Source organism: Cryptomeria japonica, chromosome 7 (genome assembly GCF_030272615.1).
Source record: "Cryptomeria japonica chromosome 7, Sugi_1.0, whole genome shotgun sequence".
In the NCBI taxonomy this organism is placed as follows: Eukaryota; Viridiplantae; Streptophyta; class Pinopsida; order Cupressales; family Cupressaceae; genus Cryptomeria; species Cryptomeria japonica.
Window position 1 is genome coordinate 224,812,901 of NC_081411.1, and position 144,179 is coordinate 224,957,079.

Sequence of the window (144,179 nt, forward strand, 5' to 3'; positions counted from 1 at the left end):
GGAACACCTGAAGCTTCTCGAAAGGACTGTGGATCAGAAGCTGAAGCAATGAAGAGATGTGGAGCTTGCTGAAATTGTGACCTTGTTCTTCTAGTATCTAATGGATCACCAAGCCAATCTCCTGCTGACTCAAAAGTTTGTCGAGCCCAAAGAGGCATTGAGGCTGGAGAGTCTGGGGGAGAATCATCAGCCTCTGAATGATGACTATGAGAGGAATGTGAATCCTCATCATCACTGTCACCATCTGAAGTAGAGGAAGAAGACTCCTCATCAAGATTAGGAGGATTAAGATCCTCTGAAGAACTGTCATCATAATGCAATTTCTCCAATGTGATAGTGGATGGAGAGGTGGTATGAGAAGAACTAGAAGAACTCTCCTCAAAACGAACACTCCTCTCAATGAACAACTCATGAGTAGTGGGATGGAGAAGCCTATACCCTTTGACATCATCTGGATATCCAACAAATATGCAAGGCTTACTCTGCGGATCCATAGCCTTGCATTTTTCAGCTGGAATGTAGACTCATGCAAGAGAACCAAACACTCTAAAGTGTTTAACTGTGGGTTTTCGACCAGTCCAAGCTTGAAAGGGAGTTACCCCCTTCACAACTTTATGAGGAACTCAGTTCTGGATGTAACACGCACAGTTGATGGCCTCTCCCCAATACTGAGGTGCCAAAGACTTGGAGTGAATCATACAATTAGCCATCTCCTTCAAGGACCTATTATTTCATTTTTCTACACCATTTTGTTGAGGACTGTATGGAATTGTGTGTTGCATGTTGATACCTTCTGAAGCACAAAACTGTTCAAACTGATTATTAACATATTCACCCCCATTATCTGTACGCAGAATCTTGATGAACTTCCTAGATTGTTTCTCTGCAAAAGCTTTGAAATCTAGAAAATTCTCAAATACCTCAGACTTTTGTTTGAGAAAGTAAACCCATGTAAATCTAGAAAAGTCATCAATAAATGTTAAGACATATCTAGCCCTACTGAAGGATGGTTGTGGAAATGGTCCTGCCAAGTCACTATGTACCAACTCCAATAGTTGTGTAGCTCTCCAAGCTTTACCTTTATCATACTTCTCCTCTGGATGCTTACCAAGAATGCACCCCTGGAAAACTCCATCAGAAAATCGAATAGAAGGCAACCCTGAAACCATTTCTTGTTGACTGAGTTGTTGCAAGTAATGGTAGTTCAAGTGGCCAAACCGTTGATGCCACAAACAACTCACCTCATCTGCATGAGTGAGTAAAACTGTCGAAGGAGAGTTAGGAACAAAGTGAGAAAACTGATATAATCTAGAATGATGATCTGCTTTTCCCACAGCAACAGTAGACCCATTATGCATTTCGCTGATTACCACTGCATCTGATGTGAACTCAACTCGCTTGCCAGAACCAGTGTGAGTGATCTGATAAACAGATAAGAGATTAGTTGATAAAGATGGAACACAAAGGACATCTTGAAATGTTCCTTCACCCACATCAACAGACCCTCTCCCATGCACTTCAACAGGAGTGTCATCACCCATTAGGATGGAAGGCATAGAACATGGCTCTAAAGATGTGAAATCATCTTCTGAAGAAGCCATGTGGTGTGAAGCACCTGAGTCAATTATCCAAGAATTTGGTTGTGAAGCAATAGCAACTAGGGCCTTACCCTTTCCTTTCCCCTTACTCTTATCTATGTCCTTAGAAAATCCTTTTGATGAACTCTGTTTGACTGAATCAGGAACCTTGATATTATTCTTTTCAAGAAGATTTGAAAGGTGATCAATTTGTTTCTTTAAACACTTATGTTCATCATGACCAGGCCTCTTACAATAAGAACACTTGACCTTCTCCTTCTTAGGTTGTTCACCTTTTGATGAAGAGGTCTCATTGTCTGCTTTTGAAGTAGCAGATTTTTTATCTTTCTTCTTCTCTCCTTGGTTCTTTTGTTTCTTATCTTGCTTACTAGACCCTTTCTGTTCTTTTGTGCCTTGATTTACAACTAAGGCATGTGACTTAGAGGGCTTTATTGTACCCATTTGAACCAATTTGTCCTGCTCCCTAGTGAGTTCTGCAGCAAAATCATCTAAAGAAGGCATTTTGAATGTGGTACCTAGGGCACATTTGGTAGCATAGAATGTAGAAACAAACACTGAATAGTTAGGACCAAGCTTAGAAAGAATGCTCAAGATCAGTTGCTTATCATCTTTCTTAGTTCCACACTGTTCCAACTGCAATCTTATAGACTTAAGTTTAGTGAAGAAGTCTTGTATAGTATCAAAATTGGCTGGATTCAACCCTATGAGTTCATTCTCCAATTGATGACCTCTTAGTTCATCCTGCTTACCAAAGAGGTTTCCCAAAGTAGTCCAGACTGCATTTGGTGTAGTAGCAGATTCAATGTGAAAAAGAAGGTCAGGAGAGACTGACATGCACAATGTACCAAAAGCTTCATCACATTTATTAAACCATTTAATCTTTTCTGCAGCATCTTGAGGTTCAGTTTCAAGTCCCATAGTAACACGATGATATCCATGTCTTTTCAGATATATTATCATCTTAGATTTCCATTCAAAGTAATTATATGGTGTTAAAAGTGGAACTGTAGATGCATCCATGATAGTAGAAAAGAAGATTGCAAAGAGTCAAGAAGAGTGCAAGAAAGAAGACACAATAGACACCCCCCCCTTTTCACTAGTCTTTGAAATCACCCCCCCCAAATATTACAAGGTTGGCACTTTATAATTAGTGCATTTACAAGGCTTTTATCAGATTACAATGCTTTCTAAGGCTTTAATGGCCAAAATAGAAAGTTTAAATACATATAAATTTAACACAAAATCTGAAAAAATTAGCCTTATAGCTGCTCAATGTATCTTAATACCTTTCCAACAACTATTCGTTTTTGTAAAATAGAGTTGTGAGAAGAAAGATATGATCTATAGAAGAAGAAAAATGCAGCTGATTCAACCTGCAATATCTAAAAGAAGGGTAGAATATTTCAATAAGACTTGCAATTATGAAGAGTGCTCATTTCCAGCTTTCTGTCAAGTACACTGATTTTTTTTTACTGTGTTCTCCAAACTCTGAATTTGGTGAAATAAAAGTCACTTATGATTTTCACAAGCCTTCTGGACACTCTGGAAATGCTAAAGAAGCCTCCAATATTACCAAAAATGCTGCAATCACCCAGATCTCAAAGAACACATATATAAAACTAGATTTAACTAGAAGCTTATTTTCCTTTAAACTGTTCTGATTCTCCAGATCACACGAAAATGCAGGAGAAGAGCATACTTGGTTTTTAAGAAAAATATTAGCTATCTAACAATCTCAAATCTCTCAAATAAATCAGAAAAGCAATGAGCTATACCAGACAACACGGCTCTGATACCATGTTAAATTCTGTGAGAAGCAAGAATTGAGCCAGGATCTGATGTCGGTCATAGATCACATGCAACTCCAAGCAACGGATGATCGAAGATCAAAATAGCTGAATGAAGATAAATCTGATATGAGAGAAAAATAGAGATAAAGAAGAGAATTTAGAGAAGACTCTCACCGAGCTATCACTTCTCTTGTGAAGGTGAGAGTATATTGCTTATTATATAGAAAAATAATAGCATATACAACCAAGAGGTGCATTAACTCCCACCTCCATAAAAAGTGGGAGGTTTTACCTACTACCCCATAAAAGGTGGGAGGTTTTTACCTACTTGGTAAATGCCAAAACATGTGGCATAACCTCCTTACATGAAAACAAAAAAGGAGTTATAAGAGGTGGCACATAAGGCCAAAAGAGGGTGAGAAACCCAACTACCCCATAACCCACTTAGGAAATGACAAAATAGTGGTTATGAGAGGTGGCACAAGAAGCCAAAAGAGGGTGTGTAACTCAACTACCCATGTGAGGTGGAGAGTGACACATGTAGCTAATGTATTCCACCACGTGTCCTCATATTAACCACACCTAATAACCTAAGCAAGCTTAATAATATATGTGTAAGAAAAATAAATACCCCCTAACATAAGGAAAATAAAAAAACCTACACTAACACCCCCCCTTAAGCGTAGCTTAGGTGGGTGAAAAGATGGGTCCCGGCAAATGAGGCCATGTTAGGTACCCATGTACATAAATATCCCCCCCAAAAGAAGAAGCCCCCCATAAGAGGAATAGACCCCCCCTAAATAGAGAGAGAAAGAATGAAGGACTAAGAAGCCCCTCCTGAAGTAGACACCTTTTGCATCCCAAGCAAAGATCACAAATGAAGGAACTTGCTTTCAGTGAAAGGTTTGGTGAAGATGTCCGTAGTTTGCTCCAATGTAGAACAATACTTACGATCAATGATGCCTTCTTGAATGAGCTCCCGAATATAGTGCATATGTATCTCAATGTGTTTCGTCCTCTGATGATGAACTGGATTTCTTGAGATCTGTATAGCACTCTGATTATCACAAAAGATGATGGTAGGCTTTCTGACTGGAATACCAAACTCAGTAAGAATATTTTGAAGCCAAATAGCCTCAGTGGTGGCATTGACTGTCCCTCGATACTCGGCCTCTGTCGATGAAAGAGCAATTGCAGACTGCTTCTTGCTCGAAAAACAAACTGGACTAGAACCAAGTGAGAAGCAATACCCAGAAGTAGACTTGCGATCCTGAGAATCACCTGCCCAATCTGAATCCGTATATCCTACCAAGTCAATATCCACACCTGCTACATACTGAATTCCATAATTGTGAGTATTCATGTTAATGTTGATATTGTTGTTTTTTATATTGGCTAGTAATTAGTAAGAAGAGATTTGTGGAAGATGTTGTAAACCGGTATGCAAAGTTTGTGAGTTGAACCGGTAAATTGGTATAAAGGGTTAAACCTTTCTATGCAATGTAACCGATAAACCCTATCAGTTGTTAAACCCTAACCGAGCAAGTTTGTTGGTTTATTATCTGATGAGCGATAATGATGGAGACACGCGTGATCATTGTATCAGGATAAGTTCAAATTGTTTTGGCGCGTTTGTTTATTGTCTAGGGAAGGAGCAAAGTGGATTGCATCTAATGAACAAAGTCCGATAGAGCAGTGATCATGGAGCAGTTGGAATTTTCTTGAAGAATGTGAAGAGTTTGTCATGATTTGTAACGGTCAAGATTGTACCGACTTGTTTGTAATCTCGATGATGAGAATTAGGTTTTTGTTGTGTTATCGACCTAATTGATTTGTATTTAAGGTCGATTAAGTTGCTTGTAAAAAGTTGTTGGCAAGATTGGCAGAAAGCTGTTGAGTGTGTTGTTGCCTAACCAGTGAATGGATATGCACTTTGAGTGAAGGCAAATTGAAGCTTAAAAGGACTTGATCAAGCAAATGTAGTGCTATTCAGACAGATCAAGAAAACCTGTTGTTTTCTAACAATTACATCAGAAGTGAAATCCCTTAACTAGGTAAGCTCTAACAAGCTTGGTTACTCATTAAATCCTCTAACAAGGTGGTCCATTAGCTTGGATTTTTAAATCCTCCAAATAGGTTACTCCTAACAAGGTATTGTGCTTTTCATCAAGGCATATTTTAAATCCCTTAACTAGGTGATTCCTAACCGGAAATAGTTCTTAACAGGACTTATTGTAAAGCTTTAACAGGCTTGGCTCCTAACATAGTGAACTTCAGAAGAGTTCAGATAGCTATCCTTGTGAGTCTCATCTCACCGTGGTTTTTACCTATTTGGGTTTTCCACGTATAAACATTTGTGTCAAGTGGTGAATGCTTTGTGGTTATGATCTTATTTGTTGATTTGATTAACTTCTGATTGTTGGCATTACAGTAAGAAAGATTGTTGATCTTCAATAAGGTTATTGAGAAGGTTGTTGAAGATTATTGATATAACTGAAGAAGGATTATAACTATCTTTATAATATTATTTTGTCATTGATGTCAAGAAATTGATTATCTGATTCAGTATGATGTTGCCATATCTTGAGAAGATTGATTAGAAGAGAATTAAGATGTCGGTAAAAGACACAGAAAGAATGTGATGTATAAAGGGAGGAATAAGTTATTCAATGGGCAACTATTACCGAGTTAGACAATGATGAGATCATGATGTTTAGATTGTTTTGATATCCTACATATGTTGTTGATTGTAAGGTTAATACTATACTATGCAACCAAGCAAAGAACCTAGTTGGTAAACCCTAAGGAACATAGTCGGTAAACCCTAAGGTTATCGATATCAGTTAATGAAGGCGAAATGTCTACCGAGTAAAGTTTAGTATTTACCAGGTTGCAACCGAGTTATGACAGTGCGCATTGGATGGATAAAAGAATTATTTAATGAAGGACAATGATTAGCTGAAAATGTATAAATGATTGGTATGTTGTGCATGAAGTTTGTTAAGGATCTATGGCAAAGGAAAATCGACAGGAAGATCTACAGCGCAGATTGAACCGCAATAACCTTGTGAAAGTTCCAAGAAGGGAATGCAAGTCTCGAGGTAAGGTAAAACATTTTCAGATTGGAAGGAAACATTGAACCTAGTCGAGTTTGAAGATCTGATGGCTAAGATTGATCATGGGAAATGTGATCAAGGAGATTTAGCGGTTAGCAATTGTTTATAAATAAGGAATTGTTGATAAACAATGTATGCAGGCAAGTGTATGCACAGGGATGCTACATAGTGATTACCGAGCACAGAAGCTTGAAGACCTGTTTGAATAATAGTGTAGACAGCCCAGTAGAGGGACAAGATAAGTCCTATGACTAGATTGTTTTGAGCAAATAAGAATCTGCTTTAGCATTTTAGATGTGAAGTTGCAGATAGATTTTTTATTACTGTTATTTTGTAAGTGACAGAAAATCTCTTAACCGAGTGGACTTAACAGTCTTATATGTAAACCCTCTAGCAAGGTAACATTCTAAATGAGTGTTTGAAATCCTTTGACAAGGTCACTTCTAACAAAGTGAAGATCCTAACAGATCTAAGGGAAATCCCTTAACCGGGTCACATCTAGCAATGTGTTTGTAATCTTTCACAGGATTTTCTTAACCGAGCATACTCTAGAAGAGTATATTTCTTAGTGGGTCTGAAATCCCACAGTGGTTTTTCCCTATTTGGGTTTCCACATTAAATCTGGTGTTATGAGTGTTATTATGATTATGTGTTCCTAAGTTTGCATGTTTAGCAGTTTTTTGGTTAAGTTGCTGAAGTATAAGCTACCGAGGTTGAATCTGTTGATTTTATGGAAGTTTAAGTTCGTATGATTCACCCCCCCCCCCTCTCATCTTGTTAGATATTGGCATCTGTACTTTACATTAAGTATCGGAACTAACAATTGGTATCAGAGCTTTGGAGTCCGGAAGAAACAGTTTAAAGGTACTTGAGGCAAAGATCCGAAGATGTATAAAAGGGATGCACCGAAGCTGAACAAGTCAAGTTTCTCCACATGGCAGAAAAGGATGAAGCTACATTTATCAGGAATTGGAGAATATGCAACATATTATCTAGAGAATGATTACATTGCACCGAGCACCAACCCTATGACCTTGGAAGAGATTAAGGCAAAGCAAGAACATATTCAAGCTATGATTGAAATAACATCAGCATTGATCGACTCAGAGTTTAATAATCTATAAGGCTGTAATGATGCAAAAGCAATGTGGACTAAGCTCATATCTGTGTATGGAGGTGATGAACATTTTCGACGAGCAAAAGTAGATAGTCTAAGAGGATAACTTGAATCCATAAGGATGAATGAAGGTGAGAACATAACCCAATACAGTACAAGACTAAAGGAGATTGTCAATCAAATTAAAGGAGAGGGTGGAACTATTGAAGAAAAGGATATAACAAGTAAGTTGTTGAGAACCCTTCTACCAACTTATGCTATTCGAGTCTCTGCAATCAATGAATTGAGGTTTGTACCTAACATGCCAGTTTCTTTGGATGCTACTATTGGTAAGCTACATGCATTTGAGTTAAGTAATTTTGATAATAGTGGGTCTTCGGTAAATAAAGTAGAATTTGCATTCAGTTCTTTTCATATTGGTGAATCTAATGATTACAATGATAGAATGAGTAAGTACTCCGAAGGGGATCACAGTGGAGCAAGTGAAAGATTTTGCATGAACATGGAAAAAGTGCACAAACTGTATGAGGAAATCAAGAAGCAAGAAGAATTTGAAGCATTATTAGCCAGAAGGTTACCGAGAGGAAAAGGTAAGTATAAAGGAAAGCTACCTTTAAAATGTTTCAATTGTGATAAAATAGGACATATGGCTTCTAACTGCCCTGACAAAGAATCTAGTGAAAAGAGAGAATACTGAGATAACAGGCAGAAAGATAACCAATACAGAGGACACCAAGACTTCAGAAGGAGAGATAGAAAGACATGTCTAGTAGCTGATGAGGAATCTAACAATGACAAATATGATGAAATTGATACTGAGGAAGTTATTTATGTGGCTATTAAAGATGGATCTGATTGAAAAAAAAGCCCTAATATCTCACATAAATAATAATGATTCTTGGATCATAGACAGTGGATGCTCACATCATATGACAGGTGATGAACACAAGTTTGTTAAATTAGAAGACTATGATGGAGGCTATGTAAGATTTGGTAATGATGCACCATGTCCAGTAAAAGGTAAAGGATCTATAACACTTCTTGACAATGCTAAATGTGATGATGTATATTGGGTTGAAGGTTTGAAATACAATTTGTTGAGTGTACCACAACTAAACAATATATGATATCGAATAGAATTTCAGAAAAGAATTGTCAAAGTTCATGACAAGCATGGAAAGTTGGTTGCTACCGGGACACAAACAAAAGGTAATACATTTCATCTTGACTCAACTCGGAACAAGTGTCTTTATGCAAAGATAGATGATACCTGGTTATGGCATAAAAGATTTTGTCATGTAAATTTTGATAATCTGATCAAAATAAGTAAGAAGCACCGAGTAAGAGGTCTACTGAGTCTTGAAAAACCTGAGAATGTTATGTGTCGAGGATGCTAGATGGGTAAGATGACAAGATCAAGCTTTACAAGTAAGTCCTATACTTCTAAAGGAATTTTAGATCTAGTACACACTGATCTTTGTGGTCCTATGAAAGTTCAAAGTTATTATGGTGATAAATATTTCATATTATTTGTGGATGATTACTCAAGGATGATGTCAGTTATGTTTTAAAAAAAAAAATCAGAAGCTTTTCAAATGTTCAAATGGTACAAGGCAAGAGTTGAAAATGAAACAGGAAGACAACTGAAATGTCTTAGATCTGATAGAGGAGGAGAATTCACTTCTGATGAATTTAACTTATACTGCAATGATCATGGCATAAAGAGGCAAGTATCTGCACCGAGAACACCTCAGTAAAATGGGATAGCCGAGAGAAGAAATAGATCAATTGTGGATTGTGCAAGAACCTTGATGATAGAAAAGAGGGTACCTCAAACATTTTGAAGAGAAGCAATCAACACTGTAGTTTACACCCTGAACCGAGTTCAACTGAAAAAAGGAACTATGAAGACACCATATGAGATCTGGTATGACAAGAAACCTAATGTAAGTTATTTTAAAATCTTTGGAAGTAGATGCTATGTTCACAAAGATGACAGAAATGGAAAGTTTGATCAAAAAAGTGAAGAAGGAACATTTCTTGGTTATTCTTCTAGAAGTAAAGCATTTAAATGTCTGATCAAATCATCTAACAAAATAGTGGAAAGTGCAAATGTGAAAATTGATGAATTTGCAGAAAGAAATGATGAAGGAAATTCCAAAGAACCAGAAGATTATGAAGAATTTGTTTATGTTCAACTGAGAAGTCCTACCGAGAAAGCTGCTGAAGAAAATGAAGATAATGTCCAGTTACCGAGTGATGAAGAAGATCATACAAAACCTACCGAGCCTATATTAGCCAAATATGTCAGAAGACATCACGCATCAAGTCAGATTATAGGAGATAAAGATGATCCACTGATGACAAGAAACAAACTAAGAAAAAACACATGTCTGATTTCTGAATTTGAACCAAGAATAGTAAGAGAGGCATTTAACAGTGAAGATTGGGTAAATGCTATGACAGAAGAAATTGATCAAATCAAGAAGAATGACACATGGACACTAATCCCAAGACCAAAGGACAAAAATGTAATCGGTACTAAGTGGATTTTCAGAAACAAGCTAAATGAAAAAGGTGAGGTCATTCGCAACAAAGCAAGACTAGTTTGCAAAGGTTATGCTCAAGAAGAAGGAATAGATTATGGTGAGACTTTTGCACCTATGGCTAGACTTGAGGGAGTAAGAACATTGTTGGCATATGCTACTTTAAAAAATTTCAAGGTATATCAAATGGATGTTAAATCTGCATTTTTGAATGGTATACTAGAAGAAGAAGTTTTCATGGAACAACCTGAAGGATTTGTTGAAGATAGGAGTAAAGATCAGGTATGCAAACTAAAAAAAGCCTTATATGGTCTGAAACAAGCACCTAGAGCATGGTATGAAAGATTGCACTCTTATTTAATCAAGATTGGTTTTATAAGGACAAGTGAAAACAACAATATGTACATGAAGAAAGATGAGGACAATGGAATACTGATCCGAGCCATATTTGTTGATGACATTATATTTTGTGGTAATGACTCCTTATGTAAGAACTTTGGAAATGAAATGTGCAAAGAATTTGAGATGTCACTAATCGGTGACATAAAGTATTTTATAGGTTTACAGATATTGCAAATGAAAGATGAGATTTTCATTACTCAATCCAAGTACATAAAGGAAATCTTGAAGAAATTTGGAATGGAGGATTCTAAACCAGTAAGTACTCCTATGACTACTAACTATAAATTATCAAAGAATGATGAATCTACATCTGTTGATGAGACACTTTACCGATCTATGATTGGAAAATTGCAATATGTTGTGCATAGTAGACTGGATATAGCACATGCAGTAGGTATTGTAGCAAGATTCTCTGCAGATCCCAAGGAAACCCATATGACAACAATCAAGAGAATTTTCAGATACCTGAGAGGCACTGAAGATTATGGCTTAGTATATGAAAAGAGGAATAATTTTGATTTAAAAGTTTATACTGATTCTGATTGGGCAGGCAACATAGATGACAGGAAAAGCACAAGTGGTGGAGCTTTCTTTTTGGGAGAAAGACTAGTAAGTTGGCTTAGCAAGAAACAAGGATGTATTTCTCAGTCTACAGCAGAAGCTGAATATGTTGCTGCAACATTGAATTGTACCAATATAGCATGGATCAAACAACTGTTGGAAGGTATAAATGAGAAAGTTACCGAGCTAGTAACTGTATTCTGTGATAATACTAGTGCCATTAACATTTCAAAGAATCCAATGATGCACTCTAAGACAAAGCATATATCTATAAAGTATCACTATCTTAGAGAAGAAGTTCAAGAGAAGAAAGTTGTGTTGGAATATATCAGTTCAAAGGAGGAATTAGCAGACATCTTCACAAAGCCACTGCCAAGGGACACTTTTGAGTATCTCAGAAGCAAGTTAGGGGTCCTACCCCTATCTTCTACTCACTGACCGAGTTCGGTGAAAGCATCAATTCGATGAATCTATAGAATATTATGTGTGGATTGATGCTGATTTAAGCACTTTAGGAGGTCACCTAAAGTTGTGTAGGAAAAAGTGAATAGAGACAAGTTGATCTGACTGAGACTGAGATGTTACACAACAAGGCAAATCAGTTCACAGAGGAAGAAATCATGATTTAGTTCTTTTACTTTTTGGCATTGTTGTCAAAGGGGGAGAAGACTAAATGGTTGAAAGCCTAAATGGTTGACTGCATGGTAAAGCCCTGAATGATGGAAATAATAGAAGACTAATGACAGGGGGAGTAGATTGCAAAAATGGAGAAGACTTCAGAAGACAACAGATCAAGGATAACAAGAGAAGTGTAACAGCAATTTGAATTCGAATCAATTTAAATATCTTATTGGTATTACCATTTAATTGTTTGTTTTGCCATCAATGCCAAAGGGGGAGATTGTTGGCATTACAGTAAGAAAGTTTGTTGATATTCAATAAGGATATTGAGAAGGTTGTTGAAGATTATTGATATAACTGAAGAAGGATTATAACTATCTTTATAACATTATTTTGTCATTGATGTCAAGAAATTGATTATCTAATTCAGTATGATGTTGCCATATCTTGAGAAGATTGATTATAAGAGAATTAAGATGTCGGTAAAAGACACAGAAAGAATGTGATGAATAAAGGGAGGAATAAGTTATTCAATGGGCAACTATTACCGAGTTAGACAATGATGAGATCATGATGTTTAGATTGTTTTGATATCCTACATATGTTGTTGATTGTAAGGTTAATACTATACTATGCAACCGAGCAAAGAACCTAGTTGGTAAACCCTAAGGAACCTAGTCAGTAAACCCTAAGGTTATCGATATCGGTTAATGAAGGGAAAATGTCTTTCGAGTAAAGTTTAGTATTTATCGAGTTGCAACCAAATTATGGTAGTGCGCATTGGATGGATAAAAGCATTATTTAATGAAGGACAATGATTAGCTGGAAATGTATAAATGATTGGTATGTCGTGCATGAAGTTTGTTAAGGATCTATGGCAAAGGAAAAACGGCAGGAAGATCTATAGCACAGATTGAACCGCAATAACCTTGTGAAAGTTCCAAGAAGGGAATGCAAGTCCCGAGGTAAGGTAAAACGTTTTCAGATCAGAACGATACATTGAACCTGTAGTCACATAAATCTGTCCATTTTAATTAAATGAATATTTCGTATTTATTTGATTAAAAATCCACTAGTCACCAGTTAATTAAATTAATATTTAATTAATTCATCCCCCAAACATTCTTCTATTAATTAAATAAATTACTCAATTTAGTTTAATTAATTCATTAAATCCAATTCAAATCAATTAAATAAATAAAATCAATTTATTTAATTAAATCCCCCTATTCCTCTTTTAAATAAATTAAATAAAACATTTATTTAAATCATTATCCCCCCCCCACTTGCATTTTCCTACAAATGCAACTTGCACACATTTTGAAATAAATGAATTTTTTTTTTAAATAAAATCCTATTTTCCCTCACCCACCAAATCCACTTGCAAAATATAATCCCCTTCTAGATTCTTCTAACCCCTTCCTAATTAGCCTAATCCATCCCCTAATTATTGTCACATTCATAAGCAAAAGGGAGTCACTTCTCAAATGGCCCAAAGTCTTGGATAACCATTGAAGGTTTTCAACCTTCAACCACCAAAAACCCCAAAGTCTTTGAAAACCATTAAAGGCTTCCAACTTTCAACCACTTAATCCACAAAGTCTCCAATAACCATTAATGGTTAACCCAAACCCTCCTACATGGTTAAAACATTTGTTTTGACTCAACCTCTACCCAACCCAAGGGTCTCATCAGGTCATTAATGCTTTGACCATGATTATCTCTTAATCATTTGCACAAAGGTTTATCCTTGGATTAACTCCTAATCCAGTGGGTAATCCTAATTTAGGCTTGACCCTTAGCCTTTAGATAACCATGAAGTCTTTTCAGGCATTCAATGCCTCCAACCCCTTTCTTTCAACCCAATCCTGTGTTGACACTTGTCACCATGTCATTGGTGCAAATTGTGCACATGGATCCCCAACTTTCAAGCTTGACCCTTGATTAAACCTTTCAATCCTAGCCATCCATTGCTCCATTTTTCCTATAAATAGAGCCCATTCCTTCATAATCCACATCCTAAAAACTTGTAAGCATTTAGACTATAGCCATTTTAGAGAGCATTTAGCATATCATAACTAAATCTTGTCTTTTTGGTTAAAATATATCATTTTAGCATTAAGATAGCTTTTCATTTCATGTTTGGAGCTATTCTACAATCTCAATCCTCCATAAGCATCCATAGTGCAAAAAGCTGCTGAGAGCTACACTATTTTGGAACTTGGAGAGGAGAGGAACAAGGGAGAAGAAGCTAATCTCATGCTAAGAGACAGTTGGAGATGTCTCATTGTCTTACTTCTTTAGTTAGATTCATTAGTATGTGTTTTTAGTATCTCTCTTGGAATGCCTTCATTTGTGTTTGGTTTTTGATTGATTAACTCTAACGTCTTGTGTGTTTTGTGTTGTTTGATCTTAAGCTAACCTTGTGCCATTTAGGAGGGCGTCAGAACCTAGTCAAGTTTGAAGATCTGATGGCTAAGATTGATCATGGGAAATGTGATCAAGGAGATTTAGCGGTTAGCAATTGTTTATAAATAAGGAATTGTTGATAAACAATGTATGTGGGCAAGTGTATGCACAGGGATGCTACATAGTGATTACCGAGCACAGAAGCTTGAAGACCTGTTTGAATAACATAGTAGATAGGCCAACAGAGGGACAAGATAAGTCCTATGACTAGATCGTTTTGAGCAAATAAGAATTTGCTTTAGCATTTTAGATGTGAAGTTGCAGATAGATTTTTTATTACTGTTATTTTGTAAGTGACAAAAAATCTCTTAACCAAGTGGACTTAATAGTCTTATATGTAAAGCCTCTAGCAAGGTAACATTCTAAATGAGTGTTTGAAATCCTTTGACAAGGTCACTTCTAACAAAGTGAAGATCCTAACAATTCTGAGGGAAATCCCTTAACTGGGTCACATCTAGCAATGTGTTTGTAATCTTTAACAGGATTTGCTTTTAACCGAGCATACTCTAGAAGAGTATATTTCTTAGTGGGTCTGAAATCCCACAGTGGTTTTTCCCTATTTGGGTTTCCACATTAAATCTGGTGTTATAAGTGTTATTATGATATGTGTTCATAAGTTTGCATGTTTAGTAGTTTTTTGGTTAAGTTGCTGAAGTATAAGTTACCGAGGTTGAATCTGTTGATTTTATGGAAGTTTAAGTTTGTATGATTCACCCCCCCCTCTCATCTTGTTAACTATTGGCATATGTACTTTACATTAAGTATCAGAACTAACACTGATAAGGCATGATAACTAGAAGCATTGAGAGATGAATGTGTTGAGTTATGATTAAGCATTGTTGATGTTTACAAGATTGAAGTTGTTTACTGTTAAGTTGTCATAACAGTCAACCTGGTTGATGTCAAGTATTCTTATGAATATTGATCTTGACTAAGATATGTTTACTTTGTGTGATTGAATTTGAGTTTGGAAACCTTGTATCATTTTTTCAGTATACTGATTCACCCCCCCAACCCCCTCTCTTAGTATTCTACCGGATACTTATTCTTTCATCATACCATCATCTCCAAGATCCAAGTTGACCATCTAGTGTAATCTGAATTCCTTCTTTGACCTCCTCTTTGGTTTTTTTTGCTAATCTCTTCTTCTTTGGTGGTCTCCCCACTCTCCCTTTAGGCTTGATCGTCGTGACTACTTTTCTAGATCTCGTTTGGTATATAGAGGATACTACTATAGGGAGATCTTGATTTTCTCCCTCCTGTTGTTCTTTGAATACACCACTACTTTGTTGCTGCGAATTTCCAAGGATCTCTTCTATTGCTAGTGTTGCAAGAGCAGTAAACTTTTGATCTACTATATGCTTGAAAAAACCTGTCAAGTCCTCAATAACAACCATATTACCTGGCTGATCTATGATCTCATCCACAAATATAGAGAATTCTTTATGGAGTTGGTTTGTTAAAAATTGATCAAAATGATCTAGATTACCCTTCAGAAAAGAGGATTTGTAGTATTTTAAAAATAATCTATTCTCTTCCAGAGGGGAGATTGGGATTGTAGGTATTACATTGGGATAGCATAGGTCTGTTATTGACTTATCCATTGAGATGTGATGAAAGGAAACAATGCTTTGTATCCATGGAATAGTGCTTGGGGGCATTGTGATCTTTCTTCTTCCAATAGCCATACTGAGAGAGTTAATGAGATTTCGAATAAGAGAGGTTGTAATTTCCACCATTTTCCCTCTCTTTCTCACTATTGTTTTTCCCATCTGAGAAATATTCACCAAGGGTTAAGAACTGTCTATTTCATTATTTGGAATCTGACTACTTTCGACCTCTATCTCCCTTGAAGGGTTGGAAACTGTTGGCAGTATATATAAATTTACATTTTTATATCGCCTTATGGAGATATGTCCCTAAATGGTCCTTTGGTCTGGTTGTGTTTCTCAAATTCTCTGTGAAAATCAGTCTTTGTAGTCTCCTTTATTTAAGTTTCATTGTGCTAAACTTGAACCTTTCTGGTTCAAGGTTCAAAGTTCAACAAGCATCATGTTTTAGTTTTTCCCCGCACGGTCTTGTGAGTCTTTTTCACTGTTTGTTGGTATTTTGCATTGGTTGAACCTTGAACTTGAACCTTTTTGGTTCAAGGTTCAAAGTTCAATGTGTGACTTCTTGGAAATCATATGAATTTTCATGAGATGGTGGCACGGATTTTGAGGATTGGCTAGACGACGGTAGAAAAAGGGAATTTTCTCCCGTAACGATTCAAAAGTTGTCATTAATAGCAAGTATGGCGTGGGAATCATGTTTTCAAATATGAAGTGACTTGTTATTAAATGCATGATCGTGTGCGATCATTTCAGAGTAATGTTGCACGAGTAAAGAGTAATGATGATAACTTATGGAAATCATGGGTAAGATTTTCTTGGTTTTTAAATTGACTAGTTGTTTTGTCGAGGATTATCATTTGTGAAACATAAGTTTTAAGGAGAGTTTTGGAGTGAAAGGGAATAGACTGCGACAGGGTTTTTGCAGATGACAAAGGAAGGTATGTTCAATGACTTTCCTAATTGTTGCAGTTTTTAAAAGATCTGGGTATATTGTTTTGCTGCTTGTTTTTTTTTTACCTATTTTCTGCTTTACTTGAGTTGATTGGGAAAATATTACGGGTTAAACATGAGGCCAACTTTGCCTAAATTAGCAAGGTCTTCTTCCCTTGTGAGTTCCTTACTAGAGCTAGCCGATACGGCTCTAGTTCAATTAGATTTAGATGTTTTCTTAGAAAGAGTAAGGAACCCAGCGACAGATTCTATGCTGAAAAACATTGCACAAAGTGGTTTATTGGAAGCGACGACATTTCCCCCAGCTGCCCCTTGTCCTGAGTTGGTTTTAGAATGCATGAATCACTATGACAAAGTAAACAAGTGCATTAGGAGAAACAATGGTGAGGTTCTATTGTCTATTGATAGAGAGACAATAATGGCGGCCATGGGTATCCCACATCGGGAACCCTATGAGGATTGGACTATTGGAAAGTATTATGGGATTTATTCTGAGAAGAAGTAGCATTACAAAACCATTATTGCACGAAATTGGCTTGTAAAGTTTCAAAAGCACGGCTCAAGGCTGCCAAGGCCATTAACCCGAGAACATTTGTTTCCTGGAATTAGGGATTTGGTAGTGATGTTGAGCAGAATTAGGGGAAATTCACACTCTTTCTATTGGGAGGAGTGGATGTATTTCTTCATCCAAGTCACTCTTGACAAAGACCGGTTCATTGACTGGGGCACCATAATTGCAGAAAAGTTGCATGAAGGTTTGAGCAATTACCCTGGGATGTCAAATTTTTATATGTCTTCATATCTGTTTTATATGTTAGCTTGTGTGAGGGAGTGGCCTAGACTGTTCCATACAAAATGGTTTCAGGGTATAAAGATCTATGAATATCACCCCCATTTGACCCAAAAAGGACATGTTGACAATTACCTCCACTGGAATGATATTTTTGCTAGGAGATTAACTTTTGAGTTACAAGGTAATTTGCACAGGAGAATGTCGGGTCAAGCTAGTGAACTAATTAACATCTATGGTAGCTTCTTTACTTAATTCAATCACTTCACTTATATAAGGGTAGGAGGCTTTAGAGGTGAACCCTTTAGGTTACCTAGATATGTTTTGGACTACTGTATTTTGATTGAAGTTTCCAGGCAATTAGCCCATGTTGTAAAGGATTATGGTGAAGGTTCGGACACAAGTGGATTTTTTCCTATTGATTTAGGCCATTACAGTTGCAGGTCTATTTCTGATGCACTGAATCTTGAGCTAGAGTTTAAGAGGTTTCATTTGAAAACTTTCGTGAAGAGAGATAATTTTGACAGCAAAGGTTTTATTGCTCATTATGTGAAAAAGATGTTGTCTGATCAACATGTCCCTCAGTTGGAAGATTACTGGGAAGACTGCTCAGATGAATTTGAAGTGAGAAAAAGGAATTGGTCCAGGTTAACACTGAAGCAGATTCTTGATATGAAGTTGCAAATGGATACTTCGGGTGTGACCATTGATAATGAAGATGTATTGGATCCAAAGTTAATGAAATGGGTACATAATGAACCCCTTACAGAGGTTGATTGGAATAGAAAGATGGAGGATAGTGTACAGGCACGCACCTTAAGTATAATTCACAGAACAGAGAATTGGCTAAGGAGTTGCAGGTTCCATCCGAAAAAGGCAACCGGTTCAAGAAATAAGGGTAGAAAAGGAAATATTGTGAGAAAAACCACTATTTTAACTAACGTTCCTGTTTTTGTTGCAGGAAAGAAGTTGCACATTCCATTGGTGGCTGAGTTACTAGGTCAAGATACAAGAAGAACTTTCAGTCACCTGCCGCCCATCTCATTCTTGATTTGGATGCTGAAGAAGTATAGGGCAGTATGACGACCCCTGTTTCTGATACTAATAAAGTTGTAACCAATGTTGATGCTGATGTCCAAGACTCACAGGGACTTGGTGTTCCGTCTAACACATATAATGCTATGTTGTTGACTTCAAGAGGGCCTTCGCCCATGCAATACAGGGATCTAACTGTGGCTTCTAAATGGTTAAGTGATTCAATTACCAAGAAAAGGAATGTTGTGCCTATTTCTATCTCCATGGAAGATGTCGTGAGTAAGTGTCTAGGGAGAGCTACTAAGCCAAAGCGGTTAAAAATGGAGACCATGATCGGTTTTGATGAAGGCACAAAACATTGGACTGCAGATATTGCTAAGCCCACATCTGATAAAGATGTTGCCATTGCCTCAGAAGCCGATTACACGATTGAGCGGGTTGATTTGGGGGTAGGAACTAGAGCGGTTGATGTGAAACATTTAAAGACTTCAACCAAAAGGATTATCTCCCGCACTTGGAAGGATGAAAAGGATAAAGAAGAGTTGAAATAGAGTCTAATGCAAATGGCTCAATACATCCACGCTCTGTGAAATAGCCCGCTGCATTGTCCCAAAGCTCTGTTCCCTTTAGTTCAAAATCCCCTGGTAATCAGAAGTTCTTGGATAAGGTTCAATGAAACAAGATGATTGCAAAGATTTTCTATGAGTGGCTCACATCGATTGTGCATCAAGGAACTAATTATATATCAAATTTAGTTCAAATCTTCAAGAATTCCAATGATGTTACCAAGGAATTGGACACTGACCTAATCGCATAGAAAAAAGAGAAGACTAAATGGGCAGTGATTTCAAAGCAAATGCATGATATTCAATGCTATGGCTTAATGAATTTTCTTGCTGAAAGACAAGTGTCAAGATTGGACGAGGATATAATGTTCATATGCAAGGAAAGTATAGAATGGTGCAATCAAATCATTGAGCAAGGTCATAATGAGTCTGTTAGTTTGCGAGGTGAACTAACAACCCTGAGAACAACCATGCAAAAAGATCTGCGTTGTGTTGATGTTCAATTGCTTAAAGAGGATGGCCAGACTCTGGAGGATACAACAGAAATGGTCAATCTTTTCAGCAGTCGCATTAAGTAGATCAAGGTGGAAAAATCCTTAGCCGTGGAAGACTTTACAAAGATTGCTAAAGTGGAGTCGATGCTTACAACGTGTCTCGATCATTTGGACTCTCACAAAGATAAAGTACAACTGGTGAAAAGGAAGAAAGAACTCTAGAAGCAAAGGGTAATTCATATCAGCCTGCCACATGTAGTGGTTATCCAGGAATTCTCAAGGGTTCATCAGGAGTGGAGTGCAGCGAAAGTGGTTATGGTGTCTGCCCAGAATAACAATCCGGACAATCCGGCTGGAACTGAATCAATCACATGACTAGCACTGCTGGCAGTTGTATGCCAGCATGTCTAGCTTTCTTTTATTTTCTGTTATACAGTTAGGACAGTTTCTCATTAACTCATTTGGAGTTAATTTTATCTTTGGTTGAACTATTGGGTATGGTGACCTATTTATAATCCTTGTAATGACTTTATGAAGGTCCGCTAAGTTTTAAAAAAACCATCTCTTTAATTTTGGTTGAATACTTTTCGTATGTATTGAAAGTTGATGATCATCTTTGAATGAAAATTGAATGACAGTTTGTCTTTGGCTTCAAATCTGTGTGTTTGGTGTTTGGAATTTGATTTCTGTGAGAATCTATTTCAATAAAGAATCTATCATAGCTTTCCATACGTGCAGAAAATGTCACTAAAATTTATCTTTAAAGGTTTTCATTTTGTTTTAGCGTACATGTGAAGTCTATCGGCTTTACACAAAGCATTATATATATGAATCAATGCTTGCGTTCATTTGGTATTGACTGGTGTATGCAATTACCTTTTTGTACTTTTTGGTGAAAAGTATAATATTGGTTGTATATAATTTGGAGCTGACTGAATATTTATTAAAGGGAGTTGTACCTTAATTCAGAGGTTAATCAATATGATGGTTATCCCAACTGTATGGTGATATTTGTCTTTCATTCCTTGGGCGAAAGGGTATAAAGTTAAATAAATTGTGAGAGACAAATCTGTTTACCAACAGAAACAGAAGTGCTGCTAATTCCTTTTTGCATTACTTCCCCGCCTTTCTGATTTTCTGTTTCCAACGGGGATTTCTCCTGGTTTTCCTTCAGTAAGGTCTCCAATTGTATTATTTCAGTATTTGGATTCTGACTACTTTGGACCTCATCCTCCCCTGGAGGACTACAAACGACAACACTGCTAAAATCTTTTTGCTTTACTATCTTGTCTCTCCGAGAAATTGTCTTCAACGGGCACTTTCCCTTATTTTCATCCATTGAAGGCTCCAATTGTGTCCCATCACTATTCAATGTTGAATCAAAGGGAGATTCCTCAACAAATTTTAGATTTTCTATTATTACTCCTTCAAATTTTGATGACAAGGACTCTAATGTGGGTGCTCTAGCATGTGGTGGGTTTCTGGAACACTGATCTGTGAGAGAAGAATGGTCTTCACAAACTCTTATATATTGGCAATTAGATCCTTGACATTCTGTGGTTAGATGACCCAGGGAATCTGAATGCAAGTCCACTATTTTTGGATCCTGAAGAATGAGTTGTTGGTCCCATTCCCCGGCTTTTGAAATGATTGAAAGATTCTTAGGAAATGGTTTTGAGAGAACCAATAATAAACATACCCTTAAAGGAAGCTGTGGATCTTCAAATTGAATTAAATCATGCTTTACAAAAATCCCCAAATGATTTGCTAAGATTTCTATTAGGTCTAAATCTCTATATTCTATTGGGATCCCAGGGAAGGATATCCAGAATGGCACATATTTTATATATGTGCCCTGAGGGTTAAAATTTGGATACCAAGGCAATGTATTTAATATTATTGTTAACACAAACAAGTTGTCATTATATCAAAAGTTCAAATTGTTAGTGAAAGTGTCATTGGAGAGGTTAGGGACAGTTGACCACGAGGTGGTGAGTAAGTTGTCACTGACAACCTGCCCAATAGAGTTGCCAGTTTTGTCATCACATGCCATTTGCCACTACACCAAAAAGTAAGTTCAAACTATGAGTGAGAGCACCACTAAAGAGGTTAGGGTGTTGAGGAGAGTTGAGGGTCCATCGTGACAATAATTTAATATCATTATTTGTATTAAAAAAAATTAATTAGAATTTAATATTTTTATACATAATATAATAATAAAATATTATAATTCTTATTATATAACATTAAATCTATATTAAAATTATGATAACAATATCTAGGAAATATTTGTTGTGTGCTCAAAAAATAGATGGTGCACAAAAGAGAAAAGTAACATTTGTATCAAAAGTGAGTAGTGAAGTGCCTGTCTCTACTCAAACCAAGAAGCAAATAATAGAGTATATCCGATCGCATGAAGGGGTCATGAAAAGTGGTATAGACAAAACGGTAAACTACAAAATCATAATTATCAGTGGATCTTGAAAGGAGAAGAGATTGCAACATGATCAAACCAAATATCGTTAAGGGCAAAGGAGCCAATAAGTATTAAATCAATTAATTTAAATTTAGTAACTCTCTCTAAAGTAGTAGTCGAGAGAAAAGCTTTTTTCATGAAAAAGGCAAGCAATTGGCCTACAAAGGCTAGGGTTGAGAATTGGTGTTTAAATAATTAGGGGGAAGGATTTAAAATCACATCATACAAAAGGCTTCTTTTTGGTAAATTGCCCTGATGAGGAAAAGAAGAAAGAAAGTTTAGGGGAAAAATCACATTAGATTGATGGAGTGGGATGGTAAATTGTATATTGGGGACCAAACTTTAATATACTGGTAGAGGAGATCAAGAAAGCATTGACATGGATTCGATTCTATAACTTGGCTTTATAATACTGGAATAAGGAGCCACTAGAAATCCTAGCAAACCAAATTGGAGAATTTGTCAAAATAGATGGACATATGGCAATTAGAGATTGTACCAAGGTGTATGCAAGAGTATGTGTAATGATGAAACCAAACGAGAAGATATTGGAAGAGTTGGAGATTATCATGGATCAAGGATCATGGAAACAAAAGGTGGAATTGAATCAATACCTTAAGGCCTATGAATGTTTCCTTAGCACAAAACACAGATCGAAGGAATGTCCATTAAAGGTTAATTAAAAAAAAGGTTGATAAAAACAATAAGGATCACCTAGAAGAGCTGAAGAAAAGTCAAGAAAACCTAAGGGAGATTTATATTTAAGGGGCAATAAAATATGAACTAATGAAAAGCCCCACATTAGCAACAACATGAAGTAAAACCCTGGAAGTATTACACAAAGGCATGATCTATGCATAAAGAAGGGAAGAGAAAGAAGGTAATGTCTTCTTGGAGGATGAAAATTCGAGAAGAGATTTAGAAATAGATAAAAATGCAGATTGTTTCAAAGTGGTGTACTTCTTATTTGGGATCACAAATGAATATCAAGGGATAACTCTAACAAAAAGAAGCAAAGCATGGCTTTGATTACAATGGAAATGGGTTTCGAAATGTCAAAACAAAAGAGAATAGAAATTATGGAGGAAGGAAAAATAACCGAGGAAGAAAACAAGGAAGTGACAAGATTGAAGGCAGAAAAAGATAATAATTATCAGGTATCAAAATTGGGATTAGGTTAGATGGATTCCATTACAATAACCGTAAATTGTGGACGATAAAAAAGGAGATGCAAAAATCCACAACATAAAAACTTCGACAAGCAGGAGAAGTTGATGGTTAGTAGAAATTAACTATGAATTTGAAATTAGGGAAGGGATGCATCCTTCCCCATGGGTAATGGGGTTCTCATCTTGGAATGTTAGGGGCATGAATTCCCCTAACAAAAAACTCTTAGTGAAAAGACATTTGGTTGTGTCCAAATCAAACATTGTCCTACTGCAAGAGGCTAAGATAGATATAGGCAATTTAGAAACCATGAAGAAAAAATGGAAATTTTGAGATATATGTGGTGCTCCAACAGATGGGGCATTAGGGGGTTTAATTATACTATGAAATCTAGTGCAAGTGGATGTGAAATAAATTGAGCACAATACAAATTGGTTGACTTGTGAAATACATTGCTTTAGGGTTAACTTTAAGGCAATCCTTATAAACATATACGAGCCAACGTCCTTTAGAGAAAAACAAAAGACCTAGCAAGAAATTTCAGGCATCATCAAAACTTGTGTTGATAGGACTATTCTAATTGGTGGGGACTTCATTTAAATCCTCAAAGAGGAAATAAGCGAGTGGGGATTGAGAAGAAAGGGCAATCTCAAACATATTTTGAGCATTTTACAGAGCATAATAGCCTCACAAAAATCTAACTGAAGAATGAAAATTGCATATGTACTAACAAAAGACTTGGATTCAAAAATATTGCTGAGAAATTAGATTGATTTTTTTGGAAACAAGGCAAGGAACATTTGAACAAATTCTTTTAGTGTTTTGTTTTTCCTTTCTTTGGATCTAATCATTACCCAACTCAACTAAAAATTGAAAAAGATAAAGCCCCAAGCATATGTCCTTTCAAATTTGAGAATATATGGATGGAAGCATCAAATTCTTAAAGAATATAGAGCTTTGGTGGAAGGAAACGGATCAAAAAGGTTTGAGAATACTAAACATAACCTTAAAATTGAAATTCCTCAAACAAAAATTGAAAGATTGGGATAAAAGAATTTCAAAAACATCTTTGAAGACAAAGATAAAGTAGAAGCAGAACTATCTCAGTTGAATGAGCACATCTTTATGAATGGAATGGATCAAGCATGCTAACTAGAAGATATACTCTTAGGTTTACACATAGATTTACTATCCAAAGAAGAAATCTATTGGAGGCAAAAGTCTAGAGAGATTTGCTTTATTCATAGGGATAGGAACACAAATTTCTTTCTTAGGTTATTGGATGTTGTGAAATCTCTTGTTCTTAGAGGTCATGTATTTTTATGCCTTGATGCTATGTATGCTTCGTGTTTGGATGAGTGTATTCACCTCTCCTCACGTGTGTTGTGTGTGTGTGTGTGTGTGTGTGTGTGTGTGTGTGTGTGTGTGTGTGTGTGTGTGTGTGTGTGTGTGTGTGTTGGCCTTTTGCCTATCTCCCAACATGAAGGGAGTGGATATTTTGATTCCACGTGGTTGGGTGGCATGTATACCACTGTTGGGGTCTAGAGAATGATATACTAAGATGGCTTAGTGGTTTTGAATCTCATGTATTCCTTATGTATTTAGTGATTTAATAAAACGTAATTGTTTACTAAAAGGAAGTTTGAGTCTGCTTGTAATGTAAGTGTAATGTTGTCCATGGAAACTCATGTTGAGATGGATGTAATTGTATTTGGATGGATCATGTTAGTGTATGTGAATTGGATTTTGTGTCTTGATGTTGGAGCCAAGCACGCTTGCTTACTCAATCAAATTGCTTATGTTTTGTTAAGGTAAATGAATATAGGAACTTGTATTTTGGGCTTAAAAAGAGTCTAAAGTCTCTAATGTCACCTTGGGTGGTGTTGTAGACCCACCATGCCTTCATCATATGTCCTAGCGGCAATTCAAGTGGCGTTGTGAACTTTTCAATTCAAATAAGAGTCTCTTATAGAGTGTTGTAAAGTGTCACTTTTGTCATAAGTGTCATTGTTGGGTGTCCTTATATCTTGTGGCTTAGGGAAGGAGTTAGGAATGTTGGTGAGGTGACTATGATTCCTCCTAGCCTCTCCTTTCATGTTTTGGTGATGTCTAGCACTTAGGAGAGTCATTTATTGAATTATTTTTTTGAGTGATTTTTTGATGTTTTTGATCTCTTGTGGCATCGTAGGCCCCTATAGGGATGTCCTCTAAATTTGGGGTGTGACCAACCCCTAACTCTAGGTTGCTTATTGGGTAGGATACTAGTGCTAAAGTTGGACACCAGAACAATGTCAAGACTCGAATGTGTGAGTAAGACTCCAACGCCAAACTTAGACATCAACATGTTTCGAGGACTCTAGTGCTAAACTACGACACTTGTGTCATGTACTGGTGTCCTTCCTAGGCCATAGTGTCCCATCTAGGTGCTACTATCCCTAGGGTGTCTAGGTTTGTCATTTGGTTACCCAAAACCTTTTGTGGATTGTTACCTAGGGTGACCTATTGTGTGAAAGTCGGTCCCCTTGGTCTCTAAAGTCTTCCTAGGCCATCATTATGATGATGTGTGTCCTATAATAGGTTTTAGGACATCTCCTTGCCTTGGAACTATGTCATCGCTTGGAGGTGGCTTGGCATCCTTCCATTTAGTGGAGAGTTATTTCCTCTTGGTTGAGCAACCTCTTGTGTAGGTTGAACCTCATGTTTGAGGCTTGTCGTTGGTCTTGTTGAGAGGACTGGAGGTGATTAGGTCCTTATCCTACTCCTTGTCTTAGAAATCAATAGTGTTGTTGTCTAGTCTAGCAATGTTGGCTCCAGGGAACCCTTCATCGATGTTGATCTTCTAAGTGTGTCATTAGTGTTGTGACTCTAATTTGGCTAGTATGGATTATTGTAGGTTGATAATTCCCTCATCCCATCACTCATGTCATTCTGTGAGAAAAAATGATAGTGGATTGAGTCAATCATCATTGAGGTGCCATCAATCATCATTGAGGTGCCATCTATTCTCTCTCTTTGGTTCATCATGGTGAGTTGTCCCACAATTTTTAGTCTTTAGCTAGTGGCACCTTACTTGTGCAATGGTGAGGTCTTGGGTAGTTGTTCTTCAGTGTTGTAGTGTTCTTACAACACGTGTTTACACATTGTTGTGTGAATACAACAAGTCGTTGTCGTATCTTTTGTGTTGTCAATTGTCATTTTCAAAAAATAGTTGTTACGTCATGTTTTTCCTCCACCCTTTAGACATATTATTACAATTTCAAAGCAAAAATAGTGGGAACCCTAGTTTTGCAATAAATCCTTAAATTTTGATCCACATGACCTCAAATCTAGATTGTATAGCCACAAAGTCCTTGACTAACCCTCTAAAAATTAAAAATAATTTAAAAAATGGTGTTTTACTACCTTGGGAACAAATTTGAAGAAAATCTAATTTCAGAATAACTCATTCAAATCTTCTCTAGTTGACCTTAAATCTCGTTTGAAGCAGCTTCAATATGTTCTTGATCAATCCTCAAAAAATAAAAATAGAAAACTCACCAAACTAAGAGTGATATTTTCTCCACAATTCAAACTCTTTGCTTTTTTTCTTACCTTCTTAATGTCAAGATCATGCCATATTACCACTTGTAATTAAATAACTCACACAAGAAAAATGTAATAGAAAACATGCTACAACTCTTTGATAATACTTGAGAATGTAAACCACTTTGGGGATGTGAACCTCTAAAAATCTCCAATTGAAACACAATTAACAATATGATAATCATAAATTAGCCAGTAATTGTTATACCTGTACCATGAATGTCATCAATACTATCTAGATAAGACTATATCACTACAAAATTAAGATAGCCACAAACTAACTATGCATAACTCATACATATCATGAAAGTAAAAACATAACTAAAAAAAAACAAACCATAAATACATAAATAAAATCCCAACCAACACTATAAAAATTTTGTATTATTTTTACATTATATTAGCAAACAAAATAAAGACTCATAAAACTTGTGACTTTCCACAACCACATTGAACTCTCCAAAAGAAAAGATTATGAACTCCAAAATTAAGATAGCCACAAACCAACTCGACTATCTAGATAAGACTATACTAACTCGACTATCTAAATAAGACTATATCACTACAAAATTAAGATAGACACAAACTAACTACTCATAACTCATACATATCATAAAAGTAAAAACATAACTAAAAACAAATACCACAAATACATAAATAAAATCCCAACCTACACTATAAAAATTTTGTATTATTTTTACATTATACTTACAAAGAAAAATGTGTTTATATGCTGTTCTGGGCTGTTTATACAATCCATTTATACTTGCAAAGAAAAATGATTGACAAATTCCTCCACATTTAGACTTGCTTTTATTTAGTAAAATTATTCATATTTCATTTGATAAAATCAAAGGAACACTTACAAAACAAGTAAGCTTTCAAACAACACGAATCCTCTTAAGGGTCCACCCGGATTCGAACCAGGGACCGCCTGATCTGCAGTCAGATGCTCTACCACTGAGCTATAGGCCCGTGAGTTGAAAACTTTCAATAACATATTTTGATATTGTATAAATACAAAAATGGTCTTTACTCCCACCTAGTTTGATCTTTGATAATTCGGTAAAAATTAAAGTTGTATTTTCTTGAAAAGTACCTAGTTACGTAAAATGTTTCCAGTTAAAAGAAATAAGTGCAGTAGACTCACTCGTGTTATATCAGGATAATGGTAAAGTTTTTAAGGTTCTCTGATTAAAAATGTTTACATCATTTTATATCAGGATAGGGTTGGAGTTGGATCAAATACATACTGATATACTTCAAATATTTCTGATTTATAAATGTGTGTTAAATTTCATAAAATTAAAACATTTGTAAAAGCTAATAGCATCATGCAAGAATATAATGATTTCTCATGGTACAAATTGATATGCAAATTTTTAAATCTTTCGTTGTCTCCAAGAGCATCTGATTGTGGGTTAGAAATAGTTGGATTCCATTCATTTCTCAAAAGCTAGAGTTGTTTTTTGGGAGGGTATTCTTCCTAATAATTACTTGATAAAAAAGATGATACAATATTTGAGAATAATCCTTGGTTCATGGCTAGAAGTTAACTTTTTTTGAACTATTACGATGACAATTTTAATCCAAGGGAGGAGATACCAACTCCATTCCTATGTAGGTCAAGCTATCTTTCTTTCCTATCAAAATTTGGAGGGAAGAATCTAATGGCTTGTGCCCAAAGTTCCTAGTTAAATCTAATGTTTTTATGTATTGTGTTTTTGAAATGGAAGAATCTATTGGCTTGTGCCAAAAATTCCTAATTAAATCTAGCCTTTTTGTGTATTGCGGTATATTTTTGTTTGCCTATATGTATATTACATGCCTTATTTTGATAATTTTGAACATTGAAAGCTTTGTGCACATGATGTGTTTTGATTGCAATGTTATATTTATGTTATTGTGGAGTCTCCTACCTCTTCGCTCATTTAATGGCGTTCCTTCAATTTGATGATCCAATCCTTACCCATGGTGGTCCATACTTGATATGTGGTGATCCAAATATACTTGTGGAGATTGGTGTTATTTCTCATATTCTTGTCACAAATGCTATTTGACTGATTTGTGCCTTTTAGGGTGGATTTTCAACTTGTCAATAGTTGGTAGTAACGGTTTCACTACACCTTAATATTTCATTCATATGACGTAGTTGTTCATTTTTGGTGGGTTGATTTGTTTCACACACTCATCTACCATTTGATGCCCTTTATTTTACATGGATGACCATTGTTCAAATGAAGTTAGATATTTACCTTTGTTCTTTGTTCATCTTTACCTACTATGAACTATGCTTGAAGTTCATGGGTTATTTCCTAATGTTTAAGAACCTTCAAATTACCTAGTGGATAGTTGGCTATCTCTTAACCATTTAATGGTTTACCTCTAATCTTCCTCAAGAGTATATGTTCTCTTACAGGGTATGGATCAAATGTTTATCTTGATTGTTGTGTGCATCATGGTAGGCTCACTTCTTTCAAATTTCCCACCCTTCATGGTGGCAAGTTTAATGTTGACTTAGATCCAAGAGTGGTTTTGAAGAAGTCACTGGCGAGGAGGGACCTCAAGGAGATCAGTCCCAACTAGTCAGCAAGAGTAAACACAACGAAACACACAGATATGATGGAGGCAATGCAAAATAGATAGTTTTATTGTATGAAAGTTAATTACATCCAACTGGTAACAACCGAGTTACAACATACCGACACATAGGCCTGGTAGAATAGGTCACTTTGGGACCTTGAAACGAAAGATCTATCTTCTAGGGCACAGTTTATCTATCTGACACTTCTTAGTTCTCTGATTCTTTACATTCAAAAGAATGATTTTATATATATATATATATATATATATATATATATATATATATATATATATATATATATATATATATATATATATCCAAAGGATCCAGTTAGCCTAAAAGGGATCAAAACCCGAAGAACAAGACCTAACGTGCAAAATGAACAAGGTCAGCCTCCGCCAAGAGATTCCTCTGAAAAATCCAAAGGGTGAAACGTAGAAGGTCGACCACACACCAAGAAACATCAAGATCAACATCCAAGGCTTCACAAGCTTCATAATGGGTTTCGATAGATCACTAGAATAGGTCTCAGGCAACCAGTAACAAAGGAACCGGTAACAAGAAACTGTCATGAAAACCAGTAGCGATGTCTTGTTGGAAAGTGATCCAAAAGAGATGTGGTTTGAAAACAAGAAAGATGATCAAGTCTTCAAGTAGAATCCAACTCCACAGGATCCGGTGAACCAAAAATGGGACACACATAAAGGAAAATTGAAACTGCAAACAAAAAAGAAAATGTATTTGGTTGATGCAAGATTGCTGTGAATCGGGGATGCTCCTGCATCAAACATTTGGGGTTAATGAAAAAGTGAGCCTCTCACTTTGCTGGGGTCAAAGAGAAACCAAGGCGATCTACCTCTACCAAAGAAATACAAGATGAATCTTCAACTGGTCTACTCTTCCACTTCAAAAGATATTCTTTGTATTGACTGTTCTGGGTACTACACCCAATCCTATAGTCCAAAATCTCTTCAATCTGATCTGGTTCCTCTCGGGGCAACTGTTTCTCAAGATCTGCAATACTGTCCTCACTGAATCCTGGTTCATGGTACTCATGAAGATCTGCAATGTTGAATATAGGTGAAATACTTAGACTATCTGGTAGCTCTATTTCATATGCATTTCCAGAACTGAACTTCCTCAAGATCTTATAGGGTCCAAACTTCTTCATCTACGACTTATTATAAGTTCCAACCAAGAATCTTTCTTTTCTCAAATATACCATCACTTCATTGCCAACTTCAAATTACTTATATCTCCTCTTCTCGTCTTCCTTATCCTTATATTTTCTATTCATGTCTTCCAAATATTGTCTAACCTAATGAATATGCAATGTTGCCATGTGATCTGCAAATTCTTCTGCTTCTGAACTCTTCTGGTCTTCACTGCTAATGTCTCTCAATTCTACTATTCCTCTAGGATGCACTCCGGTAACAATCTCAAAAGTTGTTTTTCAGGTACTTCTATTCACTGAATTGTTATAGGCAAACTCTGCTTGTGCAAGGATCAAATCCCAACTTCCGATTTTATCTCCCCTAAACATCTCAACGGGTTTCCCAAACTCCAGTTAACTAATTTTGTTTGTCCATCAGTCTGTGGATGAAAAGTAGAACTGAACTTCAAATCTCTCTTCATCTTCTTCCAAAGTGTTCTCCAAAAATAGCCAACAAACTTAGTGTCTTTGTCTGAAACTATGCTCTTAGGTAATCCATGCAATCTTACCACTTCCTTGAAAAATAGGTCTGCTACATGCAATGCATCTAATGTCTTCTTACAAGGTATGAAATGAGTCATATTTAAAAATCTATCCACTACGACAAATATAGAATCATTCCTTCTCGGTGTCTTAGGCAATCCAAGTACAAAATCCATGCATATATCCTCCCCAGGTCTTACCGGTACTGTCAAAGATTTATACAATCCCACATTCTGACTACTACCTTTTGCAACTTGACAGACTCTATAACTCTGCACATATCTCTTAACATCCTTATGAATCTAGGGCCAAAAGTACTGCTCACTTACCAATGCAACTATTTTTATCAATGCCAAAATGTCCAGCTAAACCTCCACTATGTTTCTCTTTGATTAGGTTCTCTCTCATGGAACTCTTAGGTATGCATAACTAAACTCCCTTGAATAACATCCCATCCTAAATGAAATAATCCAACCATTTGCTTCTATCAACCATAACCGGTTCTCTACGTGCTTTCCAAGGTTCTACAAAATCCGAGTCTTCATCATACAAGGTCTTAAAATCTTTAAAACCTAATACTGTCACTCTCATCTCTATGAGCAAATTCCTTCTCCTACTCAATGCATCAACAACTTTGTTACATTTCCCACTTCTATGCTTCAACAAAAAGGTATAACTCTACAAGAATTCTACCCATCTCATATGTCTCTGATTCAACTTACTCTGACTATTCAAATACTGCAAATCTTGATGATCTATATACAACACAAACTCCTTAGGCAATAAGTAATGTCTCCATTTCCTCAAGGCTTGAACTATGACATGAAATTCTTGATCATACGTTGAATATCTCTTCCGGGCATCATTCAATTTCTCACTGAAATATGCTACTGCTCTCCCATCTTGACTCAAAACTACTCCTATTTCCGTTCCACTTGCATCACAATCCACTTGAAATACCTTATTGAAATACGGTAAAGCCAACACAGGCTGCTCAGTCACTTTATGTTTCAAAAATTCAAAACTTTTGTTTGCTCCAGTGGTCCACTTGAATTCTTTTCGATCTCCCCTCATAGTCTCAGTCATAGGGTTACAAACTGAACTGAAATTTCTGATAAACTTCCAGTAAAAACTAGCCAATCCATGAAATGATCTTACCTCTCTAATGATTTCTGGTGTAGGCCACTCAACAATGGCTTTCACTTTCTCAGGGTCCATCTTCAAACCATCCTCAGATATCACAAAGCCCAAATAGACTAACTCATCCTTCATGAAAGTGCACTTCTTGATATTGATCATCAATTTCTCTTCTCTCAACCTCTGCAAAATTTGTCTTAACTGTAACAAATGCTCCTCTTTTGTCTTACTGAAAATTAGAATGTCATCTAAATACACAATAATAAACTTACCCAAGAATTTTTTTCAATACCTCATTCATCAGCCTCATGAAAGTACTTAGTGCATTAGTCAATCCAAAAGGCATCACCAACCATTCATATAGTCCTTCATTTGTCTTAAATGTTGTCTTCCACTCATCACCTTCTTTGATCCTGCTCTGATGATATCCACTCTTCAAATATATCTTTGTAAAGTATTTTGCTCCGCTCAAACAGTCCATTATGTCATCCATCCTAGGCAAAGGAAACAAGAATTTCATTGTGATCTTGTTTATTTCTCTTGAATCGATACACATCCTCCATTCCCCATTCTTCTTAGGTGCTAATATTGTTGGTATTGCGCAAGGGCTCAGAATTTCCCTGATCAAACCTTTCTCCAATAAATCCCGTACTTGTCTATTCAGTTCTTTATTCTCTATCGGTGTCAACCGATGTGCAGCTTTGTTAGGCAAACTAGCTCCGAGAACCAGGTCCATGCAATGACTAATACTTCTAACAGGTGGAAATCCATCAGGTACATTATTTGAAATGATGTCCTCATACTCTGTCAGCAAATCTCTTATCTCTATCGGATGTTCTCCTTCTAGTTCCGGTCTCTCAGTCTTCTTAGGGATTAAGGAAAAACACACATTCTCATGTCTCAGTCCATCCATGAACTTCCTTCCATCTAGTAGACATATTCTGGTATTTGCTTCATCCCATTGGCCATAATAGTGTATGTGTTCTTCCTACCATCATGTATTGTCTATCTAACAAACTACCAAGGTCTTCCCAACAAAAGATGACAAATATCCATACGCATAATATCACACAAAACTTCATCATGACAATTCCCAATTTTTAATTTTACTAAACACTATTCACTTACTAACAACTTATGTTCATCCTAAATCCATGCTATTTGATAAGGCTTAGGGTGTTTCAAATTCTCCAATTTCAACTTATTCACCATCTCTTCTGAAACAAGGTTATCTGAACTACCACTATCAATAATAACTTTACAAAACTTACCAAATACCTTACATCTGGTCTTGAACAGGTTCTTCCTCTGCAAGGGTTCTTCATCTCCTCTGGTATAGCACAAAGCTCTTCTCATCATCAACAGTTCTCCATCTTCTAGTTTATTGTCTGATCCGATGGGGTTTTCTTCCACCACTGCTGCTCTTTCGGTAGCCTTTGTCTTCTTACATTCAAATGCACAGTGTCCTTCTCCTCCACATTTAAAGCAAGTTCCTCTGAATGTCCTATTGTCATGTCTACCAAAGTTCTCATTCTGGTAACCATTCGGTTCTCTCCTCCGATAAAAATTTCTATCATCCTTCTGGTATGAATTACCTTCCTTGCTCACTTCCTTGTCCTTGTTCTGATCTGTACTAGTTCCTCTTCCTCCTTGAAATCTTCCTCCGGTAAACCTTCAACCTCTACCTCTTTGTCTCTGCTCATGTCTTTTATTCAATTTCTCTTCAGCCTTTATTGCATACTCGTAAGCCTCTTCAACACTCTCCAATTTGATCGTATTGAGTTCATCTTGTATAGACATCCGCAATCCATTCAAATATCTTGCAATTTATTCAACTTCATCATCAACATGTCCGGATCTGATGTTCAACTTGTAAAATGCTTCGGTGTACTCCTTCACACTAGATTCCTTCTATCTCAGATTCTGCAACTTCCAGAACAAATCAACTTGATAATTCATTGGGACAAACTTTGATTTTAACTTAGCAATTATCCTATCCCATGTCTTAATATTTTCTTTACCTCTTCTTTGCCTATCAACTTGCAAGTGCTCCCACCAAAGAGATGCATGACCTTTCAATCGGGTACAGACATATTTCACCTTCCTCTCTTCTGCAGTGTTTTCAAAATCAAAATACTTATCCATCTCCAAGATCCAATCCATCAATTCATCTGAATCTAACTTCCCATCATATTCTGATGGGGTAAAATGAGGTTTAGTGTTCGCCCTCAAAACCCTTAAAACCTTTCCTCCTCCGGATCAACTGCTGATAGGTTCACTTGTTCTGTCGAGGCTTCTTCTCCTTCATCTTTGCTCACATCCTCAATATGTCGACCTCTTCTCTGGGCTGTCTCCATGGCTTCTAACTAGGCTTCTATTCCTCACAACATATCCATAATAGTAGGGTCTGCATTTCTACGCGCTCCACCATTCCTAGTTCCTCTTCGCGCCATTGATCCACGCTAGTCCTCTGCAATTGCAGGTCGAATCTGCAATCTTCCACCCTACAACAAAATTTAGGACACGCAACCTCCGTAACGAAACTTCACTCTGATACCACTTGAAGCAGTCACCGACGAGGAGGGACCTCATGAAGATCAGTCCCAACTGGTCAGCAAAATTTAGGACACGCAACCTCCGTAACGAAACTTCACTCTGATACCACTTGAAGCAGTCACCGATGAGGAGGGACCTCACGAAGATCAGTCCCAACTGGTCAGCAAGATTAAACACAACGCGAGAGAGAGAGAGAGAGAGAGAGAGAGAGAGAGAGAGAGAGAGAGAGAGAGAGAGAGAGAGAGAGCGCGGGAAAGAGAGGGGGGAGAGAGAGAGAGAGGGAGCGGGAAAGAGAGGGGGGAGAGAGAGAGAGAGGGAGCGGGGAAAGAGAGGGGGGAGAGAGAGAGGAGAGAGAGAGAGAGAGATTAGGGGAGAGAGATGTTGAAATGTGGCGACTGATCAGCAAAGTACCATACACTCAGCACGTATCCTCCCCTGCTCGGGGCCCAGCTTGGCCCCCAAGAAAAGTGGGGGTTCGGGAGCAGGAGCCCCCAAGAAAAAAAAATTTGGTGTATTTTTTTTTTATGAAAACCGACATTGTAATAAAACCCTAAAAAGGTCGCCTTTGTTTTTGCCCTAAAAACGCATGTTATGAGCAGTTGGGATGCTTAAGGAATTGTAATGTTGATGTACTGTTTTTGCTGGATAATAAGAAAGATTGGACGACTGTGTATGGTGGACGTAACCCATTCTGGGTGAACCACGTTAAATCTCTGTGTTATCTGTGTCCTGTTTTATTTCTTTATCTTTTGTATTTAAATCTGCATATAATTGTTAGTTCATATTTGCTTCAGATCTGCTTGAAAACCTAACAAGAGACAAGGGGATAGAGAGAGAGAGATTGGGAGAGGGGGAGAGAGAGGGGGGAGGGGGTAGGGGGAGAGAGAAAGATTAGGGGAGAGGGGAGAGAGAGATTAGGTGAGAGAGATAGAGAGGGAGAGAGAGACCCCTAATTGTGTCATTATGGGTCATATGGTGTCCTAAGGGGTCATAAGACACAATATGACCCCTTAGGACACCATAGGACCCATAACGACCCAATATGGTGTCACAAGGGGTCATATGTTGTCCTTAGGGGTCATATGTATCCCATGACCCCTTAGGACACCATATGACCCCTAACGACACTATATGGTGTCATAAGGGGTCATATGACCCATAGCAACACTGTATAGAGTCGTAAAAGGTCATATTGTGTCCTAAGGGGTCATATGGAGTCTTAAAGGGGTCATATGAAACAATATGATCCCTTAAGACACAATATGACCCATAATGATACAATTTGATATCTTAAGGAGTTATATGGTGCCCTAAGGGGTCGTAGAACACAATATGACCCCTTAAGACACCATAGGTTCCATAACGACTCAATATGGTGTCATAAGGGGTCATATGTTGTCCTTAGGGGTCATATGGTGTCCCATGACCCCTAAGGACACCATATGACCCCTAACGACACCATATGATGTCATAAGTGGTCATATGACCTATAACGACACCGTATAGAGTTGTAAAGGGTCATATTGTGTCCTAAGGGGTCATATGGTGTCTTAAAGGGGTCATATGAAATAATATGACCCCTTAGGACATAATATGACCCATAATGACACAATTTGGTGTCTTAAGGGGTGATATGGTGTCCTAAGGGGTTGTAGGACACAATATGACCCCTTAGGACACCATAGGACCCATAACGGCACAATATGGTGTCATTAGGGGTCATATGTTGTCCTTAGGGGTCATATGGTGTTCCATCACCCCTTAGGACACCATATGACCCATAACAACACCATATGGTGTCATAAGGGGTCATATGACCCATAATGACACCATATAGTGTCGTAAAGGGTCATATTGTATCCTAAGGGGTCATATGGCATCTTAAAGGGGTCATATGACACAATATGACCCCTTAGGACACAATATGACTCATAACGACACAACTTGGTGTCTTAAGGGGTTATATAGTGTCCTAAGTGGTCGTAGGACACAATATGACCTCTTGGGACACCATAGGACCCATAACGACTCAATATGGTGTCATAAAGGGTCATATGTTGTCCTTAGGGGTCATATGGTGTCCCATGACCCCTTAGGACACCATATGAGCCCTAACGACACCATCTGGTGTCATAAGGGGTCATATGACCCATAACTACATCGTATAGAGTCGTAAAGGGTCATATTGTATCCTAAAGGGTCATATGAAACAATATGACCCCTTAGGACACAATATGACCCATAACGACACAATTTGGTGTCTTAAGGGGTGATATGGTGTCCTAAGGGGTCGTAGGAGACGATATGACCCCTTAAGATACCATAGGACCCATAATGACCCAATATGGTGTCATAAGGGGTCATATATTGTCCTTAGGGGTCATATGGTGTCTCATGACCCCTTAAGACACCATATGACCCATAACGACACCATATGGTGTCTCATGACCCCTTAAGACACCATATGACCCATAACGACACCATATGGTGTCATAAGGGGTCATATGACCCATAACGATACCGTATAGAGTCGTAAAGGGTAATATTGTGTCCTAAGGGGTCATATGGTATCTTAAAGGGGTCATATGACATAATATGACCCCTTAGGACACAATATGACCCATAACAACACAATTTGGTGTCTTGAGGGGTTATATGGTGTCCTAAGGAGTCGTAGGACACAATATGACCCCTTAGGACACCATAGGACCCATAACGACTCAATATGGTGTCATAGGGGGTCATATGTTGTCCTTAGGGGTCATAAGGTGTCCCATGACCCCTTAGGACACCATATGACCCCTAATGACACCATATGGGGTCATATGAACCATAACGACATTGTATAGAGTCGTAAAGGGTCATATTGTGTCTTAAGGGGTCATATGGTATCTTAAAGGGGTCATATGAAACAATATGATCCCTTAGGACACCATAAGACCCATAATGACTCAATATGGTGTCATAAGGGGTCATATGGTGTCCCATGACCCCTTACGACACTATATGGAGTCATAAGGTGTCATATGACACATAACAACACCGTAAAGAGTCGTAAAGGGTCATATTATGTCCTAAGGGCTCATATGGTGTCTTAAAGGGATCATATGACACAATATGACCCCTTAGGACACAATATGACCCATAATGACACAATTTGTTATCTTAAGGTGTTATATAGTGTCCTAAGGGGTCGTAGGACACAATACGACCCTTTAGGACACCATAAGATCCATTATGACCCAAAATGGTGTCATAAGGGGTCATATGTTGTCCTTAGGGGTCATATGCTATCCCATGACCCCTTAGGACACCATACGACCCCTAACAAAACCATATGGTGTCATAAAGGAGCATATGACCCATAATGACACCGTATAGAGTTGTAAAGGGTCATTTTATGTCCTAAAGGGTCATATGGTGTCTTAAAGGGGTCATATAACACAATATGACCCCTTAGGACACAATAGAACCCATAATGGGTCATATAGTTTCCTAAGGGGTCGTAGGACACAACATGACCCCTTAGGACACCATAGGACTCATAACGACCCAATATGGTGTCATAAGGGGTCATATGTTGTCCTTAGGGGTCATATGGTATCCCATGACCCCTTAGGACACCATATGACCTCTAACAACACCATATGGCGTCATAAGGGGTCATAGTGTGTCATAAGGTGGCAAGATGAACCATTAGTACAATATAAAAAGAAGTGCCAATATTACTTACAAAAAATTGACACCTAAGGGGTCATATTGTGTTCTAATGGGTCATAGGACACAATATGACCCCTTAGGACACAATATGACCCTCTCTCTCTCTCTCTCTCTCTCTCTCTCTCTCTCCCCCTTCCCCCTCCCTCTCTCTCCCCCTCCCTCCTCTCTCTCTCTCTCCCTTCCCCCTCCTCTCTCTCTCTCTCTCTCTCTCTCTCTCTCTCTCTCCCTATCCCTAATATCATATACTAATTTATTTATAAATTAATATATTAATAAACAATAGATTAATTATGTGCAAATTTAGTTAGTGAATTTACTTACTAAAATCAGATATCCGATTTTTGTTGTACAAATTTCAAATTTCAAATTTTGGCTCGGGAATGGTTTGGGATTTGGCTTGGAAGTGACAAGCCTAGAAAGTCAACTAAAAAATTGTGTTTTTCAATATTCCTTGATTTTCTAGACTTTACACTAGTGGCTGACGATTTTTTTATAACCAAAATTGATAAAACAAAAAGGGTTTTTTAAGGACATTCTCAGCTTTCCAACAATATAAGGCTTGCCTTATTTTGACTCTAATAAATAATTATTATTTATTTTCTAATTGAATTCTAACAAAAATCTTGATTGATAGACTGATTGAAAAACATTCATAACTTTCAAACGGTATAACATTTTTTGAATCCAAAACATGCGTCACATCCTATGCTTCGTCTACTATAGGGAAAAAATTAAAAAAATTAAATTTCATAAGATTTTGACCAAGTTAAGGTGGTCAGACATAGGAGTTTCTGAATTTCTGAAAAGTTGTAGTAAAAAACTCATAAATAATTATTTACTTTATAAAAAATTATTAAAAAATATGTGTCGCATCCATACATGAGTCTAATCCTTAGATTATAAAAAAATATTATGATTTGATTATGATTAGGGTGGTTAGACATACGTCTACTTCTTATCTTTTTCCTGAAAGTTTAGTACCACTGCATTGAAATTTGAAATTTTCATCAAATAGGATTTTTTTTTTTCAAAAAACAACTAGTAGCTTAGAAACTACATTCAATTTTCTATATATTCTCTTCTTACATATTTTAAAAATAATGTTCACAACTTATTCAAATTTTCATGTCAAGTTGCATTACTCTGATTTTCTGAAATTTCATTGCCACTAAAGGGCCCGTTTTGCCACACCATGATCCTGCACATACCCAAGAATAGGTTGGGAAGGAGTTAAAGAAGTTTGGGGTGGTTCAAGATCTTGTTTGTTATTCTGAGTGTTATACGTGTGAGCGATAGTATTATAATATGATTGTCTGGATTGCATGAATCTTGCATATAAATTAGAAACTTCTCCTTTGAAAGGTTTTCCATTAATGGTCTTAACCTTCTTAGGAGAGGGACTTATTCTTGTTACATTAGTGTATGGTCTCTTAGGCATTTGTGGGGCCACAAAGATAACAATAACATTACAGATTCTTCATCCTTGCATGAGGACGTTGTGGAGGATGACTCACCCTTTTACATCTCTCTTAGGAGAAGGTTCTTCAAGGAAGTCATCCAAGACTTCATCCAACATATCAAAATCATCCTTCAAGAATGCCTTTTCAAAGGCATCAAACTCCAAAAGGAAGAGATCTGAAATTAGGCATTCACGTCGGGTTCACCAAAATGCAGGGGAGGAGATTTGCCCCCTCCAAGATGATGAATCTTAGAAGGCAAATCAGTCTACTACTACCTCTTCGAACTAGCACTAAGATGAGCTAGGGGATAACAAATAACTAAACTAACTAAAGCACATAATTATAACGTAGTAACAATAAATAGACAGAAACTGAATTTACAAAATGATACAATATCAAAGGCATATTATACCTTCCAGCCAGGGAGCTCTCGATTTTTAGACACTAGCACAAGGCGTGGAAACCAATGAAATGCGTTGTCGTCCATACGACCTGCAAATAGAGAAAGTCCCCGAAACAGGTCTACGTGTGGCTCCCTGCGTGCAAAATCTATTCGTCACCTGCACACACTATAACAAGGAAAATTATTGGGGTTGTATAGGGGCTTGCCTTAGTCAGACCCCCGTTTAGGTGTTTCCACCGCCACAAACAACTAGATAGATAGATTGGAAAGATAAATTGGAAACTTGGTAAATTGGAAAATTGGAAAGATGTAAATAGAAACTATGCTATGCTTAATGGAAGCAAACTCCTATTGCATGCATTAAATATTGGTAATATTGGAAATGTGAGAAATAATAAATGCACCTAGATGATAGATACAATCAACAATGCAAAGGACTCATTGCATGTAAATAAAATAGATAAAGGAGAAGACAAGGAGTGAAGCCAAACCCCTCCTTGTTTAAGGTACGAGCATGACAAAGCCCGCGATAGTGTTTGTTGGTAAGAGGGTAAGTGCACAAAGGTGGTGGTAAAAAAGGGAGGTATAAGTGGACACTTTTTTTCTGAAATCAAGTGAACCTGAACTTGGAGGCAAAATTTGAAAGTCATCCACTCAAGATATGAAGATAATCAAAGAACAAATATTGTAGTACTCTGAATCTAGTTTCCAAACTACTAAACTTTTTCAAAATTGGATAAGATTAAGAGGGTCAAATCCTTCGCGCACGAAAAACAGACCCTGATTTTTTCATAAAAACATAACATAGTGTCTGACGTGCGCATCAAAAAAGGTCATATTTAGATTTAGTATTTTGACAAATCCTTTGGCAGAAAGATAGATAAGAGTGAGAACTAGAAGATGTGTATTTTTTTGTAATTTTTTGCTGAGTATTTTTTTTTAAATTATTTTTCCGATCAAGCACATCCTGAAAATTAGGTACATGTTCGTGCGTGAAGCATAAGTTGCACTAAAAAAATTGAAAATGCAAATTTGTTTTTTTAAAATTGTAAAGAATCAAGTTCACTACAATAATATATAATTTTTTTTTAATTTAGATAATTATATCAAAAGTTATTTAAAAAATGGTGCATGTATGTTTGTGACAACTATGGAGACACTGGTAAAAGAAATTCAATAATAATATGTTATTGTTGTTCAAATTTTAAAACAATTATATGGTTAGAAAGTTCAGAAGATGGGTGAAAATATGGTGGAAATTTTAGAAATGCCCACTTGATGATGTGTAAACCTGATGATGACAAAGTCGAGAAACCAAGTTGATAAAATAAAAACGCCAAAAAGAAGGGAAATGGAGGGAAATCAAACTTCCAAACCATAGCTTTGTCATCCAGGCCTATTTCCAAGCCTAAATAGACAAAAGCGTGTACGGGGGTACCTATGGTATAAAAAGTGTTTACGAGGTACTTATGGTGTAAGAAGCGCGTACGTTCTATCTTAACTATAAAAAGTGTGTATGCGCTATTTGTACTATAAAAAGCGCGTACACGCTATTTGTACTATAAAAAGCACATACACGCTATTTTTACTATAAATAGCACGTACAGGCTAATTTGGGAGTGTGTATAATATGCTATTGTATATATATATATATATATAATATGTCTATATACATATAATATATAATTTATATATAATATAAAAAATAAAAAAATATAATATATATATATAATATATTAAATATATATACACACATATGTGTGTATGTATGTGTATTGTCTCCCTCTCTCTCTCTCTCTCTCTCTCTCCCCTTCTCCCTTCCTCCATACCTCCCTCTCTCTCTCTCTCTCCATCCCCTCTCTCTTCCTCTCCCTCCAATATATCTTCTTTTTGTTTGCATATATATATAAGGTGATAAGAAGATTGACAAGGTGGTCGGTTTTTTTTTTTTTTTAAAGAAGATAGGATATAAAGTAGAACATTTGAAGAAAATGAACGTATTGATTTCTTTGGATCGTGTGGATGTATTGGTTGGATAATATTTATGGGTCGTATGGTGTAATAAGGGGTCATATGGTGTGTTATGACCCCTTAGGTGTCGTTATGGGTCATGTGGTGTTCTATGATCTCTTAGGACACCATATGACCCCTTAGGACTCCATATGGTGTCGTTATGGGTCATATGGTATTCTATGACCCCTTAGGATACCATATGATCCCTTACATGTCATTAGAGGTCATATGGTGTCCCATGACCCCTTAAGACACCATATGACCCCTTAACACACCATACGACCCATAACGACACTATATGGTGTCCTAAGGGGTCATAGGATGCCATATGACCCCTTAGGATACCATACAACCCATAACAACACCATATGGTATCCTAAAGGGTCATTTGGTGTTTTATGACCCCTTGGGACACTGTTTGGCATCATTATAGGTCCTATGGTGTGCTAAGGGATCATATAGTGTCATATGACCCCTTAGGATACCATATGACCCCTTAGATGTTGTTAGGGGTCGTATTGTATTCTAAGGGTCATATGGTGTCTTATGACCCATTAGGACACCATATGGTGTCGTTATGTGTCTTATGTTGTCGTATGACCCTAGGACACCTTATGACCACTTAGGACACCATATGGTGTCATTAGGGGTCATATGGTGTCCTAAGGGGTCATATGGTCTCCTACGATCCCTTAGGACACTATTTGACCCTTTAGGACTCCATATGGTGTCATTATGGATCGTATGGTGTGCTAAGAGGCCATATAGTGTTTTATGACCCCTTAGGACACCATTTGGTGTTATTATGGGTTGTATAGTGTGCTAAGGGATCATATGGTGTCTTATGACCCCTTAGGACTCCATATGACCTCTTACGTGTTGTTATGGGTCATATGGTGTTCTATGATCCCTTAGGACACCATATGATCCCTTAGGACTCCATATGGTGTCATTATGGGTCGTAAGGTGTCCTAAAGGGTCATATGGTATTCTATGACCTCCTAGGACACCATATGATCCCTTAGGTGTCATTAGAGGTCATATTGTTTCCTAAGAGGTCATATGGTGTCCTATGACCCCTTAGGACACCATATGACCCCTTAAGACACCATATGACCCATAATGACATCATATGGTGTCTTAAGGGGTCACAGGATGCCATATGACCCCTCAGGATACCATACGACCCATAACACCACCATATGGTGCCCAAAAGGGTCATATGGTGTTCTATGACCCCTTAGGACATTATTTGGCATCATTATAGGTCCTATGGTATTCTAAGGGATCATATAGTGTCTTATGACCCCTTAGATGTTGTTAGGGGTCATATTTTGTTCTAAGGGTCATATGGTGTCCAATGACCCATTGGACACCATATGGTATCGTTATGTGTCTTATGGTGTCGTATGACCCCTAGGACACCTTCTGGTCACTTAGGACACCATATGGTGTCCTAAGGGGTCATATGGTCTCCTACAACCCCTTAGGACACTATTTGACCCCTTAGGACTCCATATGGTGTCGTTATAAGTCGTATGGTGTCCTAAGGGGTCATATAGTGTTTTCTGACCCCTTAGGATACCAATTGGTGTCATTATGGGATGTATGGTGTGCTAAGGGGTCATATGGTGTCTTATGATCCCTTAGGACTCCATATGACTTCTTATGTGTTGTTATGGGTCATATGGTGTCCTAAGGAGTCATATGGTGTCCTATGACCCCTTAGGACACATGCATGGATCCTTAGGATACCATATGACCCCTGGGAATACCTTTTGACCCTAGAGAGGGAGGCAATGGGAGATAGATACACCTAAGAGAGGAGGCGAGTGAGATAGAGGTTGAGAGGGAGAGACAAGAGATAAATGAGAGAGAGAGAGGGAAATAGAGGGAGAGATAGAGATAGAGAGAGACACACATAAGGGGACTTAAAGAGAGAGAGAGAGAGAGAGAGAGAGAGAGAGAGAGAGAGAGAGAGAGAGAGAGAGAGAGAGGTGAAGGGAGGAAAGGTGAGAGAGAGAGAAAGAGAGGGTGAGAGATAGAGAGAGTCTGAATGAGAGGGAGGAAGGGGTGGAAGTATATTACAAGAGACTAGAGAGAGAGGTGCAAAGAGAGAGAGAGAGAGGGAGAGAGTGAGAAAGAGAGGTAATGAGAAAGGGAGAGAGGGAGGGAGAGGGGAGAGAGAGAGAGAATGCGAGAAGGAGAGAGTGAGATAGAGAGAACGAGGATGAGAGGGAGAGACTTCAGAGATAGAGAGAGAGAGAGAGAGAGAGAGAGAGAGAGAGAGAGAGAGAGAGAGAGAGAGAGAGACTTAAGTGAAAAATAGAAAGGGAGGTGGGGAGGTAGGGAGAGAGTGGGAAAGAGATACACTTGACAGAGGAGAGTGAGATAGAGAGATAGAGGCAGATAGGGAGAGACTTAAGAGAGAAAGAATGGGGGAGAGAGAGAGAGAGAGAGAGAGAGAGAGAGAGAGAGAGAGAGAGAGAGAGAGAGAGAGAGAGAGAGAGAGAGAGAGAGAGAGAGAAACTTGATAGAAGAGGAGAGCGAGAGAGAGAGATAAATGTTGATAGCCAAAGATGTGATAGAGAGGAGAGAGATGAGAGAAAGAGAAATGGAGCAAGAGGGGGAGAGAGAAAGAGAGTTAGAGGGAAAGAAACACTTGACAAAGGAAGAGAAAGGGAGGGGGAGGGAGAGTGAGAGAATGAGAGAGAGAGACACTTAAGAGAGTGGGAGAGTGAGAGATGGAGATATTTGAGAGAGGGAGAGAAAGAGAGCAATATATGAAAGAGAGAAAGAGGGTGAGGAAGATGAGAAAGAGATGGAGAGATACCCGAGAAAGGGAAGAAATTAGAGAGGGAGATGCCTGAGAGACAAAAAGGTAGGGTTTAAGGAAGAGAGAGGGGGAATGTAGGGAAGAGGAGAGAGACATAATGCTGATATGAGCATGCTGATTACTAAAATTTGACTAAGTCTGAAATTTATAAGAATACTAAAAAAACTAGAATCTACATTATAACTCTTAGAGATCTGGAACCACTCTCAAACATCCTGATAATATATACATAAATTATAACTTAAAGTATAAGTGACATTTCACTTATACTTAAATGTTATATTTTATGTATATATCCTACTGAAAAACCTAAAGGAATGTAAGTGAATTGCATTTTATTGACAAACAGAACCGCGTACGCGGTTTTAGTTTTTAAACCATGTACGTGTTTAGTATGCTTTAAACCGCGTACGCGGTTAGTATTATTTAAACCGCGTACACGGTTAGTATGTTTCAAACTATGCACGCGGTTTAGCTTTGGTTAGGCTTGGCAAAACGAGCCTAAATGCGTACAGGGTTCTTTAAATTTGAAATACCTTGTGCGCGTTTTGGTGTTTTTCATGTTTTTTTTGGGTGTGTCCACTTTTCTGACCACCATCTTTGTGCACTTACCCAAGAGCTGCCACTAGATGGTCGTAGCTTGATATTGGTAGAGTGTATATCCAAGAGCATGAAGAGAGAAATATGATACAAGAGCGCAATAAGAGACAAGAGCTAAGAACCCAAGATGGGAACCTTTCAAAATGAGATAGGAAGGGTTCTTAAACTCAAAAGAGGCGCGAAGAGCCATCATGGCAAAACGCGAGACAAAGGACACACATCGGCTAGCGTCCGATTTTTTGCTAAATTCGAGATTCCGCTAGCTTTTCGGGACGTTAGCGTGGCACGTCGACATCCCTGCGTCGTGTTGTTGTCCATCCAAAAGTAGGCCCAAAGGGGGTTGCCAGACATTTTGAGGCACTTTGTCTTTCGAGCTCAAGATGCCAAAATAATATGATTTTTGATCATAGATTCATTATAAATGCACTAGGTGCCATGTGTAAGTGTCATAAATGCACTAGGCGCAATTTAATACACTACACAAAGAAATATGGAGAATAGAGGATGTGCACAAATTTTAGAGCTATCAACAAGATCGCTACCAAATACGAATTCCCATTGTTAAGGACAAATGACATTATGGACTACTCAACTTGTGCAAAGTATTTAGATGGAATCAAAAGTTGAGTATAGTCTTAAATTTTGATTTTTGTCAAAATATTGTGCAGTTTAAAAAAAATATTGCCTCACTTCAAGTATGTATGCAAAATTTATGACTTTTAAAAGAATTAGACCAAAGAAGGCCAATGAAGTAGCAACTTTAACATGTAAGCAACAAATACGCATATCGTTTACAAGTTTGCCAAAATGACATTCATTTTGTGTAGCTATTAACAACTTTGGTGATCCAATTTTTTTATATATTTGGTCTTCTTCCTCTTTCTAGTTTCCTTCATTCCAAAGAATCTATAAATAACATGTTTGAGGTCAATTTAGCCATATATAGAGCTTATAGAATCTCATTTCTCTTTGGATCTATTTGAGCGCTTTATGCTCATATTGTGACTTTATTTAAGAGCAAATGAGTTTTTTTAGAGTTACATTTAGCTTTGTAAAGATGTTGTAGAGATTTTAAAGAGCCTATGTGGTTCAAGCGCGTTGCATTATTTGAGTTATTTAGTAATGTGGTTCACATTTTAGTAGAGTTTTTACTTACAAAAATTCTTTCAAATTATTTTGTGTTTAAATTGTCATAAGATCATTTCTTAATAATGTACATATAAACAAAAAAAAATCTTTTATCTTTAAGCTGATTATTAGACCGAAGGCGTTTCATTATATGAAATGCACCGACTGATTTGGACAATCGAGGGTCCATATTGCTTAATATAGGATGCAAGACGATTGCAAATCTTTTGGCCGTCAGACATTTCTCTTCCTTTTTCGCCAAATTATTCTGCGTGGAAATAGGGCAACACATAATCCTTAACATCTCAATAGTCAACTCGATTGAAAAACGTGTCCAACAATGGACAAAACTTCTCACAGAAGAATCGAGATAAAAATTAATATCTGCAAAAGCTCCCAAGCAGAAACACCCACACTACCACTTTCTTGAACACTAACAGTGAAAACAACTGGACACAGACATCTGAATGAGTGTGTAAAAAGAACCTTTTTTTTATAGAACCCACATGTTTGTATGGATAATACCTTAAAAAAAAAATTGTTTAATTATAATTATATAATATTTTATTAATGTATTTATTATATTCTATTTTTTTTAAAATAACAATATAGATCATGCTTAATAACTTATCATTTAGATATTTTTAAAATTATAATTATTTTATTTTTTTAAATTATTCTATTTTAAATAGTTTAAATTTTTTTAATAAAATTAAATATTTTAATTTATTATTAAATTTCATATTTAATTTAACATAATATATTTTTTTCAATAATTGAACATAATATAAATTATTAAATATATATATTTTTATTGGTAATGGGTTGAAGCCAATAAGGTGTACATACCCTACCCCCTTTGGGATTTGAACTTGTGACGTCTCTTTCAAGAGCACAAGTTCTTCATCACTAGGCCAACTCAATACAATATATATTTTAAATATTATTATATTTAAATATTATAATTTTTTAACTATAATAAATTTTAAATTTAACTAAATTATATTTATATTCAAATTTATTTTTTAATTTAAAGATAAGTATATTTAAAGTAAATAAATCTCTCTCTCACACACATTCATCATTTTATTAATGAATTTTTTTTATTTTAAATTTTCAAAAATAATAATAATGATCATATTTAATAACTTATCATTTAAAATGTTTTTAAATTAAAATTATTTTATGTTTTTAAATTGTTAACTATTTTAAATAGTTTTAATTTTTAAAATAAAAATAAATATTTTTTATTTATTATTATATATCATTTTAATTTAATAGTATTTTTTTAATAATTTAACATAATATATATTTAAATATTACTATATTATAAAATTTAATATTTATATTATTTTTAATGTGTTTACATTTTATTTATTACTAGTGATGGTGAGTTTACTTTTCATTTAATGTTTAATTATTGGATATCAACTAGCATATATCTTTAATAGATATATAGAAATCGCCACTAGAGAGATCACAAGGAGGACCTGCACCTTACACAACCTAAGAGCACAACTGTCAATTCACTAGCCAATGAACAAAGAGACATCGACCAACGAGCAACGGTGAGACCATCAATCACTCCTCGGGATGCACCAACAACGAACTACCTCTCCGGCCAAAGAAGACCTCTATCCGGCTGTCTGCCAAGTCAACAAACTGGTGTAGTGATGGGCGGTGTGGAACGGTGGGGCGAAGAAGGGCCAAGCCTCGTGCATCGAACTCATGACCTCCATTGAAGCAGGCTCACAACAGTACTGCTGCGCTATGGGGTGAACCCCCATATATATATATATATATTTCCTTATATCTCTATCTCTCTATATCTCTTTCTCACCATCTATATCTCTCTCTATCTCTCCCTCTTCATCTCTCTATCTCTATATCTTTATCTCTCTCTACCTCTCTCATGTTCTCTACCTTTGTGTTTATCTATACCTATATATTTCTCTCTCCCCCTATATTTCTAGACATGTCTTCCTCTCTTTAGAAATTCATCCCTTTCCTCCCCTCTCTCTCCCTCTTCCTAGACCTCTCTATCTATATATCTTTGCCTCTCAATTTCTATATCTCCATTTTGTTTTTCCATCTCTCCCTCTATCTCTATCTTATTATCTCTCCATCTCTCTCTAACCTATATTACTCCCCCTCTTTGCCCCTATATCTCCATCTACCAAGTGACCTCATGTACAACACAAATGTATACAAAAACCATACCACAAATTTTCCTACTTGAACTTCCACAACTCTTCGGTGTACCCATTGCACACCAAGATGCAATTGCTAGTTATTATTTTGTTGAGTACAATTTATTAATAATAAAAACTATATATACATTTATTTTAATAAAAATCTAAGAAACTTTAAGATTATCATTTTTTCATATATTTTGATTTGCAATCTTCAATTTTATCAACATATAGTCAAATATTATATAAATTTTTACTATCTAAAAATTTCATATATAAGCAATCTTTTAAATATTTTATAATACAACATTAAATTAAATATAACATTAAAATTACAAAACCGCAAAATAAATAATAAAAAATAGTAAACAAACAATTAATTAAATAAATTTAAATAAAAAATATATGAAGTTTTTTATGCTACCAAAAGATGCTATTATTACTTCAAAAATAACTAAAATATACATTATTTCTATATAAATAAACATCAAGAAACCAAAGCAAGTTACAAATGTCATTGTATTCCCAACTTAACACTTAAAGGATGAGACTATTTAATATTAATTTATATGGTGATCTGATTTTAAATTGGTTGACCTTTTGGAAAAAAATTTATCTTTGACTCACATGTAAAGTGGCACCAAGAAAAAAATATGTAGATGCAATGCCCATAATTAATGGAATAAGAAATATTATACGATTTATTATGTGCTTAACATCTTCAATTTTGGGTCCAAGTAGCATATCAAGAAAATATGAAAGCATCAAAGATGTGGTTAATAGTTCAAAATTCAAATTTAGGAAAAAACAGGATACCAGTTTCCTTATGTTGGGACAAAAGATGTCTTCCCAAAGTTGGATATTTTACTTGGGCAGCACTTCAAAATCAGAATTTATGAAAAACCTAAATTTAGGATAAACCGATATAAGGTCATAGTTCAAAACCAGAATTTAGGAAAAAAATGAGATACCTGTTTCTATATGTTAGGACAAAAGATGTCTTCCCAAAACTGGACATTTTACTTGGGCAACACTTCAAAGAAGAATTTGAACAACAGAATGGTTTAGAAAGATTGGGTTTTCAACGCCTTCAAAATGTGTCCTTTGCGAGATGGAAGAAGAATCCATTAACCACATTCTCCTCTCATGTCCCTTTGCCTCTAAGTGTTGGCAATGGCTTTGTGCTAAATTAGGATGGCTAACAGCTCTGCCCAATGATATATTAAGTGTTTTTAAAAGCTGGCCTATTCTTTATTCTTCAAGTCTTTTTTCACTCTCCATGGATTTCTTCTCCTTCAATAACTATATGGGAAATCTGGAAGGAAAGGAATAGAAGAGTTTTTAGAGGGGATAAATTACCATGGGAAAGCATTATTAACAAATTGGATGCTGCTATCATGGAAGTAGTAAATAGTGGTCTTTCTAGTGATCAATAATTAAAAAACTCATTTTTTTTATTGGGACAACAAGATGAGAGCAAACTGGTATGGGCTTAAGACCCCCACCCCCCCACCTTCATTGGGAAGGGAGGTGAGGAGTCAATAATGCAAAGAAAGAAACCATGATGGATTCCTTTAATAACTTGGGGTGGGATAAACTGAATTTTGATGGGGCCTCTAGAGGTAATCCAGGGAAATCAAGGGCAAATTGTACTATACATTCTTCAGATGGCCAAATTATAGCTAAGATAGATAAACCACTAACAAATGATACCAATAGAATAGTTGTTGCAACAAGAAGGTTTGAGTAGGGAAAAACATGGAGGGAACAACGGAGGGAACAACGTTTGCAGCGGGAAATTTGAAGTCGAGAAATGGAGGGAACATCAATGCTGGATCCTCTGGTTTTGAATCTGCTGTAGCTCAAGAACAAGCATCTGATGATTAGGATGGAAGGCAAGATGGGGACCCACGAATACGGGATCCCCCTTCCGACCCTGAAAACTTAAAAGATTCTCAAGATTCAAGCCCCGAGGCGGTGAAGTTTGACTCAGAAAATATCAAGGAGGGGTGAATACCTAAACCCTGGAATAGTCTCTTTGCAAGACAAGCATCTGGTAAACCGACTGGTAAATCGTCTTTCCCCTTTGTGAAGGATATATCAGATAATAGAACAGGTAAACTTGCGATTGAGATTCATGATATAGTTATTGATCATAGCATCTCTTTAATGTCTTTTTCTTTGGTGGGGAAATTTGTTGGACCTCGACCTAATATTAAGGATGTTAGGTCCTTTGTTAAGAGAAAATGGAGAATGAAAGGACAGGTTGATGTCTCTGCCTTGCCTAGAGGCTTTTTTGTTTTTTCTTTCTTATGTGGGGAAGATATGGAAGTTGCTTTAAGTGGTGGCCCCTGGATGTTTGGCAAATCCTCTCTTTCTGTTAGAAAATGGTCTCCTAACATGGAACTCAATGATTCTTTCTTTGAATCTGCTCCGGTGTGGGTTAGGTTGCCTAGACTGCTGTTGGAATACTGGGTGGAGGATATTTTCTCAGGAATCGCTAACTCCTTAGGGGAGCTTGTTGCGATAGACCCAATGATAGCAGCTCGCAAGAGATTTGTGTATGCGCGCATCTGCGTCAACATATCACAGAATATGGACCTCCCAAGCACTATTGACATAAACTCCAAACTTGGGTTATGGGAACAATCTATAGAATTCGAATCTCTCCCATTTGTTTGCTTCTCTTGCAAAAAAGTAGGTCACTGGGCTAAGGCTTGCCCCAGCAACCCTAAAAAACCTATGATGACAAATATTCACAAATAGGTATGGAAAGAAAAAAATAATAACAAAGACTGCAACAAGTTAGAAGAAAAAAGTGGAAACTCGGTGAATATATCTGAACACCTGGAAGCAGATAGCACTGACCTTCCTAAGAATTGTTAGAGTAATTGGGTCTTTACTTGATTAATTAAACATTATTTGTTTAATTCTTTAAGTTTCCAATTATCTTTTTACACTTAAGCTAACATTAGGTGCATATAATTAATTATTATGTGCAAGCCTAGGGTTTTCCCTTTTTAGGGTTTCTTGACCTATTAGAGGTTACTTTTTCTTTTCATTGTATTATCTTTTCACAATACATTTTCTGGTGAATTGGAGCTCTCTTTTTTGGAGAATATTTTTCCTGTGTTTTTCTTGTTCTTCAGATTTTGCTTCATTGCTTCTCCTTGTAACAGGTTATTCAGCTTGCAGAAGATCTTCAGGCTACTGTGGGGTTGTATTTCTCAACTCCTATAAGAACCCCCCTTTTAAGGGGAATAAAAAGAATGAAACTAGGGAGTTTGAGATTAAAACAGGCAATACCTTTGAGGCTCTACAGTCACGGGCGAAGGAGAATGAAATCAGTGAAGAGACACTTGAAGATGGTGAGATTGAGAATATCACTGATTCTCATCTTGAGGATTTTCATGAACCTATATCAAAAAAAGATGAACACTGTTTAGAGGAGGAGTTTCAAGAACATGAAATAAAACTGGGAAGGAGTAACAAGTTTGGGTCGCCACAAGCAAATTTAAATGCCTTATTCCAGAATATAGAAGTCGATATGACTACCTCATCCCAGAAAAGAGAAGACCTATGGAGCAACATGCAAGATGAGTCTAGAGAAGAACAACAAGAAGAAAACACAACAGGAAATGGAAAGAAAATTAAAACCAAGAAGGTAGGAGGCCTTAATGGAGTAAAAACCAGAACCAGATCCAAGGCTGATTTTGGGGCTTCAAGATCCCCACTGGGATGCAAAACTATGAAATGGCATAAGGACCAGGAGAGTAAGCAAAACATAGCTGATGGAAGGCAGCGAACTATCAAGGAATCCTACCCTCAGGCTTCCAAATGAAGGTTATATCTTAGAACATTAGAGGCCTAAATGGTCTCAATAAATAGGATATATTAAGGAACCTCATTCGAGATCAAAATCTGGATATTATCCTGGTTTAGGAAACCAAAATGAGTAAAGAGAAAGTGGAGAAATTAAAGTTTTTCAAAAATGGAGGGGCTTGTGGCAGTAGCTCGAATGGAGCCTCTAGAGGGGTTGCTATATTCTAGAATAAAAGCACAACCTCTGGAGACATGATTGATGTTGATGGCAATATTTTATCCCTAAAAGCTAAAAGCATCTTTGATGGTAAGGAATTTGTTATCACTAATATCTATGTCCCTAACTCCAAATCCGCTAGAAGAAAATTCTAGAATAAAATTCAACATAAAAGAAATTCCTTCCCTCTAAACAGTTGGGTTGTGATGGTAGATTTCAATACTCCTCTGCAAGACATTGAAAATTTTGGAGGTAGTCAAGCTCAACCAGACATTAGAGCTGACCTGATGGACTTTATTAATGACAATGCTCTCATTGATATGGATCTCAACGGGGCTTCCTACACTTGGTCTAGTTGAAGGGATGGTGAAGATCTCATCTAGGTAAGACTTGATAGATCCCTTCTTTCTAATGATTGGATTCTTTCTCATAGATGCTCCCTTTCTGTTATTAATAGAATTGGGCCAGACCATTATCCCATCTCTTTTGTTGCTGAGAATTTTAAGAATAATCAAAGATTCCCTTTTCGATTTGAAAAGATGTGGACCTCCCACCCTAATCTTGAAAAATCTATTGCTAACTGGTGGAGTCTTGATATTAACATAACTGCCATGTATAAAGTTGCCAAAAAACTTAAAAACATTAAAACCAACATTAAGACTTGGAACAAGAAGGTCTTTGGTGATATCTTTGATACAAAGAAAAAACTAAAGGAGGAACTGGACCAGATACAAAATTCAATACAGAAAGAAGGCTACAAAAATTATTCCAAAGCCATGGAAGATGATGTTCTTGTCAAAATCCACAACATTATTTCTAGGGAAGAAATCTATTGGAGGCAGAGATCTAGGGCTATATGGTTGAAGGCAGGGGATAGAAACACTAAATTCTTCCATATGACCTCTCTAAAACACAAGGCAGCGAATAGAATCACAAGACTAATTGTTGAAAACAACACTCTACTTAATAAGGACGAAATCAGGGATGAAGTTGTCAGATTCTTCAATCAACTCCTTACTAGTAATAAGGACATTGACAGACCCACCAACTCAATTTGGTTAATATTATCCCTAAGGTCATTAACCCTATTCAGAATAAGGCCCTTACTCCCATCCCGTCTACTGGAGAAATCAAAAAAGCTGTCTTTTCATTTCAAGGGGATAAAGCTCCGGGTCCTGACGGTTTCTCTATGTTTTTCTTCCAAGAATTCTGGCATATTGTGGGGAAAGACACGGTTAATGCGATCAAAGAATTCTTTGGATCTAGAAGAATCCTTAAGGAAATTAACTCCACTTTTATAACCTTAATCACCAAAGTTGTTGGGGCGGACTCTATGGGAAATTTTAGGCCAATTAGCCCATGCAACTCTTTCTACAAAATCATGTCCAAAGTTATGACCACCAGAATTTTGGCGGTGCTTCCCTTCATCATCTCTGAGGAGCAGAAAGGTTTTGTTCCTGGTAGGCAGATTCTGGACTCAATTATTCTTGTTCATGAGAACATTCATTCCCTCAGTGCTGCTAAAAAAGAAGGTTTCTTGATAAAGTTGGATTTGGTGAAGGCTTATGATAGAGTGGAGTGGGCTGTTCTCTTCAAAATCACAGGGGCTTTTGGTTTTGATGAAAAGGTAACCAAAATAATCAGAGAGTTGATCACCACTCCTATGTTCTCTATTCTGATTAATGGATCTCCTACAAAAAAATTTAAAACTTCAAGAGGGCTCAGACAAGGAGATCCCATATCTCCTATCATTTTTACCATACTGGCTGAAAGTATGAGCAGATTGATTCACAATTTGAAACAAAGCAAAACTATCAAAGGTCTTCAACCTTCCTCCGCCAATGTTTTTTGCACTCATCAACAGTTTGTTGATGACACCATCCTCATGGGATATTCTTTAGTCAAGGAGGCTGATGCCTTCAAAACTGCTCTTAACTCCTATGCTTTGGCTACTGGTTAGCAAGTCAATTGGGAAAAATTGGCTATGTACTTCCTGAATACTCTAGTCATAAGACAACAGAAAATTGCTAAAATTATTGGGTGCAAAGTGGAAATGCTCCCCTCCACCTATCTGGGTCTTCCCTTGGGGTTAGCTCCCCCAAATTCCTTCTAGAATATGCTTATTGATGAACTTAATAAAAAACTTGCTGGATGGAAAGGCTCAATGTTATCTCAGGCTGGGAAACTGCAACTCCTTCAAGCTACTCTTCAAAATCTCCCTATTTATGCCCTCAGCCTGTTTGGTATCCCGGCTAAATTTGCTGAAGCAATGGAAAGAATCCAGAAGAGATTTTTATGGTCAGGAGTGGAAGAAAAAAAGAGAATTCCCTTGGTTTCTTGGGACAAAGTGTGTAGACCAAAGAACAAAGGGGGGTTGAGGATTAAATCTCTAAAAACCTTTAACAACGCTCTTCTTTCTAAACAATTATGGAGAGCCTATGATATTAAGAAAGATTGGAATCAAATTTGGTTTGACAAATACATTCAGAATCAGAATATCCAAGGGATCCTTAACTCTGAAGATATCCCTGCTGGATCCTTCATCTGGAATAGCATTACCAAATCCATAAAAGTGGCAAAGCTGGGGCTGGATGGGTCCTTGGAAAAGGTGATAGAATAAGGTTTTGGGAAGACCCCTGGGTGAAGAATGAAGCTCTTTATGATCAAAACAACAGTCAAATTATTGAGGAGTGTAAAAGGAGGTTTGGGCTTATGGTATGTGACTACTGGAAGGAGGACAAGTGGGTTAGGCTTGATGACATTCATTCTGGTTTTTCCTCCCCCCAGAAGGAATCGCTGTCCTTTTCCCCTAACAAAGGCTATGATGATGTTTTCCTCTAGAAAAGTGATCCTAAAGGTGAATTTACGGTTGCCTCAGCCTATAAAAACACCTTTTCTCAAACCAACAATCCCATTTGGAGTAAAGTTTGGAACAACATTTTGATCCCTAAAGTCAACATTTTCTTTTGACTTGCTTCTCGTAATAGTACCCTTACTCTCGACAATTTAATCCGAAGAGGTTTCAAATTCCCTAATAGATGTGAGCTATGCCAGAAGGAGGGGGAATCAATTGATCATCTCTTTACTGCTCCTTTACCTGGGATATTTGGTGCAAAATGTGGGAAAAATGGAAAGTTAATTGGGTCATGAACAAGAGCATCAAGGATATTATATGGCAATGGAATTTTCCAACCAAATGCCAAATCATCAAGAACCTTTGGTCTTTGACCCTCCCCATGATTTGTTGGGGCATTTGGAAAGAAAGAAATAATAGGATATTTAGGGAAACCAAGTGTAACACTTAGGTGGTCTTTGAAAAAATCTGCAGGGCTATAAAGGAGAACATCAACATTCCTCACAAGAATAATCAGCAATGGTCTATTACTGATATGAATGATATGGAAAGAGACATCCTCACTGAATGGAACCTAATGCATAAGGTCTACAGATCGGAAAATAAGAATAAGAGAGATAACATTGTCTGGTGGTTTCCTGAATATGACTGGATAAAGGTTAATTTTGATGGGGCTGCTAAAGGGAACCCTAGAAAGGCTGGTGGAGGAGGAGTTATTAGAAATGCTCAAGGAATTTGCATTTCTGCTTTTTCTTCTCCTTTTGGGGTCCAAAATAACCATGTGGCTGAAGCTCTGGCAATGCTAAAGAGCCTCTAGCTAGCTCAGGAATTCAAATTCAAAAAAATTTGGCTCGAAGGGGACTCTTCAAACATCATACAAGCCCTCAAAGGTACAAGTTTTGTTTCCTGGAATATTACCAATTTAATCAAAAATGCTAAATATATTCTAAATAACTATGTTAGCATTAGTATATCTCATACCTTTAGAGAGGGCAATAAGGTTGTGGATATCCTAGCCAATAAAGGGGTCAATTTGGAGAAGGATGTCAAATACATTGGAGAAACTCACATCAAAAGGGAGGTTAAAGAGCAATTATACTTTGATCGCATCAATGGGTCAAGTTAATCTCATGATTAATTTCTAGGGAATGATTTCTAAAGATAGATTTTGGGGGCGGATTAACTGTCAGATTATGAGTGTTTTTTGGCATCATATCCAAGATCATATGTGTGCAAAAGATTATAGTAATAATAGCTGGGTTTGTGCGGCCATAAGCAACAATTTCAAAACTACGAAAGAGTCCTTACATGGGAAGTCCAGAAATAACAAGTTTTTAGAGTTTTATCTATGGATTAAGAACTGCAGTAGTGGGTATCTTTACTTGGAGCTCAGAATGAGTGGTAACCTAAACAGGAACGAGCCTCCAGGATGTGAGAATTGGAAGAGTGAACGAAAGGTTTGGAGAAGGCTCCACAGACACAACATCACTGACTATATGGAAAAGCTTCACGGAAGTAGAAATTCTGTGTCTTACGGTTTTGCTAAAAGCCGGAGTAACAACAGAGTCACCCTGTTTGGAGAGATTTGGCAAATCGATGAAAACAAGATTGCAGAGGTCATGGGGCTCAAGATGGAGGGGACTAAATTCTACAGGGATCGGAAGTATGCAGCTGAAGCTTTCAAAAACTTCCCGAAGTTGGAGGAGGAGAAGGGCAAGCTTGTGAAGAAGGACAACATCTCCTACTACACTCCCCAGTAGGTAAAGCCTTTCTGGCAAAAAGTTATTAGGGATTTAATGGAGTATTTGACTATGGATGGCAGATTTACAAAAATTTATAACTATCATTTCGCTATCCTGAACCATTTCCGTCATGGGGCTAAAATATCCCCGCCCTTCTATTTAGTGTCCTCTCTAAACGAGAGCCTTGCAGACCATGCTAAAAAGCCTAATTCTTACCCTTTAGCCCACCAGGGGCTCATTCTGCTAATATATGAACATATTAAGGATAAGGCTAGGGCAACCAAGGATGATCCTTTGATCATTAACGCTCATATATCTGAGAGTTGCAAAGACTCTGACTCAAATGGGGATCAGCCCAGCACCCCTACCCACAAAAAAAGGAAAGTTGAAACCGAGCATGAGGAAAAGGAGGCGCATTGTGATGAAGAAGAGGAAAAGGATAAGGACACTGATATTGAAATGGAGCAAAATAAGGATGAGATCTATGGTGAAGGGGAGGAAGGGGTAATTCTGAAAACCCTCACTCTAACCCTAAGGGTTCGAAAAGTGAGAATGATGCTCTGAATCCTAAGGAGTATGACAACCCTAACTCTGAGGAGACTGAATAGGGCAAGGACTCTGTGAACACCATCTTGGACACTGCCCGCAATTGCACTCTAGAATTCTTCAATTTCCAGAAATGGGTTGTCGAAAACATCACCAATATGCAAGGTAAGCAAAGGGAGCTAGAATATAAGATTAATAAGCTGATTAAGATGTCTGACTCTGGGAAATAGAATGAGGATACAGAAAATAGTGAAGCTGAGGAGGAAATGGAGATGGAGGACTGGTTGGAGAAAGATCTGATCAAAGGGGACCTGAAACATTTGGAGGATGTTATTAGAACTCTCTAAAAGAGCAGGTGGAGGAGGACAAAGACAACGTCAACACCCGGATCGCCCGTAATGAGAAGGCTCTGAAAAGCCTTATGAACCACAGCCTCTAGGTCCTTAAAGTTTCTTCCCAGAATATGAACGCGCTGGTTGATCATTTGGAAAGGAAAAATCAGGATAAGAACCTGGTAATTATAGAAGATACTCCAACTTCCATCCCCACCCACCAGAACCCTAGGCGCAGAACTAGGCAGACCACTATTGGGAAGGACACCAAAATGAAAGAGAGTTAGCTTGGACAGGAAAACAACGACCCAAGGGAAGCGGCCAAGGTGATGATGCTCTTGGTACAGAATGCTGAGGAAACTATGAAGAGTTTTTAATTAACTTGTAATGCTGGGCTTGGGGCCAATTTCTTGCTGGCCTCTTGCTGTCCCTTTCTCTGCTGCTGGTTTTTTTGCTGGTCTTTTGCAGCTGTCTTGTTTTGTTTCCTTCTTGAAGATCTTTCGAATGTATTCGGGTTTCGGGTCCCTTAAAACCTATTTTTACTTAATAAAAAACAAATGATACCAATAATGTGGCAGAAATTTAAGCAGTCATTGAAGGTCTTTCTTTATGCAGAGAACTCAGTCTCAAAAAGATCCAAATCGAAGGAGATTCAACGATTATCATAAATGCCCTCAGATTTGGTATAACTCCAAACTAGAGACTCAACTCAGCTACTGATCTTCTTAGAGTCTTAGAAGCTTTCACAATCAACCATGTTTATAGAGAAGTTGATGAAATGGTGGATCTTTTAGCAAATAGAGGTGCCGATGGTCTTCATGATAAATTTATCAAATCATAAAGTTGGTAGAGGTCAATGAATCTTTGAATGAGCTGGAAATTCTTTTTGGAATTCAAATTCTCTTTGGATTTGAATTCTGAAACTCATGACTATAAATTAAAAGGACTTCCTAGCTTATAATCAAGGTAGAAATAAAGACGCATCTTCAATGGGGTTAAGTCAACAATCCATAATCAAGTCATTAGGTGTGGAATATTTAAATAATATTCCCCGCCTTCATTAGTTGGAGTTAGCATGTCAGGAAATGATTTCTTTTTTAATTTTCTCTTTTTTTCTCACTTGAGCACTTGAAGCAGTTATTTCTCGGCGGATTGTCATCCACGATTGAAATCAAATGATGAAGTCTTTAATTAACTGTTAGAATTCTTGCCAATTCTCTAGCATCACTTTTTTAGCGGTGGTTTCCTTTTTAGAAGCCCTTCTTTTAAAGAGTTTATCTCGTTGTTTTTAGCTAGCAAAGCCATTGGTTTTAGCCAAATAAGATTGTGGATATCTTTCTATTAGATATCGCATTTAATGGACAAGATGGGAAACACTCTTATTATCCTTTGCTTTATTAAGCATGTTTTTTTTCTTCCCCAAGCTTCCGGCGTTTTCATTTTCCCTCTGTCCTTCATTTCCATCTTGTCGATTGTTTCTCCCCAGGGTTTGGTTGTTATCTCTATTTGGTTTCTTGGTGGTTGTAGGAATTGTTTAAGAACTGAACCGATGGATACTCCAATTCGCCTTATGTCTTCAAAAAGGCAAATGACGTTTCTTGGAGAGATTAAAGAAAAGAGGATGCAAGAGGTTTTGACAGAGCATCACGTTGTTATTTCTAGGGCTGTTAAGAAGATTCTGGGGGACCTTTTTCTGAGAACTGACTATAAAAATAGGGTTAACACTGAAATTCCTACAATTTTTCTTGCCACCCTTTTACATTTTTGGTTATCGAAGAAAAAAATAGAGATTTTATGCAGGAAAGTGTTTAAGGCTGACTTCCTAGGGGGCCTCTTTCAAGTTCTCAAGAACATCTAGACAACAAATTGACCATTCCTTTACCGATAGATTTCAGTGTTACCGTTTGGAATGGCAAACAACCACCAAGGTTCCCTATTCTGTATTTTGAGGATGAGCGAAGTTTTAAATACATAAGATTTATAGTTGAAAGGTATGCCAACTTTCTTCTATGGGCGTTATTTAGGTAGATGACGACAGAGAGTGAATATTGGATCAAAAAAATTCTTGACTTTAATGGATTTTCATAATTTGCTTTAGAAGATCGTTTGCTATATTGGAAGAAAGAGCTAAAGGAGATTTGGGCTCAAAGAGGAGACCAACCTGTGGAAGCAATTAAATGCTTCCCCAAACCAAAGAAAAGTGAATGGGGAAAATGGGTTCCTGTCACTATCGAAGGAACTAATCCTTCCCTCCTTCCAGGTTCTTCTTACACTATTGGATGACCACTTCCTTTGCCAAAATTTTATTTTTGACCAGGCCAGGAAGTTTGATTTTGTTTCTGTTAGCAAATAAATCTTTTCTTTCAAGCTTTCTCCAATTTTGATATATGGACCTTCGAATTTTGGATTTGCCCATCAAAATTTCAGGGCAATTTGTAATATATATATATATATATATATATATATATATATATATATATATATATATATTTTTGTCTTGGGTCGGTGTTAGTTTTGATACTTAATGTAAATTACAGATACCAATAGCTAACAGGATGAAAGGGGAGGGTGAATCATACAAACTTAAACTTCCATAAAATCAACAGATTCAACCTCGGTAACTTATACTTCAGCAACTTAACCAAAGAACTACTAAACATGCAAACTTATGAACACATAATCATAATGACACTCATAACACCAGATTTAATGTGGAAACCCAAATAGGGAAAAACCACTGTGGGATTTTAGACCCACTAAGAAAAATACTCTTCTAGAGTATGCTCGGTTAAAAGCAAATCTTGTTAAAGATTACAAACACATTGCTAGATGTGACCCGGTTAAGGGATTTCCCTCAGATCTGTTAGGATCTTCACTTTGTTAGAAGTGACCTTGTCAAAGGATTTCAAACACTCATTTAGAATATTACCTTGCTAGAGGGTTTACATATAAGACTGTTAAGTCCACTCGGTTAAGAGATTTTCTATCACTTACAAAATAATAGTAATAAAAATCTATCTGCAACTTCACATCTAAAAATGCTAAAGCAGATTCTTATTTGCTCAAAACAATCTAGTCATAGGACTTATCTTGTCCCTCTGCTGGGCTCTCTACTCTGTTATTCAAACAGGTCTTCAAGCTTCTGTGCTCGGTAATCACTATGTAGCATCCTTATGCATACACTTGCCCACATACATTGTTTATTAATAATTCCTTATTTATAAACAATTGCTAACCACTGAATCTCCTTGATCACATTTCCCATGATCAATCTTAGCCATCAGATCTTCAAACTTGACTAGGTTCAATGTATCCTTCCGATCTGAAAACGTTTTACCTTACCTAGGGACTTGCATTCCCTTCTTGGAATTTTCACAAGGTTATTGTGGTTCAATCTGCATTGTAGATCTTCCTGCCGATTTTCCTTTGCCATAGATCCTTAACAAACTTCATGCACGACATACCAATCATTTATACATTTTCAGCTAATCATTGTCCTTTATTAAATAATGTTTTTATCCATCCAATGCGCATTGTTATAACGTGGTTGCAACTCGATAAATACTAAACTTTACTCGATAGACATTTTGCCTTCATTAACCAATATTGATAACCTTAGGGTTTACCGACTAGGTTCCTTAGGGTTTACCGACTAGGTTCTTTGCTCAGTTGCATAGTATAGTATTAACCTTACAATCAACAACATATGTAGGATATCAAAACAATCTAAACATCATGATCTCATCATTGTCTAACTCGGTAATAGTTGCCCATTGAATAACTTATTCCTCCCTTTATTCATCACATTCTTTCTGTGTCTTTTACCGACATCTTAATTCTCTTCTAATCAATCTTCTCAAGATATGGCAACATCATACTGAAACAGATAATCAATTTCTTGACATCAATGACAAAATAATGTTATAAAGATAGTTATCATCCTTCTTCAGTTATATCAATAATCTTCAACAACCTTCTCAATATCCTTATTGAATATCAACAATCTTTCTTACTGTAATGCTAACAATCTCCCCCTTTGGCATTGATGGCAAAACCAACAATTAAATGGTAATACCAACAAGATATTCAAATTGATTCAGATTCAAATTGCAGTTAGACTTCTCTTGTTATCCTTGATTTGTTGTCTTCTGAAGTTTTCTCCATTTTTCATTAGGCTTCTAAGCTGTTGACTTGCATTTAGTCTTCTCCATTTTGCAATCTACTCCCCCTGTCATTAGTCTTCTGTTATTCCATCATTCAGGGCTTTACCATGCAGTCAACCATTTAGTATTCCAACCATTTAGTCTTTCAGTCAACCTTTTAGTCTTCTCCCCCTTTGACAACAATGCCAAAAAGTAAAAGAACTAAATCATGATTTCTTTCTCTGTGAAGTGATTTGCCTTGCTGTGTAACATCTTAGTCTCAGTTAGAACAACTTGTCTCTATTCACTTTTTCTTGCACAACTTTAGGTGACCTCCTAAAGTGCATAAATCAGCATCAATCCACACATAATATTATGTAGATTCATCTAATTTATGCTTTTACTGAACTCGGTCAGTGAGTAGAAGATAGGGGTAGGACCCCTAACTTGCTTCTGAGATACTCAAAAGTGTCCCTTGACAGTGGCTTTGTGAAGATGTCTACTAATTTCTCCTTTGAACTGATATATTCTAGCACAACTTTCTTCTCTTGAACTTCTTCTCTGAGATAGTGATACTTTATAGATACATGCTTTGTCTTAGAGTGCATCACTGGATTCTTTGAAATGTTAATGGCACTAGTATTATCACATAATATAGTTACTGTCTCAGTAACTTTCTAATTTATACCTTCCAACAGTTGTTTGATCCATGCTATATTGGTACAATTCAATGCTGTAGCAACATATTCAACTTCTGCTGTAGACTGAGAAATACATCCTTGTTTCTTGCTAAGCCAACTTACTAGTCTTTCTCCCAAAAAGAAAGCTCCACCACTTGTACTTTTCATGTCACCTATGTTACCTACCCAATCAGCATCAGTATAAACTTTTAAATCAAAATTATTCCTCTTTTCATATACTAAGCCATAATCTTCAGTGCCTCTCAGGTATCTGAAAATTCTCTTGATTGCTGTCATATGGGTTTCCTTGGGATCTGCAGAGAATCTTGCTACAATACCTATTGCATGTGCTATATCCAGTCTACTATGCACAACATATTATAATTTTCCAATCATAGATCGGTAAAGTGTCTCATCAACAGATGCAGATTCATCATTCTTTGATAATTTATAGTTAGTAGTCATAGGAGTACTTACTGGTTTAGAATCCTCCATTCCAAATTTCTTCAAGATTTACTTTATGTACTTGGATTGAGTAATGAAAATCTCATCTTTCATTTGCAATATCTGTAAACCTATAAAATACTTTATCTCACCGATTAGTGACATGTCAAATTTTTTGCACATTTCATTTCCAAAGTTCTTGCATAAGGAGTCATTACCACAAAATATATTGTCATCAACAAATATGGCTGAGATCAGTATTCCATTGTCCTCATCTTTCTTCATGTACATATTGATGTTTTCACTTGTCCTTATAAAACTAATCTTGATTAAATAAGAGTGCAATCTTTCATACCATGCTCTAGGTGCTTGTTTCAGACCATATAAGGCTTTGTTTAGTTTGCATACCTGATCTTTACTCCTGTCTTCAACAAATCTTTCAGGCTGTTCAATGAAAACTTCTTCTTCTAGTATACCATTCAAAAATACAGATTTAACATCCATTTGATATACCTTGAAATTTTTAAAATTTTTTAAAGTGGCATATGCCAACAATGTTCTTACTCCCTCAAGTCTAGCCACAGGTGCAAAAGTCTCACCATAATCTATTCCTTCTTCTTGAGCATAACCTTTGCAAACTAGTCTTGCTTTGTTGCGAATGACGTCACCTTTTTCATTTAGCTTGTTTTTGAAAATCCACTTAGTACCGATTACATTTTTGTCCTTTGGTCTTGGGATCAGTGTCCATGTGTCATTCTTCTTGATTTGATCAATTTCTTCTGTCATAGCATTTACCCAATCTTCACTGTTAAATGCCACTTTCACTATTCTCGATTCAAATTCAGAAATCAGACATGTGTTCTGTCTCAGTTTGTTTCTTGTCATCACTGGATCATCTTTATCTCCTATAATATGACTTGATGCATGATGTCTTCTGACATATTTGGCTAATATAGGCTCGGTAGGTTCTGTATGATCTTCTTCATCATTTGGTAACTGGACATTATCTTCATTTTCTTCAGCAGCTTTCTCGGTAGGACTTCTCGGTTGAACATAAACAAATTCTTCATAATCTTCTGGTTCTTTGGAATTTCCTTCATCATTTCTTTCTGCAAATTCATCAATTTTCACATTTGCACTTTCCACTATTTTGTTAGATGATTTGATCAGACATTTAAATGCTTTACTTCTAGAAGAATAACCAAGAAATGTTCTTTCTTCACTTTTCTTATCAAACTTTCCATTTCTGTCATCTTTGTGAACATAGCATCTACTTCCAAAGATTTTGAAGTAACTTACATTAGGTTTTTTGTCATACCAGATCTCATATGGTGTCTTCATAGTTCCTTTCTTCAGTTGAACTCAATTCAAGGTGTAAACTGTAGTTGATTGCTTCTCTCCAAAATGTTTGAGGTACCCCCTTTTCTATCATAAGGGTTCTTGCACAATCCACAATTGATCTGTTTTTTCTCTCAGCTACCCCATTTTGCTAAGGTGTTCTCGGTGCAGATACTTGCCTCTTTATACCATGATCATTGCAGTATAAGTTAAATTCATCAAAAGTGAATTCTCCTCCTCTATCAGATCTAAGACATTTTAGTTGTCTTCCTGTTTCATTTTCAACTCTTGTCTTGTACCATTTGAACATTTGAAAAGCTTCTGATTTTTCTTTTAAAAACATGACTGACATCATCCTTGAGTAATCATGCACAAATAATATGAAATATTTATCACCATAATAACTTTGAACTTTCATAGGACCACAAAGATCAGTGTGTACTAGATCTAAAATTCCTTTATAAGTGTAGGACTTACTTGTAAAGCTTGATCTTGTCATCTTACCCATCTGACATCCTCGACACATTGCATTCTCAGGTTTTTCAAGACCCGGTAGACCTCTTACTCAGTGCTTCTTACTTATTGTGATCAGATTATCAAAATTTACATGACAAAACCTTTTATGCCATAACCAAGTATCATCTATCTTTGCATAAAGACACTTGTTCTGAGTTGAGTCAAGATGAAATGTGTTACCTTTTGTTTGTGTCCCGGTAGCAGCTATCTTTCCATGCTTGTCATGAACTTTGACAATTCCTTTCTGAAATTCTATTTGGTATCCTGTATTATTTAGCTGTGCTACACTCAATAAATTGTATTTCAAACCTTCAACCCGGTATACATCATCACATTTAGCATTGTCAAGAAATGTTATAGATCCTTTGCCTTTTACTGGACATGGTGCATCATTATCGAACCTTACATAGCCTCCATCATAGTCTTCTAATTTAACAAACTTGTGTTTATCACCTGTCATATGATGTGAGCATCCACTGTCTATGATCCAAGAATCATTATTATTTATGGAGATATTAGGGCTTTTTCTTCATACCTTTCTTCATCAGATCCATCTTTAATAGCCGCATAAACAACTTCCTCAGTATCAGTTTCATCAGATTTGTCATCGTTGGATTCCTCATCTACTACTAGACATGTCTTTCTATCTCTCCTTTTGAAGTCTCGGTGTCCTCTATATTGGTTATCTTTCTACCTGTTATCTCGGTATTCTCTCTTTTCACTAGATTCTTTGTCAAGGCAGTTAGAAGCCATATGTCCTATTTTATCACAATTGAAACATTTTAAAGGTAGCTTTCCTTTATACTTACCTTTTCCTCTCGGTAACCTTCTGGCTAATAATGCTTCAAATTCTTCTTGCTTCTTGATTTCCTCATACAGTTTGTGCACTTTTTCCATGTTCATGCGAAATCTTTCACTTGCTCCACTGCGATCTCCTTCAGAGTACTTACTCATTCTATCATTGTAATCATCAGATTCACCAATATGAAAAGAACTGAATGCAGATTCTACTTTATTTACTGAAGACCCACTATTATCAAAATTACTTAACTCAAATGCATGTAGCTTACCAATAGTAGCATCCAAAGAAACTGACATGTTAGGTATAGACCTCAATTAATTGATTGCAAAGACTCGAATAGCATAAGCTGGTAGAAGGGTTCTAAACAACTTACTTGATATATCCTTTTCTTCAATAGTTCCACCTGCTCCTTTAATTTGATTGACAATCTCCTTTAGTCTTGTACTGTATTGGGTTATGTTCTCATGTTCATTCATCCTCATGGATTCAAGTTGTCCTCATAGACTATCTACTTTTTCTCTTTGAACATGTTCATCACCTCCATACATAGATATGAGTTTAGTCCACATTGCTTTTGCATCATTACAACCTTCTAGATCATTAAACTCTGAGTCGGTCAATGCTGATGTTATTTCAATCATAGCTTGAATATGTTTTTGCTTTTCCTTAATCTCTTCCAAGGTCATAGGGTTGGTGCTCGGTGCAATGTAATCATTCTCCAGATAATATGTTGCATATTCTCCAATTCCTAATAAATATAGCTTCATCCTTTTCTGCCATGTGGAGAAACTTGTCTTGTTCAACTTCGGTGCATCCCTTTTATACATCTTCGGATCTTTACCTCAAGTACCTTTAAACTTTATCTTCCAGAGTCCAAAGCTCTGATACCAATTGTTAGTTCTGATACTTAATGTAAAGTACAGATACCAATAGCTAACAAGATGAGAGGGGGGGGGTGAATCATACAAACTTAAACTTCCATAAAATCAACAGATTCAACCTCGGTAACTTATACTTCAACAACTTAACCAAAAAACTACTAAACATACAAACTTATGAACACATAATCATAATGACACTCATAACACCTGATTTAACGTGGAAACCCAAATAGGGAAAAACCACTATGGGATTTTGGACCCACTAAGAAATATACTCTTCTAGAGTATGCTCGGTTAAAAGCAAATCTTGTTAAAGATTACAAACACATTGCTAGATGTGACCCGGTTAAGGGATTTCCCTCAGATCTGTTAGGATCTTCACTTTGTTAGAAGTGACCTTGTCAAAGGATTTCAAACACTCATTTAGAATGTTACCTTGCTAGAGGGTTTACATATAAGACTGTTAAGTCCACTCGGTTAAGAGATTTTCTGTCACTTACAAAATAACAGTAATAAAAATCTATCTGCAACTTCACATCTAAAAATGCTAAAGCAAATTCTTATTTGCTCAAAACAATCTAGTCATAGGACTTATCTTGTTCCTCTGCTGGGCTCTCTACTCTGTTATTCAAACAAGTCTTCAAGCTTTTGTGCTCAGTAATCACTATGTAGCATCCCTATGCATACACTGGCCCACATACATTGTTTATTAACAATTCCTTATTTATAAACAATTGCTAACTGCTGAATCTCCTTGATCACATTTCCCATGATCAATCTTAGCCATCAGATCTTCAAACTTGACTAGGTTCAATGTATCCTTCCGATCTAAAAATGTTTTACCGTACCTAGGGACTTGCATTCCCTTCTTAGAACTTTCACAAGGTTATTGCGGTTCAATCTGCGTTGTAGATCTTCCTGCCGATTTTCCTTTGCCATAGATTCTTAACAAACTTCATGCACGACATACCAATCACTTATACATTTCCAGCTAATCATTGTCCTTTATTAAATAATGCTTTTATCCATCCAATGCGCACTGTCATAACGCGGTTGCAACTCGGTAAATACTAAACTTTACTCGGTAGACATTTTGCCTTCATTAACTGATATCGATAACCTTATGGTTTACCGACTAGGTTCCTTAGGGTTTATCGACTAGGTTCTTTGCTCAGTTGCATAGTATAGTATTAACCTTACAATCAACAACATATGTAGGATATCAAAACAATCTAACATCATGATCTCATCATTGTCTAACTCGGTAATAGTTGCCTATTAAATAACGTATTCCTCCCTTTATTCATCACATTCTTTTTGTGTCTTTTACTGACATCTTAATTCTCTTCTAATCAATCTTCACAAGATATGGCAACATCACACTGAATCAGATAATCAATTTCTTGACATCAATGACAAGATAATGTTATAAAGATAGTTATCATCCTTCTTCAGTTATATCAATAATCTTCAACAACCTTCTCAATATCCTTATTGAATATCAACAATCTTTCTTACTGTAATGCCAACAGTCGGATATTCAAACTATCAAACTTAGTATGCTCGAGCTATATCCCCTTATTGATAAAAAAAAAAATGTGATCAATGAATTAACAGTTAAGATAAATAATATTACAATAAATGTTTACATTTAATTTAAAATATATATGCAATTTTTTCAATTAAAATATCTAAATTTTTAAGTAAAAAAAAGTACTTATTTTAAATTAAAATTTTGTTAAAAAATATTATTTATATTTATACTAAACTAGCATAGGTATGTTGAAGATGTCATATTTGTTTATTATTCCATTTAAAAAATATTATATTATTATAAATCTATTAAGTTATTGAGTAAAACAAAAAATCTATCGACACATAATCACATAATCATCATGATCATCATCATATTTTTATTTTATATTGTTCTTGTTTTTATGCATATAAGTGTCACATGTCACAAATTAAATGCTTCTAGTTTTTATTGATGAACATTTTTGCATCCATATGTGAGTATAATATGCTTTTGCATAATTAACTATATGTCAAAAAAATCAAATCTATGACAACCCAAAGCATGAGATAATTGTGTATTAGGTACAAATTAAATTAGGTTTTTGTAGGTGTGTCAATATGACAATGTATGATTTGTTGCTTTTTCAATCTAATAGATAGATTTTATTTAATTATCAGCATTGAATGTTCAATCATTAGATTCTCTCTCACAATTAATAAGACTCTAGTAATCAAAATATTGGACTTTAAATATACACACAAATTTGATTATAATGATTACTAAAATGAATTAAAAAATTTAAGAATTTACAATTAAATAATTAAACATAAAATTAGAATGTTAATCAAAATAAAATGTAATACAAATAAATGTTTAGTATTCCATATAAATACTCACAATATATTTGAAAATCATTTTAATTAATAAGATTATGTATTAACTATTATATTTACTTTATGTATAAAATAATAGTAGTAGTATTTGTATATTAAACCATTATAAAACTAAACTACACAAAGCCAAAGAATCATCATTATTAGGGGTCGACTATTTATATTTTTTTTCTCTAATTTTTTAAAGTCAAAGTTAATAATGTTATTGAGTAAATAGATGAATGACAAAGATAGGGACCCGCTATGTATATTTTTTTTCTAATTTTTTAAGTCAAAGTTAATAATGTTGTTGAGTAAATAGATGAATGACAAAAATAGGGGCAGGTTATGTATATTTTTTTTCTAATTTTTAAAGTCAAAGTTAATAATGTTGTTGAGTAAATAGATGAATGACAAAGATAGGGGCCGGCTATGTATATTTTTTCCTTTTTTTTAAAGTCAAAGTTAATAATGTTGTTGAGTAAATAGATGAATGACAAAGATAGGGTTGAACATTTCAAAAATAGGGGAAGGGAATTGCATGCATTAAATTAGTATTATTTATTACTTTGTACAATTAATAGTTTTGAAAATCTAGACAAGGAATAAAACAAAGTTTGTCTTTATTAAATTTGAAATATTACAATAGGTTTTTGTTGGAGATATAATTGAATCTGGTTGTATTTGGAAAAATACGATACTTAGAGTTTTGTTAGAGATATAATAGAGTTTACTTTGAATTTATAAATTAGGTGGACCTTAAATATAAAACGAAAAAAGTTTGAATTAAGATTTTTATGATTTTAAATAAATTGTAAAAAATAGTAAATAAACAATTAGTATTTAAATTAAATAAAAAATCTATGAACCTTGTCATGTCATCAAAAGATTCTATTATTACCTTTTCAAAAGTAACAACAATTTAAATTATTTTTTAATTAAATAAAAATTATGAAACCAAAGCAAGTTACAAAATATTATTTGTATGCTCAACTTACCACTTAATAGGTGAAACTATTTAATCTTAATTTACAATGGTGATTTGATTTTAAATTGGTTGATCTTTTTGAACAATTTTATCTTTGATCCACATGTAAAGTGGCACCAAGACAAAATATGCAGATGCAGTGCTTCCCATAATAAATCTGATAAGAAATGATATAGAGTTTACTGAGTTTTTCACATCCTCAACTTTAGGTCCAAGCTGCATATCAAGAAAAAAGACATCAAAGATGTGGTTAATGAATATTATTAAATAATAAAAGATAAAAATTAAATAATATTATAATAAATACTCAAATTTAAAGTTATTGTAAAGTTTTAAAATATATGAGAGTTTCCCCATTAAAATTTCTAAATTTCTAAATTAAAACAATACTTATTTCAAATTAAAATCTATTTAAAAAATATTATTTATATTTATACTAAACTAGTATACTTACAGGTAAAGTATATAAGATGGTGATACTAAATTAATTATATCTCAAAAAATCAGATCTATGACAACCAAAAACATGAGATGTAGTGAGTAAAAGCATCGAATGTTGTATTAGATTGATTATATAAGATGATAGAGAATTTAACTATCCAATTTCTTCAAAGGAATTTAACAAATATGGTGTTTCTTCACTTTATCCATTATGAAAAATACCCACTTTATCTACTATACAAATATGGTATAGAAAAATATACCTGTAATGGAGAAAGACCATTTACTGGTTTAACACCAGTGACAGAACAACCAATAATCAAGCCAAATCTACGTGCACCTCTGTACCACTTTGGGCCAACTCTTTTTAGTTTCACATCTACAAAGCCTGCTTTTGTAAACCATTCAATGTATTCCTCCTCCTTAGGAAATAACATCCACATGTCTGCAAAGAAACGAGATAGCCATAGTTTTGGATAAACTGGACCAATAATACATGCTTTTCCACCTTCTTTCACAACTCTGTAAGCTTCTGCAACTCCTCTTTGTGGATCTGGCCAATACTCTATGCTGAAACTCAACAGAAAAAAAATCAGATTTCATTAAAGATGAACAAGAACATCTTTACTTTCCTGCACTGATTGATTGATATTAACCATATCTAATCTCCTGATAAATGGTCCAAAATTCCACTTTTCTGACACGAATTTTAATAGCTAGTCTAGACAATCAAGTTAAATCAAAGAATGAAATGTTTAGCTGACTATACTATAGATGGGCTCTCCCCCCTACTAGACTATAGAAAGGGGCCCCCCACTATAGTGCCGGGTCTATAGGGATAGGGCCCTATCCTTCCTATCGGCTGCGGCTGGGGCTGGGGTGAGTGGGTGGCCCTACTATTCTGAAGGGTCTTACTATTCTAAAAGGGGTGGGTGGTAGGGAGGAAAGTAGTTGATTTCGAATATCAACATGATTGTAAATGTTTGGCTTAAACAGCACTTTTTAAGTTCATATATAAATTATACTAGCTTCTTCTCATTTGTCTTAAATGGCATCCTCTAAGCTTTGATTTGTTTAGGACGTTCATCTGAAATTACAAATCAAAGCTTAGAATGTGCCGTGTAAATCTGATCAAGGCCCCCGCAACGATAACATGGTGGGGGGAGGGGAGAATGGGTGGTGGGCCCCCCTCCATTCGAAAAAAAGACCAGCGGGCATTCATTAGTCAGTACCTGCCCCGGGCCAAATTCTATACATAACATGCCCCCTTTCAACTAGTAGGGCAGGGTCGGTGTGCATTCATGTGGGTATAGGGCTAGAATAGAGAATCCATCTTAAACTAATCACTACCTTTTCTATTTGTAGAATGGAGATATAAAACTATAACCAATAAACTTTTCTATAAATCTAAGGAAAAGAAGGCAGGAAGGGACAACCTTCCAGCAGACACATATCTATCTGCATAATCAGTAGGAAATGGGAGGTCCTCTGCATCACCCTCCATGATCTTGCATTCTTTAAGGGGCTCCTTCTCTTTGGCTTTAGCAAGCTGATGAGGAGACTGATCCAGAATGATTATGTTCTTTGCATCAACATGCTCAATAATACCCATTGTGGTAAATCCAGTGCCACCTCCAACATCCACAACAGTCAAGTCTCTCCTACAGAGATCTAATGGTTCAAGAGCATCTTCTCTCATGTCTGCTGTCCAGCAACTGTTAATAATTCGGTCATATAAGATGGACAGGAATCTGTAATACCAATATGCTTCCTGTTTGTGCTGAATAAAGCGAGGTTTTGAATTTGGCCTTGTGCTGGTCTTCATTGTTCTAGAGATTAAATGCAATTTTGACCAGTTTTAGTGCAAGAACCTGAGGTTAAATTAAAATCATTAAGAAAATTTATATATAATAAAAAAAAAAACCTAACAGTACAGTTATGAGACATGCATGAAATAATGAAAATCTATTTCACTAATCATTTGAAATTGTAAGGTTTTGCAAGGTAACATGTTAAGTGAGTTTGATATTGGAAGAAATTATATGATTAAACATGTTTGAATCAGAGTAGTATTTCAATAAACTACCTTTCAAAAAGTTCAAATACTTCACTTCAAGAACATCACCTAAACTAGTGAATAAATACTGTATAAACCATTCATATCTTTGATCCATATAAACTATTATCTACAAAATATGAATAATTGAATTTAACTTAAATATAACAATCCCTACTTCTTAGATTCAGCCCATATCAATCTATATTCGTCTCTATTATATCACAGTTTCATTTTGTGGAAAGACTGATATTCCAGTTGCCAAATTCTATGTTCTTACATATTGCATAATAGATTATGGTAGGATTTAAAACCTACATTCTTACATTCAGTGTTAGGATTAACACTTAATCCTTTTGAATACTTCTGGATAGATAACAGATATATAACAGAAATAGAACTGCAAAGATCGATTCTCTTCAAATTGCAAATTCATATCAACATACATAAATAAAAATTTACTTATTTAATAACAAAAGGCTTGCAGTGCTGAAAAAACGAATACCCATATCCAATAGATGTGTTAAAATACTGCTGAAAAAATTACTGTTACTGTCAAGCAATGCAAAACCAAAATTCCAATACTTAAGAATCTAAGACAAGGTCTTACATGTGAATATAAAGCCTATTCTTTCTTACACAATCCTTAGGTCACACACCATATTTCTTCAGATCATATTTCTATGAAATGCTGATAAAATTTATCAGCCTCGGGTGACTATTTATACAGGAAAAGAATGAAGTTAATCAGTAAGATGTGATCCACAAGAAGTAAATGAGATTGTGATGTAAGTAGGTTTGTTTTTAAGTGTTTAGTTGATGCTTTTTGTCTCAATAATGGTAGGGTTCTACAAAATGTTCAAAATATCTATTTAATAGGTTTTCATAATAAATATTAAAACTTTAAAATAAGTATGTATAAGAGAGAGGGTTTGATAGGGAAAGTCTATCTAGGTACCAATATATAACTAGTTATGGTGTTCTAGGATAATTTATAGATTCATAATGAATATTTATAGGAGAGGGTTTGATAATGAAGCGGCATACCTATTTGGATTTGACAGTGATGCGCTTAAGTTTATGAGTTCACATGTGATATTGATACTAAAAACGATATCACCAAGAATAATCAATGATGTGGAAGCATATGTTTTGTTTATATATAAAAATTAATATTTAATATTTAATATACACAGTGTTAAAAATCTATATTTCAAGTATTAAACGATGTTGACTATTTAATTTTGTTTGTTTGCCATCATTATGATCCATCAAACTAATATGAATAACTTTTTTTTTTTTTTTGTTGACAGTACTAATTGTACATTAAATAATCCATATGACTCTCGATTATTTATGTACAATTTACTTTAAATAATATTTGTATATTAAACCATTGTAAAAGTAAACTATACAAATTAAGAATAAAAATAATCACACTGAACCTTAGCCCCTAAGATACAGAATCATTATTACAAGGGCCGGATATTTACATTCTCCAGGTCAGTCATTAATGCTGTTTGGTGGATATATAAATGAATGACAAAGATTTCAGATGTGCTAGGTACACACGCATTATGTAGGAGGACAGGTAGTGTATCATAAAAACTTCTGATTTATCTCGAATCGCTATAAAACAATCACAACCGTTTATTGTTAGATGGTGGGATATACGAATGAATGAAATGATTACAAGTTATCCATGCAATCAGAATGAATCTGCACCTTGCACATGTCAGAATCTGAGCTCTTTTGCTGAACGCTTCCCCATGGTTTTCATGGCTTATCAAATAAAATCTCTGAGCAAAAAGCATATTCAATGAATGCTTTTTCATTATTTCTTGTGATTCTTTGGTTTTTATTTTTTATTTTTGAAATAATATTAATATATTTATATTCTAAAAAACAGTATTATCACATAATTGTGTTGCTTGTTTATTAGTTGTTAAGAGAAGCTGAATAGTGCTGCACTCTTTCACTCTCAAAATATAGATAATTGTCAAAATAAATTAGGTATATATAATTAGGATTAAATATATTATATCAAATATTATATATAATAATATATTTATAATTAAATGTTAGGTTAGGGTTTAAATATTTTATATATATTATTATTTGTATGAATATATAAATTTAATTATAATTTAATATTTTTTATACATAATATAATAATAAAATATTATAATTCTTATTATATTAAATCTACATTAAAATATTAGATTAGAAAATCTATGAAATAGTTGTTGTGTGTTCCAAAAAAAGATGGTGCATAAAAGAACAAAACAACATTCATTTCAAAAGCAAGTAGTGAAACACCTACCTTGACTCAAACCAATAAGCAAACAATACGATGGATATCTGATTGCACAAAGGGATCATGAAGAGTGGGATAGACATAACAACAAAACACAAAATCAAAATCATTGATGGATCTCAAAAGGAGAAGAGATTGCAACATGATCGAACCAAATCTCATTAAATGCAAAGGAACTAATAAGTATTAAATTGATTAATTTAAATTTAACAACTCTAGCATTAGTTAAGAGAAAGCATTTTTTCATGAAAGAGGTTGGTGATTGACCTACAAAGGCTAGGGTTGAGAAATGATGTTTAGATAATTGGGGGGAGGATTCAAAATCACATCATTACCAAAAAGCTTATTTTCGATAAATTGCCCTAATGCGGAAAAGAAGAAAGAAAGTTTAGGGCAAAAATCACATTCGAATAATGGAGAAAGATGGTAAATTGTAGATTGGAGGCCAAACTTTAATCTGCTAGTAGAGGAGATTGAGAAAGTATCGACATGGATCCACTTCTATAACTTACCTTCAAAATATTTTAATGAGAAGTCTCAAGAAACCCTAACAAAATAAATTGGAGAATTTGTCAAAATAGACGAACATATGGCAATCAGAGATTGTACCAAGGTGTATGCAAGAGCATGTCTAATGATGAAACCAAATGAAAAGATATTGGAAGAGTTGGAGATCATCATGGATCAAGAATCATGGAAACAAAAGGTGGAATTGAATCGAAATCTTAAGGCCTATGAAGTTTGTATTAGCACATAACACATATTGAAGGAATGCCAATTAAAGGTTAATATAAAGAATAAGGAACACCCAGAGGAGCTGAAGGAAAGTCAAGAAAATCTAAGGGAGATTTAAATTAAATGGGCAATAAACTCTAAACTAATGAAAAGCCCAACATTAGCAACAACATGAGGCAAAACCCCAAAAGTATTAGACAAAGGCATGATCTATACATAAAGAAGGGAAGAGACAAAAGGTAATGTATTCTCGAAGGATGAAAATTAGACAAGAGATATAGAAAAAGATAAAAATGCAGATTTTTTCGAAGTGACTTTGTGTTGATATTCATTGATGATATCTTGATTAACTTGAAATATGTTGAAGAAAATGAGAAACATTTGAGGATATTATTGCAAGATTTTGAGGGATCACAAACTTTTTGGTAAGTTATCCAAGTGCATTTTTTATCAAAAGAAGGTGCACTACTTCGACCACATTATCCCAATTGATGGCATAATAGTTGATCCAAAGAAGATCAAGGCAATAGTGAAATGGCCTAAACCCTAGAATGTCATTGAAGTTTGAAGTTTTATGGGTATTTCCATAAATTATAGAAAAATCATGGAATGGTTTTCAAGGATTTTTGCTCTAATTACCACACCCCAAAGAAAAGGGAGATGGTTTGAATGGATTGACACATGTGAGCAAGCCTTCTAGTTTCTAAGCTAAAAACTTATACTTTACAATTATAATTGATGGTTCAAGAAAAAGTGTAGGACAAGTGCTCATGAAAATTGGGCAAGTGGTGGCTTATGAACCAACAAAGCTAAAACAATATGAACAAAACTATGTACCATATGATATAGCATTGGTAGAAATAATTCATCCTCTATATATGTGGAGACATTACCTCTTGGGAAAACCATTTGAGTTGAAAATAGATCATCTAGAGCTTAAGTATGTCTTCACTCAAACAAAGATCAATGCTCAACAAAGGAGATAGTTGGAATTCCTCAATGAATATGATTTCAAGATTGAGTATATTAAGGGAAATGAGAATAAGGTGGTCGATACCCTTATTAGACAAATATATATAGAATTCATAACCACAACTAGGTCTAACTTAATACATAAAATTTTGAACAATCTCAAAGAATATGAACATTACTCAATGGTGAACTATGCTTGAGAGTAGAACCCATCAAATTATCATTTTGATGGAAATATGTTTAAGCCTAATGGGATCTTGAGATATCAAAGAAGGATGTATATTCCAAATCAAGGAGAATAGAGAAAATTTCTTTTGGAAGAGACTCATTATGTACCTTATTTAGGGCACCCTGGAGTAAACAAAATGGTAGTAGATTTGAGGCCACTTTATTTTTTACCAAGGCTTAAGAAGGATGTGATAGAATTTGTGGTCTGATGTTTAGAATGCTAATGAACCAAGTCTCAGCATGTTCATCCAACAGGTCTATTGTATCATCACGATATTCTTGTGTATAAGTGTCAAGGGATAAGTATGCATTTCATTCAAGGGTTGCCTATGTCCAAGAACAAGCACAATTTTATCTTAGTGATTGTGGATAAACTCACCAAGGTAGAACATTTCATTCCTATGAATCCAAAGGATGGTTCAAGTTGATCTTAGCTAAAATATTTGTCCAAGAAATTTTCTAATTGCATGGGGTACTTGAGACTATCTTATCAAATCAAGATACCCTAATGACATCTAGATTATCTATATTTTGGACAACATTATGCAAATTAGGAGCCAAATTAAATTTTAGCACAACTTGTCATCCACGAGCAAATGGTCAGATTAAGAGAATGAACCAAATAGTTGAAGATCTACTCATAAAGTATTGCATGGACCAATAATACAAGTAGGAATAATATTTTCAATTAGTAGAGTTTGCTTACAATAATTCATATTAAGAATCCTTAGGGATGGATCCTTTTGAAGCTCTCTACATGGAAAAGTATCATACCCCTATTAGTTGGGATAAAGTGGAAGATAGGGTTATAATTGGTCTAGATAAGCTAAAGGAAATAGAAGACAAAATTAAGATGATCAAGGGTAGGCTAAAGGAAGCAACAGATAGATAGAGAAGTTATGCAAACAAGAACAAATCCTTCAAGAAATTTGCAATTAGAGATGAGGTTTTCTTAAGATTCAAACCTCATAGAACCAATATTTTATAGATAATGCTACTTGGGAGAATGTTGAGGACATAGACCAGTCATTTCCATATTTTTTTAATTAGAAAGATGCATATATTAATTAAAATGAAAAGAATATATAAGATATAAAATAATAGCCTGGTGGAGGCACCTCCAAGCCAAAAAGCCTACAAGTATTAACACAGGCTGCATATAAAGGAGTATTACATTAGCAAGATAGCTAAAAGTTGTAGTCTTGAGCAAAGACATGTTACAAGATGAGAAATTATTAGCTTTCTCATAGAGTACAAAGCACAAGATATTTTGTAAGTAATAATATTAAACTTCTTAAGTAGAGGCTTGTTGTGGTAGTTATCTATGACTACTAGCTGGGACTGCACTCTTGATAATTGTATTTGGAGATTTGAATTGTTGTTGTGATTCTCCTTGAAGACTTTAACAATTGTTTCAAGTTGCAAAATAATATCTAAAGTAACCCATGCATAATTACTTCCATTGGAAGAAAAGTGTTAGAAAAGATATCTTTACATCAAATCATCCAAATATGTAAAAGAATGCATTGAAGAAATAATTCTGACATCATATTTTTTGAGTAGCGTAGTCCTAAAGGAGATGATTTCTATTTTAATTTTTTGTTAAATAAAGTTGGAATAAGAGTCATGATTGCTTGCCAAATTTTTTGAGTATGTTTGTAGGTCCAAAAGGCATGTTTAATAGTCTTTATCTTGTGACATAAAGGGCATATGGTGGAATGTTTGGTAAGAAAAGTGAGTGTTCTCCCACAACAATTTTATAATGAATAACCTTCTATGCTATAAATCGAGGTTTAGCCTCAACTTTGAATTTCACATTGTAGAGATCAAGTTGAACCATTTGGATTCAAGCCAATTCAAAATCCATTTCAAATTTAGTTTTGGTTGGATTTGGATTGTAGGAATGAGTTTGAAGTAAATTAGTTTAAGAGGGAAGTTGTCAATATTATAATCTAGACACTGGCTTCAATCTTTATAGAAGTTGCATGCAATGGGGCGAAAAAGTATTAGTTGTGTATATATATATATATATATTGCACCTTTTGAATGCCATTAATGAGTTCTTTGGACAACTTAAAATCATTCTTGAGTTCCATGTCATTTTTCTAAGTTAAGGATGTGAACTACCATAAATCCCTGAATTCTATAATGCCATTTTTGAACAGGAGTTTACTATGCAGTTGAGAATTAGTGGAAAGAGATTGCTCTTGAAAATTTATTAATCTATTCCACTAAATAGAAGAAGCAAAGAAACTCATGCCATGACTAAGATCTTGCCCTTTCCACTCAAGAAGAAGAGACACAAGTTCCCAAGCTTTCCATATGCCTAAGAATTGACTTGAGGCTTTCAAGAGGTTTGAAGTACTTAGTCATTTCAACAATTGATATTGTAATGGAGAAATCTCATTTATTGGTTTTACTCTAGTGATGGAACAACCAATAATCAAGCCAAATCTACGTGCACCCCTGTACCACTTTGGCCCAACTCTTTTTAGTTTAATATCTACAAAGCCTTCTTTCGTAAACCATTCAATCTATTCCTTCTCCTTTGGAAATAATATGTCTACAAAGAATCGAGATCGTCATAGTTTTAGATACACTGGATCAATAATACATGCTTTCCCACCTCCTTTCACAACTTTGTAAGCTTTTGCAACTCCTCAATATCAAGAGAAAATGGTGTCTCAACCTTGCATTTAATTACATGAGGTTACTATTATAGTGATTTTTTATTTGAGCATAAAATGGTGTGAAATTCTCTAAGAACCTTCTGATTGGGTAGATAAGCATGCCTGTAAAGTTTTTTCGCAATATCATAGCTAGTTTTGAAGATATTAAAGTTTTCGTTTTGAAGGGATGCAATGAAAGGTTTAAACTTAATTTTGAGGACTTTAGACCTTCCAAAATTCCCTGAAAAGTGGGTGTAAATAGTGTATAATTTTACAAGGTGGTAGAGCACTTTGCGAGATTTCCAGCACTTGAAATGGTTTGTCAATCGGACACCTGATTCACAAGTTATGACCTCCGGAAGTTTGTACTCCTGAAATAGGAAATATAATTTGCATCAGACACATAAATGAGTTGTAAAAGGGAGGGACATGTGTTGATGTGTGTTTTAACATGTCATAGGGAATTTAGATTGGAGGTAAGGTCGGCTATACTTTATTGGGTGGTTTTAGCCCATGGTTTTGTAATATCATTTGACAGTTTCTTGTATTGTATCTCCTATATATGAGGTGCGTGAGATAGAGGTTGTGTAAGAGTCTTATGGCTATTGAGTTACCTCTAAATCTTTGATTAGTGGTACTCCTATGAGATATTTCTCTGCAAGTATATTGTAATATGTTTTTGTTTGCTGAATAATATATTGGGCGGCTTTTGGAGTGTGGGTTTTTTCTCCTGAAGGGGTTTTCCCCACGTAAATCATTGTGTTGTGGTATGAATATTTTTATGTCTATTTCTATTAAGTTTTTGTAACTGTTGTGACGATCTGTAAAAGTTTTTGCATTATCCTCTTCTCAAGGTTAGTGTAGGAAGTTGTTTCACTACTTAACTTCCTTGAAAGTGGTATCAGAGCTTGACCACCTTTGGTTTCATTTGTGGGTTGTTGGGTTTTTTGAACTAATCCAGATTTGAGTGGGAGCTTGTGCAAAAGACACTTTTTGATCTTGTTGCAGGAATTTTCAGATGGCAAGTTCGTCAGGGAGAATAGAGGTGGAGAAATTTAATGGAACTAACTTTGAGATGTGGAAGCTGAAGATGGAAGATTTGCTAATAGATCGAGATTTGTGGGATGTTGTTGCTGTGAATGTCCAAAGACCCTTAAATCCTACTGTGGTGGCTCAATATGATGTTATGGACTGAAAATCCAAGGGTCTAATCATACTATACTTGGTAGACTCTATTTTGATCAATGTCCACAAAGAAAACTCTACAAAGAAGCTATGGACTAAGCTTGGTGAAATGTATCAAGAAATTTTTTTATTAAATCAATTTTTCTCGAGGAAGAAATTGTATTCCTTGAAGATGGAGGAAGGTGAACGAATTGTAGACCACCTGGAAGCATTCAATATGTTGGTGATTCAATTGGTATATGTTGGTGTTAAGATGGACAAAGAGGATTAATGTCATATCTTTCTTTGTTCTTTGCTTGATTTGTGGGATTCTCTTGTTATGGCTATCAGTAGTACTTCTATTGTTTTGAAGTTTGAAGATGTGGTGAGTGCCCTACTTGGTGAAGAGATGTGGAGGAAGGCATCCATCAGTTTGAAGGAATCCCTAACTGTCATGGAAGACCTAAGGAGAAAGGCAAGAAGAATGAGAATCACAATAAGTCCAAATCTAGAGGGAGATAGAAATCTCTTGGAAAGTCCAAAGTCACTTGCTAGAATTGCAGTAAACCAGGTCACATCTGTAAGGATTGCAAAGAAGAAAAGAAGAAGAAAAAGAAGTTTGATTCTGATTGTGAATCTGAGAAGGAAGATGGTGATGCATTCATTGCAACGTTGGTGACTCATGCAGGTAATGATGCCTAGTTAATTGACTCAGGTGCATATTTTCATATGATTTCCAATAGAGATTGGTTTTCTGAATATGAAGAATTTAATGGAGGTAAGGTGTACACTTGGGTGATGATTCACATTTAGACATTGTTGGTTGAGGTAAAGTTAGAATCAGGTTTTCTGATGGTAGAATAAAGAGGATTAATGGTGTGTTGTGTTAGGGTTTCAAGCAGATCCGAAGCAAATATGAACTAACAATTATATGCAGATTTAAATACAAAAGATAAAGAAATAAAACAGGACACAGATAACACAGAGATTTAATGTGGTTCACCCAGAATGGGTTACGTCCACCATACACAACCGTCCAATCTTTCTTATTATCCAGCAAAAAAAGTACATCAACCTTACAATGCCTTAAGCATCCCAGCCGCTTATAACATGCATTTTTAGGGCAACAAACAAAGTCGGCCTTTTTTAGGGTTTTATTACAATGTCGGTTTTCATCAACAAAAACGGCAAAAAAAAATTTCTCGGGGGCTGCCACCCCTGAACCCCTGCCCGGGGCCCGGCCCGGCCCCGGACCTCGGCGAGGATACGTGCTGAGTGTACAGTACTTTGCTGATCAGTCGCCACATTTCAACATGTTGCATATCCTTGGATAAAATGAAATATGTTATCTATGAGCAAACCGATAGATGTGAGTGTGCAGGTAGTCTTTTTTGAAGCATGATGTAAGATGATTAAGGGTGCTATGGTAATTGCTAGAGGTGTCAGGTTTGACATTTTGTATAAGATAGATGCATACATTGTTGAGTGTAATAACACTTTTGTAAAAAGTAAATCTATGGATACTTCATCGGAAGATTTGAGGGTTTTACCTTCAATGGATGGACATGGCTTTTGGCTACCTAAGGGTTCTCTTTCTTTTGAAGAAAAGTTACTTGCAAAGAAGGCTATGTTATGGCACCAAAGGCTTGGCCACATTGGAGAAAAGGGTCTAAGGACCTTGAAAAATAAAACCTTGTTGAAGGTTTGAATGATTGTGATCTTGACTTTGATTTCTGTGAGCATTGCATTTATAGAAAACAAAACCGTTTTCAGTTTTACTTGAGTTCTCATAAAACTTGTGGTGTTTTGGATCTTATTCATTTTGATGTGTTTGGTCCTATAGATGTTCCTTCAATTATAAAATCCACATATTATGTTTCATTTATTGATGATTTTAGTAGAAGGACATGGGTATATTTTCTAAAGAGTAAATCTAAAGTTTTTAGTCAATTTAAAGAATTTAAAGCAATGGTTGAGTTGTAGACTAGAAAGAAAATTAAATGTTTGAGGATTGATAATGGCAGTGATTTTTTCTCTAATTATTTTGATAGTTTTTGTAAAGATTGTGGCATTAATATACAAAAGACAACTCTATATTCTCCATAGTAGAATGGAGTTGTAGAAAGAATGAACATGACACTAATGGAGAAGGTTAGGAGTATGTTGAGTGGTGTTGGTATAGGAAAAAAGTTTTAGGTTGAAGTTGTTACCACTGCTTGCTACTTGATTAATAGGTCTCCTACATTAACCCTTGTTGATAAAACATCTATGGAAGCATCTTAGAGTTTTTGGTTCCAAGGCATATGCACATGTGCCAAAGGAGAAGCGGACAAAGTTGGAGAACAAGGATGTGAAATGTATCTTCATCGGGTACAATTATGGTGTGAACGGATACAAGCTTTGGGACCCTATTGCACAAAAGGTAATACATAGTAGAAGTGTTATTTTTAGAGAAATTAAGTCTCCTTCTATTACATTGCAGCTAGATTAGATAAACAGGAAGATGTAATGCAATTCCCTTCTACACCTAAAAGAGTTGCATCGAGACCCCTAGATAGGAAAGAAGTTGAGGAGAGCTTTTCTAGCTTTGAATCTTCAAAAGAGGAGGAAGAACCTCCAACTCAACTTGTTTGAAGGTCTACGAGACATAGACAACCACTTGAAAGGTATTCACCTAATGATTGGAGATGTATTTTTTCTTTGAATACTAATGTGGATGAACCTAGATCTATAGAAGAGGCATTAGGTATGAATGATGTAGAATCCTGAAAGATTGCTATGGAAGAAGAAAAATGTTAGCTTTGAAAAAGAATGATAGATGGGATCTTGTACCATTGCTTGAAGGATGGAAACCTATTGGTTGTAAATGGGTGTTCAAGAAAAATATTGGTTCAGATGGAAGCATTGAGAAGTATAAAGCAAGGTTGGTTGCAAAAGGCTACTCTCAGGTTGAGGGTGTTGATTATGGTGAGATATTTTCTCTTGTTGCAAAAATGACATCCATTAGATATTTTTTTCTATTGTTGTTGCTAATGATTTAGATGTTTTTCAAATGGATGTGAAAACTATTTTCCTTCATGGAAATTTGGAGGAGGATATTTATATGACACAACAAAAGCACTATGTGGTGAATGGTAAAATTAATTTGGTCTGTAAATTAAAGAAATCTTTGTATGGACTCAAACAGAGTCCTAGGATGTGGTACCAGAAATTTGATACATATGTATTGAGTTTGGGATTTGAGTGTTCTAAATTAGATCAATGTGTTTATTATAAATCTGATGGTGATCATTTCCTATACATTGCATTGTATGTTGATGATATGTTATTCATTGGGAAAGGGCAAGGTATGATTTTAGAACTGAAGTCTCACCTCACTGCTAAATTTGAAATGAAAGATCTTGGTGCGACAAAGAACATCCTTGGGATGAAATTCAAAAGAGATAGAGTGAACATGAAGCTATGGCTAGGCTAGAGTAAGTATGTGAATTCAGTGTTATAGAGGTTCAACATGCAGGATTGTAGACCATTGTGTGTTCCTTTTATAGTTGGAACAAAATTATCTGTTGTAGATTGTCCTATATCCCGATTGAAGATGTAAGACATGAGAAAAGTGTCTTACTAGAGTGCAGTTGGAAGTTTGATGTATACTATGGTCTGTACTAGATCAAACCTTTCCCAAGCAGTGGGAGTTCTTTCCAGATATATGTTTAATCCTGGTAAAGTTCATTGGGATGTAGTCAAAAGAGTCTTTAGATATTTGAAGGGTACCTCAGAGTATTATTTGTGTTATCATGGCAATTCGGTTGGAGACGTGATCTCCCTTGATATTCATGGTTATGTGGATTCAGAGTGGGTAGGTGATATTGATAGCAAAAGATCCACCAATACTTATGTGTTTACTTTATTTGGTGGTGCAATTAGCTCGATGAGTAAGTGACAGGTTGTGGTTGCTTTGTCCACTACTGAAGCAGAATATATGGCAGCTACTCATTCTTGTAAAGAAGCCATTTGGATTAAGAGATTGTGTTCAGATATTGAAATAAAACAAGAAGTAGTGACAGTTTATTGTGACAATTAGAGTGTGATCTGCCTAGCTAAGAACCCAACATTTCATGTCTGGACCAAACACATTGATTTTCAGTATCATTTTGTTAGAGATATGGTCAGAGATGGCAAGGTGAAATTGGTTAAGGTAGAAACTTTGATGAATGTTGCAGATTCTTTAACTAAGGCTATGAGCATAGAGAAATTCAGATGGTGTTTGGATTCTATGGGCCTTATGGCCCCTAGCAATTAATTTATTGTGTTGATACTCCCTTTGCTCTTGCAAAGTGTTCGATAAGTGGGAGAATGTTAGGAAAATGGTGTCTCAACCTTGCATTTACATGAGGTTACTATTTATAGTAATTTTTTATTTGAGCATGAAATGGTGTGAAATTGTTGCAGAAGCTTCTGGTTGGTTAGATAAGCATGCTGGTAAATTTTTGTCGCAAGATCACAACTAGTTTTGAAGATATTAAAGTTTCTATTTTGGAGGGGTGCAATGAAAGGTTTAAACTTAATTTTAAAAAATTTAGACCCTTTGAAATGCCTTGAAAAGGGGGCATAAATGGTGTAGTGGTTTATAAGGTGATAGTGAACTTTGCAAGATTTTCGACGCTTCAAATGGTTCATCAATCGGACACCCGGTCCACAAGTTATGGCTTCTGAAAGTTTGTACTTGTGAAATAGGAAATATAATTTGCATCAAACCCATAAATGAGTTGTAAAAGGGAGGGACACGTGTTGATGCGTGTTTTAACATGTCATAGGTCATCTAGATTGGAGATAAGGTCGGCTATACTTTATTGGGTGGTTTTAGCCCATGGTTTTGTAATACCATTTGACGGTTTCTTGTATTATATCTCCTATATGTGAGGTGTGTGAGATAGAGGTTGTGTGCAAGAGACTTATGGCTATTGAGTTACCTCTAAATCTCTGATTAGTGGTACTCTTGCAAAGAGCTTGCTCTGCAAGTATTTTGTAATATGTTTTTATGTCTATTTACGTTAATTTTCTATGACTGTTGTGACGATCTATAAAAGTTTTTGCATTATCCTCCTCTCAAGGTTAGTGTAGGAAGTTGTTCTGTTACTTAACTTCCTTACACTCAACATGTGTTAAAATGTCTATTAATTAATTCAATAAATACCCATATTCAATAATGTGTCAAAATGTCTATTAATAAATTCATATGAATATTAAAATTTTAAAATGAGAGAGGTAAGCATTTGAGAGGCTTTGATAGTGGTACATTTTAAGTATATGGTTTCACGTGATAATGTATGTGATGTTTATGGTTAAAATTTAAATTTTTTGTTTCACCATTGTTATAATTCATTAAATTTATGCAAGCAATATGCTTTCTTTTGATATATCATAATAGATGTTAAAAAAGGTTCAACGTGCATGGTGTGTTTTTAGTTTCTAGATTCACATGATAATGTATGTGATCTTAACACTAAAAATCTAGATTGGAGATGTGGAATATTTTTTTTTGTTTTGCCATCATTATGACCCATTATTAATGTTGCGTTTTTTTTGTTGAGGTATCTAAAAAAGGGGGCTCAAAAAATAATTGTACACTAGGAAAAAGTAGTGCACAAGTCAAATTTTGTTGGTATGTCAATGTGATAGTGTATGCTTTGTTGCCTTTTCAATCTAATAGATAGATTTTATTTAATTATCAACATTGAATGTTTAATTATTACATCCCCTCTTACAAATAATGAGACAATACTAATCAAAATACTAGGCTTGAAATGTATATCTACATAATTAAAAGCAAATTTGATTTATAATAATTATTAAAAAGATTTAAATTTTGTGAAAACTTAAATTAACTAATTAAACATAAATTTTAAATATTAACTAAAAAATACAAATATAAATAAATTTTCACTATCATATATAAATAATCACAACATATTTGAAAATTACTTTAACTAACAAGAGACGCAAAGCGTCAAGTTCCTGCCGAGATGTTTTAGTTTGTTGACAAACAATCGAAGAATTGAACAAGGTAATTAATTGAGTTAGATGAGTAGGAAACAAATGATTGACTGCAATATAGGCATTGTATTTAAGTTCTTGTACAAGGAGTTGATATTTTAATGTAATAAATATTCAAATTGGTATAGAGTTTTATGTTCAATTCATTTGCAATTATTATGTACGACCACAATTCACAAAAAAAGACAATTAAACAAATAAATTGAACAAGAGATTATGTTAATTATAAGAGAGGAGCCACCTCTCGAACTAAGAACTTAGGAAAAAGCATTTGATAACGTGGGCATATCTTTAACTTTTTGTCCAATGAGCTCATAATAAGTTCAATTTTATGTTCAATTATGCACATGATCTTTTGATTTTCATGTTGTTTTGGTTCATAAACTAGTATATGAGATCTTATACCAAGACAAGATTTACTTGTATGCATAGAAATAAAAAATTGGGAAAGTTGGAAACCAGGTAGCAAACAATGAACATTGGTATATTTCAAGTAGAACAAACATATATTGTAAGTGCGAAAATTAGTTGGAAAAGAAGACAATCTTTGACATGATGAAATTGTCTATGAAATACTGAATAGAACATGCATATATTGTAACTGCGGAAATTAGTTTTGTTTGAGAGGTTAAACACAGAGAAGAAATGGACAACTTAGTATAATAATTTATCTTATCAGATAGTGCATATTATAATTAATTTGTCTTTTGAACATTAGGTACTTTTAAAAAAGAGTTGTTGACTGTTATAGTGCAACATTTATGTAGGCAACAATTTCTAGAGTGCAAGATAAATATAAAGTTTTAAACAGAGAAAGCAAATTTGTATCTAATTTGCTTTGATTTGTTAACCAGTAGTAGTCTATTTGACAACAGTTCTTCCATATGACAAGTATCCGTGATTTATGCCTTAGAGATTGTGTCCTTCCTGCAAAACATAAATTGGTTTTATTGTTTGTAAATTAGTATTTGTTATAATATAGAGTTAATAAAAATGTTTGAAATGTATAAAGGTTAATGTAATGTATCATGTTTACCTTTTTGTAGAAATCATTCATGAAGAACAAAGGCATGAGTAATGAGGTTGTTTTGGTTGAGAGTGAAGTGGCCTTTTGTTGTAAATTCACGTAGAATGAAGATAACTCTTGATTTGTCTTCTTTGTAATCTTCATATGTAGTATTTCGAAGTGTTAGCAACAATTGTTCAACTGTGGACTTATCAAGAGAACATTGTATAGTTTCTTTATTTTTGGTTGTAAGTATTGTGTTCAGCTAAAGTGAGTATACATAGTTGACTTTTTTGTGACACCTAGTGCAGTTAGCAGTGTTGTCTTCAAGCATGCCATAGTTCTCAAATTTGTAATTGCATTGTGGGAAAAATGCATGGAATGGAACTGTGAATGGTGATGCTCTGCAAAAAGGATTAGAAAATCTGTTTGATGGCAACACACACAAGAGCACAAGAAACAAACATTAGTGTTAGCAACAAAAGATTATCCTAAACAAGCATATCAAGAGAGATATTAAGCATGAAATAGAAAGCATATAAACATAGAATAAAATAGCTAATCAAGATGCTCATAGTTGCTCCTCCCTTGTTCCTCTCCTCTCCAAGTCCCAAATGAGTGTAGCTCTCAACAGCTTTTTGCACTATGGATGCTTATGGAGGATTGAGATTTAATATTAAGCTTCAAATATGAAATGAAAAGCTAAATACTATGCTATTGATGCTAAAATGATTGATTTTACCAAAAAGACAAGATTTTAGTTATGCTATGCTAAATGCTCTCTAAAATGTCTATAGTCTAAATGCTTACAAGTTTTCAGGATCTGGATTATGAAGGAATGGGCTCTATTTATAGGAAAAATGGAGCAATGGATGGTCAGGATTGAAAGGTTTAATCAAGGGTCAAGCTTGAAAGTTGGGGATCCATGTGCACAATTTGCACCAATGAAATGGTGACAAGTGTCAACATAAGATTGGGTTGAGAGAAGAGGTTGGAGACATTAAATGCCTGAGGAGACCTCATGGTTATCTAGAAGGTAAGGGTCAAGCCTAAATTAGGATTACCCACTGGATTAGGAGTTAATGCAAGGATAAACCTTTGTGCAAATGATTAAGAGATAATCATGGTCAAAGCATTAAAGGCTTGATGAGACCCTTGGGTTGGGTAGAGGTTGAGTCAAAACAAATGTTTTAACCATGTGGGAGGGTTTGAGGTAACCATTAATGGTTTTTGAAGACTTTGTGGATTAAGTGGTTGAAGGTTGGAAGCTTTCAAAGGTTATCCAAGACTTTGAGACATTTAGTGGTTGAAGGTTGAAAGCCTTTAATGGTTATCAAAGACTTTTAGGCTTTGAGAAGTGACTCCATTTTGCTTAGGAATGTGACAATAATTAGGGGATGGATTAAGTTAATTAGGAAGGGGTTAGAAGAATCTAGAAGGGGATTAGATTTTGCAAGTGGATTTGGTGGGTGAGGGAAAATAGGATTTTATTAAAATAAAAATTCATTTATTTCAATAAATGTGTGCAAGTTGTATTTGGATAAATATTCAAATAAATATTAATTTATTTAAATGAGAAAAAGGAAGATAAAGCATTAAAATGCTTGAAGACTTTGAGGGGAACCATTAAAGGCTTGAAGACTTTAAGGAAAACCATTAAAGTCTTAAGAAGACTATAGAAGGAAGCCATCAAGTTTGAAGACTTTAAAGCCATCAAGTTTGAATACTTTAAGGGAAACCATTAAAGGTTTCAAGTGGGTGAGGATAAATAGGATTTTAAATAAATAATTTATTTAAAATAGTTGTGCAACTTGCTTTTGTAGGAAAATACAAGTGGGGGGAGGATAAAGGTGATTTAAATAAATTATTTATTTAAAATAATTGTGCAACTTGCTTTTGTAGGAAAATACAAGTGGGTGGAGGATAAAGGTGATTTAAATAAATGATTTATTTATTTAAATGTGAGAAGTGGGATTTTGTGGGATTTAAATAAATATTAATTTATTTAAATGTGAGAGGTGGGATTTTGGGGGATTTAAATAAATATTAATTTATTTAAATGTGAGAGAAGATTTAATTAAACAAATATGATTTATTTATTTAATTAATGGTATGAATTTGGTTAAGTGAATTAAATCAAATAAATTGAATAATTTATTTAATTAATAGGAGAAGAGGGTTAAGATGAATTAATTAAATATTAATTTAATTAATTATTAATTGATGGTTAAATAATCAAATAAATACTAAGTATTCATTTAATTAAGTGGACAGATTTATGTGACTACATTTGCCCCTCTTTGAGACGGTGCAGTTTATCGCGTCGTTTCAAAGAAAGAAAAATAGGTGTGAAGAAATGCCCCATAAAATGTAAATTTAATGGGTGGTATGCCCCCTCGAGGGATGGGCCAAATTTTTTTGAAAAATCGGGCGATCTCTCGAAAAAGAATGAAAAGCGGAGGGGAGGTAGAATAGAAGAAATTAGAACTAATGATGAAAGAATGGGAGAAAATGGAGTGAATATGAAGAAACAACAAGCCAACGAGTACCCTGAGGTCATGCAAGAGATACATAGCAGATGTAGTGTGGGGTTTGGATTGATGCTATACAATTGATCAAAATTGGTTGGACAATCTGGTGCAATCGGTTTAATTGCCCCAGTCAAGTCAAAGTGTGACAGTTGATGTCAGTTGGTCGCTTGGACATGATAAAGTCTGAGTAAGTGAATCAAAGTGACCTGATGTGACTTAGACAATTGATGTAATTGCCCGATGAAGTCAAGGTATATGAAGCAAAATACTCATTGAGACGTAGACAATTGATGTAATTGTCCGTTGGATTGTGTTTGATTGGTTGATCAATTGATAGTATGTGCGTGTGATGGATGGTTGTGGGGAATCATGGTAGTCCCGTTGAGACTAGGTCATTATGATAAATGCCTGATGTAGTCTAGGATTACCATAATCGATTACCTGTTGAGACCCGAAGATACGTGATCAGAGTATCTGTTGATAGTCTAGGTGTGTGGGAGTCGATGTATCTGTGCAGATAGAGTAACTTTCTTGACTTATTGGATGGATTAGGATAGGAAACACAATCCCTCCTATTTAGAGATGGATGGTGATGAATGTGGCTTGATTAGGTTGATTGGGACACGATGTAGGGTATGTGATGTTGATTGTTGAGATGGGGAGGGTGGGGGGGCTTCAATGTTAAATAGAAGAAATGGAGGACCTATTACATTCCTATGGAAGAAGAGGAAAATAGAGTATCCATTGTCATTACTATGTATGAATGATATGCAACTATTTATGAATGTATGGATGGATGGAATGCAACGAAATGCAATATATATAGATGAGATGGAATGACGATCCATGGTGCTTTATTTTTCATCATTGAGCTTTAAAATGTTGTAAGAAAATACAAGCAACTTGACATAAAGATTCAAGATGACCAAAGTATTTCTTACATGGATTTTGATATAGCAAGTTAATACAAGCAACTTGATATAATGGATCAAGTTGACCTGAGTATTGCTTGCGGAACAGACAAGGATTATCTCCTTTCATACACGACTTGGATCGTCCTCCTTGATCTTAGACTGATCATATCCTGAGACAAGTGCATACCGTAATAAGAGATAAAACCTTTATCCAGTTTGGATGAGGAGGAACCAAAGAAAGAGAATTGTACCTCCAAAAAAATAGTATATACATAAAGAATAAAGAATATGGATCCTTGGTAATGGTTCATGCTCATATGGTCGAGGTATACGCTGTAGTCAGCAAGCCGTAATGATCTATGACTGTATTTGGCATAAGATTACGTAACTTAGTGAACTTCCCACGTAGACACCATTAGTACATGCCCCAGAACTTCATCGGAAATAATGCGCGAACGATACAAAACAATGCTGAAAGATCCCGATACAGATAAACAAATGAATTACTCACGAATCAACCAAGCATTTGATAGCTTAACATAATTTTCTTGTTAAAGAAAACGTCACTTTTGTCTTTGTTTTGGTAAGGAAGGATGCATCCTTGTTTTTAAAGACAGTTTCTGATTTGTTGGATGTGGATTGTGTGGTCGATTGATAATGGTCATTGTGTGAGTACTGTGTTAATGTTGGTTTTGCATCTGCTTGAATGAATATGTACAAGGTGTTGCCATGTTTTTGTGTGATTTTCGATGGGTTTTTCGATGTTTTTGGATTTTGTGTAATAGTTTTTGAATGTTTTTGGATTTTGTGAGTCATTTTTGAATGTTTTTGGATTTTGCAAGACATTTTTGAATGTTTTTGCCAATGAATCACCAGTAATGTAGAATCCACTTCCATCATCTAGATTGTAAGGGCATTGCCCCCAAGTTGGACATGATTTATGAAAAAGCGGGATGCCAGACGCATGAAGTACTTTCTTGGATTACAGATCAAATAACAAGCCATGGTTAGATGGATGGATGTGTGTATGTATGAATGTGATCGCAACGAGCCTGAAAGATACTGGAGCCATTGCCTTTACGAATGGCGCCTGTTTGCCAGGTTTTCGCCATCGTACTTACCCAAGGTGCCACTGGAGTGGTTGTTCACCGTTTGGATGCATGATTTTTCTTTACTTTTTTGAATGTTTTTGTATTTTCTTTAGGACATTTTTCTGAATGTTTTTGGTATTTTCTTTAGGACATTTTTCTGAATGTTTTTGGTATTTTCTGATATGCAGGGGAGCCTGATGCCTTGTACACCTTAGGTATAAAACCGTTTGAGGTGCATGCTATTGATTGGATCTGCGAGCGGTTCTCCGTCTGATGTAGCCAACTGATATGCCTCGGACCCGAATACAGCAGTGACAACATATGGGCCGAGCCAATTTGATTCAAACTTGCCTTGATGTTCTCTGTTTGGTTGGTTGCGAGGATTCTCTCGAAGAACAAGATCACCTACCTCAAATGTACGAGATCTAACTCGGTGATTGTAGCTTCTACTCATGCGCTGCTGATAGGCTTTGAGGTGATTGTATGCAGCTTGTCGCTTCTCATCAAGTAACTCTAATTCCTGAAGACGTGAGACTCTGTATGCTTCATCATCGATGAGATTATGCAAGGAAACTCGTAATGATGGTATCTCAACCTCAATAGGTAAGATAGCTTCTGCACCATAGACCAATGAATAAGGAGTTGCACCTGTAGGGGTTCGAATGCTAGTTCGATATGCCCATAATGCTGGATTCAATTGAACATGCCAATCACGACCGGCATCATTGACTGTCTTCTTTAGGATTCTCAATATGTTTTTATTGGATGCTTCAGCCTGACCATTGCCTTGTGGGTAATAGGGGGTGGAAAAGCGATGTTGGATATGAAATTTCTCACAAAGCTCACGGACATCCTGATTTTTGAAAGGAAGACCGTTATCTGTGATGATGGACATGGGTACACCATACCGGCAGATGATGTAGTTGAGGATGAATGAGGCGATCTGCTTGCCGGTGACTTGGGTAAGTGGAACAGCTTCGATCCACTTTGTGAAATATTCGGTGGCGGTAATAATGAATTTATGGCCATTGGATGAAGATGGATGAGTCTTACCCACAAGGTCAAGGCCCCATTGACAGAAAGGCCATGGTGTTGTGATTGGTTGCAATTCCTGGGCTGGTGCATGTATCAGGTCGCCATGAACTTGGCATTTCTTGCATTTCCTGACAAAGTAGTAGGAATCCTTTTCCATAGATGGCCAATAGTATCCAGCTCGCATGATCTTCTTGGCTAGTGATGGACCACTTGAGTGAGTCCCGCAAATTCCTTCATGTACCTCTTCCAAAACCTTTGTTATCTCATCCTGTTCCAGACATCGAAGGAGAGTACCATCAAGACTACGTCGGTATAGGGTTTCGGCAATAATGGTATATCGAGCAGTTTGGCGAATGAAGGTTTTTCGTTGGTTATTTGATTGGTTGGGAGGAAGGGTATGATCGCGGAGATAGGTGTAGAACTCACCGTACCATGGGGATTCGGAACCAACAAGGTGACATATCATTTCAGATTCGGGGATATCATAAGCAGGGATCCAAAGCTGTTCTACCAAGAACTCGTAGCGTGTTGAATTCTGTGGAAGATCTAGTAGAGATGCGATGGTAGCCATGGCGTCAGCAGCTCGATTCTGATCTCTTGGTATCTGCTCAAAAGTGATAGTAGTAAATGATGTCTTTAGAGTGTCCACCATTTGCTTATATGGCATGAGTTTATCATCTTTGGTCTGATATTCATCTGTTGCTTGTCGAATGACTAGTTGGGAATCGCCATATACTTGTAGTTCTTGTAATTTCCATTGTACGGCTAACCTGAGTCCTATGATCAAGGCCTCATACTTTGCTATGTTGTTTGTGCATGGAAATGTGAGCCTGTAAGACTTCGGGATGCTGTCACCTTGAGGTGTGATAAACAAAATGCCTGCCCCTGAGCCATGCCTAGTGTATGAACAATCAAAATATAGTTTCCATGGTTGTACTTCTATGATCATGAATATCTCTTCATCTGGAAAATTGGAAATGAGGGGATGATCGCCTATGAGTGGTGCATCGGCCAACTGATCTGCAATAACCTGACCTTTGATAGCTTTACGGTCTACATACTCAATGTCAAATTCACTTAGAATCATCACCCATTTTGCCAAGCGGCCTGTCAATGCTGCTTTGTTAAGTAAATACTTGAGTGGATCAATCTTTGCGATGAGTTGTACCTTGTGTGTCAACAGATAGTGCCTCAATTTTGTGGCTGCTAAGATTACTGCTAGGCAAGCTCGCTCAATAGGTGTGTAATTGAGTTCATAGCCAACCAGTGTGCGAGAGATGTAGTAAACAACACACTCTTTGCCTTCTGCATTATGTTGTGCCAATAATACACCTAATGCTGTACTTGTCGCTGAGATATAAAGTAACAACGATCTACTTGGATCTGGTGGCATCAACAATGGTGGATTCATGAGATAGTCTTTAAGCGTCTGAAATGCTTGTTGGCATCTGGCATCCCACTGAAAGCGGATGTTCTTGTGTAGCAAGTGTGTGAATGGGTGACACTTATCAGCCAATTGTGCAATGAATCTTCGGATGGATTGAAGCCGCCCTTGTAATGTCCTTAGCTGACTGATATTCTTTGGAGGTGGCATGTCCATTATTGCCTTAACCTTTGCTGGATCGACCTCAATGCCTTTGCTTGAGACAATGTATCCTAGAAGCTTCCCGGAGGTCACTCCAAAGACACATTTCTTTGGGTTGAGTCGAACATGATATTGTTCCAGTCTATCAAAGATTTGATCTAAGATGTGGAGATGTCCTTCTCTAGTAAGTGATTTTGCTAGTAAGTCATCCACATAATCTTCCATCATAGTATGCATCATGTCATGGAAGATGGTGGTCATTGCTCTTTGATAGGTTGCTCCCGCATTCTTTAGACCAAAAGGCATTACATTCCAGCAGTATGTGCCCCATGGACATGTGAAGGCTGTCTTATGTTGGTCCTCTGGTGCGATCTTTATTTGATTGTATCCTGAAAAACCATCCATGAGTGAAAGCATCGCATGTCCTGCTGTTAGATCCACTATGATGTCGATATTTGGTAGGGGAAAGTCATCCTTAGGACATGCCTTATTCAGATCTCTGAAGTCAGTACAAATGCGGATGCCCCCTTTTGGTTTGCCGACAGGCACAATGTTGGAGATCCATTCTGCATAATCAATTGGCCTAATGAAACCAACATCTAGGAGTTTCTTGAGTTCTGTTTTGACTAGCACTGCAATTTGGGGATGCATCTTACGAAGCTTCTGCTTGACAGGTTTGGCTCCTTCTGCTATGGTGAGGTGATGCATGACTAAATCAGGATCAAGCCCAAGCATGTCTGCATATGACCATGCAAAGTTGATCTGACGCTTCTGGAAGAACTCTATAAATTTAGGCCGTTCCTCTGGAGTGAGAAGAGATGCCAGATGTATGATATGAGGATTTTCAGGAGTCCCCACATTGTATTCATTGGTTTCCTCGATAAGAATCGTGGATCATTCCTGTTGTGTACTAGCAGGGAGAATGTCAAACCCTTCATCCTCAGGTGCCTCAGAGAGGTTTTCACCATTGGATACGCTCTTTCTTTTTACTTTTGTCGGATCAAGCAGTGCCACAGTGTGGTTTTCACTGGAAGATCCATGTTTTATTGTTATATTTTTGTAGCTGAAAGGTTTGGCATCTGCCCCAAAGTATGCTGCGCTATTTAGTTCTATGGCGAATCCAACTTTGTGATCCCCGCTTGGTAGGTTATCCCTTAATTCCAAAAAGTCAATGATGGCCTCATCGTTTTGGAAGAGGTCAAGACATGGAGGATTTGATTGGTTCCATTCGATGAGTTCAGGGTGGATAATGGGCATTACTTCATCGATTAGGTTAAGTGCGGGAGATGTATCAGTGAGGGTTAAGACAGTGTGGTGAAGGTCGTTGATGGTACTCTCCCTGTCAGAATCAGGCGTAGGATGAGATGTAGGGTCTGTGGAAGATATTTCCAGCTCAGGTACCCAAGTGGTCTTTATCTGTGCTTCTCCGTAAATAGGGATGTCTTTGTGTGGTGGAGGTGGTGATGTGTCTTCCTCATCTGAAGTGTTAAGCTGTACAGAATCAAATTCCCACTCATGTGAGTCGGTCTCTGAATCACTTTCCAGCATCCGATTGCTATACCATACTGGGATGTCTTTAGAATTAAACACGGCAGGTGTAATTGGTTGATGTACCTTTGTAGTGATCGGTGCTACAGGAAGTTTGATGGGGATAAAAGAATCTGGCACAGGAAGTATCGGCAGTGTTGACTCAGTGGCTTCTGCAGGAACTGCTGGTACCATAGATGTTGCTGCGGATTTTGATACAGTTGCTGCTGCTAATGGTACTATGGATGTAATGGCTGTTGCGAATGGGATTACTGGTTTGATTGGTGGGATGATTGGTATTGTAGATGGTGGAGTTGTGAGCCTCGATGGGGCAGTGGGGATAGTGCTTGATGGTGCTTTGATTATGAAAGGTGTCCTCTTTGCAGTAGGTGGGCAAAATGGTTTGCTGGGTTTTCCTTTGAATCTGAGTTTAGGAAGGATCTCTTTTTCAAAGACAAGGCCTGTATTACCTTTGGGCTTGAATTCTGGTAGCAGAGGTTCATGTCGTCCTTGTTTGCAGTATCCCAAAGCACTCTGACCATCATATCCCATTCTTTGCATAATGAGAAGGCCTTTGCCATACTGATCCGTAGGAAGTGTAACTCGCGGTATGTCAGTGGTGATGGGATCTTTATAGATCCATTCCGCCAGGTCCTCATCTTGTGTTTCTTCCTCTTGACTCTTTCCAAGAACGAAAGGTGTCAAAGCACATGCTGGTATGTTTAGTGGTTGCTGGAGTAACTGCTATGGTTTACCATGAGTTCTAGGAGAAGTGGGCATTTGTCCCACACAAAAGAGTTGACTCAAGTTGTATTCCCCAGGACCTTCCTCTGCTACTTTCATTTTAAGCTTTTCTTGCGTAGGTATAGTGGTGTTTGAACTGGCAAGAGAGGCGGGATTTACATATGATGTGGAGGAAATGGCTTCCCTATTATTAGGAACAGTAATCTCTGGTTGATGGCTGATATTATGGCAAAATGCAAAAGGATTTGCATCGCCCAGGATTGTGATCTCTACACCGTTATGTGGGAACTTGATACATTTATGGTAGGTAGATGGAACGGCTTGCATGGCATGTATCCAAGGTCTGCCTAATAATAGATTATATGGCAACGGAAGGTCCAGAACCTGACAAATGATGTGCTTTACCACAGGGCCCACTCGGATTGGTAGTACCACAGCTCCTTTGGATGGACGCTCTGCATCATCATAGGCCTTGATGGTGATCTTCTTGCGAGGATCCACTGATTCTATTGCATATCCCAATGCTGTGACCAACTGTAGTGTACAGATGTTTAGGCCTGCTCCATTATCTATCAAGACTCGCTTGATCCTGTGTTGGTTGACAAAGCCTTCAATGTGGAGTGAGGCGTTATGAGGTTTTTGGAACGAAGAGTTGTCACTTTCGGAAAAAGTGAGACAAGGTGATGACTTTAGATTTCCAACCATGGCTTGAAATTGGTCCGTATTCAGGTTTGCAGGGACTGACGCCTCTTAGAGTGCTTGATCCAAGATAGTTTTATGAGATGGTGATAGGCGCAATAGCTCTAAAATGGATATAAGCACAAGCGTTTTGTCTAATTGTTCCACAAGATTGTACTGCTTTGGGACGGAGGTGGTGCCTTGTGGAGCTGCCTTGATGGTGACCTTGCCATGACGTGTAACAACATTGCAATTTGAGGTGGGATTTTTGAAGGTTATGGTTGCAATTTGTTCATTGGCATCATACAGGTGATTTACAGTATAATTATACGCAGCCTGCATATAATCAGTGGTATCAGTGCCTCGCCTAGAAGTGGAAGGACCCCTTTGATCTTGTGATGGAAGTGGATTCTTGAACATCTGATGATCATTATTGGTTGTTTTTGGGTCATGTCCTTCAATTTCAATTTCTCCTCGATCAATAAGATCCTGAATGAGATCTTTCAATCGGTGACAATTACTTGTCTTGTGTCCTCTTCCTTGATGGAATTCACAGTGTTCAGTATCTCTCCACCATGCCGGTTTGACCTGAGGCTCATAGTTGGATAGCTTAGGTAGAGTGATCAAATTCTGAGAAATGAGTTGTCGCAACACTGTTTCAATGGGTTCCCCTAAGGGAGTATATGCGCGTTTTTGTCTTTGTGGACGAGGTCTTGGTTCATCATGAGATGTGATGCAACCTTGATTGGAAGGAACATTTGTGTTATTCTGAGGTGGAGGATTTTGTCCTGCAAACCGAACCATAGGTTGTGCATTTTGGATAGTTCGAGCATCCACAACCCCATCGTTGACGATATTCTTATTCTTGTTCCAGAAGTTTGGTTTATCACTATTGAAGTGCGGGCGAGGACCATCTTTTGGTTCATTAAAGATTTTGATGAGTCCTTTCTTGATGAGTGCCCTTTCACATTTTAAACCCTTGGTGATCATATCGTTAAAAGAGTTTGTGTCTTTGACATCCAAGTGAAATTCCATTTCTTCGTTTAAGTTGGAAATGGAAATTTCCACTAGTTCTCGTTCAGGTAACTGAAGAGAACGTCTGCTAGACATTTGGCGCCATCGTTGCAGGAATACTGAGAATAGTTCACCTGGTTTTTGTTTGGTATTGCATAGATCAGCCATGGTGATGTCGCGTTCAATGTTATAAGAGTAATGAGATAGGAACTTCTGGATGAGTTCCTCAAATGTTCTAATGCCACTTGGTAGTCGGGAAAACCATGATGTGGTTGTTCCTCCCAAGCTTTGGGGAAAAAGGCGCATTAGGTAGGTGTCTTCATATGCCACTTCAAGACAAGCGGAATGAAATTCTCGGACATGATCACGGGGATCCCCCTTTCCTCTATATTTTTCAAATTTGGGTGTTTCGAACCCGCGTGGAAAGGGTGGCATATAAAGATTCCTATCAAAAGGATAGGGACATATGTCATTGAGTGAGAATTGGTTAATCTTGACACCATTATGAAGTTGTTGGGTGAGATTCTCGACTTGTTGCCCCAACATCTCCATTTCATTTGGAGGAGGAGGTGGTGGGTTACCTCGAGGAATGTTATATCTGATGTGATCTCTACCTCTTTCCTCCTCATGGCGACTTTGTCTTTCTGATGCTTGTCTTAATTGGGCAAGATCAAAGTCTGAGGGGAGTTTGGCTCCTTCTTGAGCGAGTTTTAAGAAGTGAGCATCCGCATTGCTCCTTAGTATTTTATCAAATAATCTGTTAAAATGAGGGTTATGCTGAACCCTTTCGATTGTTGAAGGAGTGGGAGTACTTGGGTTTTCGTCATTCACATTTCCTCCAAGTGCTTCTTGAAATTCATTGAGGTTGTCCTCTTCTTCCTCAATTTCTATTTCTCGTTGCCTTGACCGTGATCGGGTTTGAGCCATTTTGCTTGCAAGTTTTTGTTGAAGTTGATTGAAGATGATGATGAGTTGTCGATGAAATGAAAGATTGATGGTTGGTGGATTGTGTTGTATGTAGATCTCTAGCACTCTAAGGTAGATGTAACCGAAATTCTTTCTTTGAATTGCTTGTTTGTTTTGAGGAGTTTGGATGTGATAAGGTGTAGAGAAATCTGAGATGTGTTACAAATTTTGACTACCTAGTAATGAGAGGATTCACTCATGAACTAGTTTTACCCTGTGTAGATGTGTCTCTTAGGATGAGCTTATCCTAGATGTAGAAACAATCTAAAAAGTGATGCGATGTGTTTGATTTCAAGCAATATCTAAAAGAGAATTTGGGACAAGAACCTCTTAATGTTTTGAGAGTTTTGGGATGGATTGATGATGAAATGATGATGTATGAATGAGATGATGGATGTTTTGTTTTCAACTTCAATAAAAACTTTGTGTTACAAATGGAACAAACGCTACCTCTTCCCTTTCAGGTGTTGGTGGCACTTCTCGAGGTGTGTTGTAGGTGATACAGATGTTTGGGAAGAAGTTGGGATTAATCTTTCCTCCTTGATTTTTGTGATAACTCAGAGCTCTATATTGCATAAAAGCTCTACGATTCAATGATTCTAAATCAAACTCGTTTGTTTTACCTTGAAGGTATAGACGCATGCGATGTAGAAAGACTCTATGTGAGACAAAGATTTGTCTATTGAGATAGAAGAATTTTCTCCTTTTGATCAAAGCCTTTGAGCTTAATGGTCTTCTTTTCAAGGTAATATTCTGATGACGCTTCTTCTTTCGCAAGATGTGAAGAATGGTCATAAAATGTGATTCTTTGTTGTTTGCACTGTGTTTTTGGTATTTTTGTTTGTTTTTGAGAAATGTTGGATGAATACTATGTTTTTGGGATTGATTTTCTGATTTTTCTTTGACAAGAAAACAAAGCAAGCACACAAACACAAGAATGTTGCCTCAAAGGCACAAATGAGTATGGGTCTAGATCAACCCAATTCTTGGACTTGTTTTTGACTCTTCCTTTAGATGTATCTTAAGGTGTATTTCCAAAGCCTGAAGTCGGCTCAATTCGCACTAGGTCTGTAAAATGAACACACTTCAAACACTTTTTATCCCTATGGTCAAATGGCCAGTTGTGATAAATTTAGCCCACATCTTGATATTTCTTCGACTTTGGTACTACATACCTTATGAATCCCGTCGTGGTAAGGATGTGATATACTAAGTCTTGCACGAGCATAACAAATAGATGATCCCTATGATGGGGGAGTCACCACTTTTATCAAGCCACAAGTGACTTTTCAAAAAGCTATGTTTCTACTCAAGGAAATATGTATGGTGAGTATCTTGGGAGCAAAACCATCTATGCTCTTGCACTAAATTATATCTCAAATATCCTCAATCAATAGAACGGGTGGGCTACTACTTAAAAGTGTTTAGTCATGTTCGATGTTTTTGGACATAAGTTCATTCTGCAGTGACTCATTTAAGAGCCTTGTAACTGGTGGTGGGGCCCATTTGTCCTTTCGGCCAGTTACACTGTAGGAACAGCTATACCCAAGGCTATAGCTTTCGCTCTCACCTGATTTCTATAGCGGCTCGAAGGTTTTACCGCTCAAGGTCGTTCCCAAGAGTGATGTGTCTCTTGGCATGCCTCTCTTAAAAAGATAAAATTTTGAGTGTTACTAACACTTTTCTCTTGCACCTAGGACCACGAAAGCCAAGGGAGAGGATAGTGTGTGTTAGAAGTAGGACCACTCGACCAACTCTTTGCACAAGTGTGCCAAGCACGAAAAACATTTGTTCTTTTTAATCTATCATTGCAATGTGATCTAACTATTTGGAGATGTTGCTCCAACAATCATGGTGTTCTTTTTAATTTTCAAAGGCAATTGTTTGAGTAAACTAGAATTTGAAAATCCTGGTCAACTTAATGAAAAACACGTTTGCATGAAGTAAAATTGCTTTAAAAATGAGACAAGTTGATTGTGAATTTTATTTGCACAAAAAATGGAAGTGTGGATTGTGAGTTTTATCTTGATGCAAGAAATAAAATTTGCCTTGTTTATTTTAAGCACCAAAACGAAGTTTGTTTCCTAACTTGCAAAAAAAATAAAGTTGTTTTTGTATAAGTTTGTGGTTCTTTTTACCTTGGAACAATGAAATTCTTTTTAAGAGCCCCAAACAAATATGTGATTCTTTTTTTAAAAGCCCAAAGTTGAAATGTGAAGTTAATTTTAAACCAAAATAAAAAGTGAATTCATTTTTAAAACCAACTTCAAAAAACAAGTTAGTAAAAAAATATAAATCTACTTTTTAATCTAATTTAAATCTGCACAAAAGAGAAAAATAGTTAGTAAAATCTGCCTATTTGGTGGGCTTCTACAAGCCTAATTTTTTTTTTTTTTTGGTTACAAGGTGATTTGTACAACGTTTTGTTACAATAGCGCTAGTCTGCGTTTGAACAGAGGCACTATTTAACACAAACACACTAAAAGAAAGGGAAAGACAGAGAAGGAAAAAGCACTGAAACAGGGTGAATAGCACCAAAATAATGTCAAATGCACCAAAACAGTGTCAAAAGCGCAACCTGTGTGACATTTTCAACATTCAAACATATTATTGGTTAAAAAAAAAAAAAAGTTGATCTTTTTGGTGTTTGGGTTCACGTCGGGTTCACCAAATGATGCTCTGCAAAAAGGATTAGAAAATCTGTTTGATGGCAACACACACAAGAGCACAAGAAACAAACGTTAGTGTTAGCAACAAAAGATTATCCTAAACAGGCATATCAAGAGAGATATTAAGCATGAAATAGAAAGCATATAAACATAGAATGAAATAGCTAATCAAGATGCTCATAGTTGCTCCTCCCTTGTTCCTCTCCTCTCCAAGTCCCAAATGAGTGTAGCTCTCAGCAACTTTTTGCACTATGGATGCTTATGGAGGATTGGGATTTAATATTAAGCTTCAAATATGAAATGAAAAGCTAAATACTATGCTATTGATGCTAAAATGATTGATTTTACCAAAAAGACAAGATTTTAGTTATGCTATGCTAAATGCTCTCTAAAATGTCTATAGTCTAAATGCTTACAAGTTTTCAGGATCTGGATTATGAAGGAATGGGCTCTATTTATAGGAAAAATGGAGCAATGGATGGTCAAGATTGAAAGGTTTAATCAAGGGTCAAGCTTGAAAGTTGGGGATCCATGTGCACAATTTGCACCAATGAAATGGTGACAAGTGGCAACATAAGATTGGGTTGAGAGAAGAGGTTGGAGGCATTAAATGCCTGAGGAGACCTCATGGTTATCTAGAAGGTAAGGGTCAAGCCTAAATTAGGATTACCCACTGGATTAGGAGTTAATGCAAGGATAAACCTTTGTGCAAATGATTAAGAGATAATCATGGTCAAAGCATTAAAGGCTTGATAAGACCCTTGGGTTGGGTAGAGGTTGAGTCAAAACAAATGTTTTAACCATGTGGGAGGGTTTGAGGTAACCATTAATGGTTTTTGAAGACTTTGTGGATTAAGTGGTTGAAGGTTGGAAGCTTTCAAAGGTTAATGGTTATCAAAGACTTTTAGGCTTTGAGAAGTGACTCCATTTTGCTTAGGAATGTGACAATAATTAGGGGATGGATTAAGTTAATTAGGAAGGGGTTAGAAGAATCTAGAAGGGGATTAGATTTTGCAAGTGGATTTGGTGGGTGAGGGAAAATAGGATTTTATTAAAATAAAAATTCATTTATTTCAATAAATGTGTGCAAGTTGTATTTGGATAAATATTCAAATAAATATTAATTTATTTAAATGAGAAAAAGGAAGATAAAGCATTAAAATGCTTGAAGACTTTGAGGGGAACCATTAAAGGCTTGAAGACTTTAAGGAAAACCATTAAAGTCTTAAGAAGACTATAGAAGGAAGCCATCAAGTTTGAAGACTTTAAAGCCATCAAGTTTGAATACTTTAAGGGAAACCATTAAAGGTTTCAAGTGGGTGAGGATAAATAGGATTTTAAATAAATAATTTATTTAAAATAGTTGTGCAACTTGCTTTTGTAGGAAAATACAAGTGGGGGGAGGATAAAGGTGATTTAAATAAATTATTTATTTAAAATAATTGTGCAACTTGCTTTTGTAGGAAAATACAAGTGGGTGGAGGATAAAGGTGATTTAAATAAATGATTTATTTATTTAAATGTGAGAAGTGGGATTTTGTGGGATTTAAATAAATATTAATTTATTTAAATGTGAGAGGTGGGATTTTGGGGGATTTAAATAAATATTAATTTATTTAAATGTGAGAGAAGATTTAATTAAACAAATATGATTTATTTATTTAATTAATGGTATGAATTTGGTTAAGTGAATTAAATCAAATAAATTGAATAATTTATTTAATTAATAGGAGAAGAGGGTTAAGATGAATTAATTAAATATTAATTTAATTAATTATTAATTGATGGTTAAATAATCAAATAAATACTAAGTATTCATTTAATTAAGTGGATAGATTTATGTGACTACAAATGGATATGCCACTTTTAAGATACCATCAACCTGTAAAAGATGGGTAAATGTTACCATGGTGTGAAAACAGTGCATTTGAAAAATAAAGACATGCATGTTGTGAAAATAGTTACCTCATAAGTTGTATTCAGTAAGCCATTGAGCCTTTCCAATGTTCTTTTGTTGTTGAGTTTGCATATGAATGTAGAAAGGCTTGTGCGGAATGTTATTCTTTGGTCCACTTTTTTTACAACATTGCAGGGATTTCATTCCTTTGTAGATGGTCTTCTATTGCGAGGCATTGCTGGCCAAAACTTTGGTGCAGGTACAACAATGGAGAGTAACATGGTTAGTTATCTTGTGTAAAAACTTTTAGAATGCAAAGTATTTTGTTCTAGTGAACAGAAGTTTGGAACAGATTATTTGGAAACAATTTACAAGTTTTTTACCTGTACTTTGTCTGTTTCATTGTCACCATCTTTGATGTCAAGTGTGTAGTGTGAACCTTGTTTGCATGTCCTTGTTACCAAAGCACCAATTGTTCCAATGGGGTACTCATTTGTACTGAAGCGTAGTTGTTTTATTGTGGTGCTTGGTATGAAATTGTATTCTTGACACATGCGTGGCATTGTTTCAATTGTTGTTGAATCTTTGAGGATTAGAATACAGTCGTTGTCACCACGATCGTAGTCTGTCTTTGGGGCAATATCAAATCCTGAAATGCAAATTGCAGAATTTGGTACTATCTTTTCTTCATATTTTTCTACAAGGTCAGCAGAAGAAATTGTCAGTGAATTCAATTACTGAATAGCAAAGCTAAAAATTGGAAAAATCATTTACAAATAAGGTTTATACCAGTTATTTGATGTAGGTATACACACTTTGAAGTTGTGCGTCCTTCTTTTTCCAAGGCTGGAGTTGACAAATGAGGTGTAGCATTATAATTTTTGAAACAATTATAGGTAATTGGACCTGCATAATTGTCTCCTTTGCCTTTAATAATGTCACAAACATTTGGTTGGAAAATGTATTTGTGGACAATATCATTCAACAATCCACTACCTGGGGAAGCAGTTATTGTGCTTGCGTTTTCCAGTGTTGGGGTAATTGGATTTGATGGAAACAGTTTTAAAGTAGTTGACAACATGCAATCATCTTCTTGAATGATTTGACTAAGATTGTCAATGTCTATGGTACTATGTATAATGGAATTACCATACAGGATTGGTTTACTGTAAACAATTGCTCTAGACATTGGGCTATTGAGATGGTTAATATGAGGAGGACAATCAAAATATGAGAATAAGCATCGAGATGTACAAGTATTATACTTTCCTTGCTCTATCTAACTACTTTTTTTTGGCAGAGATGACAAAGGTCTTGTGTTTTTTAGCAGTCTCTTCGTATTTTTATTAGCTTTCTGCAACCCCTTGGTAGAAAACCATTAAACAATGAACAATGCAAAGAAGTAGTAGAATATTATGACATTGCACATGTCAATAAAGTAATGAATAGAGGAGTGTCCTGTATTGTCATAAGCATGACAAATACGATGCACATCTCTACAAAGAGAGCGCCTAGTTCTAATGGCAAGTTACTATTGTAGACAGGGGGAACCATTGTTTAAAATTTTACAGTTCTCTACTACTATGTGCACAATGTAATTTCATGACCTGTACAAAATGTATATGAGTTTAGTAATTTGAATGTGTCTTCTATAACAATATTGTATTGAATATGAATGAGAAACAAATTTTCATGTACAAAATTTAAATCAACAGTGTTTTAATTAATTTGTTGTTGTGCCTATGGAGCTACATTTTATCTACAATAGTAAGTACATTTATGTAAACAATAGTGAGAATATGCCAAGATCATTTATTATTGTCAAGATTTTTTCCCTCTCAATGGAACTACATTATCTCTACAATGCTAGGTTGAGTTCATAGTAATATGAAATTTGTACATAAAAAATAAAGAAGTGAATTGTACCTGTATTGCTCAAATCTCAAGGTAGTATTTTAGCTGATTTCCTTTGAATTTTGCAATATTGGGCTAATTTGAACCCTACTACAAAACTAGTCAACATAATGTGTCAGAACCTACTTCATTGTGATGTCAACTTTGCTTAAAATTTGCAATTAAAAGAATATTTGTAAGTCATCGTTCAATTTATTACTATATAAAAGAACTATTAAATCAATTAAAAATTTGTACATATAAGGGCTAAGTAACTCCTGCAAGTATTATTTCACTTCAGTTGAATATGATATTCGAATTATATACGAGGTATTTTCAGCTCAATATAATAGAAAAGAACAGTAAAGAATTTTTTGGTAACTCATAAATTTGTTACTTTTTACATAGACAAATAAATTATTTCTTACATGTTAGTTATATTTAAAAATAGATAGTCACATTAATTTCATTTATTTCAACCAAAAATTAATGTGTTGTATTTAAGTATTGGTTTCTTATTGAATATTGCATTGTTTCAAGTGATTGGGTAGTGATATTTTTGTGCATTGTTGTTGTTTTTCCTTTGTTTACTTATTGCAAATCCGACATATTAAGTTTACAACATGCACAATTCATGATTGCAGTCATCGAACTCATATTTTCACACACATACATCTCAAATAGCAACAACAATGACACCTTTAAATGTAGACTTCCTTGTGAAAATGTTGTATGTTTATGGCTGAAATATATTGATAGTAGTAAACATTGGAACACATATAACTTTTATAGTAGAATAGTAAAGCATAAACATAAGTGCATGACAAAGACGTGCATGCAAGTTAAGAAGACACTTGTGAAGCAAGTGTGGAAAGTGCAGTTGTAATAGGTGGATGAAGAGGAACATGTGTGTATAAGAACATCAATGTCTTGAAGACATTTGAAAGCTTTCTTGTCAGATCATGGCCCAAGTGCTCGCTGTGTTCTTTCAGGGCATGTGTAAAAACCAGCTCACAATTATTGTTGACAGCAACTTTTACAACATTGTAAATACAAGAAGTTGCATCACATAGTGCTATTGTGTCGGGCGAAAATATACCCCCTAGAAGACCATTATGGTTACTTGCATCATAAGCATTGATAGCTACATTGTAACCAATCGGTGGAGTGAAATAGTCTTGAATATATGAATTTGCAAACTTTTCCACAAACTCTGGGTCCTGGATGAAATCCATGCAATTTGACAGGAAACAGGACACCACATCACTGTAGTAGACTGAACTAGAAGCATTTTGCAGGAATTCTTCACCTAATATCGTCCTCAGAGACTCTTCAATGGAGGGAGAATGAAAATGAAATATGTGTCCCATTGTAGTCGTATCAATTGGCCCAATAATTGGACAATCCCATTTTGGTGGCAGAATATATATTCTCTTATTGCTTCTCACAATGTACATTCTGTGATAATATGTAATTTGAAGTACCATAAGCATAATTGAAGTACCATCATTTTCAAAATAAATTAAATTCTTTAGAAATCTTTATCTTAGTTAAACAAATGTGTCTATAAATTTTGATTTGGTATGTAAGAAATATTAATGAGAAGTTCAAACAATATATATTACTTTATTGATTGGAAACAATTATAATTGAATAAGTTATTTTTCAAAACAATCAATTTGTCTATAGCTAATGTTTTTACAAAATTTGAACAAGGATATAATAGAGTCGCACTAGTTAAGTACCATTAGAAGATATAATGAATAAGGAGTGGAAATTGTAATCAAGAGAATAGAATATATAATATTAGTAAAATTCCATACATGAGTAAAAGGTGGGTAGCCTTGTAAAATTCTTTCACTCAAGCAGCTAATTCGCTCAAAGTGAATGTCACTATGCTAAACTTTTCAAAGAGAAAAGAAATTAAAGGAATCTCTGTAATAGTTTTTTCATACAGTAAAAATTTAAAATTTTAATTTATATTATTAATTTATTAACAGATTTTTTTAAATATAAATATTAATTTATTCTTAATAACATATTTTTTTAGAATATATAATATTACTAAAATTCCATACACTAGTAAAAGGTGGGCAACGTTGTAAAATTCTTTCACTCAAGCAACTAAATCGCTCAAAGTGAATGTCACTATGCTAAACTTTTCAAAGAGAAAAGAATTTAAAGAAATCTTTGTAATAGTTTTTCATAAAGTAAAAATTTAAAATTTTAATTTATATTATTAATTTATTAACATATTTTTTTAAATATAAATATTAATTTGTTCAAAATACATATAAATTGTTTCACTTTAACATTTCATATAAAATTATTAATAATATATTTTTCTAGAATATATAATATTAGTAAAATTCCATACACGAGTAAAAGGTGGGCAACCTTGTAAAATTCTTTCACTCAAGCAGCTAATTTGCTCAAAGTGAATGTCACTATGCTAAACTTTTCAAAGAGAAAAGAAATTAAAGAAATCTCTGTAATAGTTTTTCATACAGTAAAAATTTAAAATTTTAATTTATATTATTAATTTATTAACATATTTTTTAAAATATAAATATTAATTTGTTCAAAATACATATAAATTGTTTCACTTTAACATTTCATATAAAATTCTTAATAACAACATTCATTGGGAAGGTTGGAGATAAAAACTTGAAGAATCCAGGAAAAAAAATGAAAAATCTTATTTTCATTCACACTAGTCTAAAAATGTTAACAAATGAATTTATATTATTAATTTATTAACATATTTTTTTAAATATAAATATTAATTTGTTCAAAATACATATAAATTGTTTCACTTTAACATTTCATATAAAATTCTTAATAACAACATTCATTTGGAAGGTTTGAGATAAACACTTGTAGAATTGAGAAAAAAATATGAAAAATCTAATAAGTAATGGAAAGTAGGAAAAATTTACCCTAGGGAAAAGTTATCTATAAAGTTAATATGGTGAATAGAAAAAAAAATATAGATGGCAAGCTTAAAAAGCATTTAGTGCAGATTACATCTAATTAATAAATAATAAAAATAGTAAACAATATGAATATAAGAAACAATAATCTATTATTATGATAAACTTTTCCGCTGTAAATGCAATGGGGCGATTCAACACGATCTAGTTTCAAATATCCTGGTTGCAATAAGACAATCTATCTAGCGAATATGTCCTGGGAATGCATGTACCCTTTTACACCCAGAAGAAAAACCTAGATAAATGGATTCAATAAACATTCCATAGACTTGTCCAAGGGTTTCTACTGTTGAAACCAGTGAGGCCATCCAGCAAGATCCAGGTTTAAATAACCTGATTTAAAAAAGGGAGCCCCTAACTCAGTGAAATTGTGCCGCGATTGAGTGTTCCCTATTCCCCCCCCCAAAAAAAAACCTTTATAAATGCATTCCACAAACATTCTATCTGGTAATTATGGAAGGATTGTTGGGTGAACAATCAAGATAACGAGGCACTTAACAAGATACGGGTTCAAATCTCCTTACAGTAAGTACGAGATGTATGGTGAGATTAAGATATAGCAATTGCTTCATACAACCATTAAGATATAGCAATTGCCTCACACAACCAAGAATATTATTAGAAAGGTGATGCACATTTGAGGACAAACAAAACATTTCAGGGACCTGTTAGTGAGTGGTCCATACTTTTCAAAGATGAATAAGCAGATTCCATTCTATTCATACTCATAAAATAAACCCAACTGATTGTGGTGTAAGGATACCGGAGGAATTCCACCTTTGATCCAGTTCGGAATCAGCTCCTCATAATATTGGGGAGCCCATAATTGTAAAGGCAAATAAGAAATTATGTGGCTAATGAACCCATAAATTTCATTCGACAATGAACTATATCTACAAAATCCCTCAAATATGAACCCAAAAATTACATTTGAGACTGCCCCATAACTACAAAATATCTACAAAATCTCCCAAATATATTACTTATTTCTCCTTTACAGATTAAAGACACCCTATTACCTGATCGAAGCTTTACAAGTTGAAAGAACACGATATAACTTGTTTAGAAGAAAGATATAAAGTGAATTGGATTGTGGGTATCAAAAACTCATGTCCAGACATTGACAGTCTCATTGTGGATGGTGAAAATGCTCAGAAGTGTGTGCTTCAGCAAAGACAAGAAACCATAAATAAACAATGCTTCACATAATGAATTATAGCCACTGATATCCAATGGGTTGTGTGTGATGGCAGTGGTGAAAATTCAAGCATTCGAGACTATATTATAACCTCACCCTTGGCCAATGCTTATTAAGAAAAATGATTTAAAAAAAAAAACAGCAATTAACCCAGATCTGCCCAATATTATCAAGCAAAAGCATTAATAAAATAAACCAATTAACACAGTTCCAGCCAACTTTTAAAATCAATACAGCGCCTACAAAAAACTGTTCGCAAATCCTATGCAATTTCAATATAAAATAGCCAATTCAATATTCAGTCCACAGAAATCCACATCAAGACGAAGATCATTGGGCAGCTACCAAGATTTCATTAAATAATTCAACTGATAAATTGCAAATAGTTGGCAACAGGGTTTGAAGATTGGTGAAGGCAAGTAAATATACTCAGAAAGATAAAGATATGTCACTGGAGCTTTACAAAATATGTAATCTGATTCAAAACTGCTTGGCTAACAAAGTCTTGGGCACATACCTATTTATCAACAGAGCACAAACTTATATTACGTATGTCTTATGTTTGCGGCCTTGAAGCCTAACTGCTCCTCCCAACTCCACAGCCTGTAAATTAAGGGCAAATTTCTCTCAACTTAGCAAGTTATACAAAATTCATAATGAAATATTCATCCTGACTGTGGAAACACATTAAGAAGAAACTTGTTGTACCTAAATCTATAAGCACAAAGAAAACACTGATAAAATACTGTTCCACTTCTCCAACAGTTGCTACTCAATCGTTCCTGAGGTGACCAGACAGAAATAACTATTTGCAGTACACACAACTGACAGAAACTGATAAAGGCAAAAGAATGGAGAGGAACATTCTCCAGTCAACAAAAGATAATTAATACTTGAACGAATCCACATAAATTCATGTGCATGCATTAACTAATGGAGGATGTTTCTAGACACTTAGTGTAGTATACATATTCTAAAATTTAATGTCTCAACTATATACACAGTAAAATGTACAACACTAATAGTTCTATGTATTGAATATATATACAATTGTCAAAAAGTATAATAAATATGTATTGAATTATATGACATTTGTTGGAAGATACATCTGAAGAAATAATTTTTTATTTAGATTTTCTTGGATCTCATTGAATGCGATAAGATTTTGGTACATCTTTATGGATTTCAAAGACCATCTATCATAATCAACAAGACCACAAATTTATTGACACTTTGGATGGTTCATAAAAATATTGACTAAATAATTGAAGAAAATAGATTTCTGGCAATGACTGTTTGCAGAATTCACCAATAAGAAAGCAAATAAATAGTATTATTTGACTTGTACAAAAATAGGCAAAAATTAGAACTATAAAAATATGAACAAAGCTTTAAAAATAGTCTCAAATGATTGGCTTCCTTAGAAAATAAAATGCACCGAATGAATGCATTAGTATTCCTGCCTATCCGCAGGAACTAATAAAATTATGTATTAGTTATTATATATACTTTATGTATAATTTTAATATGAGTAGTATTTATATATTAAACCATTGCAAAACTAAAGTATACAATAAAATAAAAGAATAAAAATTACCATAGCGAACCTGAACCCCTAAACTAGAGAATCAATATTACAAGGGCCAGCTTTTTATATCTTTTAAGTCAAAGTCATTAATGTTGTTTGGTGAATAAATGATTATATCTTTTAGGTCATTAATGTAGTTGGATGAATAAATGAATGATAAAAATAGGGTTGAACATTTCAATGTGCTATAAAGGAATTGTATGTATTAAATTATATTATTTTTTATTTTTTATATTATTTTTTTTAAATTAATATTTTAAAGTAGTAAATTCTTATGAATATGAATAATTTGTTTAATATTCATTATATGTAGATAATATGAATACAATTAAATTTACTTTATTATCATTTTATACAATTATTATATTTTAAGAAGAATAGTATTACTATTTTATATTAAATAATGTGTTTGTATGCATTTCTAAACATATTAAATATATTAATAAAATGATAAAAAAAATATTATTAAAAATCAAATATAAAATTAATAAACAATTGATAAATATAATTATTATTTTATAAAATTTAAGTTTAATTGATAAAAAATCGTATTTATTAAAAATATATTATAATTAAATATAAATTGGATTGAATTTGATCATATCATATATACATACACATCATTAAAAGAGGTTTACATCAATGTAACATAGGAGTATATTGATATGTGTGTGTTTTGATAGACGCTTCATTGAAAATAAATATTATTTTTTAACATTTTATGTATTCTTAAATAGAATTTAAGAGAAATAATTTAAATATAATAAATATGTTATAAAAAATTATATTTTAAGACATAAATATAGGAATTATATTATAAGTTGGTTTTAAGAAGTTGAAAGATGTAATAATGTAATTATTAAGTTTTGTAATTAATTTGGGGTCACATAACCGGCTATAAATAATACATTTTATTGTGTATATTTAGATCTACATTTATTCGTATTACTACTCTTATCAATTATCTTTAACTTTACGTATACACAATTCTGTTTTAGTTGATTTATTTCTCTTATTTTGATTATTAATGTTGGGGTGGTCAAGGCTTTCTACCTATGATTTTCTTTTAGGACATTTCCACATTAGTGTAGTTAATTTCACTTCCAACATTTATTTTTTTTATGTTTTTTGTCACAAGATTAAGCCATGTGACATTATTTTAGTTAGTCCTCCATCTCACCCTTGTTTATATATACAAGTATTTTATCATTGTAAAGTACTTGTTTTATAAATCAATTACTCTTGTATGTCTTTTGATTAATTAAAACTAGGATAGGCCCGAACCTTTACATAACTGCTAAACAACAACACTTAGGCACATGAGGAATGCACACCCAACCAAAGACAAAAAATCACCAAAACCAGCAAGGGGCCACCCAATGACTAGACAAAGACTAGAGACAAAACCCAAAAACCTAAAACCTAAAACCAACTAGTCAACCGCAAAGACACAAAGGGATGGTCTATTGGGTGGAGGTGTTACCCTCTTACCAATCTTTACACATACCAATAACTTTATTAGAGAAATAAATTTTCTTGTTAGAGTCCTTAATAGAGGTTGGAGTACCATAATCCTAAGTAGCTTTGACCGTAGAGGTTGGGGGTTCCATAGAAGCAGAGGGAGAGATCACATGTCTCTTACATTTCGCTTTCTTGCAATCAATTTCCTCATGAATAACTTGTAAGGAAGATGAATTCCTCAAGGTCATCTCCTAGCTTAGCTTAGACATTTCCTCAACTTTTTGCCTCAAGACTTCCTAGCCTTCCTTTAGCTCCATTACTTCCTTACTTTCCTTACTCCAAGACATCTTTTCACTATGATCATTTATAATACCCTCGACCTTATCCAATTTCTCAAGTTTTCCAGCCATATTACTAGTAGCCTCCCAAACCCATTTGTCCTTCTCCTCCAATGCCCATTTATCAACCCTAGCTCCTACCTCAGTCATTGTCTCAAGCCTGTTGATCTTTCTAATAGCCACATTGAACTGTGAGAAGAGACATTTAATAACCAATTACTATCACCCAATTCTCTCTTCTAGCCTTGACACCTTAGCAATCAAAGTAGGGGGGTCGGGATTAGGGTTAGGGACATCATGTTAAGGGAGAAAAGGGGCATCATCCTCTAGGGCTGTAGGAGACCAGTGAGACTCTGAAGCTGAGGAGGACATGAAATCCTTCAACACTTCCTCATCATCTGAATCCAACAACTCCACATCATTTAAAGGTGGATTAGGGGATATTTTTTGTTTTGCACCTCTAATAGGGTTAAAGCGGGTAGGAACTAGCTTGTGTTTAGAAGAAGTGGTAGCTTTAGGTTTAGGTTTTGCAATGGGGGCACCCAAGAGCTCCACCACTAAATTAGGGTCTGACAAGGGGCCTAGGGGATTGAAAAGGGATATTTGTTTTGGAAATATAAAATAATAATTTCTTCTTTATTGTGTGGAAGGTAATTTGTGTTGTAAGTGATCTTTAGCTCTTGTGTACCCATTTGGTTTCTCTTAAATGGTATTAGAGCTTTATATTTTCCATCCCTTCTAATTTTTGGACATTTTTATCAAGAACTTTACATAATGCATCCTAGTGCAAAAAAAACCTCATGGTGGAATAAAAAGACATGAGTAAACTTATACCCCAATATTAAATGAAATATCTTGCTGGATAAGTTTTAGATTCAATCATTTTTAGTGAATCATCAAAAAATTTGTTGTATGAATCTATACAACTCCTTATACTTCATACATTGTTTGTGTATGTTCTAAATGATGTACCATTGGCATCTTCAATATAATATTTATTTTACATCAAATATGTTGTAGCTACATAATCAATGTAGAAACGCATATATTTTAATAAGTTAAAAATATTCATTGGCTATTTGTATGATTGTAAGATATTTTATCAAGATGTTATTGATTGTGGAATAATAATACAATGTGAGCCCTACACTTGTCATGTACATATAGTCATAGTTGTTTATATCCCTTGGTCATGTGGGGGTCAACCTTTAGTCAAAAATAGCAAGGGGCTTAATCCCTTAGCTTTAGTGTCACGTGATATCACCATCTCTATTGATGGTCTTTGCCAACCCCCTCTTCCATCTTCCATGACCTAGTTTCTTCTAGGGTTTCTCATTATAGGGGTTTGTTAGATCTACATTTTTATAATTTTACATATATTTAAATAGATTTTACTTACCTTTACCATTATTTTCCTTCAATGAACTATCCTTCTTTTAGAGTTTTTGTACCTATTATATAATGTACTCTTTTAAATTGATATAAATCAAGCAATTATTAGCCCAATTTCCATATTTATGAGGCAAAGGAAAAATAATGGAGAAATAATAATTTTAATAATTAATTATATACTTATAAAATTAAATATTTCAAATCAAATTTGAGACATTTAAATATTAAAAATTAAATATTTTACAACTATAAACATAGTGTGGGTTTCCTTGTAATTCTCAATTGGTGGTTAGATGCTAAAAGTAGTGGATTCCCTCAAAATTATGACTGTGGTATGACAATTATTTAATCAAGCATGACTTGGTAGACATTTGTGAGCATGCAATTGGTGAGAGAGTTCAAAATATATTTTCAAATTATTTTTCCCTCCGAGATGAGCATTGGAATTGGAGGATCAAAATTGGGTATAATAAAAAATACCTTCTTGAATAAGCTTCAACTTTATAGTACCTTCTTGGAGGAAAATCCAATGAAGGATGAAGACTATGGACAAAACCACATTAGTTTTGAAAAACAAATTCACTAAGGAATTATCAAATATTCGAAGAGATTTTATAGAAGTTAAACATAAAAATTTATAAATATAATAATACTCTTCTATCATCTTCATTCCACTAAATGAATATTACATATATATAGGATTTCCATATTCTACATTATAAGAAACCTCTATAACAACTCCTAAATATATGAGTTGTTTTAATAACTCATAAACAAGCTCTAACTATAATGTACTATTAAGTTGTTTCTCAATGAATTAATATCAATATGCATAATTCCATTTTATTAATCATGTTAATCTAAACACCCATATGAACTAATTCCTAACATTCCCCCCACTTAATGTGAACATGACAAAAACTCACAATTTCAACTATAGTAGGCATAACTCTTTTGACTCATGATCTTAATTCAAACAAAAGGCACTTGTCATCAACTTTTCATTGTTTTCATACAAGTTTGTACCACAAACCTAGAAACAAATAGGAACACTCTCATCTATTCACCTCATATGGTTTTGTAGATTATTACTAACCATTTCAAGATCCATGAATTGCATTACAGTAGTGTGTTTGTTCACAACACTATTTTTTGCCAAGAGGAAGTACATCACATGAGCTTGAAAATAGAATTGTATGCCTATATGCACATACTTTTAATTCTATCTACTATTATTTAGATTTTGTTGCGCATGATCACCTACATGTAAGAACTTATCCCACTTTCACTTCTAGTGTACTCATCACCAACCGACCACACTTAAACTGACCACACTTCCAAGAACTCTAACAATCAGGGGATCTTTGTAGCTAGTTGCTCTTCTATATAATTGTTTACAATATCGATCTGATGTTTATATTCTCCTTTCTTCAAAATTAATGGGGGAATATTCTCAATTGTAGCCACTATTGTTGATCATTGCCACTCAATCTTTAACAACATAGGAAACTACCACTACCATTGAAAATTACCCTTGACTTTAGTCGATTTGGTAGAAATAGTTTTGTTCCTAAAATAATTTTGCCAAAAGTAAAACAATTTCATAATCCAAAGAGGTTGCTATTGTCCTCCATCCTCTGTTGCCTCCTACCTCCAAGTTAGTTTGCTACTTAGCAACTTTTTTCTTGAGGCTCACTGTATCACATATAATCATATATTATATTAGCAAATTTGTCTTTTGAATTTCATTTCAATTTGCAATGTTCTTATTTTAACATACATACATATCCTATATAAACAATTAATTAATTAAATTCAGATAAAAATCTATGAAATTTTTCATGCCCCCAAAAGATCTTATTATTACTTTTTTCAGAAATAATTTGAATTATCTTTAAATAAATAAACATTAAGAAACCAAAACAAGTTACAAAATATCACTTGTATCTCCAACTTAATAGATGAGAAGTATTTGATCGTAATTTACAATAGGGAATTGATTTAGAATTGGTTGATCTTTTCGAACAAGTTTATCTTTGATCCACATATAAAGTAGCACCAAGAAAAAATATGCAGATGCAATGCTTCCCATAAGAACTCTGATAAATCTTATAAGAAACATTATAAGGTTTATTGGGTGCTTAACATCCTAACTTTGGGTCCAAGATGCATATCAAGAAAATAAGAAAACATCAAAGATGTGGTTACTGAAAAATTATTAAATAATAGAATTAAAATGATAAGTTAAAATAAATAATATTACAATAAATACTTAAATTTATTGTACAGTTTTACAATGTATATGAAAGCTTATCAATTAAAATTTCTAAATTTGTAAGTGAAAAAATTGTACTTCTTATTTCAAATTAAAATCAATTTAAAAATATCATTTATATGTATACTAAATTAACTATATGCTATGAAAAAAAATAAAAAAATCTATGACAACCAAAAACATTAGATAATTAAAATCTAATGAATAAAATAAACCATTGAAAGTCTTTTTTTATTAGAATAAGCATTTGAAAAAATATTACAAAGAATAACTGATTACAAAACCATCGAAAGTTGTATTGGGTTGATTATATAAGATGGTGATATATATAGTCAATGGCTGGTAGAATTTAACTATCCAATCTCTTATGCTTTTCCACCTTCTTTCACAACTCTATAAGCTTCTGCAACTCCTCTCTGTGGATCTGGCCAGTACTCTATGCTGAAACTCAAGAAAAAAGATAATCAGATATAAATAAAGATGAACAAGAACATCTTTACTTTCCTGCACTGATTGATTGGTATTAACCATGTCTAATCTTCTGATAAGTGCTTCATAATTTTTCTTTTTTTAAATCGAATTTTAAGAGGTATTCTAGACAATTAGGTTAAATCAAGAATGAAAGGTTAGCTGAAATATTAGTATGATTGTAAATATTTGGCTTAAACAACAGGCATTAAGTTTCGATTTATTTAGGTGGTTCATCTGAAATTTCACTAGTTTCTTCAATAGAACACATATATTAGTGTGATTTCAAATGAATCATCTAAACAAGTCAAAGCATAGAATGTACTATTTAAACCTCATGAATTGTAAATATTGAATCCATCATAAACTAATCACCAACTTTTCCCTGTGTAGATTGTAGATATAAAACTATAATCAATAAACTTTTCTATAAATCTAAGGAAAAAAAGGCAGGAGGGGACAACCTTCCAGCAGACACATATCTATCTGCATAATCAGTAGGAAATGGGAGGTCCTCTGCATCACCCTCCATGATCTTGTATTCCTTGAGGGGCTCCTTCTCTTTGGCTTTAGCAAGATGATGAGGAGACTGATCCAGAATGATTATGTTGTTTGCATCAACATGCTCAATAATACCCATTGTGGTGAATCCAGTGCCACCTCCAACATCCACAACAGTCAAGTCTTTGCTACAAAGATCTAATGGTTCAAGAGCCTCTTCTCTCATGTCTATTGTCCAGCAACTGTTCGTAATGTGGTCATATAAGATGGAGAGGAATATGTATACCAATATGCTTCTTGTTTGTGTTGAATAAAGCGAGGTTTTGAATTTGGCCTTGTGCTGGTCTTCATTGCTCTAAAATTTTTAATGCTATTTTGATCAGTTCAGCTGCAAGAAGCTGAGGTTAGATTAAAATCATGGACAAAATTTATATAATAATTAAAATATTATATATCTTATGAGACATGCATACAATAATGAAAAATCTATTTTACTAATCATTTGAAAAATTCCTTTTTTTTTTATAATGACTGGTTTGTAAGTTATAATACCTGTCTTATAAATAAGGTAATATGTTAAGTGGGTTTGATATTGGAAGAAATTATATGATTAAACTTGTTTAAATCAGATTAGTATTTCAATAGATGACCTTCCAAAAGCTTTCAATACTTCACCCATTAACCTCACCTAAATGTAATGAATGTCGTATAACCATTCATATATTTGATTCTTATAAACTATTATCTATAAATTATAAATAATTGTGTTTAACTTAAAAATAACAATGTCTACTTTGTTAGATTCGGCCCATATCAATCTATATTCATCTCTATGACATTAGTTTTATTTTGTGGAAAGATTGATATTCCAGTTGCCAATTTCTATGTTCTTACATATTGGATAATATATTGTGGTAGGATTTAACACTTATGTTCTTTCATTTAGTGTTAGGATTAAAACTTGAATTCTTTTGGATAGATAACAGATATATAACAGAAATAGAACTGCAAAGATCGATTCTCTTCAAATTGCAAATTCATATTGTATGCGGGAAAATGCGTCGACAAAAATGAATAAATCGATTTCAAAGGACCCACACACCAATGAGACTCTTGGTGCAAGTATATGAACTAATTCAATTAGTTCAACTTCCCAAGAGGTGTCCCATTGTTCTCTATCTCACAGAATCCTTAAAGTCAATGTTTTGCTCTAAGATCATTGAGCAAAGTGACTTAGGAATGACAACTCCAAGAACGAGTGATGTTTGATTTATACGCATAAATGCATTCTACGATATATATGATGTTAAAACTATGATGATTAAGCTAGTATGAAGATGATGATATGATAAAATATTAGCAAATTATCCTAGCATGATATACTATCCTAACATGAATATCTTATGATATGAAAAATACTCCTAAATGCTATGATGGTGTTCTAACAAGAAGAGGCTAAAATGTTTAGTAAATTAGACTATAATGTATATGTATGAAACTTGGATTCTCTTGAAAATGAGGAACGAAAGCTCTATTTATAGGAAAAATAGGGCAATGGATGGTTAAGATTGAATAATCTTAACAAGGTCCGAGATTCAAAGTTAATCAATCCATGTTTACAATTCTCACCAATGAAATGGTGACAATTTTTAACAAAGGGTTGCTTGAGAGGAGATGTAAGAAGCATTAAATGCTTGAGAAGACATGAAGGTTACCCTAGGAGGTAAGGGTTAAGGTTAGGTTAGGGTTATCCAATGGATAAAGCTTTTACCCAAGGGGTAAACTCTTGTGCAAGGGTTAATAGGATAACCAAGGTTAAATCCATGAATTCTTGATGAGATCCTTGGGTTAGATGAGGGTTAAGTTAGAGAGAAAGTCTCTAACCATGCAAGAAGGTTGAGTTAACCATTAATGGCTAAGAAGACTTTGAGGGTTAACTTGTTGAAGACATAAAACCTTTAATGCATTTCAAAGACTTTGGAGGCTTTGAGAAGTGACTTTAGTTTGCTTAGGAATGTGACAATAATTAGGAGATGAATTAGGCTAAATTGGAAGTGATTAAAAGAATCTACAAGGGGTTTAGGAGGAAAGTGGAAGATGTAGGAAAATGCAAGTGGGGGGAAAAGGATTTTAATTAAAATAAAATTACTTTATTTCAACAAAAATAGATGCAACTTGCATAAATACAAGAGGGGGGTTTAATAAATAAATTAGATTTATTTATTTGCAAGGACTAATTTAATTAAATGTAAATTTAATTAAAAAGGGAGAAAGGGGATTTAATTAAATAAAGTGATTTATTTAATTAAAGGCTAGAAAAGGTTTAGGTGAATTTAATTAAATAAATTGAGTAATTCATTTAATCAAATAGATGTTAATGAAGAAATCAATTAAATAGAATTTAATTAATAAGAGGAATGGGGTTAAAATAAATATTAAATATTCATTTAGGAAAGTGGTCAGATTTATACATCTACATTTTGCCCCTCTTTGAAGTGATGTGTGTGCACATGTTGATTCAAAGAAAAATTTGGCGTATATGCTGCCAAAATTTGATCAATATGATGTTGTGTGTTGAAGTTGTCGATATGATGCCCCATTTATGAAGACCTGATGTGATATGAAAATTCAATATGAGACTGATATGAAACTGATGTCAATATGCCCCCTCAGGAGATAAATTGAGAAAATTATGATTTTCGAGGCAGTGGCGTGATGTAGGACAATTTTCGAAAGTTGAATGATTTGAATTGTTAAAAATTTTGATATTTATCTATCGATAAATTTTATTAAAAAGAATATCGAATAAATGAGGAAGACCAATGTGGGCATAGCGCGTACATGCCCCACATGTCCAGCGAATATTGAAGAAATGAGGAAGAGTAATGTGGGCATAGCATGTACATGCCCCACACGTCCATCAAAGTTGTGTTGGTATGAATCATGATTGTCGATATGGTTCAAGTGTTGATATGCTCCAAAGGTTGATATGGGTCAATAGATCAATATGGGTTTGATTTCGATATGGGTTTGATTTTTGATATGGTTATGATTTTCCTTTGGATCAACATGTGGTTACACATGTGCATGATGATATGATATGGATGCAGCGATTTTGATTATGATGAGCTATATGATATGATTTTAATCCATATGAATTTTGCAGATGATGATGTAGATGATGTGATGTATGTGTTCGATTTTTATGGTTTACATGCTTATATGATGATTGTAATGATACTATATGTTTAGAAGCCGATATGCAAATGATGGTTGTATATGATGAATGCAAATGTTTCTAACATGTTTTGTGGTTTTGTGTGTTGTGGAATAATGCGATCTAGCATTCTACATGTTGTCGATATGATCATATGGATCAGATTGATAAGATTGATCAGGATTGATAAGATTGAGGTCAAGTCTGGTTTCAGGAATGACACCTCCTATATAAGACAAAGATGATCAAAGCATCTGGTTTCAGGAACGATATATCCTGTATAAGACATGATCAAAATGTCTGGTTTCAGGAAAGATATATCCTGTATAAGACATAAGAGAATGGATCAGATGAAATGGATTGATAAATTTGATTAGATTTGAGATCAAGTTTGGTTTCAAGAATGACACCGCCTGTATAAGACAAAGATGGTCAAAGCATTTGGTTTTAGGAACGATATATCATGTATAAGACTTGATCAAAACGTTTGGTTTCAGGAAAGATACATCCTATATAAGACATGATAGATGAGAGTTGGATGAATGATGAAGATATGAAAGTGAAAAAAGATTCCATGATGATGTGATAGATATGAATGTGAGGGATGCAATGATGAATGTGACTAGATGATGATGATTAGATGTATTTGGAAAATGAGATGTAAATGATAATGATAATGATATGAGATGCATCTTAAAAATGAGATGTAAATGATAATGATAATGATATGAGATGCATCTTGAAAATAAGATGTATGATAATGATATGTATAAATTAAAATGATATGCAACCTAATGCAAGATTAAGATGATATGCAACCTATTGCAATTGTTAAGAATGATATGCAACTAAATGATCACTATAATCTTGTCATTGTCATTCCCATTAAGTCACTTTTTTGTGCTCTTTTTGTCATCATTGAGATTTTGGTATGTTGAAATTTAATATCGGCATCATGGTATAATTGAACCATAATGACCTGAGTACAACTTACATGGATGTTTGATATTGCAAGGCCGCACAAGCGTCGAGGTATAATTAAACCAAGATGTCCTGAGTGTTGCTTGCGTAAAATAGACAAGAGTTAACCATTTGTATGTGCAAAATGGAAAATGTCTTCAATAATATATTTCCAATCATGTCTTGAGACAAATTTTCACCATACAAATGATCGCCTCATAGACAGAAAACAAAAGAAAATGTCAGATTCATTTGTCGCTTCTCTAGCTTAAGGCATCCTTGAGTAGCTCAGGAGATCTAATGATTCAGAAATTAAGATACAAATAGTCAAAACTTCATGCTAAAATGTTAAAAAATTATAATTCATAAAATCATCCATCGTGTGTGTGTTAAATTTGTAGTTGGATAATGATCTTGTTTTCTAGCCCGATGAGCAGTTTTGACATTAGTTCCCTAGTATGTTGTGATCCTTGTTTGCTACCTGAATGAGAGGAATGTTGCTCCCAGTCATAGATATTTGTCGATGTGGATATATGCTTTGATCACCAAGCCATGGTGGGATATGATATGGATAATTGTTTTTAGATAATCAAGGACAGTGACTACACTAAGTATGTCTAAGATAATGTTGCGTGTACAAGTGTCGGGTGATGACTTATTAGTTGAGACTAGATGAATCAAAGATATGAGTACTGATAGATAGAGAAGTTGTTCTCTCGCAAATTGTGCCTGTTGTCAGGTTTTCCCCACTTGTTTTTATTACACTTTTTGATTTTTTTTTAAAAAAAAATTTGTATTTTTTTATTTTTTTGCTTTTTCGCTTGATCTGTGCATTGGACGACTCAAGTGTAGAACTTCTTCAGATGGATGTTGTTAGTTGGTTCATCGAGAATGTCCCCTTCTGAAGTTGAAAACTGATATGCTCCTGATCCGTAGGCTAATATGATAACAAAGGGACCCAACCAGTTAGGTTCAAACTTCCCCTTCTTTTCTCGATCTTGCTGATTTCGAGGATTTTCCTTTAGGACAAGATCACTGACTTTGAAAGCCCTTGGGATGACTTTGTGATTATAGCTTCTGCACATTCGTTGTTGATATGCCTTGAGATGGTCATAGGCATGTTGTCATTTTTCATCAAGAAGCTCCAGTTCATGCAACCTGTTTACTCGATATTCCTCATCTGATATGAGGCCCTTCAAAGATACTCGGAGAGATGGGATTTCGACCTCAAGAGGTATAATTTATTTTGATTCATACACCAATGAATATGGTGTAGCCCCTGTACGTGTCTGAATGCTTGTTCTATAGGCCCAAAGTGCCAGATTGAGTTGTACATGCCAATCCTTACTAGCATCATTTACTGTTTTCTTGAGGATTTTTAGGATTGTTTTATTTGATGCATTTTCTTGACCATTCCCCTGTGGGTAGTATGGTGTGGAGAAGTGATGTTGCATTTTGAATCATTCACATAACTCTCGCACATCTTGATTCTTGAAAGGACTCCCATTGTCTGTGATAATGAAACTAGGAATGTCATATCTACAAATGAGATAGTTGAGAATGAATGATGAGATCTGTTTTCTAGTTATAGTGGTCATTGGGACTGCTTCAATCCACTTGGTGAAATACTTTTTTGTGGTGATAATGAACTTATGCCCATTTGAAGAGGAAGGATGAATTTTCCCTACCAAATCAAGTCCCCATTGACAGAAAGGCCAAGATGTGGTGAACGGGTGCAGCTTCTATGTTGGTGCATGGATAAGGTTGTCATGAATTTGATATTTAGGACATTTCTTAGCAAATTGATAGGACTCTCTTTCCATTGTTAGCCAGTAATATCCCATTCTCAGCAGTTTCTTGGCGAGAGTAGGACCACTTGAATACGTACCACAGATACCTTCATGAAGCTCATGTAAGGCAGAGTCAGATTCGTTATGATCAAGGCATCGAAGAAGATTACCATCTAGACCTCGATGGTAAAGTGTGTTAGTGGTTAAGGTATAGCAGGCGGCTTGCCAGATGAGGTTGTGTTTTTGGTTGCAAAATAGGTCGGGTGGGAGAGTATTGTTTTTGAGATAATCATAGTTTTTTTCGTATAGAGGTGAATTTGAACCGGTTAGGGCATAGATGACTTGGGCTATGGAATTGTCATAGGCTGGGGAAAACAATTTCTCTACCAGGAACTCATAAGGCTTTGTTTATCTGGAATTTGTAGCAGTGAAGTGATAGTGGCCATTGCATCGACAACTCTGTTGTCCAATATTGGGATTTTCTCAAAGGTGATGTGCACAAAGTACTATTTAAAATCATCCACCATTCTCTTGTAAGGCATTAGCTTATCATTCTTTGTCTGATAGTCATTGTTGATCTGGTTGATAAATAATAGAGAATCCCCATAGACTCTCAATTCTATGATTTTCCATTGCACAACCATTTTTATTCCTATTACTATTCAACAATGTTGTTGGTGTATGGAAACATCAGTCTATAAGATCTTGGAATTGTGTGCCCCTCTGGAGTGAAGAACAGGGTGTCGGCACCCAATCCATGTTGTGTATAGGATCCATCAAAGTATAGGGTCCATTGCTTGGTTATGACACTGAGTACATCCATGTCTGGAAATTCCTCCTGTAGTGGTTGTTGGTCTGGTAGTGGTGCTTCTGCCAGTTGATCTGCAATTACCCATCCTTTGATAGCCTGATGTTCTATGTATTGGATATCAAACTCACTCAGAATCATGACCCATTTAGCTAATCATCCTATTAGAGTTGCCTTGTTGAGTAGATACTTGAGAGGATCGATTTTTGCTACCAGCTTGATTGTGTGGGATAGCATATAGTGGCAGAACTTTTGAGAGGCAAACACCACTACTAAGCAAGCCTTCTCAATGAATGTATAATTTAGCTCATATCCGTTTAAAGTCCTGTTGATGTAATAAATAGCTCATTATTCGCCTACTGGATCTTCTTGAGTTAGCAATACCCCAATGATACTTATGTTGTTGATATATAGAGAATGAGCGGCTTGCCTGCTATTAGAGGTACCAAAATTGGTGGATTCATCAGATATTGCTTGAGCTGGTGAAATGATTCTGCACACTTGTCTTCCCATCTGAAAGGTATATTCTTATGAAGCAGATGACTGAATGGGAGACATTTGTCTGCTAGCTAATCTATAAATTGCCTAAGGGATTGCAGTCGTCCTTGTAGATATCTGAGTTGGCTAATGTTCTTGGGAGGTAGCATTTCCATGATAGCATGTACCTTTGTTGGATCTACTTCGATGCCCTTTTTGATACAATGTAGCCTAACAATTTGTCGGATGTGACCCCAAAGACACACTTCTTAGGGTTTAGTCTGACCTTGAACTACTCCAATCGTTGAAAGATTTTATCTAGTATGCCTAGGTGTTCTACTCGGGTGAATGACTTAGCAAACAAATCATCCACATAGTCCTCCATGAAGGTATGCATCATATCATGGAAGATTGTTGTCATGGCCCTTTGATAAGTTGCACCAGCATTTTTCAAGCTAAAAGGCATGACGTTCCAACAATACGTTCCCCATGGATAGGTGAATGCATTTTTATCTTGATCCTTTGGGGCTATCCTAATTTGATTATAGCTAGAGAATCCATCCATTAATGACAACATTGTGTTGCCAGTTGTTAAATCCACAATTATGTCAATGCTTGGCAAAGGAAAGTCATCCTTCAGACATGTTTTGTTGACATCTCTAAAATATGTGCATATTCTGATGCTTTTGTCAGGTTTTGAAACTCGTACAATGTTTGAGATCCATTCAGCATAGTCTATAAGTCGGATGAATCTGACATCTAATAACTTCTTTAGTTCTACTTTGACTAATAATGCCACATGTGGATTCATCTTTCTTAATTTTTGCTTGACCGGTTTAGCTCCTAGAGCAATGGATAAATGGTGCATGATTAGATTCAGATCTATTATGGGCATGTCATCATAAGACCAAGCAAAATTGATTTGCCTTTCCTTGAAGAATTTGATAAAAAATGGTTGTTCTTCTTTTGTAAGTGATTCTGCCAGATGTATGGTTTTGACTGTTGCTTCAGTACCGGTGTTTATGGATTGAGTTGTCTCAATCAATATTGATGACCTCTCTTGGTAAAATTCAGGAAGAGTGTCAAGTCTCCCATCTTCAGGTGCCTCAAAAAGGTTTTCACCCTCAAATGTGTCCTTTATTTTGACTTTTTTGTGATCTAATATTGCCATTGACTGGTTTTCACCATTAGATCCTTTGTTTATTTTATTTTTGCAACTGAGAGACTTGGCAACCCGTGATTGCAGATATCATTATTTTGTTCACTGGTAGAGCACATTTTTGGGTTGATTGAACACAAGCATTGGACAATGGATTCATCGTTTGGGAATATTGGTATATCATGATGTTCGGGTTGTTCCCAGTCTATGAGATCAGGATATATGAGTGGTAAGGAGTCATTTGGTGGGTTAATATTAGCCGTTGTAAGTGTCATGATGGAGTTATCATTATAGTTGTTTGCGATACTGGTGAGGTATATGATATTTTTGAGGTCTTTGATGGTATTATCTTCGATGTTGCCTTGGCTTTATTGTTGCTACTCGTTCTCACATCTTCGTGGATATGTCATGGTTCAAATTCAATTGATCGAGATTTTGAGCCTCGTCCCTCCTAAGAAAGGGGTGTGTATATCTGGATGGTATCCACCTCAATATCTTCAGTGATATGAGAACAACTATCCCACTCATATTCATTGGAATCAGTTTCAGAATCACTGCCCCATGTTACCTTGTGGTATCTGACAGGTATGTTGTATGGGGAGAAAAGATCGCTGATGATTGACACCAGTTTAGTAGCTTGTTCTGATTCAGGGTCGGTGCTTTCTTGTACTCTTTGCATTTGTTCATACATTGTTTCCCTTCTGTGAGTAGCAATTTCTTCAGGTGGTGGTTTCACCTTGTTTTGATTAGGTTCTTGCACATAATGTACTTTCTTATAAGAAGCTTCTTCCCTTTGAATGGCCAGTTCTTCTTGTTGGTTCTTGTTTTCTTGATGCTTTTGCTCTTTCCTTATTGTTTTTGCTTCTTGGTGTAGTGCTTCTTACCATCAGTCTTCATTATATTTTTCTTTTCTCTCCATTGAGGTTTTTGATGGTTATTTTGCTTCTACATAGGCGACACATGTTGTTCATACACAAGTCCTGTTTTGTTTCTCACAAATTTTGAAGGAGGTTGCAGGGGTTCTATAATGCCTTCTTAATGCTTGCCAATAGGTCCTTTGTTGTTGTGTCCCATTCATTGCATGATCTAGAACCCATTTTCATACAATTTTGTTGGTACAACAACTTCTATGGTAGCAGCTCTGACTTCTTCTTCATCCTTGTATAGCCAACTAAGGATGTCTTTCTCTTCTGATTCATCGGCTAATGTGCCCAATTGGATAAATTTACCATCAAACTTGGTGATGGGTTATGTTTCCTGATGTCTTGATGTGGAAGGTTGTCCATAAGATTTTGGTGATGTTGGCAATTTAGATAGACATAGGGGTTCAAAAGAGTATTCCCCCATGCCTTGGTCCTTTATTTTCATCTTTTGCTTGAAGTCTACGGATAGAAACTTGAGTTCTTCTTGATGATTGGATGTTGAGGAAGTTTGGGCTTCTCTGTTGTGTGGAATCAGGCTATCTTGAGCTACCCCCATAGCATTGCAATACTGAAAAGGGTTATTGTCTGTAGATATTAAAATTTCCTATCCATTGTAGGGTAATTTGATACATTGATGGTACGTGGAAGGCACTGCTTGCATTTCATAGATCCATGGACGACCCAATAGTATATTGTATGTTAATTCTATGTGCAAGACTTGGCACATGGTGTCTTTTTGTACAAGACCTACCTAAATGGGTAGTATTACAGTTCCTTCGGATGACCTCTCTTCATCACCATAGGATTTGATGGTGGTCTTCTTTTTTGGATCAATAGACTTCTCAGAGAATCCCAATGCACGGATAAGCTTTAAAGTACAAATATTGAGACCAGCTCATCCATCTATTAACACTCTTTTTACTCGATGTTTATAGACTAAGACTTTGATATGGAGTGGGGTTTTGTGTGGATGACTCAAGGAGACGTCATCGTGTTCGAAAAAAGATATGTTATGTAGCCCCGTCATATGGGCCACCATGGCTTGGAATCGATCAATATCTAGATCATTTAGAACGTTTGTTTCGATAAGTGCTTGTTCCAAGATATCCTTGTGTTTTGGAAAAAGTTTGAGTAACTCAAGTATAGATATCTGAGTGGGAGTTCTTCGTAGTTGATCAACCAAGCTATATTGAGTCTTGGGGAGAGTTGTCGATGTTGATGTGTTCCCTTTCAAGACATATTTTTGCACTCTGGTTGTCACATTTATCGACACATGTTCTTGTTTGTCCTTGATTTTTATGACATTTACTTGCTTATCATAAGTTGATATGTGATTGATAGTGTTCTCGTATAGGTGATTAATACAAGCCCCTTTGGTGTTGTTTGATGTTGATGCTCCTCCCTTGTCATAATTTGGAAGAGGATTTTTGAAGGCTTCATGGTTGCCATTCATTTTGTGACCATCAACTATTAAATCGCCCCTATCGATCATGTCCTGAACTATGTTCTTCAGCCTCATGCAATCATTTGTGTTATGTCCTTTTTTTCGATGAAAATCACAATAATGTGAGTCATTCCACCAAGGTGGTTTGACCTGGGGTTCCAAGTTTCTTGTGGTTGGCAATGTGATGAAATTATTTGCCATGAAGAGTTCCTAAAATGTTGATTTTAAGGTTTGTCCTAATGGCATGTATATGCGTCGATTTGGAAAAGTATTGGTGTTGCCTCTCTGATTCGTGTTGTTTCCTTGGTTAGTGTTGTTTCCTTGATTAGTGTTGTTATTTCCTTGATGATTTTTGTTGGTGTTTGATGTTGAATATCCTTGATTGGTATTTCACAGATAAGTGTTAGTGCCTTGATTATTACTTTTTTTATCATTATTGGATGGTGGGTTGCCTAATAAATTCAACATTGGTTATTAACAATGTTTTTGTTCCTTGTCCAAAATCTGGATTTGTCCAAAGTGTTGTTATTGTTTTGGTTGTTAAAGGTGTTAGTATTTGACGAATTAACACCTTCCTTAAAGAACTTCAATATTCCTTTCTTGGTGCAAGCTTCCTCTACTTGGATTTTGTTTTCTTCAATTTTGTAAAAGATGGTATGCATTAGAGTTTGAGTTGATAACTCATCTCACTATTCAGATTATCAATGAAGATTTCCATCTTTTTTCTTTTTAGGCACATCTCGAGGATATCTCAAAACCATGCACCTCCACCATTGAAGAAACACCATGAATGTTTCATTTCTCTTTTGTTTTGTGTTACACACATCCAACATGGTGATTGCGTGTTGAATGTTATAGGAGTATTGGGTTATGAATTTGTTTACCAACTCATCAAATGATCTGATGGGAGGTGTAAGTTTAGACAACCACTCCATTGTTTTTTCTCCCAAACTTCTTGGTAATAATCTCATTAAGTAAGTGTCATCGTGAGAAAACTCTAAGCTCATGGTACAAAATTCCCGAACGTGATCATAGGGATCACTTTTACCATCGTATTTGTCATACTTTTCTATGTCTAAATTTGGGGGAAAAGGTACCATGCTCAATCTCCTATCAAAAGGATAAGGACAGATTTCGTCCAAGGAGTATCGTACGATATTTCCTTGTTGCATGTCCTGCATTTATCTTTGCAGCATTTGGATTTGTTGTGTAAGAGAAGCCATGGGTGCATTTGTCCTTCGATGGGGAGTTTCCCCTCAGTCATTAAGATTGTCCCAATTGTGGGCATGGTATTGTTCATGGATGTTGTCTTGTTTATGGGTGTGATCTTGGTTGCGTATGTTTTTTGGATCATGTGTCTCTTCTTCTCTTCATTGTTCTTGATAGGCATAGTTTCTTGACCTTGTTCTTGAAATTCTCTCATCTATATTCCTTAAGTTTTTTGTATTGAAATCTTCAGGAATGTTGACCCCTTTGCTAGTTAGCATGAGTAGATATTTTTCCTTATCTACTTCTATGTCTTTCTACAAGTTTTTGGAAAGCTGCAGTTTCTTGACATTCTTGGAGAAGTTCTTCAGTGATCTTTGTTTCTCCCATATTTGCATACTGATCAAAAGGATTGGACAATCTATGACCCATAATCAATTATGATTGTGATTCCTTTTGTTTGTTTCTCTGAGATCGAGTGACAACGGGCATTAATACATCTCTATTATGATGAATTCTTCTTCTGCTATTGGGGTTCTTGGTGGAGTTGGTGGCTCAGGCCGAGCTTCGTTATAAGTGATAAGGAACTTTGGGAACAAATCGGGGTTAATCCTTCCTCCACTATTTAGGCGTTGGTTCAATGTCGCTTTCTAAATGTAAGCCCTACTTCTCAAAGGCTCTTTGTCAAATTCATTTTTTAATCCTTGGATATACAATCGCATATGATGCAAGAATGCGCAATGTGATGCAAAGAGTTGACAATTTATATAGAGAAATTTATTCCTTTTAACAAGTGTCTTAGAACTAGGTTGTCTCTTCTTCAACTTAGTCTTTTGATGAAGACTTGTTCTTCTCAAAATATGAGGAGTGGTCATACACAAATGATCAAATGTTGATGTTGATGTTGATGTTGATGTTGGATATGGATACTTCACTTGGAAACTCAAGTTTACTTTTATCAAGTAGAGGTTTAGTTTGATTCACCTACATGACAAAGTGTGTCAAATGATATGGATAAAGTCTCTTGATATGGAAACTTGATTTGACAACTTGAGGACCCAACGAGGTATTGTTTTTGATAAGATCCGTTGGATGGTGGAACTTTGTTCACTGCTCTGATACTCCTTAATTTTGTTGGATGAAGTTTGATCTCAAGCTAGTTAATGATTTGAAAAACTTGTTCTAAGAGTGCTTTGTTGGATTTGGGAATTTTCTCACTAATGATAATTTCGTAGTTTTGTTGTTGGATTTGCTAAAGGACCCGAAAGGGTATTTGAGACTATTGATAAAAAAATTCCAAAGTCACTGGTTAGCTCTTTGTTTTTCACTATTATTGCTCATGCGCTAAAATAGAGACCTAATCCGCTAAAGAAAGTTTTTGAAGCACTACAAAATGTTCACTATGCGCTATGTTGCCTCTCCAACATGCTATTTCAGACTGCTTGATAATAAATTTGCTGGATAGGTTATGCGCTAATATGTCCCTGTTACGCGTTGATGTTTGATACAAAAGTGCTATAATATGTCTTGAATGCGCTAGGTTGATGCTTGAATGTTCTATAATGATGTTGACAAGCGTTACCTAAAATTTTTACCAATATGATATTGATTATGCACTAAGTTGAGTGATGAATGCGCTAAGTTTTGGTGCAAATGCGCTACTGAAGGCTTGAGATGCGTTAGGTTGTTGCTCCTATGTGCTAACTGTCCTGATTTCTTCGTTTGATATTTTTGCTATGATGTTGAAAAATAACACTTGTGATTTGATGGATGATTTTCTGAAATGACTTGAAAACACAACATATAGAAGAGATAACAATTTTGTCTATGCTAAACAAGCAGTGTATGTTCTTTTTGAGATGTTTTCAAATCCCCAATGTTTTCACTAGTTTGGATTACAAAGAAGACATATCAAGCAGACTCTTTATTCAAAGTTCATCAACAATATCATAGCCCACTAGTCTCGATACTCCGTCAGCTCAAACAACCTTGTCACCCGCTTGGGGCACCCAATTTTTTGCCTTTTGCCAGAAATTAACCCAAAGTGAATTGTTTCACAATTGAGTAGTTATCTTGGAAGATATATGGTGAGTCATATTGGGGGTGGATTCTTTCCCACCCTTGCACTATGATATTGCCAATGTTTGGCGACTGAATCAATTCAAAGTTTCTAATGGTAAGGTTCTTAAGTAGGCTTTCGTTCGGTCTTTAGTGATAAACTCCCTCGGGAGGCTCCCCAACCTTTAGAACAAAGGCTATACATATCTTAAAGATACTGGGGGAAGACTAATCACTAAGCAAAACCATTGAAGGGGAATTTCGTCAGCCTCCGCATTTGATTATAGTGGGTTGGAACACTTGGCGATAAAGTCATTTCCCACTTAGGTCGTTCCCCTCTCACCGGCCATTAATGGTGCCCTAAGGGCAATTCGGAACGGCAAGCCTTCTAAAGGATTTAATTGCTTGAAGTAAAAGAAATAATAAGAGTGGTTTGGTTTTTTGGTCACCCAATTAAGGGGAGAGCATATACCTTCCACTTTCGAGACAAGGCAAACAACATTCTTTTTAACTTTCAAGGCAATTATTTGCTAAGATCTATTTGGAGATGTTGCTCCAACAAGCATGGTGTTCGTTTTATCTCTTTATAGCAAAATGAGTGTTTTAAAACTTTGGGAAATAAACCTGGTCAACAAAATCAAATCGTGTATTGGTCAACAAAATGAAAATTGTGCAACCAATCGTCAATGAGGTTCTTTTTATTTTGTACCAAAATGAAAGTGAGATCTTTTTAACTTTGCAAAAATAACGGTTTGTTTGTAGTTCTTTTTAACCTTTTGTAAAATAGAAAGTAATGTCTTGTTTTAAGCACCAAAGAAATGATGAGGTTCTTTTTAACTTGCACCCAAAATGAAAGTGAGATCTTTTTTAACTTTGCAAAAATAAAGGTTTGTTTGTAGTTCTTTTTAACCTTTTGCAAAGTAAGGTCTTGTTTTAAGCACCAAAGAAATTATGAGGTTCTTTTTAGCCAATGGGAAATGAATTCCTTTTAAACCAACTTGAAAAGCTAGGAAAAAAGAACAATCAAATTCCTAAATCTAACTCCTCCAATCTGCAAGAAATGATTAGTAACCTACAATAAAAGAAGGTTAGTGAAAACAAAATTAAAACCTTAGGTGGGCTTACACAAGCCTAATTTTCTGACTCTGTTACAAACTATCCCTTTTCTTTGCCAGAGTTATGCGATGAACTTCTGCACAAATGCGCTATAGAAAGGTACAAAAGTGCTAAAGGATGACTCCTGCATGCTACTCTGATTTCCGAATGTGCTACACTGATACCTCCATGTGCAAGAAAGCAACATAAAGTGTTATGCACTAAAAATAAGCTCTAAAGCGCTACAAGAAGGCTCCTATGCCCTAAACAGTGTAATGAATGTGCTAATGTTTGCCACAGATGCACTAAAGTATACTCCAGACACACTAAAAGGGTATTCCAACATGCTTGTAATCCTTGTTGATGTAGAGATTCTTGGAGTAGATTCAAATCACCTAGTGGTCTTTATTGTTCTCACCAACCCTCTAAATCCTCAAGCCCATCCAATGGTACTTGGTAAGGGTTCTGCCAGTTAGACCTTCAAGGCCTAATACAATTTGGCTTTCCTCCAAGGTATAGCCACTAATCTTTAACAATCAACACTTCCTATTGAGGATTCTATCTCAATCCCTAACACCACTTCCAAGGGCTCCAACAAACCTCTGCAAAGGATCTTTTATCTCAAACTGGTTATAAGAGTGTAGAATGAATTTACATGGTGTCTTTGGTGACTTTTAGGGGTTTGATCACCTTTAAACCCACTGCTAAGCCTTTCCAAGGTTTCTTTGGCTATACCGGCTCCAAACAAGCCTAATGCAATTAGCCCTCCTAATACGGTTTTCAGGGCTTGGTTTCAAATATTCCCACACAAGACCACAAATAAATTACATATTTGAGTACCCTTTTCAGATTTACAAACAATATTGCAAAATGGCATCTAGGTTCTCCGTACACATGGGGTTTCCAATACTGTCTTATTTTTAAGGGTTTTAAGCCTATCCGAGTGACTTGTAAACTTGGTCTTAGAAGGTTTCACCAATCAAAACATTTGTTAAAACCAATCATGTATTCTTGAATGGAATTCAAAGGGGTCTCCAACCATGTGTCAACATTGGCTTTACCAATCTAGGTGTGCTCTAAAAATACACATCTCTTATTGTCCTAGTCTCACCAACTCCTAGCTGTGAGCCTAGGGTATCATTGTACAATCACCACAAAGTTATGCAAAGATACAAAACCTACTCTAAACATATTTACATACCATAACCTATCATTCCATATGATTTCAGCCGGTTCCATCAGTGGATGCTCGGGCTAGAGCCATTTCTTGCTTAAACCCTAGCTTTCAAGGTTTTTACACCTAGCCACAGAGAATGGATTGAATCTCTGCAACCAAACACAATCAAAATTGATAATCTACCTTGTTGGAAATTATAATCACCAAGATCTCATGCCTTGCAATTAGATTCATCTGACAAGTCCATACTGGACTGTACAACACAGCAAAAACAAGGGAAAACAGTGAAAACGGTGTTAAAACAAAGTATTTTTCTTGAAAAAAAAAATTGCTTTGCATTCCAGTTCCTCCAACCCATACAATGATGTTGATTTTGTCTTTAAACAACATGATTCAGATGGTTAGAAACAACTTTTCACCGCCAATCAATAAAAATGCAACTTTTTGCAAAATTGTAAATGTTGCTTAGCAACTTTACATCTTTTTCATCCTGAGGATGCAACTTTGCACTCAAGTGTACTACAAGGCTCCAAAGGCCCTCTATGCACTCTAGGAGACCTAAAAACCATACATTTCACCCTATTACATAATGACCCTATTCTAGAGTAGTGTACCTATGAACATCATCAACATTACAACTTGCTAGGATATCAACATCCTGAACTTAACAAAAGCTTGGACAACTCAACCATGACTTCATGGAGTCCCAAATGGTTGGTCCACTTATTACAACATAAAAACTTAAGAACACACCAAAAACATTGCATGGAGTGATAGGTGCCCTGCACCACTAGTCATGCACAAAAAATGATGTTATTTATGGGGACGGGCCCCACGGTGAGCGTCGAAAATGTATGCGAGAAAATGCGTCGACGAAAATGAATAAATCGATTCTGAAGGACCCACACACCAATGAGACTCTTGGTACAAGTATATGAACTAATTCAATTAGTTCAACTTCCCAAGGGGTGTCCCATTGTTCTCTATCTCACAGGATCCCTAAAGTCAATGTTTTTCTCTTAGATCATTGAGCAAAGTGACTTAGGAATGACAACTCCAAGAACAAGTGATGTTTGACTTATATGCATGAATGCATTCTATGATATATCTATTGTTAAACCTATGATGATTAAGCTAGTATGAAGATGATGATATGATAAAAGATTAGCAAATTATCCTAGCATGATATACTATCCAAACATGAATATCTTATGATATGAAAAATACTCCTAAATTATATGATGATGTTCTAACAAAAAGAGGCTAAAATGTTTAGTAAATTAGACTATAATGTATATGCATGAAACTTGGATTCTCTTGAAAATGATGAATGAGAGCTCTATTTATCAGGAAAATGGAGCAATAAATGATTTAAGATTGAATAATCTTAACAAGGGCCAGGATTGAAAGTTAATCAATCCATGTTTACAATTCTCACCAATGAAATGGTGACAATTTTCAACAAAGGTTTGCTTGAGAAGAGATGTAAGAAGCATTATATACTTGAGAAGATATGAAGGCTACCCTAGGAGGTAAGGGTTAAGGTTAGGTTAGGGTTATCCAATGGATAAATCTTTTACCCAAGGGTTAAACTCTTGTGCAAGGGTTAATAGGATAAGCCATGAATGCGTGATGAGACCCTTGGGTTAGATGAGGGTTAAGATAGAGAGAAAGTCTCTAACCATGCAAGAAGGTTGAGTTAATCATTAATGGTTTGGAAGAATTTGAGGGTTAACTTGTTGAAGACATAAAGCCTTTAATGCATTTCAAAGACTTTGGAGGCTTTGAGAAGTGACTTTTATTTGCTTAGGAATGTGACAATAATTAGGAGATGAATTAGTCTAAATTGGAAGTGATTAGAAGAATCTAGAAGGGGTTTAGGAGGCAAGTGGGAGATGTAGGAAAATGCAAGTGGGGGGAAAAGGATTTTAATTAAAATAAAATTACTTTATTTCAACAAAAATAGATGCAACTTGCATAAATACAAGTGGGGGGTTTAATAAATAAATTAGATTTATTTATTTGCAAGGATCAATTTAATTAAATGTAAATTTAATTAAAAAGGGAGAAAGGGGATTTAATTAAATAAAGTGATTTATTTAATTAAAGGTTAGAAAAGGTTTAGGTGAATTTAATTAAATAAATTGAGTAATTCATTTAATCAAATGGATGAAAATGAAAAAATTAATTAAATAGAATTTAATTAAAAAGAGGAATGGGGTTAAAATAAATATTAAATATTCATTTAGGAAAGTGGTTAGATTTATACGTCTACACATATCAACATACATAAATAAAAATTTACCTATTTAATAACAAAATGCTTGCAGTGCTGAAAAAATAAATACCCATATTCAATAAATATCTCAAAATACTGCTGAAAAAATTTATGTCAGCAATGTAAAACCAAAATTCCAATACTTAAATCTAAGAGAAGGTCTTACATGTAAATACAAAGTCTATTTTTTTTTAGGCAATCCTTCGATCACACACCATATTCCAATACTTTATGAACTAATAAAAATCCGAACATTAGCAACCACATAAAGTAAAACCCCAGAAGTATTACCCCAAGGCACGATCTTGCATAAAGAAGGGAATATACAAAAGGTAATGTCTTCTTGGAGGATGAAAATTGCACAAGAGACTTAGAAATAGATAAAAATGTAAAAGAAATTGAGCAAAATAGAAATTGGTTGTCTTGTGGAATACATTTCTTTAGGGCCAACTTTAAGGCAATCCTTATCAACGTAAATGGGCCAACCTCTTGTAGAGAAAAACACAAGACCTGAGAAGAAATTTCAGGCATCATCCAAACTTGTGTTGATAAGACTATTCTAATTGGTGGGGACTTCAGTGAGATCCTCAAAGAGGAAGGCAAACGATGGGGGATTGAGAAGAAAGGACAATCTCAAACAAATTTTGAGCATTTTGTGGAGCAATGAAGAATGAAAATTACATATGGACTATCTGAAGACTTGGATTCAATAATATTGCTAAGAAATTAGATTTTTTGGGGGGGAAACAAGGCAAAGAACATTTGAACAATATCTTTGAGTATTTTGTCATTCCTTTGTTTAACTAAAAATTACCTAGTTCAACTAAAAATTGAAAAAGATAAAGCTCCAAATAGATGTCCTTTCAAATTTGAGAACACGGGGATGAAAGCATCAAAAATCCTAGAGAATATAGATCTTTAGTGGGAGCAAGCATATCCAAAAGGTTCGAGAATGCTAAACATAACCTTAAAATTGAAATTCCTCAAACAAAAAATGAAAGATTGGGATAAAAAGAATTTCAAAAACATCTTTGAAGAAAAAGAGGAACTAGAAGCAAAACTATCTCAGTTGAATGAAAACGTCTTTACAAACTGAATGGGTCAATCATGTTAACTAGAAGAGAAAATACTCTAAGGTTTACATGTAGATTTACTATCCAAAGAAGAAATATATCAAAGACAAAAGTTTGGAGAGGTTTGGTTGATTAATGGGATAGGAACGCAAGGTTCTTTCATAGATCCACAAAAAAAAAAATGATGAAAAAAATAGTCAAATCAAGACAAAGGATGGAGCATTGTTAGAAGAAATTGAAGCAATTAATAAATAATCAATTTATTATTTTGAAGGATTGTTGAATAATTTGGATGTATCAAGTATGGAAACTTTTAAAAAATTCATCAAAATATTCCAAAATTAGTAATAGAGGAGCAAAACTAATTTTTAAAGCAACCTGTTTTAGAAAAAGAAATAAAAAATGTAGTTTTACAAGTATACCCAAACAAAGCACAAAGTCCTGATAGGTTTTTGGCTAGCTTTTTTCCTAAATGTTGGCATATTGTGGGACATGATATTTGGACGGTGATAGAGGAGACGAGGAAAATAGGAGGTTTGCTTAAAGATTTGAACATATGCACTTATGAAGACTTCAGATTGATTTATTTGTGTAATACAATATACAAGATTCTTACCAAGGCAATTGCCAATTGAATTAAGATCATTTTCCCAAAAATTATAGTGGAGGAACATAGTGGTTTTGTTCCAAGAAGATGCATTATGGATGGAGTTAGCATTACAAAACAGGCAATATACTTTGTAATAAAATGAGGAACAAGGGCAATGTTGGTGAAACTAGATATCAAGAAGGCCTGTAATAGGGTTGATTGGAGAATTCTTATTCAAAACAATGAAAGCAGTTGGGTATGATAGGACATGGCCGATTTGGCTCTTTAATATTGTAGCCTACCCAATATTTTGGTGCTAATTAATGGAAGCCTTCAAGGATTTTGAGGTCTCAAGGGGACTAAGACAAGGAGATCCCCTCTCCCCTTTCTTGTTCATAGTCATAGTAGATGTCCTTGGCGGGACCATTTACGAATTACTAAAAACTAGACAATTGAAAGGAATATCAGTAACCTTAGATGTCTCTCCTATCACTCACCAACAATTTGAAAATGATACCATGCCTTTTGGGGAAACAATAAAGGAGGCAAAGAAGATGAAGGAAATTAAAGATGATTCTTCTACTTCATTAGGGAAAATGGTTAATCATAGCTAAACCAAAAAAAAAATCTTAGGGGTCACCCTTGGAAACCATACATAAAAATTAATAATACTTGACTTAAAAGAAAGAAAGATGTTGTACACCTATTTGGGTTTACCCATATTAAAGGGACTTAGGGCTTCTAAGCTTCGGGATCCACTATTAACAAGATGCTCAACTAGAATTATGTTTTGGAAAGGAAAATGGCCATCTTGAGCTGGAAGAATAAATCTAGTAATGGTAGTTCTATATACACTACCCATTTATCTCATTTCATGTTTGGAAATGCCAAAAGGTGTAATTCAAAGATGGACAAAAATATTGAGAATTTTCTTGTGTTAAGAGACATTAGAATACATAAAGATATCACTTTTAGCATGGGAAAATATTTGCAAGGACAAATTTGAAGGTGGATTGGGATTGAGAAATCTAGTAGCACAAAATAAGGCATTAAAGAGAAAAGTTGGTATAGAGAATGTACACACAACCGTCAAATAAATGGACAAAATTTGGGGTTAGTGCAGGATCATGGGGGGCCAAAAAGTGGCGATGTGAAAAAAATAGCCTTTTCCACTCGCCTAAAAACACGAAAATCCATGTTGACTTTTTGCTTGGCCTAGGTGTCAGTACACCTTGGCATGGTAATCACCTAGGCAAATTGGATATCCAATAAAATCAGATATTCGAGAATATTAGATATCGGATTTTTATAGGTAATTTTAAATTAAAAAATAAATTATATATTATATAATATGTAATATATAATATATTATTATATTACATTATATATTATATTATATAATACGTATTATATAATATATTATTATATTATATTATATAATATATAATATATTATATATTATTATTTTAAAATAATTTAACTATAAAAATCGGATATTCGATTTCTCTGAGACAATAAAAGTGGACTATGACAGCTCGTGGGTTATTTTTTACCCACGGGTTGCATGAATTCTAGCAAATCCAATATCCTGTTGGACCCGATATCCGATTTTGTGACCCAAATTTGCAAAAAAATCCAATAAAAGGTAGGATTTTTATTGTTTTTCATCATTTTCATTCAAATTTTTGCATTTTTTTTAATGTTTATTTGTTTTTCATTCAAAATATGTTTTTTCATGAAAACTAGGTTTTTTTAAATCAAATACAAAATTGTTCAAATTTGTTAACTAAATTCAATTGTTTACATTCAATTAGGTTAAAAATGGGGATAACAGTGAAAACATTAATCAACCACAACCGCAACAACCAAACCCTCTTGCACAAAACCTTCCTTTGCCAAAGCCCCCCTCAATTCAGGATTTAATTGAACAAAATTTGAACCAATTGAGGGGGATTGTAGATGTCTATCGTAGGATCCCTCGCCTGAACCCAATGTTTGATCCCCTCACGTCCATCATAACGAGTATAGAAACCGTCACTGAGGAGCACAATATCGCTCTTTTGTGGCGAGATTCTATGAGGGAACAATATACAAATGGATTGTCCTATAAGGAGATTAAGGACCTTGAGATATTCAAAGCTGCTATCACCGCATTGTTTGTGAATCCCCGCACTGATCAAGTCGTAGACCCCAAAAAACAAAACTTTCTATTAAATGGTGCACAAATGATGATATTGTGAAAAACTTTTGGGATCATTGGTGGATGGTTTCTGATAAACCACCCAACAACAATATTGATGTCCCCTTTTACATCATCAAAAAATTGTATGCTGAGTTTGTTTTAGGAAAACATGTGAACTAATTTGACATCCAACCTTTCCAGGGTATGTGTTTAGGTATGCCCCAAAATAGACCTGGGGGATTCAAAGTAGTCCAGGGCCCATATGTCCCCCCTCCTCTTGTTGATCCGCCGCCTCCAGTGCAAAATCCAAATATCATTTGTGAGGCGGCATCATGAACCATATCGACTATTTACTCTTTGAGTAGCCTTTTGGCTTCTTAGGCTGGGGCAGTAGCTCGACCTTCTTTTGATGGTAGTGGTGCATCTGGTGGCGTTGACACGTCCTCCTCAGCTCCACACATTTGTGTGCCCCATAGTTGTGTCATGTATGGGCACCTATGCTTGGGTCCAATTGGACAACCTGTTGATCCTCCTGCGCACACTGCAGATTATGAGGTGCATGAGATGCACGATGCACCAAATGTTATGACAGGGACTGGAGGATACCCTGGAGATTCCTCGCATGCTAAAGGCGAGGAGGCACCTTCATCATAAGTTGATGATATAGTGGTAAGATTTGTATTTTCACAGTTCATTCTATATTTTAAATGAATATTTATAATCTAGATAATATTAAGTACTAATTTTTATTTACATGGTCTATTTAACAATTGATGACAAAGGAGGAGTTCACATAGATCTAGGAGGGCACCTTGACAGCCATTTCATTTGGCCTTGATAGTTTTACGATACATATATTATTGCACCTAGTCATTTGTATTTTATTATACATACATGCTCATCATTTATATTAGTATTAATTATATTATGTAGTAACTTTCATGTATATCTTGTTTTACTCTTGTAGGGCACAAGTAGTGCGAGTGAGGGGTTGTGTGATTCAGGATCTGGTAGAGCAGTTGGAGACAAGGGAAAGGTAATCGAATGCAAATATGATTGAATGAATAGTTTAAATAACTTATAATGATTATACACGTCTAGACATAGATTGATAGTTTCACATACTTGTTGTGTATATGTACAGAAAATTCTTGGTTTCACATCTTTGTTGACTACACCCACTATACCTGAAGAAGAAGAAGAAGAAGAGATGCCTTGGGTACATGTGTTTATTTTATTTTGTATTTACTAGATATAATTCCTTATTATCAGTGATAATTATATGCTAACTTGTATCAATGTCATGTTTGTGAACATATGTAGGTTGTGTATGAAAATATTGAAAACATACCTCCTCTACCAAAGACATACATCAAGAGTCCTCCAAAGCTGAAGAGAGAATGTGGAGATGAGGTAAACAAGAATAGTTCAATTATAGTTCATTTTTATGTTAACTTTTTGAATGTGAGTTATATAATATAACTAATCTTAATCATGGTTTGTTTTTTCTTGTGCAGGATCCTTCAGAGCCAAGCAGTGCAGTGAAGATGATCGATTTTGATGATTTATCAGTAGCTTAGAATATTATAGATAGTTTTGGGATGCTTAAATGTCTATTTGGCATGTATATTTTGTATATGAACACACATTCACGTATATAGACATACATTTTGTTTGAGTTGGCATTTATGTCATATTTGTGTATGGACATACACTTGTAATGATTTGACATTTTCATATATACAGAAGTTGATATTTGATCATATAAATTGTTGCTTATGTGTGCATGGTGTTATCATTTTAAAATTTAATCTTCAATCCAATAATTAACAATGGTTAATAATGGTTATTTAATGAACAATACAATTCATTTCATTTCATCGTAAGTGTTGTTTGTATAATCTTCAGATTATATATAATTCATTTCATCTAAATTGTAAGTGTTAAATTTGGTTACCTTTGGCAACTTCACCAAATTTAATGACCTCTTTGCTCATCAGACCTCCACGAGGTCAAATTTGAAAGACAAGTGTTTTGATGGATTCTCAATGTAAATAAGGTGAAATATGATCATTTTTTATGTAATAAGTTCATCTAGACCAATATTTTTTTTATTTCTAGTCATAAGTTACTCATATTGGCAAAATTGCTCAAGATTGTTCTGATCATCGTGATCACAAACCGTCAATTCTGACATGTTAGTTAGGCATTCTTACCCTATGAATTCTCCTATTCCCCCCCCCCCCCCCCCACACTCGGTCGAACACTCAAGGTCATACCCTACTGGTGTCGTCCGTTAAGCAACCTAAGTGCTAAAAATTGTCAAACTTTGACGAGCCCTAACTCAGAATCCATGGCACCTGCAAATGATCTATTTGAACCTATGGGGCCACAAGAGGGGTCCCTAAAAATTCCTATCTCAATTTTTGAAT

General features: G+C 35.3%; 1 protein-coding gene, 1 non-coding gene and 1 pseudogene across 3 annotated transcripts; all 3 read right to left on the bottom strand.

Moving 5' to 3' along the window:
• Positions 1-27,797: 27,797 nt before the first annotated feature.
• Positions 27,798-27,869, bottom strand: TRNAC-GCA (transfer RNA cysteine (anticodon GCA)). Its single transcript has one exon. It is a non-coding gene; the product is annotated as a tRNA-Cys (tRNA).
• Positions 27,870-70,904: 43,035 nt separating this feature from the next.
• Positions 70,905-74,092, bottom strand: LOC131028375 (2-methyl-6-phytyl-1,4-hydroquinone methyltransferase, chloroplastic). 2 transcript variants are annotated; one of them, XM_057958641.2, is made up of 4 exons: positions 74,019-74,092; positions 72,789-73,181; positions 71,616-71,922; positions 70,905-71,127 (listed from the first exon to the last, which is right to left on the bottom strand). In XM_057958641.2, the coding sequence occupies exons 2-4, from the start codon at positions 73,175-73,177 to the stop codon at positions 70,972-70,974; spliced, it is 852 nt and encodes a 283-aa protein (XP_057814624.2). In that variant the 5' UTR covers positions 73,178-73,181; positions 74,019-74,092; the 3' UTR covers positions 70,905-70,971. The 2 variants fall into 2 exon arrangements, with proteins under 2 accessions (XP_057814624.2, XP_057814623.2); XM_057958640.2 differs by having other exon boundaries at positions 72,789-73,223; positions 74,019-74,087.
• A 5,937-nt stretch (positions 74,093-80,029) lies between these two features.
• LOC131028368 (2-methyl-6-phytyl-1,4-hydroquinone methyltransferase, chloroplastic-like) lies at positions 80,030-119,662 on the bottom strand (annotated as a pseudogene).
• Positions 119,663-144,179: the final 24,517 nt, after the last annotated feature.

Excerpts from the sequence above, each read along its gene's own strand:
- LOC131028375 (XM_057958641.2), bottom strand. The coding sequence starts at position 73,177 with ATGAAGACCAGCACAAGGCCAAATTCAAAACCTCGCTTTATTCAGCAC. Across the intron at positions 71,923-72,788 it reads AGATATGTGTCTGCTGGAAG|CATAGAGTATTGGCCAGATC; the intron begins GTTGTCCCTTCC and ends GTTGAGTTTCAG. Across the intron at positions 71,128-71,615 it reads ATGGTCTTTCTCCATTACAG|CTTGGACCTAAAGTTGAGGA; the intron begins GTATATTTTTCT and ends CTTGATATGCAG.